The sequence below is a fragment of the Salmo trutta genome, chromosome 4 (genome assembly GCF_901001165.1).
Source record: "Salmo trutta chromosome 4, fSalTru1.1, whole genome shotgun sequence".
NCBI classification, from domain to species: Eukaryota; Metazoa; Chordata; class Actinopteri; order Salmoniformes; family Salmonidae; genus Salmo; species Salmo trutta.
The window spans coordinates 48337076-48481254 of NC_042960.1; the positions used below are offsets into that span (position 1 = coordinate 48337076).

Consider the following 144179-nt stretch of genomic DNA (forward strand, 5'->3'; position numbering starts at 1 on the left):
TAGTACCATAAAAATGTAGCAACTCTATAGCCACCTTAAAACTAACATTACATGATTTCATAATCACAGTGATAATAAATGTAGAAGCAAAGCAGATGTCTAGCCAATGTTTGGAGTAACAATATTTTTATAGTTTCATTTTGACCCCTAGTATTTCGGTCCAGCTCATATACTTCATTCCAAGATAGGGTATGCCTACTTTCAACAGCCTATATTTTTCTTGAATGAATAAAATACTATATCTTATGGAACAATCACTGTTGGTTGATCACAACAGCAGTGCTGAGTAGCCTCAAGGGGGATATAAAAAAAATGGCAAATTATTTGAAAAATGACGCAAACTTCTAATAATCAGTGGACAAATGAATTTATTCGTCTCACAAATCAAACAACAGTGAAAAACATCGATTAGCAATATTCAAATAGAAGACAATACAGTGAAACGAGGCCTATTGGTAGTACAGCCCTACATACATTATATTTCAACCAAATTGCTATCTAAAAGCCAATCAGAAAATCAGTTAAGACCTGCAGACAGTTGTTGTCTTTGGTAAAAAATAAAACGTGAATATTAGTAAACGCGTGCTTTCACAGTTCCTTACAACATCTATTTGTTTGATTATTTACAAGTGCACGGAAAATCGAAAAGAATTGCCGCATCAGTCAGGCTACCATTAGATTGATAATTTATGACCAATGGTCTGAACAAGGAGAATGAAGGTAGACCTAGGTTACTGGGTTATTAGTCAAAATAACATGGGTTTAATTAACAAAATGGGCTATCGGGACAAAATAAGACATTTGCTATGCGCACAAGAGTAGGCTACCTTGGATGAAGAGGGTAATCTATTCTAATACCTACAGCCTATGGTTTTGAAGTTAAACAATAAAATAGTGTTCCTCATTTCATTTTAAATAGTCGTTGAATTATCAAACCCACATCTCAAATAGTTATTAAAATGTTGGTAATGAATTGAATTTGAAAGACAAATCCCCACCTTACTTGTACCACTAGGGAATATCGGAAAAACATGAGAGAAAAAAAGAGAAACAAAGCAGCTGGAGATGTTGTTAGGGAAATGTTGTCGGCCTAAAAATGCTTTAATATATTAAATAGATTCAAATGATCATTCCAGTGGCATATACTCTCGTCACATTTGTTCTGCGATGGAGAAAATTGGAGTCAAAACCTATGGAATTTGGCTGTTTTCTTATTAGGTTAGGAGGAAACGTTCATGCTAGGGCCATCCTTTATGACTGAGAATTGAGGCTATCATGTCTGAAAAACATCCAAATACATTGTAACCAGAGAGGTAGATTGACCTACATGTTTTTGCTACTTTCTTCCTCGTTCTTATGTAGGCCTACCACCTCGCTATCCCAGCCAGGATTGTCCGATATATATTCATTAATTAGTGTGCCCCTGAATGTATTGCGCAATGGATACTCGATGGTTCATAGTCGCCAAATCATAAGGTGTGTGGCCTTTGGAGTTGCACCTTGTGGCTTCCATCGTACAACCAACAAGGAGCTGGACCACATCAAGATAGCCTTCTCTTGCGGCTAGATGCAATGGAAGGTTCCCATCATTGTCCAGGAGATTGACGTCTGCGCCATGATCCATCAGTACGTGTAGGGTGTCTGCATATCCATCCCTTGCAGCGTCATGAGTGATGGTGAGACCTCTGACATGGTCGCGTACGTTTGGATTTGCGTTCGCCCTCAGCAGCGCTTCCGCGATGGCGGGGTTACCAAGTTTCATCACCTGTAAAAAAAATGTAAGAAAGAAAGAAAAAAAAAAGGTAAAAAATATAATCGAATATCAGTGCTGGTTGAGAGCAGAATACTTATATAGTAAAGTATATGCAAAGACAGAACATGTAGGCTGTAAGAAGTATACTGTTTTAAGGAAAATAGGAATTATTTAGGCTATGTTGCGGAGAGACACGTCTAGATTTACACCAGTTTTTTTCCCAAAAGGAACGATAAAAAACGAATCTAAACCACATAACAATTTATTATGTATTCATTATGTTAACCTTTTTTCATTCGTCTTTTACGTAAATGATGTAAACCTATTATCTTCTAATAAATCATAGAGCCTTAGTTCGTCGTCATCATTATTAGGCATATAGAATTAATAGCCATGACATATATTTTTCATTTGGAAGAGAGGAGTGATACTAATAGTGTATTACAGTTTTGTGCATGAGGATACATGTCATACTTATATCGTTTTTTATGTACTAAGGTAAATCTTATAGAGCACTTTGAGTATAGGCCTAAATTGGATTTATACATTCAACAAAAACGTCAATTAACCACTTTCAGCCCTTTTCATCTGCACCCTGGACCCTATAACATGGTAAGAGATTACATCTATCCAGTATGGTCATGAACTGTCCAAATCAAGTCTTTCACAATCTGCAATTTGCTACTTTTTCATGAGTTTGATTGTGTAATTTGACAAAACAGTAAACATAGTTACATTTCTAAAGCAAACATTGCATTTGGAGATTCCCCATGTGGTCAAAGGCAGATATTCAGAGGTATGCCAAGGCGGTATAAATATAGCCTAACCAACCAAGTGATCAACCCACATAAATGTGTTATGACATAAAGAAACAGCAAATTTGTGTTTGATCTATAAGCTTACAATTTAAGAAATAGTATTGTTGAAACCAAACCATTACATGTTTCATAGGCCTATGTGTTTGAGTGTGCATGCTTGTCCAACGAGTAGTGCATGAGGTCAAGCATCAAGGTCTTGCCTATATTATCTTCTTTAATTATCACTATTGAGCAATGATACTTTATAAATATAAAAACGTAATCACATTATTCAATGATTGACAAGTTTTCATAATGTTTGAACCCATCCTTATCAAGATATATAAACCTGCTAAACTTTTTAGTCTACAGAATGTCAAAAATATGAATATATTCAACAACAACAAATATGTAATGCATTGCAATTACCTGTTTCTGGTAAATCACGAATAGGTGTACATCATTAGTCTAGTCTACATTGGGTTTTTTAGTGGTTCACATAATGCTACTAAATTAAGGCCTACAAGTCACTTTGCTGCACTCTCCATAAATCATACAATTAAAAATATGACACCCAACACAGCCTATTCTCTTTATGCTATATTAGACTATTCGTTGAAAATCATTTGGATCAAGTATACTTATAAGTCCAAGTTACAGAAATTGTAACCTCTGGATAATTTTAACACTTTATTTGTCAATAAAGCACGCAGTTTAGTCCATTTTACATTAGGCTATACTAACACACATATGCTAAGATGTGGTAGTTTAAGTTCAAATCGATCAAATAGACTGAATCATGAATTTATAGATGTACATGTTTATAAAATAAAATGCAGAACCAACCTGTAACGGTGTCCTGCCGAATACATTGTTTTCATTAACATCTGCTCCGTTCTGTAATAACATCTCAACTTCTGCTAAGTCTCCTCTTGCAGATGCGCTGCTCAGTCTGTTTGCCCCTCCAGCCATTCTTGGTGGACGAAAACCATAAAGAGAATAATGTTATATGATACAGGTTTCAAAAGTTGATACTAAGGTATGTGTGAATGATTTTGATGGTATACGTCTTCTTGGTTGTGACGCAAGGCACTGCGAAAATGTAGTAAATAGTCTGTAGCCTGAAAGAAGTTGGTACACTGCCAGGGTCCGCCTCCCTTTTTAATACCATCCCAATGTAACAACTCGCATCAGCACGGAAAACATGGATGTCACGCCATTTCCAACTCAAGTGTATGGTCATCACCACCTTCCTTAAAAATATTTTATTTTTTATCACATTGGATTGGAATGTTGGATGTCCACTTGTAGACGAAGATGCACGAAGTTGAAAAACTAAAAACTAATTCCAATCGTCCAGCCTGCAGAGTTGAGGTTTATCTTTATTCTTGAACCCCGTTCACGTGAAGTTGATAACGTTTGAGATTCTAAATGAGTGTTCAGGGATATTTCCCATGGTTAATTTATAGACCCGTGTTATTCAGAAAGATTCTATCCAACTCCACAATTAGGCTATATACTACCCTTCCGGACTGACGATACAGGTTAGCCTACAGGTGCAACTTATCTGCAACTCCAAAATGTTGGTCTGTCTCCTGCTCTCAAAAACGTTGCCTATGATGTCCTGCTGCAACTGTATCCATGGAACATTGCCGTTTCGATTAGGGCTTGTAAGTTTGTAGCTTCTGATTGTCGACTTGCTCTCTTACCAGTCCGGGGCTGAGAAAGATAGTTTAGAAAAAAACATTCTGACAACGTTAAGTTATCCAATGACATTTGGAGAGATGCTTGTTCAGAGTTTTATATACACTTCCCGCCCATTTTCAAATGATGATACACGGTCTGGATATCGTCCTTCTTTGGTTCATTAATAGTAGCCTAAAGTGTTTGTTCTGGACAGTGCGCGGGAACAGTTTAGTCATTTGATATTGACGTTATATTAGCATATTCCGCTGAGCACATTACTGTAGCAGCATTGCCTACTATCTGTTACACTGAAAAGATTTACGCTACTAAACTTGTAAAGTTGAGTAAATAAATGAAATCAACCACACCATGGGCTAAGTTGTTTCAAGTTCAGCCTGTAACAGGCATATGCCGGGTAGGTGTAGCCTAATCATGTAGGAATATAGCTTAACATAGCCTACACACATTTCAATGTATAGCCTAGCCTTCATTCATATAACATTCTCCTACATACGACACCTCCTTACCCTTGCCATCATATGTTGATTTAGTTCATTCATTCGACTGGTTGGAAGTCAGTATTTGAGGAAAAAAGGCTGTTCTTGACATCACTTTTAGCCTATTTTTCAAATACGCAACCCTAACGCATAACAGTCGACAAAAGCGAGAGGGCGGGACTGAAAACAGTGATCATCTAAAAGGCTGCAGAGGCTGCAGTTATGACGATAGCGTCCTAGGCTACTTTCCCGAGTGCAACCACAAGATCACATTTTCATAACCCAAAAATGCCACGGAGTGTTGTTCCAGAACAGTTCATATTGCTCTCTGGTTAGGTTCGGTTGTCATGTCTCTGGCAAAGGCAACAATTAAACTTGAGGAGAGCACAGAGGCAGAGACATTTTTCTGCACAAACTAGTCATATCATAGGGCTACCATTGTGAGAGTGTAGGGAAGCCTACCTGTCAAAAACATGATATATTCAATCAGCTATTTTGGATATAACCTAGGTCTATGCATACAAACATAAGCATTATGATTTTGTTATCAATGAGGTCGGCATGCCTAGATTAGGTATTGAAGGCCAAGTCTGAAATTTCAACAGCCTGACCCTGTCACTTTGTTTGGCAAAATGAGGGATGGGAAATATTGATAGACAGAGTAGGTTGGAAAGACTGATATTCCATGAGATTGATAGTTAGACCATATTTTAAAGCTATACATTGTTAAAAGACTCAATTTACAAATAAAAACAACCTAGAATTTGTGTTATGATGGGGGAAAGACAGGTGTAGGGCCTATGCTAGCTAAGCCTACTAAACTCATGCCTATTCAAAAATGTTATTATGCAACATGACCATTGGAAAGGATATTGCTTTTATGGGCATCCCTATTCGTAAGCCTTTTATGTAAAATGAATAACTTAGGCTACTTAAATCATTATGCTAAACATTTTTAGAAAGAGAGATTTCCCTCTTGTGAGACATGAGAAATGTTGGCTTTAGGCCTTCAGTACGCACAGTGTGGGCCATTGGAGCTGTCCAATGGAGTTTGTGTTCTGTTTTCTCATAGTAGTTTATTAAACATTTGATGTGAATGCTCAAAAGTAAGGCTAATGTTAAAACAAATGACAATCCGACAATCCGTTATGTGGTCTATTTGTGGTTTTGTGGTCTAGTACAATACAATACAGTAAAATATACAACAATACAGAACTTGCTTTATTGGTCCATTTTCAATTTTAAAATGCAAAAAATAACATTTTCTGTCTCCTTTGATGGGTAGTCCTGATAGGCATTTTTTTATTACCTTGCATATGCTACCGGTATGGAGTACAATGAAATGTATTTATCAAAGAGAATTGTCACTTTAAGAATAACAGCTGAGCTTCCTCACGATGCGACAATTTGGGAATACCATGAAGGCGAAAGGTTCCAATGTTGCAAATAGAAAATGAAATGCATAGAATGAAATGGGTTCTCAAAAAAATAGAGCCCATTCGCTCTATTTGTAGACCCTTTGTAGACCCATTCGCGCTCTATACATTGAATGTATATGTGTTTAGAACGTTACAGCAAGGTGAACCATACCCCACTTTGCGGTTGCCGTAAAGCGAAACATAGCCGTGAATACTGACGATAACAGAGAATTGAAATTCATATAAGCTGTTCAAACCAACCCAAAGTGTGGCATTTGTTCCTTAGACATCTGGCGCATATTGATGTCTTGAGTTTACTTAAGACGACAGTTACATGATATCTAGTGACCCTTTGCCTGAGTGAGTGAAGCGAGATAGCAAGCAAGCGATAGAAGAATAATAGTTAGCTAGCGTTTAGCCAGTCACTGCGATGGCCTCTGATAGCGAAAGCAACATGGACAGAGAAATTATTTTGGCTGACTTTCAGGTGGGTTCCAGCTTTCCTCATGTCACAATAACAAAGCTAGCTACCTACTTAGTTTAATTATGTTGAATCTTAACGTGCATTAATAGGCAGCGTTAATGTCAAAAGTGCTGTCTCGTCAGCTGACAAGGCAAACATTATCTAGCTAGCGTGTTAACGCTTACTTAGCTCACGTTAGCATGCTAACAAGCCAGCTAACGTTAGCAAATTGAGCTGCACCACTGTCCCGCTTATCAATAAGTTGATGCATTTTAACAAAGTGTGTGTGTGAGAGTAAACACAGGTATGTTTGGGGTATTGAAGAATTACATTGTTGGGGAGCATTTCGTAAAACTGTCAGCCCCCAAAATGAGCTAACGTTCGCTGGCCAACTAATGTGGTATGCCAGTCTGGTAGCTAGGTGGCTAGACGTCAGTTACTAGCTCACTAGCTACTAGTAACAACAAAGCAGAGCACATAACTAACATGGATTTAAATGTGAAACAGTTAGCTTGGTGTCCTCTTTAGATAAATTAGCCATGAATTGTAAATATTCAACTGACACAGATGGCTAGCTAGCCATCTTGTGTTGGCTTAGCTAGCTAACTTGCTTGGTCACTATTGAGCTAGCTAGCAGAGACTTGAATTTCTTATGCAGTGTGTCCCTGCTCTAGTGTTTGAAAGTATGAGCTGGAGTAAGGTTGACTATCTGTAAAGTGGTGATAATTTATTAGCCAGTTAAGTCAGTTGGCAAGCTACCTAACGTTCAAATGAAGCCTATATCATCCTGATAACAGGTCGTTGAATAACAAGGCCACAAAAAAGATGAACACAGTGCATCACGTGACTGAATAAAATCAAGCTTTAGGCTAGCCATACCAGTGTGTTGTGAACAACAATAATGGAATCGGCGGGTCGCCTTCAAAATAAAAGTACCCAATGAAACTGATGCAAACGGATAAAAATAGTAAAATAATGACACAATTAGACTAGGTAATGTTAAACAAGGTTGGAATGTTATAATTGTCTTTTGTTGTAATTAGTTATTTAGATTTTTTTTTAAGTACATCTGTTTAGATCGCGCTCTGGATATCAGAATTATTTTCAGAATTGCATTGGGGGCATACTTATATGCGACTGTACAACCTAACCTATGGATTGTACACCATTTCATGGGTGCATCAGCCTTCTCAGTGACACTCACAGAACACATCTATGTACAGTTGACCCAAATATTAGCATCTAATTGCAGTCTGAATAGTGCTGTGGCGTTCATGACATTTTCTCAGCTGCTGATTGAAATGCAAATAAATACCAGTCTCACGGTAATTGACCATTAAATAACAAACACGTTTAGCATCTCCTGGCTTCCACTCATAGCCTACAAGCCACTGATGCGGACCTTTTTAACATCTACATTTTAAAAAGGAGAATAAATCCATTTAATATAACCTACACCATCACAATAAATCAATTTTATTTTAGGCTACATTTTCTTCATATGTTTCTTTAGACTCATTTCAGAAGAACAGAATAGCACATTCTGAGTTGTCCTTACGTTAGCCCCTGATCTGGCTATGCCATATGGCTGTGGGCTACACTAGTTAATTTAGCAGACAAGCTTTGCTTAGAATTCCATGGCATAATTTTACATTATTTTAATAATATGAAGAATACAGTTGAACATAGCTGAAGAAAATATAATATTTTCCCCAAACGATTTCTGAGGGAGTATGTACATGTGGCTATTCTGTGTTGAGCAGTTAACAAAGAAAGGTGTCCTCTTATCTGCTTAATTTAGTTATTTATGCAACTTTAGTTGTAATACAAACGTTAGGCTATATGTTTAGATTTTTTTAATACATTCTAAAGCTGCGTGATGCGACTCTAATGATGATTTGAAAAAAGTTGCATGAAAGGCATGAGCTCTGCTCCACATGTTTCATCAGTCTCTCATTCACAATTTGACAAGCACTTGATAATATTCTCATTAGAGGTCGACCGATTATGATTTTTCAACGGCGATACCGATTATTGGAGGACCGGAAAAAGACGATAACGATTAATCGGCCGTTTTTTAAAAATTTTTTAATTTTTATTTTTTTGTAATAATGACAATTACAACAATACTGAATGAACACTTATTTTAACTTAATATAATACATCAATGAAATCAATTTAGCCTCAAATAAATAATGAAACATGTTCAATTTGGTTTAAATAATGCAAAAACAAAGTGTTGGAGAAGAAAGTAAAAGTGCAATATGTGCCATGTAAGAAAGCTAACGTTTAAGTGCCTTGCTCAGAACATATGAAAGCTGGTGGTTCCTTTTATCATGATTCTTCAATATTCCCAGTTAAGAAGTTTTAGGTTGTAGTTATTATAGGAATTATAGGACTATTTCTCTCTATACGATTTGTATTTCATATACCTTTGACTATTGGATGTTCTTATTGGCACTTTAGTATTGCCAGTGTTACAGTATAGCTTCCGTCCCTCTCCTCGCTCCTACCTGGGCTTGAACCAGGAACACATAGACAACAGCCACCCTCGAAGCAGCGTTACCCATGCAGAGCAAGGGGAACAACTACTCTTAGTCCCAGAGCGAGTGACGTTTGAAACGCTATTAGCGCGCACCCGCTAACTAGCTAGCCATTTCACATCGGTTACACCAGCCTAATCTTGGGAGTTGACAGGCTTGAAGTCATGAACAGCGCAATGCATTGCGAAGAGTTGCTGGCAAAACTCACTGAAGTGCTGTTTGAATGAATGCTTACGAGCCTGCTGGTGCCTACCACCGCTCAGTCAGACTGCTCTATCAAATCATTGACTTAATTATAATATAATAAACACACAGAAATATGAGCCTTAGGTCATTAATATGGTCGAATCCGGAAACTATCATCTCGAAAACAACACGTTTTTTTTCTTTCAGTGAAATACGGAACCGGTCCGTATTTTATCTAATGGGTGGCATCCCTAAGTCTAAATATTCCTGTTACATTGCACAACCTTCAATGGTATGTCATAATTACGTAAAATTCTGGCAAATTAGTTCGCAACGAGCCAGGCAATGAACGCAAGAGCAGTGACACAATTTCATGTTAGCAGGCAATATTAACTAAATATGCACGTTTAAAAATATATACTTGCGTATTGATTTTAAAGAAAGGCATTGATGTTTATGGTTAGGTACATTGGTGTAACGACAGGCACCGCATCGATTATATGCAACGCAGGACACGTTAGATAAACTGGTAATATCATCAACCATGTGTAGTTAACTAGTGATTGTTAAGATTGATAGTTTTTTATAAGATAAGTTTAATGCTAGCTAGCAACTTACCTTGGCTTCTTGCTGCCCTTGCGTAACAGGTAGTCAGCCTGCCATGCAGGCTCCTCATGGAGTGCAATGTAAGGCAGGTGGTTAGAGCATTGGACTAGTAACCAGAAGGTTGCAAAAATGAATCCCCCCTGAACAAGGCAGTTAAGCCCCGTTCCTAGGCTGTCATTGAAAATAAGAATGTGTTCTTAATCTGACTTGTCTAGTTAAAGGTGTAAAAAAAAATGTTAAATCGGTGGCCAAAAATACCGATTACCGATTGTTGTGAAAACTTGAAATCGGCCATTTCGATTAATCGGTCGACCTCTAATTCTCATCCAGCAGACTATTCTTAATTTTATCTGGTCTTTCATATAGCCTACTAATATACACTACACTACAGATTTTAGACGATTAGGCCTGGCTCGCAGTCTGCGTTCATCCAAAGGTGTTTGATGAGGTTTAGGTCAGGGTTCTGTGCAGGGCAGTCAAGTTATTCCACACCGATCTCGACAAACCATTTCTGTATTGACCTCGCTTTGTGCACAGGGGCGTTGTCATGCTGAAACGGGAAAGGGACATCCCTAAAATGTTACCACAAAGTTGGAAGCAGCACTCGGCGGACCTGTTCTGTGAACTTGTGTGTTCTACCATTTCTGGGCTGAGAGGTTGTTGCTCCTAGACGTTTCCACTTCACAACAACAGCACTTACAGTGAGGGGGAAAGAGTATTTGATCCCCTGCTGATTTTGTACGTTTGCCCACTGACAAAGAAATGATCAGTCTATAATGTTAATGGTAGGTTTATTTGAACAGTGAGAGACAGAATAACAACAAAAAGATCCAGAAAAACACATGTAAAAAATGTTATAAAATGATTTGCCTTTTTAATGAGGGAAATAAGTATTTGACCCCCTCTCAATCAGAAAGATTGTATATAGTCAACTGTATAGTTGACCAGGGCAGAAATTTGATTAACTGAGTTGTTGGTAAGGTGGCAGCCTATCACAGTGCCACGTTTGAAGTCACTGAGGTCTTCAATACAGGCAATGTTTGTCTATAGAGATTGCATGGCTGTGTGCAAAAATGTTATACACCTGTCAGCAATGTAGTGTGTATGTGGAATTATTTCATTTAGAATGGCCCACAAAAAAATGTATCCGTTGCCTGCAATCGAATAGGGAATGGAGGTTAAGTGCGTTACGTTTCCCAAAAGTACATTTGATTTAAATTGCCAAAATTATATAGCCTACTCCTGTCTATACATAAATAAATAAAATAATTCAAAAGAGTCAACTAAAGCATGATTTTGGCACAGAGGATCATTAGCATCTTAAATAAATTGTGGATTGTTTTAAATCACATTACCTACAGTCGGAAGGGGAGGCAGCGCGTGCTATTTGAGCAGATTATTGTTGATTTGTGACTGAAAAGTAGAGGCTAAGCATATCGCAATATTTGAAAATACAAGCGCATAATTCTCAACCTAATTGAACAAACAATAGTATAGCCTATTTTATTGGCGCCAGCGGAGCGCATCGGCAATATCCCAAGGTCGAGTGCGCACTGCACATATCTACTATTTTTCGTTGTTGGGGCAGTGCTACTTAAATCCTTTTTTGTTCAATTTTCTCCAGTTTAGATGGACGTCCTATTATTTTTTTCTCCCCTTCTCGTAGGCCTATTATTATTTTTTACTTACAATTTAAAACAAATGTTTACCCCTTTTTCTCCCAAATTTCGTGATATCCAATTGGTAGTTAGGCTTGTCCCATCACTGCAACTCCTGTACTGTCTCGGGAGAGGCGAAGGTCGAGAGCAGTGCGTCCTCCGAAACACGACCCTGCCAAGCCGCAATGTTTCTTGACACTGCCCGCTTAACCCGGAAGCCAGCCGCACCAATGTGTCGGAGGAAACACTACACCTGGCGACCGTGTAAGCGTGCATGTGCCCAGCCACAAGGAGTCGCTAGAGCGCGATTGGACAAGGACATCCCGGCCGGGCCAAACCCTTTATTTGTTCTAAAGTGGATTAATGGGTTAAATTTTTACGATGAAGTTGAGCAGTGACTAGTGTGGGCGGACTGGAGTTCCGACGTCACATAAAATTACGTTTTATTTTTTTTCTAGATGTAATCGTTATTTTACAAGGTAAATTGATGAGAACACAATCTCATTTAAAGCAACAACCTGGGGAATAGTTTATATATATATATATATACACACACACACACCTACAGCATTTTTGTGGCTGTTATCAGTTTTTGATAACTTAATTTTATGTTACGTCGGAGCTCCAGTCTGCCCACTCCAATCACCAGTCAATCATAAATCGTTAAGTCGGCTATCCATGATGACAGAATTGCTTCACAGTACATACACTCCTTTTTAGCTCCTCTTTAAACCACATTAGGCTTCATGCAGCTAAATCGGCAGAATTCTAGAAAAGCATCCTTTCAATGTCACATTAATGCTAGCTTTAGCATAGGTGGTTAGTGCAATGGAAATAGCTAGTTCACTGTAACATGTCTTGATACTGATAATAACCTATTATAACTTGTCAGTCAAACCACCCAGGGATGTACTGAGTGGAGGACCCTTAATGAATAAGGACTAGATACATTTGGATAGTTGATAACAGGTAATTACAGTATCATTCAGTGTTATGTACTGATAATGGTAATTTATGTGAGTAGTGTACTTTCCACGTGTCCATTTGGTTTATTGATGAGGCACATTTGGGAACACGGAGCAGTTTGTAACTTAGTTATAACTCAATCTCTTAATACAACAAAAATCTGCTATAACTTGTACGTTTGTACTGAGCTGGCATGTAGGTGTTATATTCGTGTATTTAGCAAATGCTTTTATCCAAAGTGACTTGGCTACAGTACAGGTCATAGTGACACACTAGTTGCCAATGTTGTAAATGCAGGAATCAAACCCATAACCCTGGTGTTGTCAGTTAGCACCGTAGCTGCTCAATTACACTTTCTATTGGTCTTTGTTATGTACTTGACCTCTGTTTCTGTTTTTCTAACAGGCTTGCACTGGCATTGACGACATTGCAGAGGCAATCACGCTCTTAGAACTCAATAATTGGGATTTAGTGGTAAGTTCAAACATCAGTAGGTCATACGAACAAGACTCGATTTTCTTTTAAATTTGGAAGTATATTATCTATTTATTTTGCTGTTAAAATTGTTGAACTGTAGCCTTTAGTGTTGCACGTACCTTTGAGTAATGTGAGTTATAGGTTTATATTTCAGTATGTGCTTTACAGTGATACTACTGTTATATGTTGTAATTTCTGGAGTATAATGCCAGCATTTTTGTTGTTCATTCAATCAATTAAATGTACTTCATTAGTTTTGCAGTTGGGAAAACTGTAGGCTCATGTCTAGTGATGGTCCATTTACTCTATCCTAACATACATTTATTAAATGAAGAGCTATTTATATCAAATGATGGCCTAGGTAGGCCTAATTCTCTACTCATGATATCCACAAAGGCTTAGTGTACATGGTGAACCTGACTAAATCAAATCATGCTACAGTACAACTGGGCACTGGTGCTTTCTAGTTACTGCAACTTTTAAGCCAATTCAAATAAGCAAAAAGCACACAGTGTGATTGTGTTACCTATTTCAGTTTGTTTTCTATTTTAACAGAAATGGTACATTTATTACTGAGATTTTAATTTCCAATAAATTTGCAAAATAAATTTGCAATAGCTTTGAATTAGAAATCTGACCCAGTTACACTGTGTCATTATTAGGTATTGAGTGTAAGCATGTTTTTAGACATTTTAATTCAGGCTATAACCACAATGTAGAATTAGTCAAGGGGTATGAATGCTTTCTGAAGTAAGTATCGTAACCCTTAATTCGGGGATTTTTGTTTTGAAATATATTTGCGGCAAATGACTCAGCCTCTCGCATGACTGCAAAAGGTTGCATTTGAAATCAGTCATTCTATTGGCAGGAACTGGCAGTTGAAAGTTATGGGGACATTTACCTACAGTAATCAGGATTTGATGTTGGAACATGCATGCTTTCAGGAATGTATTAAGTTGCAACACATTTTCCATGGTCTTTTCTCTCTTTACAGGCGGCCATCAATGGTGTGATACCACAAGAGAATGGGATCTTGCAAAGGTAATATGCCAGAAAAGCCTGCCTCTTCAGAAGAGTCAATCAAGTGTTCACTGTGCAAATTTTGTCAGTTGGCTTTGTTCAGATATGTGCGGGAACGGATAATAAAATGTAGCCTGTTTCCTAAACATCCACTCCAATAATGTTGACCGTATTGCATGAAGTCACGTAAACCTACGGCAAAATAGAAAACACCTTTTACACAGGAGGCATGCATCACCACATTCAAATCCATACTTAAAAACTGTGAGCAACAAGTCCGGTATTGCTCATGCCTCAACATTTCAATATTTCCCAAGCTGTGTCCTGTTCTTACTCACTTGAAATATCTGTGTAAATGGAAATCGTGGCCAGTAGCTTAAAACTACCATTGCACACGCTCTTCATGTACTTTGTAAGCATAGGTGCGGGCAATGCCCTGAACCTTTTGCTGACCTGAATATAGAACAATCATTTGTATGAAATTATGCGAGAGATTATAGAAATGTCCTCGTATCTGATATCACCCACAGTGAAAGCACATTTTAGAGAAGAGATGGTTACTTTTTCATGCTCCTGTAAAATAAAATTGGCCTTCTCAAAAAAGCAAACAGTACCAGTCAAGTTTGGACACACCTACTCATTCAAGTTAAAAAAAAAAACAAAAAAAAAAATATATATATATATATATATATATATATAAATAAAAAGAAAAGTCCCCTTTTCAGGACCCTGTCTTTCAAAGACAATTCGTAACAATACAAATAACTTCAGATCTTCATTGTAAGGGGTTTAAACACTCTTTTCCATGCTGCTTCAATGAACCATAAACAATGAATGAACCTGTGGAACGGTCATTAAGACACTAACAGCTTACAGACGGTAGGCAATTAAGGTCACAGTTATGAAAACATAGGACACTGAAGAGGCCTTTCTACTGACTCTGAAAAACACCAAAAGAAAGATGCCCAGGGTCCCTGCTCATCTGCGTGAACGTGCCTTAGGCATGCTGCAAGGAGGCATGAAGACGGCAGATGTGGCCAGGGCAATAAATTGCAATGTCCGTACTGTGAGACAGCGATACAGGGAGACGGGACGGACAGCTTGCAGTGGCAGACTACGTGTAACAACACCTGCACAGGATCGGTACATCTGAACATTACACCTGCGGGACAGGTACAGGGTGGCAACAACAACTGCCCGAGTTACACCAGGAACGCACAATCCCTCCATCAGTGTTCAGACTGTCCGTAATAGGCTGAGAGAGGCTGGACTGAGGGCTTGTAGGCCTGTTGTAAGGCAGGTCCTCACCAGACATCACCGGCAACAACGTCACCTGTGGGCACAACCCCACCATCGCTGGACCAGACAGGACTGGCAAAAAGGGCTCTCCACTGACGAGTCGCGGTTTTGTCTCACCAGGGGTGCTGGTCGGATTTGCTTTTATCGTCGAAGGAATGAGTGTTACACCGAGGCCTGTACTCTGGAGCGGGATCGATTTGGAGGTGGAGGGGCAGTGTGTCACAGCATCATCGGACTGAGCTTGTTGTCATTACAGGCAATCTCAATGCTGTGCGTTACAGGGAAGACATCCTCCTCCCTCATGTGGTACCCTTCCTGCAGGCTCATCCTGACAAGACCCTCCAGCATGACAATGCCACCATGCACAGAACGAGCAGTATGGCTGATTTCCTGCAAGACAGGAATGTCAGTGTTCTGCCATGGCCAGCAAAGAGCCCGGATCTCAATCCCATTGAGCACGCCTGGGACCTGTTAGATCGGAGGGTGAGGGCTAGGGCCATTCCCCCCCAGAAATGTCCGGGAACTTGCAGGTGCCTTGGTGGAAGAGTGGGGTAACATCTCACAATAAGAACTGGCAAATCTGGTGCAGTCCATAAGGAGATGCACTGCAGTACTTAGTATCTGGTGTGGCCACCAGCTGCATTGACTGTTAATTTTGATTTTGACGCCACCCCCCCTTTGTTCAGGGACAAATTGTTAAATTTCTGTTAGTCACATGTCTGTGGAACTTGTTCAGTTTGTCTGTTGTTGAATCTTATGTTCAGACAAATATTTACACATGTTAAGTTTTCTGAAAATAAACGCAGTTGACAGTGAGAGGACGTTTCTTTTTTTGATGAGTTTAGAATCATGTAACCAAAAAAGTACAACAAATCAAAATATATTTGAGATTCTTCAAAGTAGCCACCCTTTGCCTTGACAGCTTTGCATACTCTTGGCATTCTCTCAACCAGCTTCACCTGGAATGCTTTTCCAACAGTCTTGAAGAAGTTCCCACATATGCTGAGCACTTGTTGGCTGCTTTTCCTTCACTCTGCAGTCCAACTCATCCCAAACCATCTCAATTGGGTTGAGGTTGGGTGATTGTGGAGGCCAGGTCATCTGATGCAGCACGCCATCATTTTCCTTCTTGGTTGTCTAGCCCTTACTCAGCCTGGAGGTGTGTTGGGTCATTGTCCCGTTGAAAAAACAAATGACAGTCCCACTAAGCGCAAACCAGATGGGATGGCGTATTTCTGCAGAATTCTGTGGTAGCCATGCTGGTTAAGTGTGCCTTGAATTCTAAATAAGTCACTGTCACCAGCAAAGCACCCCAACTCCTGTTATATGCAGAGATCATCCGTTCACCTACTCTGCGTCTCACAAATGCATGGCGGTTGGAACCAAAAATTGCAAAATTGTACTCATCAGACCAAGGGACAGATTTCCACCGGTCTAATGCCCATTGCTCAAGTTTCTTGGCCTAAGCAAGTCTCCTCTTCTTATTGGTGTCCTTTTAGTAGTGTCCTTTTAGTAGTGTCTTTTTTAGTAGTGTCTTTTTTAGTAGTGTCTTTTTTAGTAGTGTCTTTTTCGACCATGAATGCCTGATTCACACATTCTCCTCTGAACAGTTGATGTTGTGAAGGATTTATTTGGGCTGCAATTTCTGAGGCTGATAACTCTAATGAACCTATCCTCTACAGCAGAGGTAACTCTTGGTCTTCCTTTCCTGTGGCGGTCCTCATGAGAGCCAGTTTCATCATAGCGCTTGATGGTTTTTGCGACTGCACATGAAGAAACTTCAAAAGTTCTTGAAATATCTGGAATGACTGACCTTCATGCGTTAAAGTAATGATGGACAGTTGTTTCTCCCTGCTCATTTGACCTGTTCTTGCCATAATATGGACTTGGTCTTTTACCAAATAGGGCTGTCTTCTGTTTACAACCCCACACCTTGTCACAACACAACTGATTGACTCAAACGCATTTTGGCGGAAAGACATTCCACAGATTAACTTTTAACAAGGCACACCTGTTAATTGAAATGCATTCCAGGTGACTCCCTCATGAAGCTGGTTGAGAAAATGCCAAGAGTGTGCAAAGGGTGGCTACTTTGAAGAATCTCAACAAAAAATATTTTGATTTTAACACTTTTTTTTTTGTTTTTTGGTTGCTACATGATTCCATATGTGTTATTTCATGGTTTTGATGTCTTCACAATTCTATAGTGTAGAAAATAGTAAAAACAAAAACACACCTACCCATTCCAGGGTTTAACTTTTGACTAGTACTGTACATAGCTGTGTAAAGTGGAGCTTTAGTCCATCGTCTGTGTAGGCCTAGATGTTTTTGAAAGTTTTTTGTTGTTGTTGTAAAGCTGCAGTAGACCTAACCTTTGTGTGGCTTGATGAGGATTGCTGAGTGATGTAGCTTTGGGACAGCAGTACCGCAACATCAGTTTAATGATTGTTTTCACAAGCGCACTTGACCTCTTGAAGATGTAGCTCTGTTTCTTGTACAAAGCTTGTTGAGTAGGCACAACCTGTGATAGAGGAAGGAAACAATCTTGATCATCATCAGTGCAGGACATTTAGGCTTTGGATCTCATTTCCCCTCGGAAGCTCAGTTTTTCACGTTTACTCTGTTGATTTCAACACCAATGTAGCCGTAAATCAAGCAACCAGATTTCTAGCTCAAAGCTGGGCAATATCAGGTGAAAGACTAGTATTTTTGGTGGTGGTTATAGTTTGAGGTGATATTCAAGGTAGAGATGGTAGGTGGTGTCATTGCTTTTGAATTACTGAATTTCAATGGTAGGGAGAAAAATGGAACAGACTAAGCTGTGATAGTATTTGATATGTTCTTTGAGTATACAGTAGTAGCTATCAACAGAAGCAAAATAGTGTTTTGGGAAAGAGGATAAATCCAGAAAAACAGAGATCTTGCCAAAAGCTGGAATTAAGAGTGTTACTAACTGAGAAAAGCCTCTAAGAGGCATTGTGGACAACGTTTTTGCTCAACGGTCAGTCAGCACTCATGAATACACTGAGCTCAAGAACAAATACTTTCAGGCTGGGCACATTCTGTTAAACGGTTTATTTTGCAAGTTTCTTAAGACTTTGGGGCATGAGAACATGGTTTTCTTAAGGGCACACATAATTATGAATGGAGCCTGGCAGCGTGACTTGCAGCCAGCCCGTATACTAAATAGCTGGCACCAGGCTGCTCTCGTAGGATGGCACTCCTCCACAGTAAACGGCTCCATTGAGGTGACCAGAGCCAGCTGGAGGCTTGCTCTCAGCCACAAAGCCATGTCCTGTCTCACATTGAATAGGTGGAGAGTGCCATCTACATGTATGCCATGGAACAGCCGTTTTGATTTGAAACACTCCTGACTTAACCATCCTTAGTATCAATATGCCAAGTTTGTAGTTGAGTATAACTACGATACTTGTTGTTATCTGAACCCTTCCATCACAACCTTCCATCACAACCTTCCATCACAACCTTCCATCACATTCCAAGCCTTCTGTCCATGGTGAATTTTCACCTCATTTTTGTCACGCCATATATATTTAGTCATTGGTTGTGTGTGTGTGTGTGTGTGGTCAAGTTAGAAGCTTCACAATGGATTAGGTGATAGATGGGCCGGTCTCAACAACACCAACATATTCTATGATGTATATGTATGATAAGTTGTCACTTATGCCCCAAGGTCGAAACTTTACTATCTGTGCATTCTGGTTTTCTCATTTGTGTAGCTACAGGAAGTGTTCATTCGCCGTGCTTCCAGTTTCAGTCTTAAACATTTACTAGTTAAGGGTGGATTACCTCAAACTGGCAATTTTGTTTTCTAAACCATTTTGTGGAGCCCAACGTTTTTAGAGAATGTGGCAGTAATTCTAACCGGCCTCACAACCGCAGATGGGGTGTTTCTCTATGTATTCTAACGTGTGCCACACCAGGTGCATTATCCATGTATGGTGTCATGTGGGTGAACGATTTTCTGTTGTAGGGCTGGGCAATAAATCAAATGCATGTTTTTGCACGATATTCCAAATGCCTGTATTGCAGGAATTGAGATTTTGTTAATTTTAGTTTTTATGATCGTTTGTCCTCTTGTTCTCATGTTGTATTTTTGGTCTCTTCTCTTTCGCTCCTTCTGTGCTGTGTGCACCGTCCCATTTACACCAGAGATCTGTATATAATGACGAAATGCACGTCTCCACCCTAACTGATAGTCGGGAAGGCAGGCGACAAGCTTAGGTCCAAAATAAGCCACTAGAAATGCATGAAATGCGTCATGAATTGGAAACGCTGCATGATGTGTCACATTGCATGATACAAGTTGTGGTAACACCAGATACTGACTGCTTTTCTGATTCACACCCCTACCTTTTTTTTGACTGATTTCCTTATATGAACTGTAACTTATTGCATTTTGCATCTTTCATTTTTGTTTAGTATGCAAAGACAGTTGTGCAGGTATCTGGAGTACAGGTGTTTGGCCATGTGCCCTTTGAGGGTTTGACCCTTGATTATTGCCAACAGCCTCTGCTCTTCCTGAACACAATTTTCTACCTGCCCATCTGTTTCTATCTCTCCCTCTCTCTCTGCCCTTCCACCTATGATGGTATGCCTAATTTCTGGCTGTGGGTGTATCCAAGCCTGACCTATGTCTTCTGTTTACGGTATGATGACTGTTTGTAACAGTTTTCTACGTGGCCTCAGAATCCCAACGTCTTTAACCTTTTGGTATTGTAATCAGGTGGGATAAATTCAGTCTTTGTGCAAGGCCTTGGCACCCGGCTCCCCCTCCCAGCGCAATATGTGCTGACCCCAGAGGAAAAGAGAAGCTTCTTTGTCTGGGTTGGGAGAGAGAAAATACATTATTTACTGCCATGTGGGACTGGGGCTCAGGGGAATTCAGGCCCTAGACATAGAGAGGGAGAGAAAGGCGTTTTGTGTCTCTGGTCTCTGCAACAAAAAAAAAGACTGATGTTGCTCAGTGGCAGACAATTCAGCGTCTATAGGGCCCTGCCCATATTATCCCGGGTGTGAAGCCTGTTTACACTGACTCTGAAACTATTTTTGTTGCGGCTGAGCGGCCCTTGTTGCCTTGGAAGGGGGTTGTGCGTATTCTTATTTTTTGACGTGCTCCAGTTTTTTTTTGTTAGACTACTTAAAATGAAATATGATGCTTTCTTTCAGCATTTCCATGCATTGTGATACCACATTTTTAACCATCACGTTCCATATGTGGTGTAAGAATAACGCTGTATTTTGGTGGTTGAAACGAAACAAAAGACTCCGTGATGCTCTGTGTTGGTCTACATCAGTGGTATTCAAAGTTGTGGTCGAGACCTCACTAGGGAATGGCAGCGGAGTTTTACTACATTTTTAAAAATTTTATTAAGACTACATATTCTTATGAAATGGGATACAAATGTTATTGAAAAATAATTAGAACCATTTTATTGAGTAAATGTAGGTATTGGTTCTCTTAGAGTTGAACGTGTAATGAATTGAAAGTTATTTGTTGATGTGAAAATCTAAATGTACAGCTTTGAAGGTTGTCATATATCTTTCATTTCACCTTTATTTAACCAGGTAGGCCAGTTGAGAATAAGGTCTCATTTACAACTGCGACCTGGCCAAGATAAAGCAAAGCAGTGTGACAAAAAACAACAGAGTTACACATAGGATAAACAGAAGTACAGTCAATAACACAATAGAAAAATCTATATACAGTGTGTGCAAATGGAATAAGGAGGTAAGGCAATAAATAGGCCAATAGTAGCGAAGTAATTACAATTTAGCAAATTAACACTGGAGTGATAATGTGCAGATGATGATGTGCAAGTAGAAATACTGGTGGGCAAAAAAGTTAATAAAAACAATATTGGGATGAGGCAGGTAGTTGGATGGGCTATTTAAAGATTGGCTGTGTACAGGTATAGTGATCAGTAAGCTGCTCTAACAGCTGATGCTTAAAGTTAGAGAGGGAGATATAAGTCTCCATCATCAGTGATTTTTGCAATTCGTTCCAAATCATTGGCAGCAGAGAACTGGAAGGAAAGGCGGCCAAAGTGGGTGTTGACTTTGGGGATGACCAGTGGGAGATACCTGCTAGAGTGCGTGCTACGGGTGGGTGGTGTTATGGTGACCAATGAGCTGAGATAAGGCGGAGCTTTACCTAGCAAATGTGGGGTGGGTTGCCAAAAAAATGGGGTCCTCGCTGATAAAGTATTAATACCACTGCTCTACATGATGCTTTGTCTGACCCTTTGCCAACTGTCTGAACCCACAGTAACTTATCCAGCGTGGCATCCCAGGCCAACATCTATGGACCTCACAGCCAAGCAGCACCAGCGGCTCCACCAGCGGCTCCAGCAGCATCCTCCTCGTCTTCCTCGGCCTTCTGCCCCGCCCTCCCCTCCCGACACATTGTGGAGCGGCAGCCACGCATGCTCAACTTCCGGGTGGAGTACCGCCAGCGCACTGTGGAAGTGGTCATAGAGGAGGGCAGCGTAGTCGGTGAGGCGAACCTCTCACCATAGACTACTCATACTATGGTTCCTACACTAACATTCCACTATGGGCCTACACATCACACACCCTTACTGCTTGCTTACTCTGAGACAATGTGGTGTTACTGAGAACCGAAAATATTGTCAGTTCCTGGTAAAAGGAGCGATGTTGGTCAAATTAACTTCTAAGGTATAGTGCTTTAGTTTTTAAACTTTAATCCCTTTCTCAGAATCTAGACACTTGTAACCAGTATTGGAACAATTTCTGTTGTGAAGATAATAGTGTTAAGAAGTCTGTTTTTATCCAAATATATAAGTTGCTTGTAAGGGGAAAATTGTCAAAAAATGATTAATTAAGCATATATTTGCACCCTCATGACAAAATACACATAATGAATTTGGCAATTTGACGGCATCAAAAACTTATTTGAAGGTTTTGTGTAACCTATATTTTACTGCCATCTAATGGTGAACTGCCGTTGCAATTACATTTGTATTTCTTCCTTTATTTTATCTTTGTAGGGGAAATTAAACAGATTCTTGAGACAGAGCTTCAGGTCCCTGTATCAAAAATGCAGTTGAAGGGTTGGAAGAGTGGAGACGTATCTGACAGTGTGAGTATTGCCCTCAAAATAAGAATTGTTTTCGATAATGGAATGCCTCTTCAAATAAGCATTTTTAAACCATCTCTTTGCTCCATTTATAGCTTTAGCTTAATTTATTTTTCACACATCGGAAGAGATTTCACAAATGTCACCCACACCCATCTAGGGGGGATGGATACAGTTCCACTGTGCATTATTCATTTGTCCCTATGTCCTCAGATTGTTCTGCAAAGTTTACACTTGCCAAAGAACAACAGCTTGTATGTGCTGACCCCAGATATCACCCCCACTGCAAGCACCAGCCAAAACAGGTAACTAACTTCACTCACTCTTTGTTTTCAGTCTGTAATCTGCAGCACAATTGTTGTAGAATAGGCCTACCCTCACTGTTGGAGATACCATCCCAGCAAAAGCATTATTGCCTCTGTTTTTTTAATAAAATAGACACTGCCACTTTTTCTGATATGGAAATATGCAGTAGCATTGCAGTAGCATCTAAAGGACTGGTTTATCAACAGGATTGCAACACTTTGCCAACCAGAGATGTTTACATACATGTTGAACACTAGGTGGCACTATACACCTAATAATGGTGAAACTGTTTCTGGACTATATACCATCCATTAATATTATACCATAGATTTCAATGTGATTGGAATATTTTACGAATATATTTTACCCTTGTGCACAGAAGGGTTCTGTCATTTATTTTGACATTTTAAAATGAAAGGCTACTGCAATAGTCTCTGTAGTGTAAATAATGGTTTTCATAGCTGTATTTGTAACCATTTCAGAGCTTTTATTGAGTTATTTTCCTATACCAATACTAAAGCAGTCTTTCACTTATGTAATATCAAGAGACATTTGAGATTCATTGCGGGGGAACCATTAAGCCACTCTAGAAGGTCATTCTACCAAGCTGTATGAATCCAAGGAGGTTTTAACAACCTTTCCATCTGAAATGTCAAACTACTCATCATTGAGCTGTAATCCCATCACAAAGGCTGGTTTTGTGTCCGATCTGATTTCTCATCTGTATCAGCCAGGTAAAGTTCATACTAATAGGGAAATCCCACCCTTGGTGATAATGCTCTCTGGTGCACCTGCTTGCCAGCGTGGCACCAACCAATAAGGATGGTCATGATTTGGTTGAACACTTATACAATCTTTATCTGAGCATACTTTAGCAACATCAGATTTAACCAAATGTAGAGAGAGAACCGTGTGAAAGGCAAGGTACTATAGTATTGCTTCTGTAATTGTTGATGAGATGTAGTGCTGTTGGTGTTTGTCCGTGGTCGCTTGTAACAGGAGGGGATGGATCTGTGTAATTATCTTTGTTGATTAGGGAGGCAGTCGGGACCTTGTGGGGTTGCTGAGGAGATAGACACCTGGCACTGCCATGCATTATGAAGAGCCAGTCCGGCTCTACAGCAGTCACTGTGCACCGACGTGTGTCGGACAGGAGGACAACAGTCGAAATACAACTGGTCTCATGTTTCTTCCCCCTGTGTTTCTCTCAGAACACATTGAATCAGACAGAGAGAGACTGGCATATACTGGCATGGGTCAAGTATTGCAATGCCTTGTTTGGATACAGTTTTGTAATATCTCACAGATATGTAGGGGGTTGATATCCAGAAAGAAAGAATGCTGCTGCTGCTGCCGTTGGCTGTGCTGCTTTGATAACCAGTAAGTAGAGGTTTGACTGTGTAGGAGCCAGCTAATGGCTATTCTCTGGATAACTGCAAACTGCTGTGTCTCTTAGTGGCACCATTTCCAATTTTCTGAGTGCTATAGCAATAATGTTCAGTGTTAGGAGCTCATTATCTTCCATAAACTATTTTGGTGGAGCGTTGAGGAGTTAGCGGGGGGTGTGGCGACCCTGTTGTCATCTTTGCTGCTGAAAGAGGATGACGATCACACCGCTCAGAGGAGCAGGCCTCCTGCAGGGAGGGCAGGCAAGCCGTTAGCACAGCAGCATTAAAAATAACCTTCGCAGCGCAGTCACCGAGTTGCTAGTCTGCTGCTGTCAGAGAGCTGCCATTCCCACCGCTCTGCCAAACCCTGTATTAGACCTAATGCTGTACCTGCTGAAACGGGAGACTGACTAGGCTGACAGGGCACTACTAGCAGAGCTACCTTGGTACTACCTTTTTATATCACACAGTGAGCAAACGAGACGTACACTAGCCTCTTTTAATTGTACCGAGGAGGGTACTTTCAAGCCAGTGTAACTCTAATTGAAATTAGACTTTATGGTAGGTAGTGCGCTGCAAAGCCAATGAAATAAAGTAGAAGTTGGAATAAATTGTGCTTATTCAATGGCATTAACACTTTTTTTATATATTACTAAACTGTTTTAAGTTATAGAAGGCAATTATATTTGGTGGTAATTTATTTATTCATGAATTATCATTGTCTACATACTGGAATAGACCATCCAGTATTTAGTACTTCACTAATATTTGTGTATATTACTATGCCAGGAGAATGTATGTCCATATTTAATCTACTCATTGCTTGAGTTTAAAACCTACCATGTTACTTCCGATTTAATTCCTAGCGCTTTTGTAATAATTGGGTGCGGTTTCTGAAAATGGGACATAACAAATAAAAGCAACAGTAGGCAATTACTTCAAAGCCGATCTCTGCACACATTAACCAGTCAAATAGTGATCCATATCATCAGGCCCACTCATTTCAATCCTGTGTTTGATAATAAATAAATTTGAGATTTCAGTCGAGCTCTCACTCAAAGGTAGTTACAAATATCTACTCCTGAGCCAAACAAACGTTTCCAGTGTCTGTTGACTGACTGAATATAGCAGGGTTCCTAGATGGAGCTAATCTCTTGCATAAATAATGTAGGGTGATGAATATTTTAATGTGACTCATCTATTTCTGTTGCTTCCAGGAAGTGTGTTTATTGAAGGTTATTTTAATTTGAACTCAATGTGAAATACAAATGCATCATTAGACATTTGGTATTTATTTGCCACGTCCCTCCCCAGTCTGTTAACCCCTCAGAGATACTCATGCCTCAGATGCTGGTTGGCCAAAAGCATTGGAAACTATTAACAATTGGTATGCTGATTAGTCTTGAGACAAAATGGCAGACCAAGACATACCAGATAATGGGAAATTGCGTATTTCCTTTGTTGTGGAGGTAGGATGGTAATGCATGTCTGTCTGCCTGTAGTTTTGACCTCTTTAGCTCATACGTTACAGATGAGATGGTCAGTGTGTGTATTGTGAGGTTCTAAAGTGAAGGGAAAAAGTGTGCGTGTGTCTGCCAGGATTAGTTTAATAAGTTCTGTGTGTCTGCTCTGTGCCTAGGGACCCTCAATGAATCAGGGAGGCTTATCTCAAAATGAAACCAATCTGTTGAGACGACTCCTCCTCCTGCAAAACGGTTTATTTTCTGTCTATAAATCTAAGTGACATTTTACTCGGCGCACCTCATGCCATGTCAAGTACTCCTGAGAGGACGGAGGCTGGCCCGGTGTATCCATGTATAGAGTGCACTGACTGCTGAAGCAAACACTTACGTAACCCTTAAGCCCTCACAGCAGGACGGCCTGATGGGAGTCAAGTGTAGAGAAAACATGAGAGGAGCTGAAAGCACTTTGTTGAGTCGGTAGTATGACCCCAGAAGCAAAGATATTAATTCTCCACCGTAGGTTTCCATAGATCTTTTATCTCAATACGACCGACTTGCAGGAAGCCAAATAGCTAAGTTACAGAGGAGACAAATTCCTCACAGTATGGACCACATAGTCTGCTCATGTTTACTGTGTAAAGCCATAAGTCACTATTATTATTATTTTTATTGCAGTCTTCACAACGGCTTATGATAACGCTACAACCCAACTACCCACTTTTCTCTTTCGCAGTTTAGTCTGCCAGCAACAATCGGGACTGTGTCCAAACAAATCATGGCGATATTAGCTAGATCCCCTGTGTGAGTCCCCATTTTCTCTCCTGCCTGCCTCTCCCTCCCTCTCTCTCTCTCTCTCTCTCTCTCTCTCTCTCCCTGCTCAACTCATTACATATGCATCCAGTCCTTCCACACCACACATTTTCAATCTTCTCGGTTAGCTACAACAAACATAACATTTACATATTGATTTCGTAGTTTTAGTCAATGTAAATATGCCGTCATTATAGTACATTTGAGCTTCTGTTAACATAAGCTCGTCCAGATCTGCGCAGATTAAGGCAGTGCTTGCATAATTAATGTGTGCTACATATTAATTCTGACTCTCCTCTTCCTCCTCACTTGGATTTGAGCTCTGATTAACTGCCTGGCTTGAACTAAGCTCCCAATTCATATTCACGAACACAGACTGAGCGTTTGCTCAAACCGCTACTTAACCTCAACATTTATTATTAGGGAAGCTTCCAAAACTTGATGCTCTCTGTGAAGCACAAAGTATCTCCCTCTTATGCTGCACATATCCTCAGTCATTGCTCAAAACTGCAAGTTAGGACCCAGAACTCTACACCTGTTTGCCCTTAAAACCCACTGGCCAATGTATAGGTGCAGAGAAAAGACCCTCTGACAAATCAATACATGCTCTTGACTTCCAGACCAGCCATGTGTTGTTGGGGCTGTGAACAGGCTGTGTGTGGGATGTCACTTCTGTGGCCCCGTGTCCCGGCCGCCCCATGCTGGGTCAGGGAGCAGTCTAGCAGGCTGCTGGGGGCTGTTGAGCAGCAGAGGGACCCGGCACCAGGCGAGGCCTGCCTGGACAGAGCCCGAGGAGTGGGCACGAGCCCCAGGGGAGACGCAGGGAGCCACGTCACTGCAGGGATAAGTGTCTGACAAGTCTTTGCTTGTTCTTTGCTTGACTCTGTTTTTAAAAGAAAAAATATATTCCTTCCTCTCCAGCGTCCTCCAGGAGTCGTTAAATCAGAACTTCCTGCTCGTCATCAGCCACCGTGAAGCCCAGAGAGACTACAACCTCAACTTCCCCGGCAGTCGAACCATACAGGAGGTGGGTCTCCCTCTCTCTACACATAATGTCCTGTCAGTAGTAGAAGGGCCTCAAGATATGGCCTTCTACCAGTAGGATAGTTGTAAGGTTTCATAATATTACACTTCTTAGAAAACAGAACTGCCATCACTGAGTAGGAACATTTTAATATTTTAATTTATTCTACAATTGCGATTGCAGTTATCGTTTATTACAAAGTTTTGCTCAGCCATGTTGCTACTATAGGAATGAATATCAATATTCGTCAAGAATGCTGAAGTTTACACACAATTGTTCTAACAGCTGTGGTGCATTGCATGCTTGCTGCGGCACCTCAAAAGAGGACAGGTAGAGATATCATTTTTTTCTAGATCTATCCATCAGGTCCACAGTGCCAGAGACTGTCTAAATGGCTTAACGCTGTTTGATCTGAGGACAAATTGGCATTTGCAGGCAACTTTGTGGGAAATGTGTTTGTGTAGTGGGGGTGGGGGCAGGGAATGGGGCTTGCTCATTTTCTCTGTCTGAAACCAAACACTGGATTTGGTAGCAGATGATGAAATATTCATACTAGGACCACCAGCTGCCTATTTGCCCTTTCTCTTATGACAGTCTTAGCTACAGCTCGATTTGAGGGTTGAAGGGGGTTGGGTGGGTGGACTGCCATGTAGACGACACCATCATCAGTGCATCAGTTGCTCTCTTCATCCGTTGCAGCTTTATCCTCAAGTGTTTTCACTTAAAGTGAGCTCAGAGAACCAAAACTGTGTTTTATTATGTGGATGCACCTCACCTCTTCCTCCTGTTTTAATAGCATATACAGATAGAGCTGAAATGCCTCCATGAATTATTAATGGCAGGAAGTCTCGTCCACGTTAAGTGTAACAAGCTCCCCATGGACTGACGGTGTCACTGAAATCCCTCCTCTCCAATGAGATCGATGCTGGGGTACATGGCATACTCAAGGAGTAGCCTCCTTTTGAAGTTTGAATCGGATGATACTTAAGTACAACTGTATCACCATTGTAGATGCACTATTGTAAAGTGGTTGTTCTACTGGATATTATAGGTGAATGCACCAATTTGTAAGTCGCTCTGGATAAGAGCGTCTGCTAAATGACTTAAATGTAAATGTAAATGTAAATTGTGGTAGAGTTATTTTCATGTTATTCTGCACATGTTAATGGCAGCATTTTGCTACTGGTGACTCTAGCGATGCCAAAGTGCCAGTGATTGGTTATTGTTTCTGTCTCTCATAATTAGCCAAACTGCAGACAGACAGTATTGTTGTGTGGCGCTGGTGCATCAAGTTAGATTGGTTTCCTAGGTCCCAGCATCCCCTGCTCTCAGTGCTGCCGCCTGTATGGCGCTGGTGACCATTACTGTAATCAGCCTACTTTACGAGTTTGTAATGGTGCTAATTGAAGAGATTAATACAGCAGTGGCGGAGTGGGGGCGGCCTCTCCCCTTCCTCAGGCAGATGGTTTTGATGAGCGCCCACTATGAACCTTAAGTGTTTCTGCTGGGATTACAAACACTGAGGAGGGGTCCCTGTTGTGAAGAGGGGTGTGAGGGGGAAAAGAAAGGAGGAAGAGGGCTGGTAGCTTGGTGGGGGAGCTGGAAAGGGGACAAAGCGAATTCAAACAGGCCTCCATGTCCTGACGCAAGCTTGTCTTTAGGCATTCTGTTGCCTCAAAAGAGAAATTGAGGCCCAGCACCTTTACCCCTGTACCTCTATCTGTGGTTCACTGCTTGTTGGGCACTTATTTACTGTTTGGTCAATGGTTTTTTGCATCAAAATTTGTAGAACATAAGGCAGAATGCAGGTGATGGTTCAACAACTAGTGTGATCGCTACAGGTGGAATTCTGCTATTTGTATCGACAAGTGCCAGGCCTGAAAGAACATCAAAGGGTTTTGGAATAGTTTACAAAACTCAATTCAATTCTTAAAGTAAGTAGTGCAGGGAATTATTTAGTTTTGTTTGTCTATATTAATCTACTTGCCAAGTGAAAGTTCTAAGATAAGAACACCAATAAGAACGCAACAAAGAAGCAACACCATATTCAGATGCAGGCCACTCCCATTTGCCCATTCAGTCCCCAACACCGCCACATATGGAGCCCACTGCAAACCATCTTTCTCCCCCCCATCCACTTTTGTCTTAGTTGAAGATCAGCCAATGGTGTCTGCTTGTGCATATTAATGGGGAGAGAGTCCTGTCCTCTTGTTTGTCTTTGCCAAAAGCTCTGGCTTTGCCTTGTGGCTCCCAGGGTACAGCTCCCCTTTCCTGCTCCCCTCGCTCGCCACAATTCGGCCTCAGGGCTTGGGCTCTGATTGGCATTCCCAGCCAAAATGTGGGGGTACGCTAAGCTGGAGAGCAAATGTTTGCCAGGAAAGTGGCGGGTAGAATAGGGGTGGCCGATGGGTCTGGAGTGTCCGTGACCAGACGAGTTGTCCGGGGGATTTCTCCAGCCCCTGCCGTTTCTACTCTGCAGCTGGAGAGATGAACGGAGGACAAAAAAGAAAGAGGGAGAGATGGAGAGGGAGAGACTGAAAGAAAGGCATCTGGTGCTGGAGAGCTTGTGACTGTTTAACGGCAACCTTTTCTTCTCTTTGATTTTGCTCCAGCCAAGGATTACTAGTACTTGGCATTAAGAATGATTAGATCATTAATGTTTCTGTGTATATCGCCCCAAGCACTGTGATATCAAGGACATGCTGGTCTCAGCCTTAACAGCAGGGAAGGGACATTCTTTATGTTATGTTATTAACACTTTATTTTTAAGGTATGTGTAATTACAGTGGATAATTCATTTTCAATCTGTTCTGACAAAGTAGACTAGGCTATGTAAAATGACACAGCCGCAAAGCATTTGTGACATTAAACCATTTTTTTGCATTGTCTGCCTCCCTTTAACTGCTATTACCTTTTTGTAGGAACAGCTCTCTGGTTATTACTCATACATAAAGGACTTTAGGCTACATGTTGAAGGTGCAATATGCACAAGTCCCTCAGCCATTCCCTGGTTGCTAGAATTCTAATAGTTTGCCTAATTTCTGTTTGTGACAAAACAAGAAAGGTCTAATGTAGAGAATCATTGTACCATTTTAAACTGCTGTGAAATATCTTGTCAATAACCAAAAATACTGTATTTTCAGCTGTTTGACACTGGTGTCCAAAACTGAAACTAAAGAACGGGAAGCATAGAAATGGCGCACACAGAACAGATCTACCACTTCTTAGACTTGCTTTCAATGCGAGTGACAGATCTATAACTCACTTTTCTAAGTGACTTTGGTCGTCAACCAAAAAGCTTTAAGAAATGGTACAACTTGTCTGATTATTTGTTTAATATTATGAAGTATAATCTGTAACAATTAACCAGTATGCATCGGTCCCCGATTCAAATGTTTAAGATACGACCCCATCGGTCCCCAGACGTTAAACGTTTCCAAATGTAGCATCAGTCATAAAATAAATTCAAATGTTAAGAATCGCCCATTCACTAAAATCTTCAGCTCATACTACTATCTTTCTACCTTCCGAAAATACCTAATGTTTTTTGACAACTGATGCATCCTCTACTTGTCGAATTTAGCATGTAACTGTGACAGTCATTGATCTACAAGTCATTTTGCATGCCGAACAACCCAAGAGAACATTTAGCCTGATCATACTGCACTGTGCCCAGTTTTGTGAGCTGAGCAACGCGAGGTAGGCGGCCTGTGCCTGATCTTGCACATCTGCGTAGCACATTCAGCATTCAAATGGTGAAATGGCTTGCGCGATATTAGGCTTTATTAGTTGAGTGACAACCTATGTAATTTGCTAGGTTATCGTTATCTATGCACTGTTGAAAATGATGTTTTTACCAGAATAAAAGTAAGCTACCGGAGACGCAACTCTCATCAGGCTATACCTGCTGAACGGGGTTTACAATGGTTTTTATTTCCATTGTTCAGGTTCACCATGAGCAATAGTTTTGGTAGTTCTGCTTTCAACAATCAGTGTATGTGGTCATTTTTAGATACACAGGGTAAAGTTTATAATTTAATAATGAGGAATCACTTTTGCGAGGCGCACTGCATAACCAAAGCAGGAGGAGAAAATAAATTCATTAAACGATTCGAGATGGGGTGGAATACAGAATTGTGATATTCATTGGCTGTCATAGCTAAATTGTAAAGGATAAATATTGATATATTGCTAGCTCAAACACATGATTAGTGAGTGATGGTGATTTCAGAACCAAGCTACATTGCCACCCGAATGTGTTTGACATTATTCCACTCCAGCCATTCCCACAAACTCGTTCTCCCCAATTAACGTGCCGCAAACCTCGTGTGCTAATAATCTGGTCAAATCAGACCAGAATCAAGCTGCTCTTGAAAGTGAATACAATTCTCTGAAAGACAGGGGGCAGCATTAGACAGCACTGTTTTCAGAGTGTGTTAATATCACTGGCCTAAAAATCACTGGCCTAACAAGTAACGGGATGGACTTTTTTAAGACTGGATTGTAATACAGCGTTGGTCAGCAGTAGTAATAGTAGTTTTGGTGAAAGTACATCTTTTTTACTGAGTTGGGTGATGGGAGGGGGGTTAATGATCTCTAATTGGAATGCCCAGCAAAAGACTAGTGTATATAGAGGTGACATGGTGAATTGTTAAAGGCCCAGTGGAGTCAATTGTTTTGTATTCTATTGTACAGCTGATGAAACCAACACTAAAACGGTTTATTCGATTTTTTTTTTATCTGTGTTATTTCCTGATTGTATTTTCAACTAGCAACTAATCTACACAGGACCTTCTAATCAGCAGGTTTGCATGGCTGGGTGTTTCGGCTTAGGCAGTAAATTGGTTAATAGACCAATAACAAAGCGTTACAAACCTTTCTGCCAAAAACAGTTTTCAATTTTCCCCTCCCCACTCAGACCACTCCCAGACAGTCTTAGCAAAATTTGAGCTTAAATTGCTTTTTAGCAAAAAACTTTGTCAATTTTTAAATGGACAACTATTACAGTAAGGTACGTATGTTACCCAGAAATGATTTGATATAAAAAAGGCTGAATTGGTTCTTATTTTAATGTTGGTTCTGTTTAGCCAGATATCAATAGTAGAGCCCGACCGATTATATTGGTTGACCGACATTATCGGCCGATATTAGTCTTTTTGCTAGCTAGCCAGCAATCTACTGTAGTTAGGCTCTTTCTATCCAGCAAAGTAGTTAGCCTAGCTAGTAAGCAATCAATCTGTGCTACTTATATGCGACCACTGGACTGGTGCCAATGTAAACACGGACTCATCCTTGATACAAAAATAACACTGTTACTGTCTGGGCCTATTATGTCAGTGGGCTTATTTAGTTTGTTTTCTGAAACATGCAATCTGCAAAAAGCTAGTCTAATCTGTGCCAATTATCATTTAGGCCATGTGCTTGCATTCATGTGTTAAGATTGTTAGCTAGCTGGCTGGCTAGCTCAATTAGAATATGTGACTAAAACCAGTGCAGCAAGCATTTTTGTGCATGAATGTTTTCAGTTATCAGCTAATTACTTTTGCAGTTGACTTCGGAAAGTATTGAGACCCCTTGACTTTTCCCACATTTTGTTATGTTACTGCTTTATTCTAAAATGTCTTTAAAAAATATTCCCTCAATCTACACACAATACCCCATAATGACAAAGCAAAAACTGGTTTTTAGAAATTGTTGCGAATTTATCAAAAATAAAAATATCACATTTACATAAGTATTCAGACCCTTTACTCAGTACTTTGTTGAAGCACCTTTGGCAGCAATTACAACCTCGAGTCTTCTTGGGTATGACGCTACAAGCTTGGCACACCTGTATTTGAGGAGTTTCTCCCATAGTTCTCTGCAGATTCTCTCAAGCTCTCGGGTTGGATGGGGAGCATTGCTGCACAGCTTCAAGTCTGGGCTCTGGCTGGGCCACTCAAGGACATTCAGAGACTTGTCCTGAAGCCACTCCTGCGTTGTCATGGCTGTGTTCTACGGGTTGTTGTCCTGTTGGAAGGTGAACTTTCACCCCAGACTGAGGTCCTGAGCGCTTTGGAGCAGGTTTTCATGAAGGATCTCTGTACTTTGCTCCGTTTATCTTTCCCTCGATCCTAACTAGTCTCCCAGTCCCTGCCGCTGAAAAACACCCCTAGGGATGGTGCCAGGTTTCCTCCAGATGTGACACTTGGAATTCAGGCCAAAGAGTTCAATCATGGTTTCATCAGACCAGAGATTCTTGTTTGTCATGGTCTGAGAGTCCTTGAGGTGTCTTTTGGCAAACTCCAAGCTGGCTATCAAGTGCCTTTTACTGAGGGGCATCCGTCTGGCCACTCTACCATAAAGGCCTGATTGGTGGAGTGCTGCAGAGATGGCTGTCCTTCTGGAAAGTTCTCCCATCTCCACAGAGGAACTTTGGAGCTCTGTCAGAGTGACCATCGGATTCTTGGCCACCTCCCTGACCAAGGCCCTTCCATGATTGCGCAGTTGGGCTGGGCGGCCAGCTCTAGGATTAGTCTTGGTTAACATCTTCCATTTAAGAATGATGGAGGCCACTGTGTTCTTGAGGACCTTCAATGCTGCAGAAATGTTTTGGTACCCTTCCTCCGATCTGTGCCTCGACACAATACTGTTTTGGAGATCTACGGACAATTCCTTCGACCTCGTGGCTTTGTTTTTACTCTGACATGCACTGTCAACTGTGGGACCTTATATAGACAGGTGTGGGCCTTTCCAAATCATGTCCAATCAATTGAATTTATCACTGGTGGAGTCCAAGTTGTAGAAACATCTCCAGGATGATCAATGGAAACAGGATGCAGCAGAGCTCAATTCCAAGTCTCACAGCAAAAAGTCTGAATACATTTTAATAATTATTTTTATTTTTATACATTTGCAAAAATGTCAAACCTTTTCGCTTTGTCATTATGGGGTATTGTGTGTAGATTGAGTGTTTTATTTAATACATTTTAGAATAAGGCTGTAAAGTTACAATGTGGGAAAAAATCAAGGTGTCTGAATACTTAAAGGAGGCTAATATATTTTGTATTGAATGACAGTGTAAGTTATATTATGGTTTCAGGAAGAACATTTTGAAGTAGCGTTTTTGCCTGTCATAAAGATTTTTATAAATTTTCCAAGATCGACCACAGCCTGTCATTTTCCAATGGGACCAAATGAATCATAGTGGGCAGAACAAGCAAGCAGAGCCTATTTGCGTGTTCTAGTATGTATTTGCCTATTTCCGTTAGGGAACTCCTACTCTGAAGTGCTTGTGTTCAATAACTCAATTCGCCCTTGCACTCTTAAACAACTCTTTTTTTTAAATTTTTTTTTTTTTTTTTTTTTACTTTGGCAAAGGGTAAAATCTACAAAACTTAAGTCTACTCTGTCCATAACAGATTTTTGTTTTGGAAACAACTGTATTGAGAAAATGTTTAATCAATGAGAAAATTAGCACAATGTCAGCCAAAATCCATGTCGCTCCATCTTCTCCCACTGCCGGCCACTGGGCTTCCTCTCATCACCATAGTGAGTGGTAACGCCAACTGGATGCTTCACATTTACACGTCCGTGAAATATCTGGCTCGTTGTTTTATCTGTTATAACAAACTCTCATTGCCAGGTTGCCTTAGTGTTTCTTTACATGGCCTTTGACTGTTGTAAAGCACTGTAGTGAATCTACTTAATAGAAATGCAGGTATCTAGTGGTGACATCACAAACTGCATTTAACTGTATAGTTTGATCTTGTGAAAAGTGCAGTTTCAGATTACTTTGAGACAATTTAATTCATTCAGCCCTTGTTTCTTAGTGTGCTTGTGGTGCTTCAGAACAAACACTTACGCATTCTTATTCACTGCCATAGATTGATACATCTTTAAGTTGTACCTAAGAAGGTAAATTGAACAAGTGTTTTGTATTTATAGAGGATATAGTTGGTTTTTGCTGGGTATCATGTAAACCACAAATAACAACAATTTTTCTAAATCTTAATTTTTATATTTAGTTAAGATATCATAGAGTCCATATCACTTTCACAGTCAAAAAGCAAGTCGATCTACTGCCCAGAATTTATTTTTAAAAGTCACTTAAAAAATGTAACATTAACCCAATGAAAACAGTTCTGTACGCATGAGGTTTGACCAGTAGGCTTAATACATTATCACAGCATATTGGCTATATGCCTGGCCTGCCAATATTGTTCTTCTCAGACCCTATTATATTAAAAAATTCGAACTTTGACAACAAAAGAGATCAGTTGCTATAGCACTTGCGAGGCACAGTTTAGCATATATTGAAATAATTTACTAATTTGACTTTTTATTTTACTGGATTGATGGCACCTGCATCTGATGGTCATGGGGCTTTCGAGACAACAGGGATCTTGGAAAAAACGGTTAAATCATGACGTCAATGAACTTCAAATCGAAGTTGGATGACCGTTCAAAACAATTTTTCCCATCTTCTTTTTTCTTTTCAGTTCCCAATTGTCAGGAACGCACTGAAGTCAGATTTCCGAGTCCACAGTTGTTTTGAACACGGCATTAGTCTCAGCGGAGGGAGGGAGATAGCAGCAGAGGATCCGCCTCTCACGGTCCCTGCTGTCTCCTTCCTTTCCTCCGCTGAGACTGACCGGAGAGAGGGGACACCGTCTTCCACTTGATGGTGAAACTCGAGTCGCACCGCATCTGCCTCAGGCACAAATTCATGTTGTTCCTATGACCAGAGAAGGTGAAATACTCAGTGATATTAAAATACGATGGCCTGCTCATAATAACAAAAACACAGGTCTATCGACAGGCCTAAATTAACACCTGCCAAATGCGAGTAGGTTTTGTTATTGGCTGGCAAAATGTCTATTTTACCAGCCACTTTGGTGGGTGGTCAGGGCTTCACAGTGCGAGCATTTCACTGTTACTTGTGAAATCAAATAGTCAAGTATGAATACATTTATAATAAAATAAATGTTTCAGTAGCTGTTTTCATAGTACTTGTGCTGTTTTGTTTCATAGCTGGTAAATGAATAGCACAAAGTCAAAAGAACTACAAATCCTATGTAGCCTATTGCGCTGTGCACAGGCATAGAAGTTTGTCTAATTTACTTGAAACGAACGTCTGCTGAAGTGATTTGTTTTTCTTGGCTATTTACATTGTTTTGTTCTCAAGGTTGCTTGTTTTTCTATGTTTAAGTTTCAACTGCTAGGAAAGAGAAGACAACACTTCTACTAGTCAGACTCAATCTCACAGGCACCAACATGACTCGAGTGTAGTGATGGGTTGTTTCCGAACGAGTCGGCTGTAAGAGCTGGCTCTTGTAGGTGAACGTTGGGAGCCGGCTCACATATCAGAAGAGCCGAATCTCTTTATAAAAACATTTTAAAGATGTATGAATAATAATTCAATTCATTTAAAATCTTTTTAACTAATTCAAAGTGCGAAAAAATAAATAAAATAATATAGGCCTAAATGCTCAAGCGCACATTCGTTCTGACTGTCTGCTCAGACTAACAGCCACACGCTTAGCAGCCGAGGAGAGAGAGGAAGGACAACTGTGAAAACAGCTGGAAAAAGAGTTGGAAGCACAGTGGCATTTGGATGCATGTTAATGATGTCGACAATGTTAGAGCACAGTAGAATTTGCCCCCAAAAAATCTCATATAAAGCCGGTTCTACGCACATGCTACACCGGCATATGTGAACTGTTCACCCAACTGTGAAGCTAGCTGTAGCGGAGCTTCGACAAACTAGCGGGCCTGCTAGTGATGGTGGTGGAGCCAGCACCTGCACACGTGGAGATGTATCCACTCAGTCAAGTAGGTCTACTCCACAACCCACAGCAACGCAGTCTTCTATGGACCAGTTTATGCCAAAGTCTGTCTGTCTAGCAAAACAAGGCCAAATTGATATTGCATTGGCTAAAACGATTGCCACCGATTTCCAGTAATTTTCGATCGTGGAGGACAGAGGTTTTAGAAATTATAGCAATAGTCTAATTCCAATGTACACAATTCCAAGCAGGAAAACCCTTTCAAAATCACTTAATCCACAACTTGAGAGCACACAGGCTTCAGTGAGCACACAGGCTTTTGAGAGCACACAGGCTTCAGTGTGGGAAAGTGTCCAAAAAGCTACTGCAGTTTGCCTTACCGCTGACTGCTGGACATCAAGGGTAACCACTTCTTACATGTCGGTTACATGTCACTTCATTGAAGATTTTTCAATGTCTAGCTGTCTTCTGGACTGCTTTGAGTTCAGCGACAGACACACCTCAGAAAACTTGGCAGAGGAACTGTTGAGTGGCCAGAGAATGGCAAGTAAAATGGACCCATCATCCATGCCTTGCCCACACAATCAACCTGATTTGTAAGATGCTCTGAAGGTGATAAAGCCCGCTGTGGACAAAGTGAAAGCAGCTGTGGAATACTTCCACAGGAGCACAGTAGGTGCTGAAAAACTAAAGTCTACACAACGCCAGATGGGGATGCCTGAGCTAAGGCCTAAACAAGACTGCACTACAATATGGAATTCAGCATTTTATATGTTGAAGCGGTTTCTTGAGTCAAAGGATCTCTACCCTGGCCATTGTCAATGCACCTGTTGATGCTCTGACCCAGGAGGAATGGGAGGTGGTGGAGGAGGTGTGCGGAGTCCTGGAACCCTTTGAGCAGGTCACTGTGGAAATCAGTGGAGAGAGCTTCAGTAAGCAGCTATTACTACATATGTATATGAGCAGTAGATAAAACATGAACCTGAACTAATAAGTTACTGTTCTCTCTTTTCAGCTTTGTGACAGCCTCAAAAATGATACTCCTGTGTAAGGGTTTGCAGCGAATCACAGCCAGCAGCCGCCTTAGAGAAGCAAATGTAACCACAGGACGGGACAGAGTTGATGGACACCCTATGTTCATCAATGGACAAAAAGTTCCACAGAATGGAATATCATCATGTGCTATCAGAAACCGTTGCACTTGACCCCAGGTTTAAGAAGTTAGCCTTCAGTGATGCTAGAGCAATTGATGAGGCTCTTCAAAGAATAACCTCAGCAGCAGGGAGGGACAGCCCCAGCAGTCAGCTGGCTCAGGCAACAGGAAGAAGAGGGATCAGATGGAGCAGAAGCACCAGCAGTAGTGCCACAAACGTCTGCTGTTTGGATGCTGTTTGACGAGAGAGCAACTGGGGATGCAGCACGAAGGAATCCCTCAGCAGATGCCATAATGGATGTCCGATCCTATTTGGAGGAGCCAAATAGGATCTGCAGATCCTCTGAGCTGGTGGAAGAACAAGGCCTCGGTCTACCCACGGCTTACTAAAGTCATGACAGGGAGACTCTGCATAGTGGCCACATCCGCAGCTTGCATTTCTGAATGCAAATTTCTCATAAAAGCAAAATATGGTCAGCATTGCTGTGTGCTGCTTTTGTTATAACATGGCAATAAAGAAGAGAGAAAAGAGGGACCAGTGTAATGTTTTAAGTGGGATGCTGCAGTTTTGCAAATTATTTTTCTTTGATATGGTGCAATATTCTATTATGCTGTTCAGATTGTATTAGTTTTGAATGGTTAGATTTATATGCACTTTGTTTATATACATTAAAAAGTTATACTTTAAATGCAAATGTTTTATAGCCTTTTTCATAACCACAATGTATTTAAAATGCATTGGTTTAAGGTAGAGTATGATTTCATTTAATAATTGAATTAGAATTGTTTTAACACCAGTCATAGTCAAACTATCGCAAACTGTTTGACTTGAAAAAATACTAAACATATTTTTTTTAAAGAGCCGTTTGGGAGCCAAAACAGCCGTCTCTTTTTGGTGAGTTGAGCCGAACGAGCCGGCTCACTGAAAGAGCCTGAATGCCCATCACTACTCGAGTGGCGCTACCACAGTAACCTCCCGCCCTTAGAGGCAGGTTAATGTTTTACATTTCTCTCATCTGTGATATTTTGGTTAAAAGTCTCCGGTCACAAAAAAATAAAAAATAGCGCGCCAGAAATATTTGTAGATTTGTTTTCTTTCTTTTATCTACCTGCGACAGTGGCTGGTGGACCCAAACGTTAATTTGATGTCTTAGCTATCGATACACTTGGCTACTCATTAAATTGCGGCTGCAGTGTGAGTGGAAGTAGAGAGAAGCGAGTTTTATGTTTTGACAACCCCGTGGCCGGGATCGTGGAAGCTGTAGCTAGGCGCATAGGGATTTCACCAGGATGGTTAGATCAAAGGACCTCAGGGACAGTTATGAGAACCTGTGACTCCAGTTGGTGAGGTCACAATAGTGGGTGAAATGTCTGAGGGAGTTAATGGTGGTGACATGGTTTGGCCAGCGCAGTAGGCATACAAGATTTCGCCACAGATCTCCCGGCCGTGTAGGCGGAGTTTGTGTTTTCAGACATGAAATAGTTCAAAATGTGAACACTTTGCCTACATGTTGCGCAGGGCTTCTGAATCAAGTGCACCTGCCAACAACAGCGCACCATGAAAAAAAAGGAGGGCCTTTATCGTTGGCTTTCCTACAGAAATGTTTGGTGATTTGACTAGGAATGAAGGTGACCACAGATTTAGAGTATCGGCTAATCCTTTGGAGCACAATTTGTATAAATAACTTTCGTTATTGACTATTAACTTTATCCTGGTCTTATATTGATTTTAGGGCAGCTTCAGAGAGAATTAGCCAATATGGTGGTTATAAGCAAACAGGATGAGCCCAATCACTCATTCAGTAATTTCCCAACTCCCCTTATATTTTACTCATAGTAGTTTTGTTGAAACATTACTTTGTTTACATGTCAAATTTCAGTTGCTTGCTAATCATAAAATTATAGATTCTTGTTTTTTTTGTCTCTCCTTGAAGTTCTGTCTACTATGCTCTAGTCAGAACTTTGTGAGATTGTGAAATATTGGAGTTAACATTTTCAGTGTATAAAACATCAGGAACTCCTTCCTAATGTTGAGTTGTACACCCTTTTGCCCTCAGAACAGCCTCAGTTCATCGGGACATGGACTCTACAAGGTGTCAAGTGTTCCACAGGAATGTTGGTCCATGTTGACTCCAATGCTTCCCACAGTTGTCAAGTTGGCTAGATGTCCTTTGAGTGGTGGACCATTCTTGATACACACGAGAAACGGTTGAGTGTGGAAAAACCCAGCAGCGTTGAGTTCTTGATACAAACCGGTGCGCCTGGCACCTATTACCATACACCGTTCAAAGGCACAAATCTTGTCTTGCCCATTCACCCACTGAATGGCACACATACACAATCCATTGTCTCAAGGCTTAAAAATCCTTCTTTAACTGTTCTCCTCCCCTTCATCTATACTGATTATGAAGTGGATCTAACATCACCTGGTCAGTCTGTCATGGAAAGAGCATGTGTTCTTAATGTTTTGTACACTGAGTGTATAGGAGTATGAGATTGGGCTGATCTGATAGAGTAGGTCTGGTTAAGGTGCCACGGCCTGCTTGCAGTCATCAGGAACTCTGTATGGGTGTTAGTTTGTTGTTTCTCTGAGGCTGCTTTAAGCTCTGACTGGAGACGCTTCATTACAAGCTGGGTGCTAGTGTTTACGCCTGCCTGACGGTCAGCACTCGGAGGAGAAATCCCTGTAGCCCTCTGGTCAAACATGGTTATTACACTCTATAATAACACTGGCCACCCAGCCTGACCCCACTGCATGTGTGTTTTAGACTTGCGTCCTGCTTCAGAGAAGAGAGAATGACTTTTGAATATCATGATCCCATGTCAGTTCTTATGTATACATTTTTACCAATGCAGGTTCAGGACAGTCTGCTTCTTACCAGGTGACAACCTCAACAAAAACACTAGTCTGCAGTTTAAAAAATTAAGAATAATAAATATGGAAAAGCACTCTACTGAGGGATGTTTGCTCCTCAATCATTTCTGAAATGGTAGTAGATGTTGGGGCTCTGTCTTATACCTCATTAACTAGCAATTTGCTTTAGATCAACTTGATATTAGCAGATTGGTCGGAAAATGTAATATAGGCTCATTTTGAAAGTGAGAGTTCACACACTGCCCATAGACCAGTGTGAGCACTGCATGCTTTGCTTGGCATCCTCTGTTTTTGTAACGTTCTTGGAGTTTCCACCTCTATGGGCACGAGCCTTCCGTCTCACCAAAGATACATCTCCCTCTGAGTGTTAGAGGGAGGATTTGGCTATGTGTGGAGGGAGCTTTCCACCACAATGGCCAGTTTGCTCAACATCAGTATCTGCCCCCGCAGGGTAGTGCATTCTGCTGGCGTAATGCGCTAGAATCCAGCGCCCAACACGCTCAGACGACGCCTGCTTTGATCACCCTTGGCTACTGCACATCAGGCTGGCGTTGGGCTTTAAACCAACAGGCCAGGGACGGTTGAGCGTGTCGCTCGGGGACGCTGCTAACTGTTTAAAAGCACGGAATGTTATTAAGTGCAAATACACCGCGCATGAATGGGAGAAGAGAAATACTGTTAATTTCAGAGCGTGGTTCTGTTGTTCCTGGGAATTAAGCGAGGCATCCGCAGAATGCAGGTAACATGGGGGCTCTTTCTCTGTCCATTGTGCCCTCCCGCCATCTTTGTTATTCCCTGTGATGCTAAAGTGTGTGGCTATCTCTCTGTCTCCTGTGAAGGTGTGGAAGGAACTGTCAAATCTATGCCGACAGCACACACTGATGTTTTGTCTATTTCATGATGCGTTTGTTTTTATCGTCTGGTACAGCTTACTTACTGATTATTTGCGGTTTAAAATTTGTTTGCTTCACGTTTGATAAACCTGAAATGATTTTCATAATTATTTGCCATTGTCATTTTTTTTTCAGGTGAAGAGGAATGTTTCAGACCTGACAAACATCCCAGTGCGACACCAACAGTGGGAGGGTTGGCCTGCTTCGGCATCTGATTCAGTAAGGAACAAAAACACACCAACATGTCTCTTTGGCCTGGGAACGACAATTCTGTCTTCTGCCTTTTATAGCTGTTGTTCACCAGCAGTCTTGAAATGCATGAGGAAATGTGTTACCATGTTTTCATTTCACAATATATCCCATCAAAGATGGTCTTCTAACAGGCTCGTTTTACATGTATGTCTTTATCTGCTGAGCTGTCATGATTTAAAGGTTCAAGGCCCTGTTAGTTTTTTCCATGAAGGCGAGGCAAAAGCCTATTATTTTACTATATGTAGTGAATCCCAATTGAGAGAAACTGTTCAATGTTTTCAATGCTGAAACCATCTGCCCAGATGTTGAAACTAATTAAGTTGTCAAAGACTGTCCCCCATGTCCTTCTGTCTGTAGACATTAAAGCTCACATCATTGAGTGTCACTGACCTCTCCTGCCCGGGGTCATGGTTCCCAGCCATTCAGCTGAACTTAGTCAAAGTGCTCAGAAGCGGTCCTCACATGAAGACCTGAGGAACCCCCTCCCTCGTGCTTTTATTTGACACCTTACGCCTATATGTTCCCATGCTAATTGTATGGATGGTTATGCAACTGTGTTGTTGTGCACACATTTTGTTGGTCCCTTAAATGTTATCTTTGCTTTTTGAAGTATAAGTTCTTATTACAATATTTTATGGCATCATCTTCACTACACCTTGCCTGGGTCATGATTCAAATATATAATAACATTTCTGTTTTAGATATAGTAGTACAGAGTTCAGTAACCTGTTCTGTAAATGTTTTTTGGTTCAGATGGGAACCCTCTCTTTTCCCATTTACATTCAAAAATGATATTTGACATATTGAATGAAAAATAACTGCACCGTTTTTTAGTTTTTAGTGAAGCTTTTAGGACTCGCTTGGTTGCTCTCTTGTGAAAGCAAATAGGCCTACATTGCAGCCATGTATTTTCCTGAAAGGCTGAGACAAAAGGTTCTACATCCTTTTTGTTCCAAATTGTTTGTCCTTTGTGTGTCCTAAAGCTAAACGCTGTGGCCAAAGGCAACCTCTCAAATGACGTTGTAGTAAACAGGAACACCTACCTAATATTGAGTTGCACCCCCTTTTGACCTCAGAACAGCCTGAATTTGTTGGGATATGGACTCGACAAGGTGTCGAAAGCGTTCCACAGGGATGCTGGCCCAGGTTGACGCCAATGATTCCCACAGTTGTGTGGTGGACCATTCTTGAGACACGGGAAACTGTTGAGCATGAAAAACCGTCTGGCACCTACTACCATACCCCGTTTAAAGGCACTTAAATATTTTGTCTTGCCTATTCACCCAATGGCACACATACACAATCCATGTCTCAAGGCTTAAAATCCTTCTTTAACATGTCTCCTCCCCTTCACCCACACTGATTTTGAAGTGGAATTAACAAGTGACATCAATACGGGATCACACGTTTTACCTGGATTCACGTGGTTAGACTATTTCAATGAAAGAGAATGTTCTGTACACTGTATATTTTTTAATTGTTATCCATCTCTTTCATTAGACGGGCACCAATAACTCTTGCTGAGAAATCAAGTCCATTCAGAAACCACAGTAAAGTGTACAATATCACTTCACAGCCCTTTGAACCCACCATCTCTCACTTCCCAGAATATGACTGAGGCTGCTTATCAATGAGCCTTGACTTGACCAAAGTGCTAAGGTAGCTTGGGGATGAATAGAAGGTGGGCGTATGTCATAGGCATGTGCCTTGCCATAGCCTGGCTGAGGTGGTTCTCTGCTCCCATGTTTCCTGGGAAGAGATATTAAATGTCTGGCCCTCCAGACCCTTACTGAACTGTCTCTCTGAGCATTACACAGAAAAGCCCTTGCATGCCAGCCTGGCTGTTTCATTGCATATCTCATTAACCCCGCCTCATCTCTGGGGATTTGGACCAATAAACATGGCTTCAAATTACATTTTCAAGGAGTCAGAATCGATGACTACTACTAAGCTCTGCTTTCATTATTCTCAGCATATGCTCTCACTTATTGTTTTGTGTGGGGGGGGGCAGAATTCCCTTTTAACGTGTAATAATTTTACGTTTATTCAATTTGTAGATCAATATTGTTCAAACCAAGTGGTTTTATTACCACCCGACCGTTTTATAATTAAAGACCCAAGACCCGTTGCAATATCAGAAATTATTGCGCGATTGTCTACATTCTAGTGAATGTGGAGAAAAAAAATTCAGTCACAGATAAACGACATGTACATGTTTGTTAGATTACAGGCGTTATATTGGTGATGGCATAGTCGTGTACTGTACACTGCTGGAGCAGCTCTCTGGAGTTAAAGATCGTTTCACAAGCTCCGCTGGGTACCACCTCTGCCAGCCACTCCAACCCACACAGCCTTTTGGCAACCAATTGCCAGGAGTCACTTTCATTTACATCCTTGTGGATGTTGAAAATCTAAGGCTTTGAATTGTCTAATTATAGATTTAGCAGCTGATTGACTTATTTTACCTACTTCTGTTTTATAGTTGTGCTTTACGCTCATAAATTGAAATCTTCGATGATTGTTGGGTTGCTTTTATTTTATTTTTTGTACATGAAAGCAAACCGGGTAGGAACTTACTTTTGGAGAAATGAGTTTTTTCTTTCCGTACTTCACGTCCCTGGTACTGTGCCTTCATTGCGTGTAGCACCACAAAAGGTTAGCCTACATAAAAATGAAATCCGAGCAGGAAGAAACCTCTTGTTTTGGTTGGCAATGTGATTCAGTGAGGTAACTTGATATTTCAAAAGAAAAGGAAGTGAAATATAATCACAGAGAATAAAGGGAAATGCAAGCAACCTGGCCACAGAAATGAGGGTGATGCTCATTTGGCAGTATAGGCCTATATCCATGGTGCCTTACATTATGATGAAGCTGATGCTCAAATCAAAGATGTTTGAGATTGGCTGGGATGAAAAACCAATAAAGGCACATTTATGAGGAAACAGTTGTTCCTTGAGGTAAAGGGCCATTGACTCCCTTGGTGTGAAAGATGATTGGTCTGTTGTGAGACCTTCTTATTACAATTTCCTTCCTTCACATCTCTGAGAAATCAAGCCGAGCCAGGCGGTAGGCGCTCTGGCCGTTCTGATTGACAGGGCGATCCTGCACCTTTGGGAGTGATTGACAGACAGTGGGACATCCTTATTAGACTCTCTTGTTTTCTCTGCTGCCATAATTGCTGACATTTATCCAGTGTTTCATGGTGTTTGCTAATGTATTAATGCAGCCACTCTGAGGGCTCCGCGCCCGTCGCCGAGTCTCCCGGCTTTTAATGGATTCTCTAGTTGACAGGCCCGTGCAGGCTTATTGGGGCCTGCTGGTTGCCGTAGCGACAGGGCTCAGTGATAAGCTGAGAGAGAGCCCCCTGTGATTGCTGTCTTTAGGTGACATTCAGTGGGCCTAGACTCTGTGAGGGGGACATGAGCTCTATGGAGGAGAGACTGTGTAGGCAGTCTCTATCCATCGCCCTCTAATGACCAAATACATTTGCTAATGCTACTTTGAGTCAGGGCTAAAAGTAAGGCGGTCCGGTACCGTGTCCCAGCAAAATAGATAGTGGGGGGTTAGGCTCATGTTTTACCGGTACGGCTATCACAATAATTCAAACAAAATGTCAAAAACTGTAGGCTATTACACAATTATTTGTCATTAGTGTGTCAGAGGCATGAAAAATGAGCGAATGGACTTGAAAACAGGTGGTATAGCCTCATTCTGGCCTAATGAAATTCGCCAAATGTCATTACACTTTTTGGTGTTTTGTGTAACAGATGTCTGTTTCTGGCCACCACTGTTTTAGAGGATGAAATGTGCACGGGTAGCCTAGTAAAGGAGCTCTTTTGAAGTGATTATTTCACATTTGGAGGAGAACATGACTGGTTGTGTTTGCCACAATAAGTTGTAAAAGTTAAATGATAAATCTTTACGACTAGGCCCACAGAGATCCTATTGAATTAATAGTGATTCTATAATAATTTCCATGATAAGGCCTACATTTTTTTTGATGCATGTGCGTGCACACACAGGTCCCGGGCCGGGAAGAAATTTTATTTACTTTCACCCCTGCATTGATTGCTCTGATACATACAAATAAAAAAAATCATCCAAAGTGTTCCTCATTACTTTGGCCACTTCTTGGATCCCTAGTCTGTGAGCATAGTGGTAGGCATGTGACAATTATGGAATTTGGAGTAATGTGGCAAATGGCCACAGTTGCCAATTTTTTTTTTTATGTTTTGAGCTTGAAATGCACCTTCTCCTAAAATGAAAGTATTCAGAAGTTTGACGATTTATTTGAGTTCACGGTTGTTGTCCATGATTGTCGGTTATACGATAATTGTGCCAGGGCTACATGGTGGTAAAACACCCCGCTGTTGATCCAGCAGCAGACCGGCATTCCTTTCCCACTGTGACTCTCTGTGGAGAAGCCGGTGATCAGAGTTGCCTGTGTGAACCTCACACACTTGGTGCAGGACCCCTGATCCTAATCAGGAGTGACATATCTGCAGCAGCAAGGAGGAACCTGAAAAGGGACCAACAGGTGTTTAGGGTGGGGCTTCTTTATTCTTTTCTTCTCTTCTCCTCCGTCTTTATTTTCTCTTTCTCAGGCTCTGTTGTCCCCCTTCATCAAAGCGTTGTTGAACAAGGTGCTATTGGGGCTCTGGGTGCCGTCAGTGCAGCTGTCAGTGGTAATTATCTCACTCACAGCCAGAGACCTAATCCAAACACTGCCTGAAAAAAGAAACAGAAAGAGAATAAGAGAAAGAGGGAGAGAGGGAAAGAAAGAGAGCCAGCGAGGGGGGCTGAGAGAATTATTTCCCTGCATCGCTCCCCAATGCTTAGAAGCTTCAATGCAAGTGTTAATTAAAAGAATCCAAAAAAGAGGAGCTTGTTCATTGTGTAAGGATGGAAGAGAAGGTCAGTGTGGGGGGTGTTAACCTCTCCCCTATGCCTTGCGGCGTTCCGTCACAGAGCTGTGGAGCTGCACTTGTCCCAAAGCATCAGTGGAAGGCACAGGGTCAAAGCTTGGCTTGGGTGAGCGCTCAACTTTTATTCCTTTTTTTGGGCACACATGTCATCCCTCCCCTCAAGGTCCCCCATTGACTGGGGAAGTGATCAACTTTATTTCTACACATATTAGGGCCTCGGAGGAGGAAAGCCTCTTATTGTCAAGGGTGTCCACTCTGCCGCTGTTAAATTCTCACGTTTTATTGCCTCTCGATTGTCGAGGCTAGAGGAAAAGAGCATGGCATTCCTCCACATCTCAAAGCCCTCGTCGCTGTCCTGCTCAATGGGTCAGCCTCTCAAACCCCTGTGTCAATCATGTTTTTTAATAGCACTTTGCTTTCTATGGTCCACTGTTTGGAAATGTGCTCTTTCAAACCAACAGAGTGTGGCAACCGGACTCAATTTACAGTCCAGAATATTTCCATCCAATTCCTTTTATAAATTAATAAAATCAACATGGCTACATAATGTCTCCACCATTTCCTATGACCGAGAACAGCTTCTTGCATCACCGCCTGATATGGCAACTGGGGCCTAACTCCCTGCCATCCAGAACTTCCATACCAGGCACAAATTGTCAGACTCCAGCCACCCAGGCCATAGACTGTTCTCTGCTTCCGCAGGACCCTGAACCAACAGGACCCTGAACAGCTTCTACCCCCAAGCCAAAAGACTGCGAAATAGTTAGCCAAATGGCTACCTGACAATCTGCATTGACCTTTTTACAATAACCCTTTTGACTAATCACATATGTTGCTGCTACTGTTTATCTATCCTGTTGCCTTGTCACTTTATTCCTAGTTATATGTGCATATTTCCCTCAATTACCTCGTATCCCTGCACATGGACTCGGTACTGGTACCCTATGTCTATAGCAAAGTTCTAGTTACGCATTGTGTACTTATTACTTGTTATGTATATAGGCTGTTATTACTTTTCTATTTCTCTATTTACTTTCTACATTCTTGGGAAGGGGCCCTAAGTAAGCATGTCACTGTTAGTGTACACTTGTTTACAAATCATGTGATTTTAATAAAATAAAATTGTACTTACACTTGACACCCCAACATACACTTTCATACTCACCACATACGCTGCTACTACTGTCTCTGTTTCCCCTAAGATTTTTTTCAGCAGTGGTGAAGTTAGCATGGGGGGGTGGTTGTGGGCATGGCCAATGGCACGGTTTTAGAGGCCATCTGAGATTTTTTTAAATGTGCTGTTTTAGAGCGCATTTCCTGTAATTCTACACATTTTTCCAATGGTTTATGCAATGTTGCTCCATTATATTTTCTAATTTTATATCTGGTTTAAGTTTACTCAAATGTTTTACCATCCCATTTTTATATATTGTTTTTGTGTGAATATTTAGTAAAAAAAAATTGGGCTGTGACGTCTATGATTTAAATGCATATATGTAAACAGTGCTGTCTATCTATCCTGTTGCCTAGTCACTTTCACCCTTACCTATATGTATATAGCTACCTCCATTACCTTGTACCCCTGCACATTGACTGGTACTCTCTGTATATAGCTTGTTATTAGTTATTTACTGTATATTTATTCCTCGTGTCACTGTTTGTTATTGTTGTAATTTTTATCTTTAACTCCGTATTGTTGGAAAAGGACCCGTAAGTAAGCATTTCACTGTAAGTCTACACCTGTAGTTCAAGAAGCATGTGACAGATAACGTTTTGTTTGATTATACAAGGATATTTAACCCGCTGAAGAATTAGTGTGGGTAGATTTGTTACATGGACAATGTAAGGCAATTATGTTATGTTTTCTTCCTAGGTGTTCCAGTGCTCTTTAGTTCTCCCAGCCTAGGCCTCTTCTGTGATGTACATTTTGCTTTTAATTAGTTGTGAAAGACAAACACTGTCATGTCAGTATGTGTGGGCCGTGGAACTCACAAGGCCACATAGGAAGACCATGACTAGAAGATGAAAATATGACTTTGACTGCTTCTTCTACACGGCTTTCCTGCTTCTTCCCCTGGCCCTGTGCTGCACAGCAGGGAAATGGGTATGGACCATGGCAGGATATTGCTCATGATTTATTTGTCAAGGGAATACTGTGTTTCTGGTGTTCTTTGCTTACCCGTTTAGCGAGTGGGAATTTGAAGTACAATGGTCAAGAGAGAACCTTATTTCTAGCGCCAGAAGTAATTAACAGTAAATTCTGAAATGACTGATGGCTCTCTCTGATATTTGGGTATGTTGTTTTTATAAGCCAGAAAAGCATGTGGTGGCCGAGGACTAGCCGTTACGCTATTTTCTGGCTGAATCACTTTAAAAGAGATGTGGAAAACTCCAGCAGTCACTCTGCTTTTGAAACTCAATTGCCGTTGCATGGAATTGGCTCCTGATTCAACAATTACCAGCTGGTCTTTGTTGGCTATAGCACCTGACAATAGCAAAGATTGTCACCCCCTGCTGTTGACTGCCAGGGACTCTCCCTTTTATCTGTCAGTGTGTCAATCACAGCATTCTGTTTAAACCTCCAGTTAATGCCACGAGTTTCTCAAGCGGTGAACGAGTAGGTCAATACATTTTTACAGTATTAATGAACTACAGTCGATGAGCGATGACTTGGTTTGCTAATGTTGATTATGAACAGACTAAAATACAGTATTGCTGAGTAGTGATTGTTTGTGACAATGCTTTTATTCATTTACTTTGATATTGTCAGTGATGGTTTTTCGTTGTGGTCAGATTCAGATCTGCCTTACATGCGCTCACTTCTGTTTTAGACTGTCATACTTATAAATGAAATAATGAAAGCCTTTTAACACATGCGGTATTGATTTATGACTAAGATCATCCCTTTCTGGGAGGGCAGGTTAGTGATCAACACTGAGGTAAAAACGATGGGTGCTGGTGTTGCACAGTATACCGAAACTTCTGTAACTTTTTGATACTTGGAACACGAAAAACGGTTCGGTATTCCAATTTCTTACTTTCGGTACTTCTGTCATGTTTCACGTCGTCTACTGAATTGAGAGAGGATCAAGTCAATCAGCGCGGACGAGTTCCCCATCTTATAGCACACCGTGCCTGCTCCACTTACTGCTAGTCTAGCCTGTCCTGAGAAACCACTACACTGGGAGTCTGCTGTACAGAAGTTAACACACTTAAATAATGCAACATGGCATGTAGAATTGTTTAAGTTGTTAATTACTGTTCACAAAACAATGTCCGTTACAGTCTAGAAACTTTACAATCAGTGCCGGATTAAGAAATCGTAGGCGCCGGGGCTTTGTTTTCTTAATAGGTCTCATGCCCCCCTTTCTGGCACACCATCATTTTCTGGAAACAAATCTGTGCACCAAGACGCAATTGGATGCGTGGTAAATTTACTGTTGAAGAAGAAGCCCCTTTTTATAATAAAGCCAGAATAATGTTTGCCATGTGTCATAGGCTACAGTTGAGCAGAGGCGTTTTTACAATTTCCACACGTGAGGATTTTTCTTTTTTGGCATGGTGCAAACATTTAACACCTGCTCTTTCCATGACATAGACTGACCAGGTGAATTGAACTGACTGTGTCAATGACATTGTGTGTCTTAATGAGACCGCACACATTTTTATATAGCTAATGTATACAGTTCATATTGACTTTCATAAGGTTTTTGTACTTGTTTTTTTTTGTGCTGCCTTTTGGGCCTCCCACGGGCCTGGGCCCAGGTGCTTCAGCCCTGGTAAGCCCCTGCTTTAACCCGGCCCTGTTTACAATGCAAGAAGATACCAGGTTGCTTCCAGCTTTGTAGGCCAACTTTCCTTGCTACCTTACAGCTGAAGCTAACATTAATTATTGTTTGTGATACGCAAACCATAACACTAAATATAGCTTATTGTCACCAAAAAGTGATTTATTAATTTCCTCTCCCCTCCCCATCTCTGTCAAGATAATCTTTGCTCTAGCCTCGAACTGACTGTGTGTGAATGACGTCATAGATCTTAGACTGCACACATTTTTATAAAGGGAGAGATTGCTTCTTTTATGCAAATGTTGTTGATCAATACAATAAAAAAAGTCCCAAATGTAGCCAAATGAAATCAGCCCAAACTAGCTCAATAACCCAATGCATGCACACACTCATATTGAATATACATTCTCCTGTATTATGAATAGGCCTCAGCTACATCTTGATTTACCCAGTTTATCAGTAGAGATTTACCATTCAAATAAATTATTACTGTTATGTATTTAGATTTTTTTAACTGTCAATTTACTGTATAATTGATTCATTAATAATGCATCTTGATGATATTGAACTCAAGATCTGTCTGGATCAAGTGCCATTCTGTGACTTTGGCTAATATTATTTTTGGGGCCATGGTATCATTTTGGTATCGAGCATCCGGATGGTATCGCATATCGTGATGCTAAACCTGGTATAGGTATCGAAGTCAAAATTCTTAGCTCGGGGACAACACATGGGTACTGGGGTCCTATCACTTTCCTTCGCTTTTACCCTATCCCTTGGGGTTCAGCCGTATAGACAGTCTTCAATGAGTCCTTCCGCTGTGGTAGGTGACATTTACAGTGTCTATAGTTAGGTTGTCTATAAACCATGAATATATATTCCCCATAACAGGCTGGATAAACTTTGCTTTCTTCTAATCATATCAGAAAATCTAAATGGTTTATCTGTGAATGCTGAACTTGGATCTATTTCTCCCTTGACTCCTCCCTTCAGTGGGGTCCGAAATTGACACCCTTGATAAAGATAACCAAACAATTACTGTATATAATATAAGGTTAAATCGTACTATACTGGCTCCGACGCTCATCCGATGTGGCAGGGCGTGCAAACTATTAATCAAATCAAATGTATTTATATAGCCCTTCTTACATCAGCTGATATCTCAAAGTGCTGTACAGAAACCCAGCCTAAAACCCCAAACAGCAAGCAATGCAGGTGTAGAAGCACGGTGGCTAGGAAAAACTCCCTAGAAAGGCCAAAACCTAGGAAGAAACCTAGAGAGGAACCAGGCTATGAGGGGTGGCCAGTCCTCTTCTGGCTGTGCCGGGTGGAGATTATAACAGGACATGGCCAAGATGTTCATAAATGACCCGCATGGTCAAATAATAATAATCACAGTAGTTGTCAAGGGTGCAACAGGTCAGCACCTCAGGAGTAAATGCCAGTTGGCTTTTCATAGCCAATCATTGAGAGTATCTCTACCGCTCCTGCTGTCTCTAGAGAGTTGAAAACAGCAGGTCTGGGACAGGTAGCACGCCCGGTGAACAGGTCAGGGTTCCATAGCCGCAGGCAGAACAGTTGAAACTGGAGCAGCAGCACGGCCAGGTGGACTGAGGACAGCAAGGAGTCATCATGCCAGGTAGTCCTGAGGCATGGTCCTAGGGCTCAGGTCCCCCGAGAGAGAGAATGAGAGAGAGAAAGAAAGAGAGGGCATACTTAAATTCACACAGGACACTGGAGAAATACTCCAGATATAACAGACTGACCCTAGCCCCCGACACATAAACTACTGCAGCATAAATACTGGAGGCTGAGACAGGAGGGGTCAGGAGACACTGTGGCCCCATCTGATGAAACCCCTGGACAGGGCCAAACAGGCAGGATATAACCCCACCCACTTTGCCAAAGCACAGCCCCCACACCACTAGAGGGATAACTTCAACCACCAACTTACCATCTTGAGACAAGGCTGAGTATAGCCCACAAAGATCTCCGCCACGGCACAACCTAAGGGGGGCGCCAACCCAAACAGGAAGACCACGTCAGTGACTCAACCCACTCAAGTGACGCACCTCTCCTAGGGTCGGCATGGAAGAGCACCAGTAAGCCAGTGACTCGGCCCCTGTAATAGGGTTAGAGCCAGAGAATCCCAGTGGAGAGAGGTAAACCGGCCAGGCAGAGACAGCACGGCTGGTTCGTTGCTCCAGTGCCTTTCCGTTCACCTTCACACTCCTGGGCCAGACTATACTTAATCATAGGACCTACTGAAGAGATGAGTCTTCAATAAAGACTTAAAGGTTGAGACCGAGTCTGCGTCTCTCACATGGGTAGGACGACCATTCCATAAAAATGGAGCTCTATAGGAGAAAGCCCTGCCTCCAGCTGTTTGCTTAGAAATTCTAGGGACAATTAGGAGGCCTGCGTCTTGTGACCGTAGCGTACGTGTAGGTACGTACGGCAGGACCAAATCGGAAAGATGGGTAGGAGCAAGCCCATGTAATGCTTTGTAGGTTAGCAGTAAAACCTTGAAATCAGCCCTTGCCTTAACAGGAAGCCAGTGTAGGGTAGCACTGGAGTAATATGATCCAATTTTTTGGTTCTAGTCAGGATTCTAGCAGCCATATTCAGCACTAACTGAAGTTTATTTAGTGCTTTATCCGGGTAGCCGGAAAGTAGAGCATTGCAGTAGTCTAACCTAGAACTAACAAAAGCATGCATTAATTTTTCTGCATCTATTTTGGACAGAAAATCTCTGATCTTTGCAATGTTACGCAGATGAAAAAAAGCTGTCCTTGAAACAATCTTGATATGTTCGTCAAAAGAGAGATCAGGGTCCAGAGTAACGCCGAGGTCCTTCACAGTTTTATTTGAGACGACTGTACAACCATCAAGATTAATTGTCAGATTCAACAGAAGATCTCTCTTATTTCTTGGGACCTAGAACAAGCATCTCTGTTTTGTCCGAGTTTAAAAGTAGAAAGTTTGCAGCCATCCACTTCCTTATGTCTGAAACACAGGCTTCCAGCGAGGGCAATTTTGGGGCTTCACCATGTTTCATTGAAATGTACAGCTGTGTGTCATCCGCATATCAGTGAAAGATAACATTATGTTTTCGAATGGCATCCCCAAGAGGTAAAATATATAGTGAAAACAATAGTGGTTCTAGAACGGAATCTTGAGGAACACCGAAATTTACAGTTGATTTGTCAGAGGACAAACCATTCAGAGACAAACTGATATCTTTCCGACAGATAAGATGTTAACCAGGCCAGAACTTGTCCGTGTAGACCAATTTGGGTTTCCAATCTCTCCAAAAGAATGTGGTGATCGACGGCATCAAAAGCAGCACTAAGGTCTAGGAGCACGAGGGCAGATGCAGAGCCTCGGTCTGATGCCATTAAAAGGTAATTTACCACCTTCACAAGTGCAGTCTCAGTGCTATGATGGGGTCTAAAACCAGACTGAAGCATTTCGTATACATTGTTTGTCTTCAGGAAGGCAGTGAGTTGCTGCGCAACAGCTTTTTCAATTTTGTTTGAGAGGAATGAGAGATTCGATATAGGCCGATTAGTTTTTTATATTTTCTGGGTCAAGTTTTGGCTTTTTCAAGAGAGGCTTTATTACTGCCACTTTTAGTGAGCTTGGTACACATCTGGTGGCTAGAGAGCCGTTTATTATGTTCAATATAGGAGGGCCAAGCACAGGAAGCAGCTCTTTCAGTAGTTTAGTTGTAATAGGGTCCAGTATGCAGCTTGAGGGTTTAGAGGCCATGATTATTTTCATCATTGTGTCAAGAGATATAGTACTAAAACACTTTAGTGTCTCCCTTGATCCTAGGTCCTGGCAGAGTTGTGCAGACTCAGGACAACTGAGCTTTGGAGGAATACGCAGATTTAAAGAGGAGTCCATAATTTGCTTTCTAATGATCATGATCTTGTCCTCAAAGAAGTTCATGAATTTATCACTGCTGAAGTGAAAGCCATCCTCTCTTGGGGAATGCTGCTTTTTAGTTAGCTTTGCAACGGTATAATACATTTCGGATTGTTCTTATTTTCCTCAATTAGGTTGGAAAAATAGGATGATCGTGCAGCAGTGAGGGCTCTTCGATACAGCATGGTACTGTCTTTCCAAGCTAGTCAGAAGACTTCCAGTTTGGTGTGGCGCCATTTCCGTTCCAATTTTCTGTAAGTTTGCTTCAGAGCTCGGGTATTTTCTGTATACCAGGGAGCTAGTTTCTTATGACAAATGTTTTTAGGGGTGCGACTGCATCTAGGGTATTGCGCAAGGTTAAATTGAGTTCCTCAGTTAGGTGGTTAACTGATTTTTGTCCTCTGACATCCTTGGGGAGTCTGGAAGGGCATCAAGGAATCTTTGGGATGTCTGAGAATTTATAGCATGACTTTTCATGCTCCTTGGTTGGGGTCTGAGCAGATTATTTGTTGCGATTGCAAACGGAATAAAATGGTGGTGCGATAATCCAGGATTATGAGGAAAAACATTAAGATCCACAACATTTATTCCATGGGACAAAACTAGGTCCAGAGTATGACTGTGGCAGTGAGTAGGTCCGGAGACATGTTGGACAAAACCCACTGAGTCGATGATGGCTCCGAAAGCCTTTTGGAGTGGGTCTGTGAACTTTTCCATGTGAATATTAAAGTCACCAAAAATTTGAATATCTGCTATGACTACAAGGTCCGATAGGAATTCAGGCAACTCAGTGAGGAACGCTGTATATGGCCCAGGAGGCCTGTAAACAGTAGCTATAAAAAGTGATCGAGTAGGCTGCATAGATTTCATGACGAGAAGCTCAAAAGACGAAACGTCTTTTTTGTTTTTGTAAATTGAAATTTGCTATCGTAATTGTTAGCAACACCTCCGCCTTTGCGGGATGCGCGGGGGTTATGGTCACTAGTGTAACCAGGAGGCGAGGCCTCATTTTACACAGTAAATTCATCAGTCTAAAGCCGTTACAGACTAAAGGGAAGCACAGCCACGATCAGCCCAGTGAATCAAGCCTACCAGACAAGCTAAATTACTTCTCTGCTCATTTCAAGGTAAGCAACAGTGAAGCATGCATGATATCATCAGCTGTTCCAGACGACTGTGTGATCACGCTCTCCGCAGTCGATGTGAGTAAGACCTTTTAAACAGGTCAACATTTACAAGTCCCCAGGGCCACACGGATTACCAGGACATGTACTCCGAGCATGTGCTGACCAACTGGCAGGTGTCGTCACTGACATTTTCAACCTCCCCTTGTCTGAGTCTGTAATGCCAACATGTTTCAAGCAGACCACCATAGTCCCTGTGCCCAAGAAAGCGAAGGTAACCTGCCTAAATAACTACCACATAGCACTCAGGTTGGTAGTCATGAAGTGCTTTGTGGCTGGTCGTGGCTCACAACACCATTATCCCAGAAACCCTAGACCCACTCCAATTTGCATAGCGCCCCAACAGAGCCACAGATGACTCAATCTCTTTTGCACTCCACGCTGCCTTTTCCCACCTGGACAAAAGGAACACCTACGTGAGAATGCTGTTCATTGACTTCAGTGCAGCGTTCAACACCATGGAGCCAACAAAGCTTATCACTTAGCTAAGGACCCTGGGACTAAACACCTCCCTCTGCAACTGGTTCCTGGACTTCCTGATGGGCTGCCCCCAGGTGGTAAGGGTAGGTAACAAACATCTGCCACGCTGAGCCTCAACACGGGAGCCCCTCAGGGATGTGTGCTCAGTCCCCTCCTGTAACTCCCTGTTCACTCATGACTGCATGGCCAGGCACGACTCCAACACCATCATGAAGTTTGCCTAGGCCCCTTATTTCCAATGAAGGGAAATCTTAATGCTACAGCATACAATGACTTTCTAGATGATTCTCTGCTTCCCACTTTGAGGCAACATTTTGGGGAAGACCCTTTCCTGTTTCAGCGTGAACAAATCACGGTCCATACCAGTTAGGATTTCTGGTTTTCACACAGGCGGCCTGGGTTCGACTCCGGGTATGGGAACAGCTTTTTGGGGCGGCAGGTAGCCTAGTGGTTAGAGCATTGGGCCAGTAACCGAAAGGTTGCTGGATCGAATCCCCGAGCTGACAAGGTAAAAATCTGTCGTTTTTTCCCCTGAACAAGGCAGTTAACCCACTGTTCCCCGGTAGGCCGTCATTCTAAATAAGAATTTGTTCTTTACTAACTTGCCTAGTTAAAGGTTTACATTATTATTATTTTTTTTATTTTTTTAATAATGGTTTGATGAGATCGGTGTGGAAGAACTTGACTAGCCTTCACAGAGCCCTGTCCTTAACCCCATCGAAAACCTTTGGGATGAATTGGAACGCCGACTGCAAGCCAGTCCTAATCGCCCAACATAAATGTCCGACCTCACTAATGCGCTAGTGGCTGAATGGAAGCATGTCCCAACAGCAATGTTCCAACATCTAGTGGAAAGCCTTACCAGATAACTGGAGTCTATTATAGCAGGTCATGATTTTGTAATGAGACGTTCGACGAGCAGGTGTCCACGTACTTTTGGTCATGTATTGTATAAACGCAACATGCAACAATTTAAAACATTTTACTTAATTACAGTTCATGTAAGGAAATCAGGCAAATTGCATCCTCAACTAGAGAAATCTGTGGCATTGTGTTACAAAACTGCACATTTTACAGGGCATTCTATTGTCCCCAGCACAAGGTGCACCTGTGTAATGATCATGCTGTTTAATCATCTTCTTTATATGTCAGGTGGATGGATCATCTTGGCAAAGGAGAAATGTTCACTAACAGGGATGTAAACAAATGTGTGCGAAAAGTTTAAGAGAAGCTTTTTGTGCGCATGGAATATTTATAATTTAAAAATTTTAACACGTTACATGTTGCGTTTTATTTTTGTTCAGTGTATTTTAAAGGTTAAAATTGGAATGAATAGATAAAGTTCATTCAGATTTTTTATTGTACAGATTTTTTTCTGATCTCAGTGATTTCTATCCCCAGATGACACTAGCTGCCTCTGGAATCAGCTACCCCTGCCATCACCTTGGTGTGTGTCGAAGGTCCTCACCAGCCAACACCCAGGAGCCAACAGAAGAGGTAGAGAGAGACACACACACACACACACACACACACACACACACACACACACACACAGTTTATTTGGCCTTCTTTTACATTTTCTATTGTGTTTTGATAGGTCAACAATACTGAAGTGAATGTGTTTGTACAGTGCGCAGATGTTCACATGGTAAGTGACAGCGAAGGGGATGACTTTGAGGATGCATCTGAATTTGGAGTGGACGAATCAGAGATGTTCGGAATGGGGACTTCTACAGGCTGTCGGAAAGCCCCCTTGAGTACGTACCTCACTGAGTGTGATGCTGCCACTCGATTCAAAAAGCTTGATTTTTTTTTTGTTTATCAATCTGTTATTAAGCCAATGCTTTTTACTCTCTGCAGTGCCAGAGAACACTGAAAATGAAGTTGATGCCTTACTGCACTTTACTGCTGAATTTACCACAAGGTAGGTTTTTAGTATTATTTTATCGTTAGCATCGAAAGGGGTCTATGCTTCTCAAAAGATGTGGAAGATCATGAATTCTTGCTTATTGATCTATCTCCTTTTTGTGTTTGCTGCAGGTATGGAGAATGTCATCCAGTGTTTTTCATTGGGACTTTGGAGGCGGCGTCTCAAGAGGCCTTCTATGGCAAAGCCAGAGATGTAAGTAACAATACAGGAGCCTGTCTTGGTAGTATGATTTACAGGTTTACAGGACATGCATGATACTATACGACCGTTTTCAATGGTTATTTATTTTTTACATGCTTGGAAGGTTTTTGAAATAAAAAGTTGGAGTGTTTGTTCAAAAAGAGCCACCATTTGATTCCTCTCATAAAGCTCATAAAATTTGTTTCACGACAGCTGCCGCTTTATTTTTAGCCCACAATTTTTCTTCATTTTTCTGCTTTGTCCTTTTAACGAGGGTTGTATCAACTGACAGCTTGTGTGGATTACTGTCTTATTAGAATGGGAGAACACAGCAAGATGTTTGGGGGGTTTTAGACCATGAGGCAGAGGCTCGGTTGGCGTCTTGCCTGTCTCCCAGCTGATATCCTCTTCGCTAAGCCAGTGCAATATGGCCTCCTCGCTGTGGATATCCTCTCTGTGGTGCAGCCGGAGACTGTACATTGTGTCAATGAAAATAAACCAATATGAAGGGACACATGCAGCTGACCCCCAGCTCTCTGCCTGTAGGCCTGGAGGAGATGAGACTGGAGAAACGCACACACATTTGACTCCCACTGATGTGACCATTGGGTGTCAACTATACTGAAACCTCCCCAACCACCACCACCGTCCTCTTGACAAAATGGGTCTAAATCGCTCCCTTCTTGTCATTGCAACTAGTTGTTCATTAAGTGGATATTGGAATGGTGCACATTTCAGGAGAAGGGGGGCCGTGGAGAGATTTTGCTCAGTCTCAAAGGCTGGCGGGCTAATCACTAAGTAAAACACTACATTTGATGAAGTGTTTCTGGAGGGGGAGATGCACCTCAATCCAGCCTTAATGAAAATGCTTTGGGCTGCTGAGCCCTCCAGGGGATCAGCAGTAAGGCTCTTCAGACAGGCCACCCATCACTGCCAAGGCTCTTCTTAAATCCCCTTAACGGTGTGGTTAATCGGAGTAACCCTGCTCTCACTCACACAAAGACACGCATCAAAATTCATAGCAGTGCCGGGGTGAGGGTTTTATCACACTCAAGTATCCTCTTAAATCCCCCGTAGTTTAGCAAAAGAGCAATGAGGGGGAGAGAGGAGAAATCGATACCAGGTAGGGAAATGGAAAAACATATTTTAATCCATCCCTTCCTGCTCTGGTGAAAGTGATCATTTTAGTGGCTTTTAATATTTTCATTTGTTTCTACTAGCACAGTTCCAGTCAGGTGAACTGAAGCCCAGCGGAATATTTAGACTATTAGTTTCAACTGTGTAAAGACTATTATTTTAATGCAGTTCTACAATTGAATGCTATTGTTTTGTATTCACTCCATTTTTGACTAGTTATTGCGCCTAAAACCCCCCATTAAAATCAGAAGTCGTTAGACTAAATATAGCTATTAATACAAAATCATGTGTTTTCAATCGGTTCAATCATGTACCTACCATCTGTTAAAGCGTTGATCTGAATGTGTGTTCTCAGTGTGGGGTCAGGGGAGCAGTAATTTGAGCTCTTCATTTTGAAGTGTTTGCTTTTCTTGAGGCTGCTGTGGATGATCACTTTCACCCGTTTCCTCCGCTCCTCAACACTGGATATAATTAAAAATGTCCTCCCACAACACAAGTACATAAACTGGCTGGCTGTCACAAATGAGCTATGGTAGTGTGTTTATCAGGGGCCACAGTTATCAGGCAGGTGTATTTTTACCTTATCCTCTTAATGACCCATACCACAGAAACTCATTTGTAAAACAAAACAAATGGCTGTTTTTTCACTGGTGTCGTGTTGCGCTCTCATAACAATCAGCGTCTGTGTGACGTGGTTAAAGATGAGTTAGGTTGTACATTTTGTTCTCAGACTGGTCTTCATCTGCCAGTTGTCACTCTATTCAGCCCCCAGTGGAGCACCTGTGTGGGAGAATTCCTACTCATGTTGCAGATAATCATATGGTCCAGGCCGGACACAAAAAACAGCCGTATGTGAGCTGAGCCTATTCTGGTTGCCAGCTCCTGGCCAACGGCTACCTGGTTCACATGGCTCTAGTCTACACTAGAAGAGGAACAGACAGAGTGAACACTGACAGGGTGCTGTGTGAAAATCACTACAGTCTGGCTCACAGAACGGATCGGTTTTCTCAAGCTTCTTCTCTTCTCCTCTTCCCCTTCTCTGTATGGTGAACAGGTGGGAGGATTCACACCAGCGGCTTTTGGGTCACTTTCTAGCTCGGGTTGAACCTAGTAATTTAGTTTTACAGGTGATTTGTCCCTGCTTAGAAATGCACTACAAAAGATGAAACGTGAAAGAAGATGGGGAACAGTTAGAGAAGACCGTTTAAGTAAAAGTTTGTGATTGGGTGTTATTAGAGAGAAGGGCTTTTCCCATTTCTTTACATAATGTATGTTTTTGAACATACGGTTTGTGAAAATGTCCTCCGGAGACTTAGCACTTTCTATAAGTTGCAGAGGGACGAGTGTGTGTGCGTGTCCATGCGCCTACGTGCACGTATGTATAAGATAATGAGTGTGTGCGTGTCTCATTTCGTCTTTTGTGAGAAGAAAAAAAATAAAACTCTCCTCTCAAGGCTGCATTTGCTTGTCTTCTCAGCATGAGTGTTTAATCTTTTCAGGGCGTTCAATTGGGCCACTGAATTAGCCCCAAGCTCCTTCCCGCTAGGAACCAGGGAGCTTATTCTAAACCTCTAATCGCTGAGCAAACACAGCAGTGCTCTCCCACTCCTTTTCTATACAGGCCACAATATAGCACAACTTTCTTTTTACTTTCCCTCACTTTTCTGCCTGTGTGGATTTTGCTTTTGGTATATACAGCAGCTCCTGAGAAATTAGCTCCTTCGAGTGTTGTAAGGAACATTGGGGGTTAGAAAAATTTGAGTGAGTGTTCTGTAATTTAGAGGGCTTTATTTCCTACATCATCCAAGAGAACCTTTTGTTTGTGGCTGTGTTTGTTTTTTAATGAGTTGTCAGTGAGTCTTGAGAATCTGTGGCTCATATGGTGTCTACCCGTGGATTTAGAGCATTGTCAATATTGTCCGCTCCTGCTGTTAACCTGAGAAGGCCAATGGCATTTGGTGTAAAATAAAGGGATTTTGTCTGTTTTTGTTTTCTCATTGGCCGCCTCAAAGGAAGTTTTATTTACTCCCTGTTCATTTGATTTTGTGTGTTTTGCGTTTGACTGGTTTGGCCTTGTTGTCTGTGAAAGCAGTCTCTTTACTCGCGGTCTCCTGTCGAACGACGCATGAAAGCTGTATAAAACCTCTCCCTTCAATGATAATATAACCAGACTCTGAGCAAGGACATTTGTCTCCCCTTCACAGTGCTGTGTTGGGTGAAGCCCCTGTGTTTCAGGGTCTGGCTGGTCATTAACTCATTGGCTTCTAAATCCTCATACCTCTAATGAAATACCTCTGCTTTCCGTTTCCACAGAGAAAACTGCTGGCAATCTACCTCCACAACGACGAGAGTGTGCTCGGCAACGTCTTCTGCTCCCAGATGATGTGTGCAGACTCCATAGTGTCCTATCTGAGCCAGAACTTCATCACATGGGCCTGGGATGTCACTAAAGAAGCTAACAAAGCCAGGTATGTCTAAGTATATGCCCTCATCACATCTCAGGAATCCACTACTGGAGAACAGACTGAGTATTAGAGAGTCTGAGAAGTGGATAATATTCAGTCGCCAACTCCGCACCACCTTCTCTTTAACTCAAGCCCCTCTTCATCGGTAAGGGGGATGTGTGCTAACAAAAGCACTTGTGTTTGCAGTATGAGGCCCCAATTGGGCAATCTTCACTAATCTGCCTCAATGGAGGGTCAGTTCGAAATGAAGCTCACATGAAGTCTGCGTTGCCTGGGAGACCATATCTATTTACCCAAGGCTGAGGGAGTTGTCTTATCAACGTGACAAAAACTTTATCTCTCCTCCGTAACTTCACAACAGTTAGTTTCCGATTCACTGCAGATTCCAACTCCTTATTTCCACCTAGGTTGTGGCTGTTCCAGTATGTGACTCCTTGTGCTTAGCATTACCCAACTACACTCTCAAGCCCTCTACTCTTGACCCCCAAGCCAGGCTGGCCTCTCCCTGGCCTTGCACTCCTCCTCCCCTAGCCAAGGGGGAGAATGAGGTAGCGGCCCAGGTGTGATGTGTCTGCTGTGGGAAGGATGGAGGAGGAGAGATGGCCTGGCCGGTAGCCAGATGGAGGTTTGATTGGGGCACAGCAGCAGGCCCTAGATTTTCCTTCCACTAGACTTCAGGGCTAAGCCCACCCCCTGGTAGGAGGCGTTTACGAAAGACCGGGGGTGAGGCTCAGACACTGACCTCACTCCTTTTTTATTTCCTTTAAGGATATTCCTTCCCTCATTCTGTACCCTTTCTCCCTTTGCTTCTTGCTTTTTGTGCCCAGCTGGGCCTTTTTATTGCAGATTAAAGGCAAGCAACATCTGGAGCTGTTTCCCCCACGTTCTCACGCGCTCATCTCTGCACCAGTATCCCTGCACATTGTAAATATGGTATTGGATCTGACCCTGTATATAGCGTCTTACTTCTCGTGTTCATGTTTTTATTTGTCGTATGTTTTTGTTCTGCCTAATGTTATTTTTTTGTGCTACATTGATAATGATGATTGCATTGTTGGGTTTGGAGCTTGCAAGAGGAATTTCACTGTGACATTAACACTTGAAACTCTTAGGTTAATCCTGAGTCACTGATGATAGGCATGAGTCACAGTGACTAACTATTAAGAAGGTATCCTAATTTCTAGGGCCTCATAGCGTAAAATGAGCCAGTTAGGTTGCCTCTATTATCACAGTCCTCTTAGTTTAGGTATTAATTATTATGCATAAAGCCAGATCTGCTGAAAACATGCCAATTGTCACCCATGGGAAATGTCTCTGAAATACCACATGGACACTGAACCTCATACACAGCAAATATTGAACTTATTTATGAATAAATGTACTCTGAAACTACATCTTTCAGATTGTTATCTATGTTTGTTTTGCTTTTGATTCTATGTTTTGTGTTTTGACTGCCCACTTTCATACCACATCTCGTCTATTTTAATGCATCATATGTTGCTGTACTGATCAAAAATGGAATTGAACTCCTCATTGTTCAACACATTACCAGTGAAGGTTATCGTGCAGTCATCCGACTTCTTCATAAGCTCTGTGTATTCAAAACAAGAGAATATCCGGAAAAATTCAATTTTCCATTCAACACGTCTACACAGAAAGTGTCTGTTTTGTGTGAGTAGCGTCCGGTTCCTATTCCACGTGATTTGACTAAAGCACACCTGGAGAGCTTGTTGGATGCTCACTGGGGTGGGGTGGCAGCAGTCTCTCAAGATCTGTTCCATACGCACAAAAATATTATTTCTCATTGTTGTGCACAAATCTGTTTATTCCTGTTAGTGAGCATTTCTCATATGACAAGATAATCCTGACAGGTGTGGCATATCAAGAAACTGATTAAACAGCATGGTCATTACACACGTGCACCTTGTGCTGGTTACAATAAAAGGCCACTCTAAAATGTGCAGTTTTGTCACACAACATAATTTAATGTTACTTTCGCTACCATAAGCCGCCGCCCAACGTCGTTTTATAGAATTTGACAGTACGTCCAACCGGCCTCACAACCGCAGACCACGTGTAACTGTGCCAGCCCAGGACCTCCACTTCCGGCTTCTTCACCTGTGGGATTGTCTGAGACCAGCCACCCGGACAACTGATTAAACTGTGGGTTCGCAAAACCAAAGAATTTCTGCACAAACTGTCAGAAACCATCTCAGGGAAGCTCATCTGCATGCTTGTCGTCCTCACCAGGGTCTTGACCTGACTGCAGTTCGGTGGCCACTGGCACGCTGGAGAAGTGTGCTCTTCACGGATGAATCCTGGTTAACTGTACCGGGCAGATGGCAGACAGCGTGTATGGCGTCGTGTGGGCGAGCGGTTTGCTGATGTCAACGTTGTGAACAGAGTGCACCATGGTGGGGTTATGGTATGGGCAGGCATACTGTAAGCTACGGACAATGAACACAATTGCATTTTATCGATGGCAAAATACCGTGACGAGGTCCTGAGGCCCAGTGTTGCGGCATTCATCCGCCGCCATCACCTTATGTTTCAGCAATGACCTGGGGAATAGTTACAGGGGAGAGAGGGATGAATGAGCCAATTGGAAGCTGGGTATGATTAGGTGGCCATCCCCACATACCCCCCTCTGAGTGGTACAAGGTAAAGGCACCACATGTCCCTGTAAGAATTACTTTAATACCAGAAGACAGCATTTTTGCTCTTTGAGCCAAATTGAAAGGGAAAGGCTTTCAAAATATCCACACATTTGTGAATTGTTGCGTTAAGAAACTGTGCAACACTATATGCAATATGGTTTTGATGAGAAGCTCCTGTATAGTTTGAATTGTTATCCTTATTTTGTTTGTCTATACATTATGACATTTATGGTATGCGAATAGCTGCACTCGCACTTGAAGCAGTAATGTTTCTTTAGCTACAACACATCCAAGGTACACTTGGGCGATCTACTGTTTTATAGGGTATACCAAGTTATGATTTTCAATACAAAAATCTATGTTTTTATTTTGGGGTGGGGGGCATCGCCGCCTTGCAGGGACTGTTGGTGTGCGTGCTTATAACTATACGTTCAGTAGAACTATAGAAAATCTAAGATGTGTCAAATAAATTATATCTAGCTCAGGGCTCCAGCTATGCATTTGGTTTGCTAATTTGTTAGCTAAGTGACTAGATGTCAAGATCAAGCTTATTGGTTACAGCAGATGCATTCAATCCCCTCCTGAATCAAGATCCCTGTTGCCTAAATAGTTTTGAGCAAAAATTCTGCCCCTTTATTGCATATTCGGTAATACTTTATACCCTGGTATGGTACAGAAATGGTATGAAAATCTGGATACCGCCCAACCCTAGAGGTGTTCAGTCCCACGGTCCTGCCTTTAGTGATGAGCTTAGAGGGCACTATGGTGTTAAGCGCTGAGCTGTAGTGAATGAACAGCATTCTCACGTAGGTGTTCCTCTTGTTCAGGTGGGAGAGGGCAGTGTGGAGCGCAGTAGAGATTGGGTCATCTGTGGATCTTTTGGGGCGGTTTCCAAATTGGAGTGTGTCCAGGATGATGGTGTTGTGAGCCATGACCAGCCTTTGAAAGCGTTTCATGGCCACAGATGCGAGTGCTACGGAGTTGTAGTCATTTAGGCAGGTTACCTTGGCCTTCTTGGGCACAGGGACTATGGTGGTCTGCTTGAAACATGTAGGTATTACAGACTGGGTCAGGGAGAGGTTGAAAATGTCATTGAAGACACTTGGCAGCTGGTCAGTGCATGCTCTGAGTACCTGTCCTGGTAATCTGTCCTGCCCTGAGCCCTTGTGAATGTTAACCTTTTTAAAGGTCTTACTCGCATTGGCTACAGAGAGTGAGATCACACAATTGTTCGGAACAGCTGGTGCTCTCATGCATGCTTCAGTGTTGCCTGCCTTGAAGTGAGCATAGAAGGCGTTTAGCTCGTCTGGTAGGCTCTTGTCACTGGGCAGCTTGCGGCTTGGTTTCGCTTTGTGATCGTTTGCAAGCCCTGCCACATCCGACGAGCGTTAGAGCTGGCATAGTAGGAATCAATCTTAGTACTGTATTGATGCTATGCTTGTTTGATGGCTAGTCGGAGGTCGTGGTGGGATTTCTTATAAGCGTCCAGATTAGTGTTCCGCTCCTTGAAAGTTTAAGCTCTTGCCTTCAGCTCAGTGCATATGTTTTCTGTAATCCAATGCTTCTGGTTGGGATATGTACGTACGGTCATTTTTGGGATTGCGTCATCAATGAACTTATTAATGAAGCCGGGGACTGTGGACGTCAACTCAATGTTATCGGATGAATCCCGGAGCATATTCCAGTCTGTGCTTGCGAAATAATCCTGTAGTGTAGCATTCTCCTCATCGGACCACTTCCGTATTGAGTGTGTCACTGGTACTTCCTGTTTGGTTCTTGCTTGTAAGCAGGAGGATAGATTTATAAGATTTGCCAAATTGCGGGCAAGGGAGAGCCTTGTTTGGGTTTCTGTGTGTGGAGTAAAGGTGATTTAGAGTTTTGTCACCAAGTTGCACAGGTGACATGCTGGTAAAAATCTGATGTTGAAGAGATGTCACTAGACATATTTTACTAATGTAAATCCACACTTCAAACCTGTAACTCTACCAAACCACCCAAAAAATAAGTTTCTTTAGGACCTTCATAGGAGCGTTGTTAAATATCAGAACAGGTTCCCAAAACCATCATTAGTAAAGTTTCCCTTGAAAACCCTTGTTAAGTATTTACTGCCTCAGACCACTCATAGAACAGCTAAGTGCGTTTTTGGGTGGGTGCTTTTTTTGCCCTTCCGTGTCACTTTATACACCGAATATATCTGCTAAACAGAAAATCATGATCATCTGTCTTTCTGTGATCACTTATGACTTCAGAACTAATGTGACTACAAATACGAAGTTGCCATTTTCTTTTGCATTTGTTAAACAAGTGAAGGATGAAAAGATGCTTCAAAGAAAAACCAAGATGACCGCGTAAATAGCCTACATACGCCTATATAAATCAGTAATATTAAAATGTCATGTTAATTCAGTTGAGTTCTATTTAGCTAATTTTAGGCTACTGTTGGTCATTTTATATTCAATATATTTCATGATGTGTAACAAGGTGTGCAATCATGTGCCAAATCTGGATTTTTACTCCATTAATATAAGCTAAGCATTAGAATAAACCACCTCAATATTTGAGATATCTCTTGGAGCTGATCTGTCGTCAGTTTTGTGGAATAATTCTAATGTTAAGGTAAGATTTTAATGGAGAAAGGTGATACAAGAGCAGCGCTGCATTTTATTTAGATCCTATCAGTACTGACACAAGCCTCAACGACGCACTTAGCTAACATTCTGTCTGCGTGGTGTTTTGGGAAACGCATGTTATCTTCAGCCGTTGTAGGAAAGATGCATCGTTAAAACACTCATCCTTACTTCCTAGCCTGAGGCACAATTTTTCTCCTTCATATGTGATGCTGTGTCAGTACTTGTTATTGTGCATCGTATGTAGAAACATTTTCTTCACTTTTGGTTTACAAACTCAGGAGTAAAAAAATCAAGCATTAGCCTTGTATGGTAGGTGTAAAAAAAAAAAAAAAAAAAGGCTGTATTGTGTCCGATTACATAGTTTGTTCCTTGAAACAGGTTTTTACTGTTTTGGTTTGACTCCTGGGGTGTTTGATTGATTGGAACAAAAGGAGGTTGTTGTTTAAGGGAATTAAGATTGGGTTTCTCTGAAGGCCCTGATGATTGTTCCCAAGTCCTTGGTGACAGGTTAGAATTACCCCTTTCCATTCTTTTGGCCTGGCCATGGTTAGGCCTTTTCAGGGCCCTCTAGAGCAGGGACAAGGACAGGGCATGGACATCATCTTAACTTCACTGTGTCAGGGGGAGAACCCCTCCTTAACCACAGTAGAATGGACAAAAGACAAGTCAGCCGCATCGTCAGAACTCATGAGCAACTGCATGAGCTATTTGGTGTTGACTTCGGGTTAGAGTAATGTTGGGGTTAAGGGTTGTGGTTGTAATTACCTTGTTTCTCCTGGAATGCTGATGGAGATTGGTGCTCATGCTTCCTATGGTTAAGCATTGAGCCACCGTTGTTCCATTGCACAGTTTGAAAAGTAATGCAACTGGCTCTCAACTTTGAATTCATGATTAATGAGTAGCAACCACGCCCAGACCACTCACTCCATGCCTCTCCTCCGTGACCTCATCCTCCACCCATTCCATTACTCCTCTATTTTACCAGCCAGTTATTAAAGTGGATCTTATTAAAAGGCGAGGGAAAAAGCGAATCTATATTTGCATTCAGTCTATAGCGATTCATTAATATTATGACATTTACAGTGAGCTCCGAGGGCCTGCCTGCTACCCTTTTCATTCTAGTGAAATGTTAATTTAAAGTTCTGTCTTTGTAATGGAATAAGAAATCCTCTCTGCCCTATCAATTCATCACCACTGGTGGAGAATACTAATTTGTCTGCCTGGCTTATTTAGACAGGGACCTCTCCTGGAAGATAAGGCAGAATTGGTTTTAAAGTTCTTAATGGAAAACTCCACCCAAAAACTATCTTTTGGTATTTGTTTCATTAGTCCATTGTTGACATAGTCAACCCTGAAAAGGGATGATTTCATATCTTAAACTTGAGTGCTGACAAGCAAAACATTTGATGCAAAATGCATCATACATGGATGATTTCATATCTTAACTTGAGTGCTGACAATCAAGACATTTTGGGACTACGTCAACAATGGACTAATGAAACAAATACCAAAAGAGTTTTTGGGTGGTTTCCTTTAATGCTGTGAGCGGTGTACCTCATTCAAGTGCTGTTCGTGTGAAAAAATTTCTGTCCCGTCTTTTCCTTTCCCAGACTACTCACTATGTGCACGAGGCACTTTGGCAGTGTGGTGGCACAGACGATTCGGACATACAAGACAGATCAGTTCCCCCTCCTCCTTATTGTCATGGGAAAGAGGACCTCAAATGAAGTTTTAAATGTTATTCAAGGTAATGACTGCATAAATCTGAACAATCACATTCTGGTTGAAAATACGTCTTGGAGAGCTCTAATATATGTTCAACCAAATGACTTTGTGACCCTCTAATGCTGAAATAGTAATGTATTTGTGTGAATTATTTATTTATTTTTATCCCAAAAGGCATTTTAAAATTGTATTTCTTAAAAGTCTTGTTTTTTTACTGTTCTTTCAAGGCAACACGACAGTGGATGAGTTGATGATGAGGCTAATGGGTGCAATGGAAATCTTCACAGCTCAGCAGCAAGAGGACATCAAGGATGAAGTATGTATGAGAGGAACTCTGAAAGCACACAGAGGAACAGAGTTAAGTGGGAGTAGATGTTTGAAATGTAAGCCATTATTAGGCCATGGCCACTGAAATATACCATGATTTGTTTCATCACAGGAGGCCAAGAGGGAGCCAATTATTGTGCCATTTGAGCCGATCTCTTATAATTATGCCATAGTTTGTCCGGGAGCTAAATGGGGACATGCTGAGACAAATCGGAATGCATTGTGACTGCCACCAGCTCCACTTAGGGCCAAGGCAAAGAATACATACTCTGAGAGGCCCTTTATCTGGGTCAGGGGAGCGAAAGCACAATTCATTTCCCTCCCATTTTGTTTTAGTTTACTGTGCCTAAGATCATCACAATGGGAGCAGGATACAAACTCTTCTCTCTTTCACCCTTCTCTGTCTATTGCTGCTTTAATCCAATAGAAACTTGACAAACAAACTTCACTCTGAGAAGAAAGCAGTGAAACAGAGGCGGTATTCTTTCATGTGAGGACAGGAATGTGGGGACAGTATGGCGGGAGTCCCTCTGTGTCAAAGACATTCACCTGACCTCATGAACGCTCTCTTTTCTGTGTCACAATGAATGGATTTATTTAACCATTCTCTCACTTTAGCAGATATTTACTCAACATCCAATAACCAAAGAAATGCATTCTTTAGGTAGTCCTCCTAAGCTGACTACACTAGACCATGCTTTCTCAGGCATACAGTTTGTGTTGTTAGTGATTTACAGATGACTCCATACCCTGTTTCTTTGTACTGTATAAACCTCTCATTAATCAGCAGTCTGGAAGAGATTACGTGTCATCAAGCTCAGTCCAATGTGCTCAATACTTAGCATAAACTTGTCACTGCGAGATGTCTTTGAATACCAGTACACATTCTCTCTCGCTGACTTGTCTTTAGACCTTTCACTCTTGTTGATGGGATATAGATTTAGAGAATGAAATGGTCACAAGGTGGTTTCTGTTTCTGAGATGAAAGGCATCTGCAGCAGTGTTTTATAGTAGATTAAAATCGGAGATTGTCTCATGTTCTTCAGCAGAACTAGGCCTGGCTGGCTGGTTGACTGTCTTTCTCATTCCTCGACTCTGTCACATCATATGATGAGTTTGACTCCCACGGTGTTGTAACAATACTAGTTTAGTGACCTTTCAGTGGTTGATTTAGTTTTGCTACAGCATCTCAGTCACGGGAATCATCATTAGTGTTTTGCACACAGCCAGGGGGTAACTGTACGTGAGCCGATGAGTGTTGACACTTCTGTCTGTAACTGGGGTTCCCATTAGGTTCTCATTGGATGCCTACCCTTTCAGAAAAATCCTTAAGACCAATAAGAAACAAGTGGTATGTACGCTATGTGCACATGTCACCAAGCTGTATGTCCTGTGTGACCAGACTGGATGCTACAGTAATATGCTCCATTTAGAGATGTATGAATAATTGACTAACAGATTTTCATGGGGAGAAGCTCAGTTGAATGCCTTGCTATTGTCTTCGTAGATGCAAAGCAAATATGACAGCTTTTGCTGTGAACAGAAAATCTGTTATTAAATTAGCATACCAAACAATTTGATTCTTAAATAATTAAAATTGCCTTTATGGGTCAGTCTTTTAATTCAACATTTCTCTTCTTGAATAGCTTTTCAATTTGGCATATTTAGAATGTTTCTGTTCATTATAAGAAAAGTAAGTCATTTTCTGTCAGAATTGGCACGTTGACAAGCCATCTGTCTCCATAACAGTCACTGGTTGTGATAATTACACATGCCTGTCGGGATTGAGGGAAATGTGAAGTGATAATGTCACAAATCAGGAGAACAAATTATCATGAGTGGGTAATGTACGATAGTGATTAATAACCTTAGGAATCTGCAACCACATCCTGTAAATTCCAGACCCTGTCTCTGCTGAGAGGTGAACTTGTCACTCCTAGTGCTCATCTGTTTCTCAAACATTAGAAAGCGCAATGACTTGCTAAATCACTTGACTACATGTACAATCTCATTGCTAAATATTTAACTATTTTGACACATTCGTAGGCTCAGTGGGCCTATATTAGTCAAATGCATTAGTACAGTATGTCACCATTTGGACCAGAGAGTTCAAGCAGAGGTCTCCTCAGGCGTTTCACATTGACAAGCGTTTAGTAGATTTTCTCGAGATATTATCGAGCGGTATCGATTGTCAAGAGACATTATTGTAATGTAAAAAAGTCATTTCAAATGCTACCTCCGGAGGTCGCGCATGGCACTCGCCCGAGTGTTGCCCCCCTCCACGCAGGGCAGTGTAAACATAATTGTCTCTTTCAGCCCAACACTCCTACATTGTAAATCGTAATAGCAGAGCAATGTTTTTGATGTATAGGCATTTTCCTTATTAGAGACTTGTTTAATTGTTGTTTTTTTGAAATTGCGGTAAAAGACGGTTAATCTGAAATTGACTCTAGCTTTAAGGGAATATCAGAACACGTCATTTATTTCAATGCAAAAGTGAGCAGGAACACAAGCATCAACTCCATAGTAAATTAACATCTTTTTCAGTTGCAATTAGCATTTTGTTAATGTAATTATTTGCATGATATTGATTAAAGTAAGCTGGGTTTGTTCCACTGGATGCCGAAAAGCAATCTAGCAATTGTATTATTGGCTGACGTTAGCATTCAACTAACTAGCTAGCTAACATAGCCATTGTCTTACATCAGAGCGCGTTGATTCTGCCTACACGGTGGAATGACAAGCGTCGGGGAGTGACGCCATCTGACGTGAGACAATGTAACTTAACTTGCAAGTAATGTATTTGAGGATAATGCAGACATTTTGTTTAGTTTGCTATCTAGCTCTGTATAATATGAATGACTCTGTATGATAACATCACAGATAGAACAATGAGCCAGATATTTCACAGGATGTATAAGTGTGATGCATCCGGTTGGCGTTTCCATTCACTACCAAATATGGTGAGGAGACGAAGCCCAGTGGCGCCAGTGGGAGAAGATGGAGCGCGATGGATTTTGGTCGACATTATGCAAATGTTGTCATCGATGAAACATTTTATCTCAATAGTTTTCTGTTCCCAAAACTATAATATGTTACAGAGTGGACTATGTTTTGTGGAGTTTACCCTTTGCCAAAGGTTTTAAAAATGTGTTTAGAAGGAGTGCAAGGGCGAATTGAGTTAATGCACACGTGCACCTCAGAGTAGGCGTTCCATAATGGAAATATGCAAATACATCCTAGAACGCGCCAATAGGATCTCTCTAGCTCAGGCTTGGCTCTGCCCCCCTCCTTGCTTCTTTTGTTCACTTTGACTCATTTGTTCCCACTGGAAACAGCCTGTGTTCTATCCTGGGTTAGTTATAAAAATCTTTGATAACCGTTCTTGAACTTACATTTTTGCTATTTGAGAAAATTATATTAGCTAACGTAAGCTAGCTAGCAGCTATGCCCCTTTGGCAGTTTGTCTTACAGCTAAACTTATGAGTGTATGGACACGGAAATAACCATTGAAATGCCCGCACGTGCTTGTGTATTGTTGCATTATTCAGAGTGTGATATGGTAGATGCTAGGGTTGGGTGGAATGCATATTTCCATATCGTCATACCGTCCTTCTCTCATCCCGGGATTTACGGTGTCACCGGTTTAGTACACAAGGGGGCGCCCAAAAAATAATTGTGCAAAATTAGCGCAAGTAATAGCTAATTTCCACGGCGGCTGCTAGCTAAATATGCTAACGAGTGCAAACGCAAATAAACTAATTGCAAAGTCAGGCAATCCAGCTCATAAAGTTAAACATATAGAGGTAGGAGTTACTGAATGTCATTTTTGGTCAGTTTAGACATTTACAAATGAATGTGAACAAAAGACATGCAAGCGCGTATCTAAAATGCTTCTTATTGTAATTTCTGTTCGTTATCAAACTTATTTTGTGTTGCAGTTGCACTTTTCCACTCAGAGAATTCAAGAATGGGCATTCTATCAGCAGACAGCGCTCTGCTCATTGATGTCGCTACTTTCTCATTTTCGCCAGCCTACATTCTACGGTAAAATGCAAGATTCATTTTAAGAAAAACATTAGGAATAGCATTACACTTCTGATGACAATGTAGCTATTTTCTGCAAAAATGTGTTGCGCTAATGTATTTCCTGTGATTGAAAACTATAGTTTCACATCCCTGATCACGCTAATGAAGAAAAAAAAAGACTTTCAATGTAAAACGCGACCCCTGACAAAACACAGCTGTACTCCCATGTGCCCACTTTCTCCCGTTCTGCTGTTTACAAACAAACACGTGACTTGCTCAACTGTTCTGGGGAACTACTGTAAGCTTCATAATGTCAAATAATGTGACCGAGAAAGAGATCTCCTTTATCTCTTAAAGTATTGCACAAGTTAACTGCAGGTATTTACTTACAAAGTAGCTACAAATATTAACATGTATGGAAAAACTTAAAAGAAATAGTTTCAACGGTATTGACAGTATTGGAAAAATCGTCCCGTGGCTATTTTCAAATACCCCAGTTTACTGTGTTTATGGTATACAGCTGTCGTGACGTGACTATAAATAATCTGACGACTGTTAATTTTATCAAACTAATTATGTTTAATTTTTACTTGATTTAAATTAATCATGTAGGAATTAACTCATTAAGAATTTGGAACACCAAATACTATCTCCCGACTTAAACTCTAAAGATATACAGATATCTCTTACATCAACAGTAAATTATTACATCAGTCTCATTCTGAACGTCGCATAATCCGTAGATACGCAAGAACCCTAGCCCTTTGAATATTCAGTACTACTCATTTATTTATTAACTAAATAACACAGAATACCCATACACACTTACATGATATAAACGTCCATAGTGGACTAACACGATATTACGGCTTGTTACACAATGAAAAGGGGGGGTGGGGAACGATAGAGGGAGAGACAGTCAACTTTTCATTTGGAAACAACGCTCACTGAAATACGAATTCTTGCCACCCTAACCTCTGCTCGTTCGGATTAGAAATGCAATATATATTTACGCGTAGATGTGTTTCTCTGTTGAAACTAATCGATCGGTCTATGGGTAGTGGCTCGATGTAAGGCTCTGGTTGTCCACCAGTGGTCACAATGTCCTTAGTTGTAGAGCTTCTCTGCTCTTGGAGTGTTCATTACACTAGATACTTCAGATGTACCAGTGATAGTCTGAGAAGGGGTTTCTTCCTTCCAAACTCGTGTCTTTAGTCAAAGTTCTAGGACAACTTTAACATGCACAGCTGCAGGCTGTAGGTGATCTTCTTCACTGATGTTGAGGTGGAGAGCTTCAGAGTTTCTAACCATTTCAACATGTAGACCACCGTCATGTCTTTTAGTATCAACACCAGCAGTAACCCGGCATGTTTTGGTCTAATGTAAATTTTGTTAGCGAGTCCTTTTACGCACTCTGGCCAAAGAGGGTGTTCCATCATGCTGGCACGAACTCTGAGCTCACTGGGGCGTGGCTACTGACAGGGCACAAGTTTAGATCAAAAACAGTTAGAAGGCTAAAATCACATTGTTATCTTCACAAAAGTATTGTCATATTTAATCATATCATTTTTACTACCTTTATATGTCAACCTAATACATAGGTTGACATATTTATTTGGCTCTTCGCGCTCTAGAGACTCCTTCTGGCGTGCCGGGTGCCTGCAGGCTGACTTTGGTCGTCAGTTTAACAGTTGCGGCTGGCTTCAGGGTTAAGCGAGCGGGTGTTAAGATGCGTGGCTTGGTGGGTCATGTTTCGGAGAAGAAGGGCGGGGAAAAAAAAAAATATATATATATATATAATATATGTGTGTGTGTGTGTGTGTGTATATACACTGCTTATTGTTTCCTTCATCATTTTGACACAACTGTCAAATCGCAGGAATTCCTATCGCTGTCCTTGGTTCTGAATTCGCTTGTAGCCTAGGCTATTTTCCTGTTCGTTTGTTTACCTTTCACGTGGTAGTCACTAACAGGCGATGGTCAATAGCGATGGTAGGCTAATGTTATTATAACATTTGGGCAATGTCCAAATCCATGGCTCGAACATGCAGTGCGTTGAATAGTTCCATATTGAAGCCAATAAAATAGAAAAACTAGATTTGCTACATGTTTGTTATATCTAGGACTATTGTATGGTTAGTGTATACTATATAATAAACTATATTCAATTGATAAGACAAACATCCATGCCTCCTGCCAAAGAGCTCTTAGGCCTACATGTGCGCACATAGAATTACGTTCATGGAACAAGAGATGCGATTTATTTTATGCTTCTGACCCAATCCTATTTAGAATTATTGTTGTTTAGTTCTAAGAAACAGATTGTTTTTGGTTAATTGGATTTACAACAAACCCATGAACGGTGAATACGTTTGAGAATGTACATGGCTTGAATAAAGTGCCATTTCAAATGACATTTCTCTTTTTATTAGATCTTTGTTCAGCTCCTCTGAAACGTTCGGATGTGTAAAACCCTCCGTAGTCTAAGTTGCGTTGTCTGTATTATACGCCCACGGGAGCAATTATGGTGCCTGTAAACTGTATTTAGACACCCAGCCTCGTTTTATTAGAATTTGGTTAGAATTATGCATTCTTTTTAGGCCTTATCAATAGCATAGTGAATCTAATCTTGCTTATTGACTACGTTTGGCTTGTCCATGTCCAGACTGCAATTTACAGTAGGTATAGCCCCTGTGATTGCTGTAGCCTATGTTTAACCATGTATTTATATAATGAAGCAATGCAATTAGAACAATATGGACAATGCTATTTAACGAACTGGCTTTTAATGGACTAACATTACATTTCAGAGTCGATGACAATACAATGTATTGGACCGTAAATACACAACGTGAAACAACCACATATTTAGCAATGGAGCACTTCTGATTGGCCAGTAAGGGGCCAAGCCTCGACACACCCACAACTTGTTTATTCATCAAAACCTAGTCCTTTCTCGCTACTGCGCCCATAATTACTGTTTTGAAAATAGCAATAATATTCCTGACACACCCCTGAACCGGTAACTCTACCTCCAGCGCTAAGATTTACCGTTGCGTTAGGTGTGTTGAAATAGAACCCATTATGTACATTTCGCCCCGATACCTCTACTTTTACTCTCTTCAATGGGAGTAAGCTCTCAGGGTGTTGCTGTACTCTGACGTGAACCCAAAGCCTCCACCACGTCTCCCATCCCAGGCCGGAATTACTTGCTCCTTTACCTGATGGTCGCCCCATTGCCAGCGTTGCTGCCCCAGACTGCTTTGAACTCACACCTACTCAATATCTGTGGCTGTCCTGCTCTGCTCTCCCACTCCTCTGTGGACAGACCCAGACACCACAGACATCTGCCAACATCACACTCACATTCCTCACTGACTGACATGCCTGGGAGGTAGACAGGAGCAGAGCCAAAAATATACTTTCACACACATTACAGCAACCTTCACTGCTTCAGCCACGCCTACTTGTGGTTGTCTGTTTAGGTAGTTATTTTAACTGCAAATGATGTGTTCATCAGCAGGAAAACATTCAGTGTTTTATAGTGTGTTCCTTTGATTGCTTTTACTTTCAGATACAAAGTAGTTGTATTGTACACCATACAATACTCTGTAGATAATTGAAGAAAGGCACCATGTCTTGTCCATTGTGAGTGGTACCTCAACAGTAAAACCATAGTTTATTTTGTTTGTTTCATGATATTTCATCAAAGGTAATGAGCACAATAAAGAGCGTAATCATTTACAGTAACTGTTATTTTGTGACTGGACGAATGCGCTTACAATAAGTGATCCATTATTATTTTGTCCTCAACCACAGTGTCTGTAGGATAAAGGGGAAAATGTATCCTTTTCATTTTCAGACTTCAATACGACAGCTGACCACTCCCCCTGCCCAGCGCACAAACCCCACAAATTACAATAACGTCACCTTTTCACATCTTTGACACAAAGTCCAGGGTTCAGAAAAGAAAATGTAGTCTCCCAAGCTCCAAAACAAATGCCAGTGCTGACACAATGGAAACAGTTATTTCTCCCTGCTTTAGAAAGCCTCTTACACACAGCAGGTAGAAAAGCAGCAGTCTGCCTCTGTACAAACAGGAGCTCTGAGGGAAAAGAAAAGAGCCCTCCGGTCTGTTAAGGAAGTCAAGGCCCGAATAGATTCCCTTCTCCCACATGATACTCTTTCAAACCTTGTGTCTGACAGAAAGCATTCGGTTCTCTCATTCAGCTCTACTCCACTTCCTGCTGCTCTGCTGCCCAGAGTCACAGCTATTCAACACAGCACAATATTACATGTGGCAGAGGGAGAAAGCAACTTTGTATTTTAACAGCTTCTATTGTTATTGGTGTTTATTGTTTCACTCATAACTTTAAGATATTTGTTTTCTTTTCTGACCTGGTCTCTTTCTCTCTATCCAGGATGAACGTGAAGCCAGGGAAATGGTAAAGAGGGAGCAGGATGAGGCCTACCAACTATCTTTAGAGGCTGACCGTAAAAAGGTTGGTCATCAACTCGAACACCTACAACACAATGACATGGATCCATTCTCATCAGATAGATGTTTGAGGGTTTTTGAAGATCCATTTTTGCGTTATCCTCAAGTGAAATATTATACAGAACACAAGTATAAAGTATATACCCTTTTATAATCATGTTATGATTGTGGCCAATGCTGGGTGTTGTAAATGGTTGTTATTGTGAATTTACCCAGTAAACCTGTTAACATCCACATTGATTGCTTGATCACGGTTCATAATGTTTTGACGTTGAATGGCTGGATGTATAAAAATGTATTTGTTTTTTCAGAGAGAAGCACAGGAGAGAGAGCAGGCAGAACAGCTTCGCCTGCAACAGATCCAGAAAGAAGCAGATGATGAGAAGGAGGTGAGAACATGAACCATATCTCATAATGTTTGTTAAGAGAAACAATGTCCCACTTAGATAATGTTGTAACACTGAAAACACATGGTTAGTTTGTTTTTTTAAACATTCATATTTGAATCCGTTCCTTGCTGCATATCAGACATTTCCATATCATTTGTTGTTTGTGGAGTTTATACTAGCATGTGATCCCTGTGGTGGCGTCAGAGACACAGAGCAACATGTACTAAACTCCAGTGTGTACAGTAAGGCCTATCCCTGTTAAGCTTGTCATACAGAGATGTTATTGTCCTGTTCAAATGCCCTACAACACACAAGCTCATATTGAAACCAAGTGAACAAAAGCGGGAGCACAAAGCACGGTGGGACAAAGAAAAACAATTATGGCAGTGGGAATGCATTTGTGAATGCTGTAGTTATAGCTCCTTTTAGCCAGCTGATTGGCTATTTACTCAGCAGCAAACTCTACAGCCAGCAGGGATCAGGTGAACCAGCTATCTGAGATGATTTGTCACATTAGTTAAACAGCCCCGGACAAAAGCCCTGTCTGTCCAGTCTTAATTATATCACTGTAGTCCTCTAGCCCATTGCCATGGTTTCTTCTCCGCCAACACACTGCTTGTATGCAACAAGTGTAGATATTCAGCAACATGATACCCAACAATGAGCACGGTTCCATGCACACAATAATACGATTATGGTGGGGAGTCAGAATAATGCAGTAGTTTGTTAAAAACATTTACATGCTTTGAAAGAAGGATTTCCCTGATAATCCTGTTTATATGGACACATCTGAAATCAGGCAACTTGACGGGACTTTTGATTTAATGCAGAAAATCGACCAAAGAAAATAAAAATTCTACCACAGTGACTATGTTATTTTTGCGAAGTACATTTTGATTCTTAGTTCGGACATGTAAAGTTTGAAAGTGAACTATTTCTAAGACGCATACTATCAGTTTTTCAGAACTCACTAAACTCGTGCGTAAGAGGGAGGCTTGCGCTGCTGGTGCTGGCACACGTGCAGATCAAATGCACCGCTGGAACGCCGAATTAAGCAGGTCCTAATGATTTGAAAGATTGCTCAGGAAACCAGGTGTTTAAATCGGCGTATGCTTACATTTATTTTGACCTACGCCGATTTTAAGATAAATAGAGTAAGGTGTTTACATGACTATTTCCATGCTCGGCCTACTGCCATAATCAGTTTAATATCGATTGATTAGTGTGCATGTGAACGTACTCAATAGCTCTTCTCTTGTTTACATGTAGTATGTACATGCAGTATATACCTCAGATAGGCTTACCGGGGGCTTTTTTTAAACAGATAAAACTGCAACCTATGGAACAACGCGGACTGGAAAGAGACGCATACGCACGCTAACACACACACACTCGCGCATTGTAACGTTGTAATATAGTTGTATTGCGGTTTTATACATTTTGTATTGTAGATATGTATTGGTGTAATAATGTGTTTATTTTTTTCTCTAATTGTCTTAATCTTGTTTGGATCCCAGGAAGAGTAGCTACTGCCTTGGCAGCAGCTAATGGGGATCCTTAATAAATGCAAAATGCAGGTACCTTATTGTGGCCCTAAAGGCTAAAACGGAGGCAAACATAGACATTTTATTTTTTGACTTGACCTGTGTGTGATTATATCAGGGGGATTTTCAGCCGGTCGACTGATGCGTTTCACGAATCTGGTTGTGTGTCTGCCTGGTCAAGTGTGAGGCAGGCAGGAGGGTGTGTTTTAATGATCACAGTGGAGACTGAGAGACACTAGTGGAGTCACTAATGAAGCCTCAGGGACAAGAGTGGGGCAAACAACCTGGAGGAAAACGCACAACAACACACATACCACAACCATGATCACATACAACAGTGGTGAGGTAAAGGGAGGTCTCTGTCTGTGCCAAGATTGTGTATGACAGTCTTTTAACAGGTTGTACATCTTCATAGATTACGTCTAGCTATACATCAGTATTACATAGTGTGTACGTGCATCAGAACTTCATGAGTCATCACTCAAGAGTAACTGGCACTGGAACGTCTGTTTCAACAAAGCTGGAGTTCAAAACACAGATCTTGTTCCAGATCGTTTCGCTCTATCGCCCGCTACTACTGTTGGTCGTCGGGTAGAAAGATGGGAGAGATTAAGTGGAGCCTGTCTGTCTGTATGGCGTGTGGAGGAAGGACAACAGCTGTCCCAACTGTTCAGAGCTGTGTGCTGCTTACCCCTGGTTGTGCCAACGCCTCATTTCTCTGACATTGTGTGTGAGTAAACAAGGCAGCATGGCGTCCCACACCTGGAGCCCAGCCAAGCACCCAGCCAGCCACTCACTCCCTCCCTGGCCTACCCACAGACCAGGGCCCAGATTCACAAAACACTTCTTATGCAAAGACTTAACAAGTTTCTTAAGAAAATAAATAAATAAGAAGTTCGTAAGTGCAATTCCTCAACAGTATCTTAAGATTTAATGATTTTCTTACAAACTTCTCAAATATCTTCAAACAAATCTTCTTAAGATGTTTGTTGCTAGGCAACCATTTTAGCTAGCTGTCTAGCTAGCAATGACAATCATGTTAGCATATTTCTTACTGAGATTTACTGTTCTTAAACATGTTATTGGGTTTAAAATAATCAATACTGAAACATTCAGATCAAGTTTGAGGGAATGTTCAATTGCTTTCATGAGCTTTTTCTCTCACTGCCTTGAGTTTAAGACGAGGGTTTAGCAATCTTGGAATGAAGATTTCCAAATAACTTTCTTAACTTTTTTTCTTAAGGAGAAACATAAGAAATAACCTTTTGTGAGGAATAGCAACTTTGCTTCTTAAATCTATAGTTAAGAGGGGGATAAAAGGAAGTTAAGAAGAAATTGCTTTTAACAAGGTTTTGTGAATCTGGGCCCAGAACCCTGCAGTCTACAGCGCGTCTCTGGCTGTTTCTGCCCTGCACCTCCCGCCACAATACCCCGCAGGCTGCAGGAAAACAAACACCACAGTAAACACACACAAGGACAAGGGGAATGCATTCTGTGTCTTTGTGTGGAGAGGGAGGTGAATGGAAGAGGTAGGCAGAGGGGGGGGAGAGTGGTGATGTCATTATTTAACACATCCAGGAGCCCCATGGTGCTCCTGTCAGGTGCATGCACTGCCCCCCCCCCCCCCCCCTCCCTACCCCCTCCTGTGGTGTTTTTTTAAAAAATTTATTTTTTTGAGCGGTGATGCTCCTGAGTGCTCTTTGTGTGGAGCGGACTCTGAGTGAGGCGTGTGGCTTCAGACGCCACAGATCTGTGTGCTGCAGGGGGCCCTAGGGGCCCCTTTACCAGGCCTCTACCTGGGGGAGAGCCTCCGGCACGCGCCCACTCAATGCTTGGAGCTGCTAATGAACTACTGTTGTACACTTTTATGAAATATAATTGCATTATGGTTGGTAAATAAAGCTGCCGTGTGTTGTCACAGCATATGCTACCCACTGTCAAAACAGGAACAACAAGCTGGAGGGAAAGAGCCCGCGAAAGCCACAGGTCCTGCTCTTTGACACTGGAGACCTGATTAATTTCTTTGCTGTTGATGAGGCTAGCCTTTTTGTTCTGGGCCGTTATCTAATCTACCTCGACACGAGTCAGCGTTGTACTGTATGTCTTAATGGAGGCGAGGCAAAGACTAGCCTAAATGTTTTGGAAGAACAGGTCAGAGGATTCTATGCCTTATAAATTACTCTGAATCCATATGTTGTCTCGTAAATAGTAGTTTGAGTGCCCATTTCTACCACAATTTATTAAACAGTTACAAAATCAATCCATTATTTATATCTTCACATTTAAGTAGGTATATTGTAAGCAAAAGAAATCACACCTACAAATGATGTCATATTGTCCAACTGTGAATAATCACGGCCTTCCGTACCTAACTACCTAACTCTTTGTCCCTCCCCTTTGTCCAGGCCATCCGCCTCTCATTGGAGCACGCCCTGCCGCCAGAGCCTGCGGAGGAGGGAGGAGAGCCAATTAGCAAGCTGCGTATCCGAACCCCCAGTGGAGAGTTCCTGGTGCGGCGCTTCCTGGGCAGCACCAAGCTGCAGGTCCTCTTTGACTTTGTGGCCTCCAAGGGCTACCCCTGGGAGGACTTCAAACTGCTCACCACCTTCCCCCGCAGAAACGTGAGTACAGCCTTCAAACGCAGCAGTAAACACAGCTCACACACACACAAACGCAGCTCATGCACACCCATCAATTTAGAGGCTTTATAACCAGATAGAACCATGGTCTATAATGACTAACATTTAACTCTATGTTTAGCTTTCTTTGCTCAGTGCCTGCAGCTCCCTAACTACAGGTGCTGAGCTGTCATCATCAACTCAGCAGAATGCTCAGTGGTCCTGATTGTAATGTAACATCTCTGCAGGAGAAATCCACAGTAATAATTGACTCATCCCGGCAAGTGGCTCGAATTTGTTGCTCATCTCTATCCCCAGTGCCCAGAGAGTGTGACTGTTCAGATAGTTAGAGGATTGCTGTAGAATTAAAAGCCATGGAAGGCTAATGAGAAGTGTGTTTTTCATGCGTGTGCATGCGTCCACACGCAAGTGTGTTTTTGCTTCTATCCACAAGTGCATTTCTAATTTGGTGAATATTAATTAGGAGCCAGTGCACATGCACAAAAGAGCACTGGCTACTTAGGATACAATACAGTCAGCAGTATTCTCCTCAGCCGTGGTGTACGGCGCAGCACCGACCGGAGTTCTCCAAGTAATTAGAGCTGGTGCCCACGCTCTGCTCTGTGCTGTGGCAGGTAGCTAATGAGCACAGTTTTAACTACCTGCTTAATTGGAGTGGTGGAAACAAAATAGGATTTCCATTTGTGTGTGTGTGTGTGTGTGGGCCTGCCCAGACACCCTGCCATCCTGGTCTGTAGGGGACATGGGAGTACAAACACTTCTCTCCCTAACTCTCTCTCACACACACACACACACACACACACACACACACTATACACATAAAAAATGTACAGGCATACACTGAGTGTACAAAACATTAAGGGCACCTGCTCTTTCCATGACAAACTGACCAGGTGAAAGCTTTGATCCCTTATTGATGTCACTTGTTAAATCCACTTCAATCAGTGTGGGTGAAGGGTAGGGGACAGGTTAAAGAAGGATTTTATACCTTGAGATAATTGAGACATGGAGTGTGTGTGTGCTATTCAGAGGGTGAAAGGGTAAGACAAAATATTTAAGTGCCTTTGAACACAGGGTATGGTAGTTAGGTGCCAGACGCACCGGTTTGTGTCAAGAACTGCAATGCTACTGGGTTTTTCCTGCTCAACAGTTTCCCTTGTGTATCAAGAATGGTCACCCAACCGAAGGACATCCAGCCAACTTGACACAACTGTGGGAATAATTGCTGTCAACATGGGCCAGCATCCCTGTGGAACGCTTTCGACACCTTGTAGAGTCCATGCCCCAACGAATTGAGGCTGTTCTGAGGGCAAAAAGGGGTGCAACTCAATATTAGGAAGGTGTTCCTAATGTTTAGAATACATATAAACACACACTACTGTTCAAAAGTCTTTGGTCACTTAGAAATGTCCTTGTTTTTGAAAGAAAAGCCATTAAAATAACATCAAATTGATCAGAAATACAGTGTTGTTAATGTTGTAAATGACTATTGAAGCTGGAAACCGGTGATTTTTTATTTATTTTTTCAAATGGAATATCTACATTGGTGTACAGTGGCCCATTATCAACAACCATCACTCCTGTGTTCCAATGGCACATTGTCTTAGCTAATCCAAGTTTATCATTTTAAAAGGCTAATTGATCATTAGAAAACCCTTTTGCAATTATGTTAGCACAGCTGAAAGCTGTTGTCCTGATTTAAAACTGGCCTTGTTTAGACTAGTTGCATATCTAGAGCATCAGCATTTGTGGGTTCGATTTACAGGCTCAAAATGGTCAGAAACAAAGAACTTTCTTCTGAAACTCGTCAGTCTATTCTTGTTCTGAGATATGAAGGCCCGATGGTAAATATGAAGGCCCGATCTGTGCCTCGACACAATCCTCTCTCGGAGCTCTACGGACAATTCCTTTGACCTCATGGCTTGGTTTTTGTTCTGACATGCGCTATCAACTGTGGAACCTTTTAATAGACAGGTGTGTGCCTTTCCAAGTCCACAGGTGGATTCCAATCAAGTTTTAGAAACTTCTCAAGGATAATCAATGGAAACAAGATGCACCTGAACTCAATTTCGAGTCTCATAGCAAAGGGCCTGAATGCTTATGTAAATAAGCTATTTCTTTTTTTTCTCCTTTTATTTTTTTTATACATTTGCACACAAACTAAACTTTTCACTTTGTCATTGTGGACTACTGTTTGTAGATTGAGGTGGAAAATAAACTATTTAATCCATTTTAGATTGAGGCTGTAAAATAACATAATGTGGAAAAAGTCAAGTGGTCTGAATACTTTCCGAAGGCACTGTATATGCCTTATTCACAACTTAGGCACACTTTAAAATCCAAGGATTCACAGTTTTGTCTTCAGAATTAAAACCAAAGAGAAAGTAAACAAGAGTATTAGACAAAGATAAAAATGTGTCTTAATCTCCAGTGAAATTCCAGTAGATGTGAGACAGAGGAGAAGAAAGTAGAGTTTATTCTGTGTCCCAAATGGTACCCTGTTCTCTATATCATGCACTACTTTTGACTAGAGCCCTATTGGCCCTGGTCAGAAGTAGGGCACTACATAGGAAATATGGTGTAATTTGGGAGACAGCCTAGCAGAATGTGCCAGTGTATGTTTGTGCATCGGAACACTGTTCCCAGTCCGTCTAATCTTCCAGCTCTCCTCTCTAATTAAAATGAGCCTCAATCTCCTCCAGACGCTCCCACTGTTGCTCTGCTCGGATTAGTGGATGTACCACTATTGCATTTGTAATGCACCACAAATGTTTAAACTTCATCTCTCCTTACTTCCCATGCATGACAAGAGAATTGCCAGCAATAAGAAATCAATTTAGTGCAAGATGATTAAACCGAAAGAAAGGATAATGCATTGCTGACTTTATACTTTGGTTTCTTTGGCAGCTTGTTTGTTATTGGGGAAGTTTCATTTTTGGTCTTGGCTTCAACATTTATCTTCACACTCACCAGCACCAGTATGTGGTCCAGATACTTAGGCTGGCTGCGTTTACACAGATAGCCCAATTCTGATTTTTTTTTTTCACGAATTGGTCTGTTCACCAATCAGATCAGCTCTGAAAAAGATTTGATGTGAAAAGATCTGATGTGATCAAAAGACCAATTGGTGGTAAAAAGATCAGAATTGGGCTGCCTGTGCAAATGCAGCTGTACATTTTTCCAGTCATGAGTTAACCTAGCTCAGTATACCCAACAGGTTTTAGACACCAAAACATTGTCTACACGTTATATTTTTCTTCACGTTGTGATGCTGTACTTTAAGTTTTACCTTACCCTAATTGATGTTCCAGGTTTCTGAAAATAAAATAATGAACAGTGCCAATGTGTAGGATGATTTAGACAAAACTCTAGCTGAGGAAAAAATAAACCGTGCAATGAAATGATCCTCGTGTCCAACTGAAATGGACATCAAAGCTGCACCACTTGCTTCGTTTCAAGTCTGAAACAGTGAAGTGCACAGGAAGAAAAATGGCAGTTTATTGATATAGTCCCAAAATTCATACTCTTAACCCAAAACTCTCCACAATATCCTCTCCCACCTATATGACTGTGGGGTATAGCTCCAAAGCTCCATGTAGGATATAGCTCTGATTCCAGTAGCTCTCTGACCGACTTATCACACCTCTGCCTCACTGTGCTGTACATGCATACTGTACTCAGTCTCACGCTTTCTGAACTGTGTTTGTGTTGGCTCTGCTCTATGCTGCATATAGCGCTTGGGAGAGCAGAGTGCTTCCTCTTCAAGAGAAGTTAAAAGCTCAAGGCCTGTTCCCCTAGGTAACGGCAGTCCCCCCTTTCACCCTCCGGTCCTCCCTCCCTCCATCCCTCTCTCTTCCAGGCCGCACGGCGGCCCTCTTTGAAGTGGGCTGTTCACGCCCTGGCTCTACGTGTTGCCATCGTTCCTGGAAGCACATAATGGTCTCCCACTGCTTTTGTAATTGGCCGAATAAACACTTGACAACACAACTTTAAAACAGACAAGCTATTTGGTTTTAATTGACATAGAACCCAAATGGCTTAATTAAAAATGCGTTATTTCAGCTGCATGTTTAATTATGTTGGAAACGGACATCTTGAGACGGGTGTTTTTATCTTTTCACTCAAGTTATCAAATGTGTTTCATTCATACTAATGAAGTGATTTGCAATATTTATTTTAACTTCAAGTGTTAATTATGTTCAGTGTTATGATTTCCTCATGTTTAACTTAAGACAATAACATGGAGTTAATAAATTATTTTCTGAGATGTAAGAGCAGATTGTCTCTAACGCATATAAATATGCCAAAATGTTCCTACTAGTCCTTCACTAGAGATTGGAAGTTGAGATCCAACATGATCTCAAATAAAATCTAGAAATGTAATCCCTCAAACATATACTTGCAGCGGGAGGCTGGAAGCTCTGTTTGATGGTAGAAATGAAATGAATCTTGTGCGTTATTTTCTTTATACAACCCACATATTGATGTTCACACTGAAACCTCTGTAGTCGTTGTCTACATGAGTGATGCTTATTCCGTTTTTTTTAACCATAGACCTAAATAAATATTTTAGTTTTAGTTGACATTTTCAGTGGGATTAGACTATTTTGACAGTAGTTAAAAAAAAAAATGGAACCTTTTTATTTTAGCAGGGAAATACCTTTTGAGACCGAGGCCTCTTTCAAGAGAGCCTTGCATGTATACGTCATACAAATGTACAACATTTACAGTAGTAGTGGATCTATCAAGCAAGTTGGCATCTCGCTCTGCTCAGTATTTGTTTGGCCACTGTGAGGCCTGTCAGGATGAGTGCATGTGATAGGGTTAAAGGATGATCCACTGTCAACATCATCAAGCACTGGAGAACACACTACTGCTCCGGATTTAACCGGAATCTTCAAAACGCTCTTAAAATGACCCTTCACAAACCTGTGCTCTACTTTCATGTTGATATGTGTCATAGCATAGTAGATAAACCAACTAGGTGTAACATCTGCTAATGCTTGTGCAATGCCTTTATCATAGAGCTGTAGTGCAATGCCTTTATCATAGAGCTGTAGTGCAATGCCTTTATCATAGAGCTGTAGTGCAATGCCTTTATCATAGAGCTGTAGTGCAATGCCTTTATCATAGAGCTGTAGTGCAATGCCTTTATCATAGAGCTGTAGTGCAATGCCTTTATCATAGAGCTGTAGTGCAATGCCTTTATCATAGAGCTGTAGTGCATTGCCTTTATCATAGAGCTGTAGTGCAATGCCTTTATCATAGAGCTGTAGTGCAATGCCTTTATCATAGAGCTGTAGTGCAATGCCTTTATCATAGAGCTGTAGTGCAATGCCTTTATCATAGAGCTGTAGTGCAATGCCTTTATCATAGAGCTGTAGTGCAATGCCTTTATCATAGAGCTGTAGTGCAATGCCTTTATCATAGAGCTGTAGTGCAATGCCTTTATCATAGAGCTGTAGTGCAATGCCTTTATCATAGAGCTGTAGTGCATTGCCTTTATCATAGAGCTGTAGTGCATTGCCTTTATCATAGAGCTGTAGTGCAATGCCTTTATCATAGAGCTGTAGTGCAATGCCTTTATCATAGAGCTGTAGTGCAATGCCTTTATCATAGAGCTGTAGTGCAATGCCTTTATCATAGAGCTGTAGTGCAATGCCTTTATCATAGAGCTGTAGTGCATTGCCTTTATCATAGAGCTGTAGTGCATTGCCTTTATCATAGAGCTGTAGTGCATTGCCTTTATCATAGAGCTGTAGTGCAATGCCTTTATCATAGAGCTGTAGTGCAATGCCTTTATCATAGAGCTGTAGTGCATTGCCTTTATCATAGAGCTGTAGTGCAATGCCTTTATCATAGAGCTGTAGTGCATTGCCTTTATCATAGAGCTGTAGTGCATTGCCTTTATCATAGAGCTGTAGTGCATTGCCTTTATCATAGAGCTTGAGAAGATTTTGTTAGCCGTGTCATGAATAATGTTGGAATGAATATGTTTGTGTGTCATACGCTGCCGTATGTGTCAGTCAGGGGAGAAGAGAATTCATCGAGTCTAGGCCGAGCCAGACAGTGAAAATATGGAGCTGGTATCGCGACGCAGAGTGGAAAACAACAGCTTTGTTTGTTGACGGATGCCTCAATGCTTGTGGTCTGTTAATTGGATAACAATGTAAACAATCAGCAATAGCGCTTGTCTCCTGTGTCAGTGTGGCATCTTGTTTCTCTACTTTCTTTTTAGAGTCAGATGCTCTCCCCTCCCCCCAACACACACACACACAGCCGCACCTGATCCTCCCTAAACCCTCATTTACTCATACCTGATGCTGTGGTGTCATAACACGCCTGTCAGGTTCATTTGCATAGCTGGCATTTGTGAAATACTGAGCAAAAGGTGGAGAGAAAGGCGTTCACCCGTTGGGGCGTCAGCTGTTAGCAGCACGCCATCTTGCTTTGCCCTCGCTGCGGTGTGTTGTGTAGGTTGCCGTGGCACCCCCTCCCTGTGCTGCCGTGGCACCCTCAGGTCATACTGGGGAGCGGAGAGCCCAGATGACAGAAGAAATTAGTATGAGGAGATGAAGACAAAGAGCCTCCATTGGTGTGACATTTCCCTGTTCATCTGGGAATAGCAGTGTTTGCTGATGAATTCTTGCTCTTCTTTGAACTCCTGGCATCATAGCTTTGAAATGATGTACTTTATCTAGCTCTATTGAAGGTTAGGTTTTGGATGTCTCAATGATCATTGGAAATATGACTCATTAGGAAAGATGACTCGTTGAGGGGACAATGGGTTTATTACCATATCTGTGTGGTAGAAAAGAGGAGCATGAGATGTTATATCAGGGAGTAGGATCAGCCTGTTGGTAGCAAAAGTGACAATACATACTACTTCAATGGAGAACCGGTCAAGACCATTTCCAACTACATGGATTACACCCCCAGCGGTGATTGAGAGACACATCTGTCAGGATAGTTACACAGCCAACTCTGACTCCACGGTGAGAGGAGAGGTGGGTGTTTTGACTTGGTTTCAGCGCTCATGTTTCAGCCTCCTCAAAGGTCTCTCAGCCATTACATTACCTAGTTGTGTTTCTCCACCTAATCTGTCTTCGTGAGGATGGGCTAATCAGTGTGAGGTGAACTCTGACCTTACTGCACTGGTTGTCTGAGGCCTGCTAGTTAATTACCACCCCAGTGATCATAATAGGAGGTCTAACCACAGGCAGCAGATAAGCCCTGGCCTGGCCCCCACGTCACAGTAGACAGAGGACCCAGGTGTGGGGACGAGGACGACAGGGGCCTATGTAACGGGAGACCCCCAGTGATTAACCCTCATAAGCTAGGAGGCAGGGTCGCCTCATGTTAAACAACATAACCATGTTGACACACGGGTAACCTAATGAAATGAGCTGTATTATGGGTGGCAATGCGTCATTACGGTCTTGCTCTGCTGGTGCGCTCAACTTGGATTTGTATTATTTTTACGCTAATTGATACACTATGTGTGTCACTAATATTACCGTCTACCTTAAGTCTTTGTGTTTGTTCATTCACTCAGTAGGGAAGGTGGTTCGTTTTATGGTCGTAACACATCGTTCAATGCAGGGCCGTGGAGAAACCACAGCAGTTTAGTTTGGATGGAAGCCTTAGAAAAACAGAAATGATCAATCTCTCTGGGATATGTAATGCTGGCCACTGCAACAGAAATGATCAGATTGTTGCCTCAGTCCCAGCTTGTCTACATGATGGAAGAGACTTAGTTCACGCAGAGTACATCTCTTTGCATGGCGTACATTGGGACATTGACTTTTGTGTACATATCCCAAGGTACATAGAAAGAAGTGTTTTTAAGGACATAAATGCTAAGAATTGGAAGTAGTTGATCATTTTTACTTTTTTTATCAGCACATTGCAACTGAATACTTGTCATGTAAACGAGGGATTCTTAAACTGTTTCAGCTTGAGACCCAAATTAGAAATATACTGTCCTCCGGTGACCATCTTCCAACGACCCAATTTAAGAAATAGTGTGTTTTAACATAGATGTATTCTCATAACTCGTAACCCACTTCGCCCATGGCCACTGGGTCCTGGCCCATAGTTTAAAGGAATATTTTGGGGGTTTGGTAGAGGCCCTTTATCTACTTCCCCAGAGTCAGAAACTCGTGGATACCATTTTCATGTCTCTGTGTCTAGTATGAAGGAAGTTAGAGGTAGTTTCACGAGCCAATGCTAATTAGCGTTAGTGCAATAACAGGAAGTCTATGGGTATCTGCTAGCATGCTAGTATCCCTTCAAGAAACCCTGATAACACATGCAGTGAAAGGTCACTTTCAACTCAAGCTAGAACAAAGACTTGTAATGACTATGTCATGTAACCTCTATGAATGTGAACTAGTCTCATGGTTCTCGATTTGTTCTCTCTCTTCTGCAGATCACCCAGCTAGACCCAGCCTCGTCTTTACTGGAGGCCAAGCTTTTCCCTCAGGAGACCCTGTTCCTCGAAGCTAAAGAGTAGGACTGACTGGCCTGGCTGTGGTGGTGGGACTGGCTGGAAGAGTAGTGAAGAGCTCTAGCATGGTCCCAGTGGGTCTACAGAGACCGACCACCCTCTCACACAGATGTGAACTCTTAAACACACAATACACAACATACAGTACACTACTGACACACACACACCCACGTAAGCTTCTCTGCTCTCGGCCTGTGCATCATACATGAATGCCTAGTGTACATGTATGCACAGAGAAGCAACCACAAGCACACAGCCAAACTCTTTCGCCCCTCACTTAATTGCAGTGTCATGGTTTTCTCTGCCCACACTCTTACACAATAATCAAGGATATTAAAAATAAACTTTTGAGTAGAAGAACAGCATCACGGACAAGGACTTCCCACTACAGTACGGCTGCTATTTTAGACGTGTTGTTTCAATAAAGTAAACAAAAAAAGCAAAGAGACATTTCCTGGAGAACGCTGGACTATCTCATCTCCACCTGCATTTGGCTTGTACCCTCTTTTCTCCCTCCACCCCCATGCACCTCCATGCACCCAGCCAGTGACGGACCCCCCCTGCCCCCAGCCAACCCGACCCTCACAAGCAGCCAGAGAGGCTCAATGTTCCTGATCTGCTCTGCTCCGACCAGCCTGGTTTTCATTTCAAAAGGCTCCACAACCAACTGTTCCTCCTTTATTTTTCTTGATCCTTTTTAAGTTTGATGCTGTATTAGTTTTAGTTTGATATACATTATATAAAATATATATGAACATGCATCGGTCTGAGCCAGCACTCTCTTGAAATGCACACAGACACACACGTCGGTTGACATTTTATATTATTATTGTGGCCTTAATTATGTTTTTTATCTTCTAATTTAAGTTATATCTTAATACAGATTTGACAGGGAACATTTTGACGAGCTGGATAGGCTATTCATTTTGTACATTTCACTTGGCACATTATTTATAGTATTACATTTATTTTACACTTTTATTTTTACCATTGGGCACGTTCCTATGCTTAGACGTTGCTGACACATGACAGGTCTAACAATGCCTGGATAGATGTTTTAAGTGTCAGCTAACCACATGTAGCAATTTGTCAGTCGACGATGACGTGGCATGCAACCGTTGGTTGTTGCGTCACCTCACCTTAGCTGTGGAACGCGCCCATTATGATTTCAGGGTTTCTGTCATTGAGGCATCAGCAAACTTTCTATTCCATATTAAAGCTGTTATATTTATGCCATTTGTCTATTTGGCCAGTAGGCTATGGGCTGTCCCTGTCTGAAAGATATGAATAAGAGTTTTTGTGTTTGACTGAACTGTGTACGTCTGCATGCTGTACTCAATTAGTGAACATGGTGAGCTTCCTGTGTAAAAACCAGGCAGGGGATAAGACTACATTATCATTGCCACTAAAATGGTAAATACTAGTTTGCTTTTCCTGAGAAAAGTTATTTGCCTCATTGTCTTGTTTTACAGCAGTATTTTCCAGACATCTGGTATTATCTGCCACAAAGGCTAATTTTCTCAGTTCAGCAATGAGCTTATAGGCTTATCTCTCCATCTGCAATGGAGTTCTTTTTGACAGTAAAAGCCAAAGTTTAAGCCGGCACAGTGGGCCCAACAGTAGAGCCCTCATTTTTCTCTGAACTTTTATCAAAAGATGCAGGTTTCAGGAATCAGGATTAGTACTCTCAATGCATGCCTCTAATGAAATGACCAGAATAGATTTGGTGTTATTTCTGGCATTCTTATTTCTCATTTGGGTGGAGGGTCAGTCATTAAGGTGGAACAGGAACTCATGCTGTGGGTTTCAGAACAGGAGAATGTGCATTGGGTCATTGGCAAATATGAAAATCCAGAAAATCTTAATCTTCTTGGCATATTGTGTGCATCTGACCCTTGGAGGGAAAATAATCTCTCCATCCTGAAGGCAAATTCAGCCCTTTGCAACATTCCCACTGCTTTCTTGGTTCTCACGCAAGGAATTTGAATGTTTAATGTGTTCATTCAGTCAGACTTCCCCGGGCTGCTGTGTGTGCCTGGTGAGACAGAGCTGAGCATGCGTCAGTCGGTCCCCTTCACAACCTGATCTGACACACCCTGTCAGTAACCTACTGCTCAAAAGAGACACACACAATTCTAGCCCTCATTTGAATTATCCAGGTTATATACATAGATACAGGCGTACGATCTTAATTTGATCCCCCTGTTGCAGGAGTACTTTAAATTGTGTTGTGTATTTTAGGTTTAGGCTTCTGAAGTTTGTAAATTCCACTTTAAAATTTGAGACTTGATTTTCCCTTATGAAAAATTTATCGACCTCTACAAAAATGTTATTTAATTATAATCCACGTAATTCACATTTTCTGTTGCTGCAGGATGATTTTCCTGCTGTAGCAAACTGGCTCAAATGAAGATTCTACATTTGTAAACGGATTCAAGTGATTTAGCTAGTCATTACTATTTCCAATGTTTGAGAAACGGATGGTAAGTGTGAGTGACAAGTTCACTTCACAGCGGAGACTGAACAGGGTCTGCCATTTACAGGATGTGGTTGCAAATTTCTAAGGTTATTAATCACTCTGGTACATTATCCACTCAATTTGTTCTCTTGATTTGTGACATTTTGGTGACTGTTCCTGATACCCTGGCAAAACTAATAACTGACACAGTTAAAATTCCTTCATGCATTCCCAATTTAAGGTCCCACAACTCTTGACTTGTTGAAAAAGGTAAAATGTTGATTTTTAATTGAACGAGTTTGCTGCCTGTCAGAAGTGGGCACGTCCAGTTTACAGAGTTACTTATTTTAACCCAGAGTGCCATCATGGTTGTAAAAGTATGGGATCCTCAACAGAGCTTAAGGTAGAGGAGAGTTCACTGGACGGTAAGGATTTCATTGAACATGAGCTGGGTTCACATAAGCAAGAGATGAGTGCATAATTCTTGTCAGGCCTTCTTCCCCAGGGAACTATGTGGATTGTGCAACTCCTCTGATGTGTGATATTACAGTTTCAATCATTGAATGGTTCACTAATGCACTTGGGCATCTCTTTTGTACAGCTGCAACTAATGATGATGATGCAGTTGGAAATGCTTATTGGATATTATTTTTCTCTCAACTTGATCAAACTTGTCACCTGATTTTATTTTTTTACTTCTAGAATTGCAATATGTTCTGTTAAAGATTTTTATTTCAGAGGATTGATTGGTTAATGTATTGATGTGTACATGGTTAATCAAAACCACTTCACTAAATTATTCGTCTGTAAAGGTCTAAGTTTTTAGGTGCCATTTTAGCCCCCAGGACATCTGTTCTCAAGCATCATTTTGCAGTAAACTGTGAGGGACAACCTTTAAGACACACTGATTGAGACATCCAAAGACGCTGGCTGTCACTCAGTCTCATCTTTAAGTAAAGCCACCGCTGTTAAATCTCCCATTTTGAGAATGTGGCTGTGTGACAATGGACTTATTCTCTGGCTTCCTGTGGCACAGATTCACTGGTGGCAACATCAGGTGGTGACTTTATTATTCCCTAACAAAAGGGAAGCGTTCAATAATGTTTAACCAGTCTTCCAGGGTCAAGAATGTTGGCCCCTAGTGAGGGAACAGAATTCCTGATGCAAGTGATCTCTCCTTTGAAGTAAGATGTGATCCCACACCATCCAGCATTTTAAATCCACTCACCCAGCGATGGAGGGATCCCAGACTAAACTAACCTGGAGGGTCACTCAACGTTTACTTTCTCAGAGATGTTGGCACTCAATGAGCGCCAAAGAAACAATCTATGCAGCTTAAACTGTTGGGCACAAAAGGGGGCTCATTTCTCTCTGGGTTTCTTGTTCAATAAGAGAGAGAGAGTGTGTGTGTGTGTGTGTGTGTGTGTGTGTGTGTGTGTGTGTGTGTGTGTGTGTGTGTGTGTGTGTGTGTGTGTGTGTGTGTGTGTGTGTGTGTGTGTGTGTGTGTGTGTGTGTGTGTGTGTGATGGAAAGTGAGTAAGGGAGATGGAGGTGTCAAAAACGCAGCATAGCATCAGAAGAGGTATGATTATTACGGTTTAACAGCCTTATGATGATCCTGTCGTCATTGTCTAATACCCCTAATGCCAAAGTTAGATTCATTTTTAAAGTCAATTTAGCTTTTGGCTCATGCAAGTATAAAGGTGGTGATATTCAAACTTATGGAACTGCTAATAGTTGTGAAAAATCAACAACAAAAAATATGATATATACTATAAGTAAAGTAGCTACGTAGAACACAAATCAGTGACCTACATATTTATTTTATATGCGGTGAAAGCCTATACACCTACATGTATACTATATATTGGACCATTAAACACTCAAAGATATGATTAAAGCAAGAGCCCCTAGCAATAAAACTCAACTCGGTTTTTCTACTGAAATTAAGAGAACTTATATCATAAAAAAATGATCAGTCATGTTTTATTCATTCTCGCATTATTGTTGGGCTGCCTTTTATTTGCTTCAAATTGAATTAAGTTATTTTATTTACCTCTTGAGGACACCATTAAGCGCCTGTAGGCCTATAGGCTATGAAAATAAAATGAATGAAAGCGTTTTTATAAAGTGTTGTCCTTTTAGGTAAATTAAACGGGGAATAAGAACTATTTTGGATAACACACTCTATTTCGAATGCAATTACAAACATAGGCACAACTACAATTTCCTACGTTTAACATAAAATTCTTATTATTATTTACATATATTGTTTTCATGTAGCCTAGTTTGGACTGTAGGCCTTCATCAATATGTTCCGTTTTTAGGACGTTTTTATTTTTATAGAATAATAATTACAGCCTCCGTCTCCGTAAACCACAGGGTACACATAAATGATTCCATGTCCTATACTAAGACTGAGTGGTAGATTTTGCGATTATAATGTTTTTAGTTATTTTTATCCATCACTGAAACCATGAGGATAGTGAAAGGTGTTATGCAGAGCGGGATTTTAATATAGCCTATTTCTGACTGCATGAATAACCAACCATGCTGCATTTTAAAATAAACTATATAGGCGCATACAACAGGAGACAATATGTTTTTGTTTCCCTCATGTAAATTGGCATCATGAGAAACGTGTGGTCTAATAAAGCCGTTCAGCTTATTACAAGAGCTGAAATTCTGACAATTGTGAATTCTTGTCAATAATTTCAGCTCTTGTAATAAACGATAAGGCAATAATAATGATCAAAGTCCACTCACCATCAGGCCTATAGGTGATGTTCGCATTTTTGTAATTGTAGTAAATTGGTAATAGATTAAACTCAAATGAACGCTTAATTGACTTGTTATGATGTTATTATGGGTCATAAAGTCATAACATCCGGCTAAACGTTAGGTTTGATTAAAAGGGTACAATTCAACAGGCTATAATTGCAACGACATGGAACATTAATTTATTTAACGATTCCCACATCCATTTATATGCTATTTTTTTCTTAAACGCGAAAGAAAAAAACTTAAACCTGTGGCATTTGGATTATCATGCCCTCGAATAAAGCATTAAACAGGGCTAAAAGGGTTCGAATGGGAGCAGTGGCGTGAGAAGTAAAGCAGAGTAATTATTGCTTCATAATTGTGTTCTTTTTCTTTTTGAACAAGGTCTTGAGGACAGCCACACTTGGAACCGACGCGGTTGTGACATTTAGGAGGCCAGTCTTTGTACTGAACATTTCAAGTTTAAAAAACAAGGCCAATTGAAGCGGCAGAGCTCAAAGCCCAGACCATTGTAGCAGAACACATTGAGTTTTGATTGGGGACAATGGTGTTTCTCAAATTTCGAGCAAAAACCCATACTCCATCTGTGATCTCAATGAACGACCATTCATAGGCTACCTTCTTTTCTGTGCCATTCGTTTGCAAAGGAGGCAGATGTGGAAGGATAGAGGCTGTATTTTAATTGGCTGTGCGTACCTAACACACACACACATTTAGGCTACTCTAAAACTGTGTTAAACATTTTACAATTGAACGTGTGGAATGGCTGTATATTAATAGCTTGATTACTTTTATTGACATTCTTATATGCACACTGTTGTCATTATTGTAGCCTACTACGTACGTATGAAACATATCAAATTAATCTCCTGAATAATTGTAGCCCACTCTATTTAAAATGAGTCATGACAAGCACTGCCAACCTGCCTTGAGGGCAGAAGAAACGGCCGGGCTTTGGAGAAAGGTACGTGCGTGTGTGCGTGATGCATGCACTGAGAGGTGGGAAAAGGTTTGGCAAAGAGACCTTAAAAATTCATATGCGATGTCGGGGTTTAGAAATGCGTGTTGTTCCATCAGTCAAGAGTGGGCGAGAAGGACTCTCAGGCTCAAGTGTTTGTTGAGGAACTGCGACCTTCCACTTATTCTCAGAGAAATACAGCAATGTCAGTGTCATCCATTGAGCCTATAGGTCTAATGGTTTTCAAGAGTAGTCCGTGAGTTATGGGTAAACTAGGCTATCCTCATCTTCCAAGTTTTGGATATCAAAATCGACCTAATCATTTTTTTACTGGGGTAGCCTGTAAGGTTCGATATAGCCAAACTATTTCAGGGCCTATACATTTGTGGGCAATATAGCTTTACCTTACAATAATAAAGATAACGTTTTTTTCTGGAGTTATTTCAAGGTTGTGATCTACAATGTCTTCAAGGAAATGCAACCATTCGCTTGAACTCCATCATCATCGCCAGAGCCTCATGTGAACTAGAGGTTAACAACGTAATGAGCACTTGGTGAGTAGATGAAGCGTGTAAATACGCACTGGTTTTCCCAAACCCTGTGCCTCTTACACCTTGTATAACTGCTACTCTAACCTCTGTCTCTGTTAACAGACTATGCGATTTCATCGGGAGACCCCGGGAGGCAATCCGTGTCCAGCCGTGCTCAGGCAGGGCAGCAGCAACGAAAGAGGTCGCTCAAATACCTCACCAGGGTGCTGCGGCAGCAGAAACATGCTGCTACATATGTTGGGTCAAGCACTCCCTTTGTGACTGCCTAAAATGGTGTAAAAACCCAGTCATCTGTAGCCTTTCTTAAAGAAATGAAAGCCTCTCATGGGTTTTTGAAGCATAGGCCTAATGAACTGTTCAAAGAATGTTGAATTTCTTAAGTGCCCACAGTCACGTTTTAATTGCGCTGGGGCATTTAATTGGAAACCATGAGAGAACACCGATAAAAAATGCTTTATGGTAGGCCTATCCATGCATGAATTATATATTTTTTATTTCCAACTTATTTATATTTCAGACCGAAAGAATTGTCCATGTTTGTAGGCTAGTAGCCTAACTGCAGGCCTAATTATTGTTAGATTAATGCCTCCAAAAAGGTCATTTGTTGTGCCTGCGTTTTTTAGCATGTTGAGCTTTATCCTCAATCTATTCATCAACAAACTTTTTTCAACATTGACCATCGGTGACATCAACTCCATCTCAATGTTTATATATTAGGCTACGCCACCCCGTGATTTATTGTAATGAAGTTATCATGCGTGTGAGATTGCTGCCGAGATAATTAGTTTGAATGTCAAAAAATATATAGTTTAATGTCGTCTCTATTAGGTAATTAAAGGTGCAGATGACAGCGGCGGGGGAGACAGATGGCATTTGCTTACTGTGGTTCATAGGTAAACAATGAGAAGAGCGGCAGGTCCGCGTGCTGCGGAGCGGAGTGCAACATGCAGCCCCAGTAGAGGCGACCAGAAAAGCCCTAACCTAAATGTGGAAAGGTGCTCAGGGTTACAGAAGTACAGATTATGATGTTTTGATTTGTTGTTGTGTTTTGCAGCCCTATTCAGTCAATATAAAGCCACATTAGTTATAATACATTGAATGCAGTGTCCCATGTAGGCAGGTGAAATGTTTAGCCGGTCTGTATTTGTAAATTATGAGGATTATTGCTAAATGTTCCTAGAGAGAGGGCATGCAATGTTTGGTTTTCTGCAGTCCATCAATATTACTGTGAAATTACCGAATTTGGTGCCAATAAAACATAACACTCAACATTGCATGATCCACAAAGGCTAGTTCAGAAGAAAACATGATTGCCTAGCATAGTCCTACATTTCACGTTCTTGGTAGGCCTATTTACATTTGTTTATCAGTCTTGTGCCATTGAACATAGTTATTGGAGTCCACTAAATAAAGTTACTGAATTGATGCATTCGAATGAACATTTCATATAAGCCCTTTAAATATGTACATTATTGAATCGATCCTTATCGTTAGATATAGCCTCTTCCTCCTTATTTCAATAAATAGTTTGTACAAAATTAAAATGGCGTTCTGTGGCTGATGAGAATTGCGAAGTTCCATCCAATGTATCAACCATACCTACATCATTTAAAATGTGATTGTAGGCATTGGTCAACGAGAGCATGGATCCACAGGCACCATCAGGATCCCAAGTTCAGCCTGGAGTGACATCGGACGGCTGCAACACCATCCCCGGGTATCCATGCATGGCCAGCAACCTCCAACAAGTTAGTAGGCTATATCACCTGCAAACTGGTCGTCCAAAAGTCGCCTACAAATTAGAAATCTTGATATCTTGTGAGAAAAATGTAAACAGTTCAATGCACACTAATAAAAGTTGAATAATGAGTTCATACAGGCTAAGTTGGAATTCATTAGTCATACTGAATTATTGCAACTTTTTTGAGTAAAGGCTCAGAAAATGTGTAATAATAGTAAACATTATAATCATAATAATCGTAATAAAGTTACAGCATTATCATTATCACTTAATTTGTGTAAACAATGATTTATTGATTATCGCATTGTCAGTGTCGTCTTAAATGATTCAATCTATAAATAGTAATATAATATGAATGAAACAATGAAAACACTTTTGTTATCAACATCTATGACTAATAGTAAATAGAAATCAGCTTGATTACAGGAAAATATAGGGTAGGCATATGCACAAATTTAAAACATGCGGTCTTCAAATTTCGAGCTCGTCGTAAAGGATTTGTTTAGCCTATGAACTCAGAAAGGGTTAATCGTTTTCCCCCCATTTGATTTATGTATGTTGAAGGTATTTGGTAGCTATGTGCTTGAATTTAAATATTGTAAAAACAAAAAATATAATTTTTTATTATTATAAATAATATTCATAATAATAAAAATAAAAAAACTTTCAAATGAAACGAAAAAAATGTTGGTTCATTGTTTGCTGAGGACATAAAGAATATTTACTGCTTTGGGATATACTTTTAGACAACATGGTCTTCTATAGGCCTAGATATTGTTTTCCTAAATATAACCACACTGAAACGTTTTAGTTGTATTTTTTTGTACATAATAAAATAAGTAGCGTATGGATGTAGCTAAGGGTCCGGCTTGCCTCAACTGAATCGCATAATGCATGTCCATGAGTAGCAATAAAATAGTGTTATAATCTGGATTAGGCCTATCATTGTACAATGAAAACACTTACAACGTTACTATTGTAAAACAAATACGTTACTATTGTTATTATAAAAAGTTGGGTTTATAATAAGGCAACCTCATTTTATTATTTTTATTTCTATGATAAAGACGTTATTTTCCAACTCCATGCACAACATTCTACCAGCAATTGCATAGCATAGGCTAGTCTATTTGAATCAATATGTAAATGTCACTTACCTTGTGATTTGACAGAATTAAAAGGGCAGTGACGTCAGTGAGACTTTAATTGTTGTCTGTCTCGAAAAAGGTGTAAATAAAATTGAAGGATCAATAACGGCTTTTTATACAAGTAGACACGTGATGCACAACATCATGAAAATTAATCAAGCAAATTAATATAGATAAACTTCAGATAGGCCTAGGCTATCGAATTATTGCCTGAAAATGTCTCTATTGAGAAAAGTGCATTTCATTTGATCTTGGGAATCTTTTCCCATACTATTTCCCATAATAAATATGACTTAATTGAAAATCTATTTCCATTTGCTTTGAAATTCGAGTTAGTTAAAAATAATGTATTTTAGCTCTGCAGGATCCCATTCAGATTCTAAACACTTGTTATTAGAGAAAGAATTCTGGTGGACACAGTTGAAAAAGGGACAAGCCAATCAGATTGCACCTTCCCCGTTTGGCCAATGACAGGCGCCACATTGTTGTCAAATTTTGTCTAATGAAAACGTAGGAGCAACAATGGAGAGAGAGGGGATCTGTATCTAGTGGCAATCTCTTGAGTAAGTTAGTGTCTCACGCTGGTGCGAGTATAACAACCTCGGCTCCTTTTAGTGAAATTAAGTTAAACAGGGAGAGCACTCATTTCTGCAAGTCTCTTGGATTTCTTCTCGTAAATGACACGTTTAAAGTTCTATTTCTGTATAGATTGTTGCAGAGATCATCAAGTATTGACAGGTTGCACGGCGTTTTTATACCTTATTAGCGTAAATTGACAAACAGGTCCTTTATCTTGGTGAAGCTTTAGGTGAGGCTACATTCCGCTCTCTTCAATGGACAGGAAACACCGGTAGAAGATTACTTAATAAGTTGTGCAGATATGTTGAAAACTATTCAGCTCTTGTGAACAATCATCAATACATCATCGCGTTACTTTTTTTCCAATTGACAGTAGATATTGGTCAGCGACAGGACATGGATCTGAGACCAGAGCTCTCCACGGTGCCGTCAGGATCTCAGGTCCACCCTGGAGCCGGAGGGTCTGTCAACATCCCCGTCTCCATGGCCAGTAGCCTCCTGCGGGGTCCGATGCTATACCGCACAACGGAGAAGTATCCTCGCACCCCGAAGTGCGCCCGCTGCAGGAATCATGGCGTGGTATCTGCGCTGAAGGGCCATAAACGCTATTGCCGCTGGAAGGACTGTATGTGCGCCAAATGCACCCTAATCGCCGAGAGACAGCGCGTCATGGCCGCACAAGTGGCTCTCCGTCGCCAACAAGCCCAGGAGGAGAACGAAGCCCGGGAGCTGCAGCTCCTGTATGGGACAGCAGAAGGGCTAGCTCTGGCGGCCGCCAACGGCATTATACCACCTCGTCAGAATTATGAGGTCTTTGGTTCTGTCAACAACGAAAGTAACTCAGGTGAGTGGATTTATAGATTATCCTGCTCAGATTAGCCTGTTCATAAACATGAATAGGCCTAAATATTGGTGGAAGTTTGGTCAGGCTGTTTTGTGCGTAAATCCTGTGCCTTGCTTTTGGTAACTTTGAAGAGTAATGTAAAGGACCCTGATAGAGAAATAATGTTCTGATGTGAAGAGGACAATTTGGCATTTAATTTACCAAACTGTCAAGTTAATGTGACCATCTTGGTAATGGTAACAAAATCAAACTTAGCCTATTAGGCGCCTCTTTTATTTGATTGACATCAACATCTCATCGATTCGTTTTTTATGTATCTATTTCAGATTTAAGCATGCAGAAGTATGAATTGTTTCCGAAGTCCCAAATGTCGGCATCAGTGACCCAGCAGCAGACGTTGGGCAAATCGGTTTCCACTGACAGCGAACCAGGGATCTCTTCCCCAGACGCGCGTCATGGCTCTGGCTCTGAGAATGGAGACGGAGAGTCGTTCATCAGCTCTCCTGTCTCCAAGGCTCTGAAAGACGGAGATGACACCCCGGGTTCGATTAGCCCCCTAGGTTCTGACTCGGGTTCGGAGACCGACAAAGATGATCAAGAACCCTCCCCATCATCGACCGCCTCCAGGCAAATGAACCCAATCGACATCTTGACCAGAGTGTTCCCCAGCCACAAGCGCAGTGTTCTGGAACTGGTTCTACAGGGCTGCGGGAAAGACGTGGTGCAGGCCATCGAGCAAATTCTCAACAACAGTGGACAAGCCAAGGCCCCCGAGCAGGTGTGGACAGCAGAACGCATACTCCAGAGCGCACAGCCTCCCCTCTCCTCCACTCCAAGGCCCATGTTACCGGGAGCCATGACGCTGAGCAACCGCTCCGCCTTCTCTCCACTGCAGCCAAACGCGCCACACTTTGGCGCTGATCCCAGCACCTACCCCCTGAGCACTCATCTAGGACTAAACCCCTTGCGTCTGGCCTACTCGGCCCACAGCAGAGGGCTCACCTTCATGACACCCTACTCCACCACGGGGTTGATGCCAACTCTGGGCTTCAGGCCGCCCATGGACTACGCATTCAGTGACCTCATACGGGACAGGACACTCTTGCACAAGGACCAGGGGTACACCAATGGGCTGTACAGGCCTCTCGGCAACAACAACACAGACAAACCGTGAGACTGAGAATGTACAATGTGTCATGAACTCAGTCGTGTTGGGACTATGATTCAAGTGGACACATTCAGAGAGGGACACTGTATTTGTAGCCACAAGTGTTGAATGTTATGGAGAGATCAGTAACGTGTTTGGCTATTGCAATGCTGTACATAATGCTTTGCTTTTAGTCGGTTTGCTTGCCCAAAATGGCATGGGAAACCAAGCTCACTTCTATATAACTTTGTTTTCTTAGAGATAGACTATTATTCCTTATACATATGTGTTGCTATAAATCCCCCGCCAAGTGTGTAACCTGAAAATATCTAGTCAAAGTATTTTGTCTGAAAATATTACTAAAGGGGTTGCAATTCCCGAAAAACGGATAGGACAACTATTCATCACACCATCATGTATGCAGTCGCATTATAATCGAGTACATATATGGAGAAGATACAAATTCTAACTTCGATATGATTCCTGTAAATTGTGGGGTTTTGAGATTGGAAAAAGTGATCGCAACCCAATTTGACTTTGGATAAAAGTGGGTTGTTTGACGATCCTGGTGCAATTGTTACTTTTACCTTTTCATTCCGAGTAATTCTTTCCTGGAAGAAAACATCCAACCTTACTAACGAATTACTGCTCACTCTTTTTTTAGTAGCATACATCCATGCTTAAAAAACGTTTAAGTGGGGTGTCTTAAATTATTACCATAACGTGTAAATTACTGACGTTGAACATTTAAAAACGGAAGCTTAATTGTAAAACTATTGATGTATTGGCATTCCCTTTCTTACTTAGTTTTTATTGTTTCTCCAACAGTACAGTGTATATTGAATTTGATTAAATAAGATTATTATATTACAGTTGACTTTACCTGTGTACTTGACCCAGCATATCAGCCACAACCGTTCTTTTCTATTTTGTGAAATTGCATTTTTTTTCCCTGAAAAGTCAATTGCTTTTCTGTCACAAGCTGTACTCACATGTGGAATTGCTGGAAATAAATGTTATTTTATACAAAATGCTTTCCAATTCTTTCCAGGCACTAATATAGCATTTATTTTCACACACACGAACGCGCACACGTGCGCACACACGCACACACTTAATATTAGGCTATAGTTATTAGTTGTCATTAGCCTATTGTTTGCAGTAATTATATAGTGCTTATAAGAATATGTAGCCTTAACTTTTATCGTGCAGAAACTTGTCTTGTCTCATCATTACAATATTGTCATTCCACATTTTGCCTTTATTCGTTTATAATAATCGTATAGACTTATAGACTCAGTCTTTGGAAACGGAAAAACAAAAGGAAGTGGCAAAGCACACATTCATTTAGGAATTAAAAGTCCACTTGGAATATGACGCTGTAGAAACATAATCTCTCTTGCTAGCCGGAATCGAAGTGTTTACTCACGCCAGACAAATACTGTATAACAATGTAAACAAAGTATTTGACAGTGTGCCTTCATAACGACAAACGGAAAACGAAACCCAACACCTATTGAGAGGCCCCTTATTCCACATTGCATGTCTTTGATAGCTTTCATTTAACTGGAAATACACGACATCTGTTATTAGATTAATTCCTTTAAATTCATATTTGTCCATTGATATATGTACAAAATAAGAATAAATGTTCAATAGAGTTAGGTTATATTCGATGACAAACAATTCCAATATGTTTCATAGGCCTACATCTTGACCCAATTAAATGTTCCCTTTTAAATGTGCTATTATATGTTTTTTCATTTGCTTTTATACAATGTACAATGTTTAAAGTGCATACAATGATACTGTGTCAAAGCATATTCCATACCTCAAACAGCAATTATGTTAACATTGTAGACTTTTGTTTTATTATAGACATGGCTTGATTACATCTGATCATCGTTAGCCAGAGCTGAAAGCTCTGTGAAATAGTTTAGCAGACTATGGCCAGAACAGTTATGCCACAATGGTTTAAGGTCCAATGCAGCCGTTCTTATCTCAATATCAGATCATTTCTGGGTAACAATTAAGTACCTTTCTGTAATTGTTTACAATTAAATTGGTCAAGAAGAACTTCTTAGCATAGAGCAATATCTCAAGCAATAATTCTGCTTGGACTGTCTGGGAGTGGTCTGAGTGGGGAGGGGAATCCTGAAAATGATTTGTTATTGGCAGAGAGGTTTGGGACTCTCTTTCTTATTAACTAATTTACAGCATGATGATGTCACCATGGAAGGCCAAAACGTAATCCCACCTAAACAGGCAGACATTTCAAAACAGCCCTGTAAGCTTTTAGGGAGATGACCAGCCAGTCACTCAGTTCAAGTTCAAGTATATATGTGAGAGACCTCTTTGTAATTCAGGCAGCTACATGACTCCATATCTGGGCCCATATTCAATAGGTAACTGCATACCTTTGCCCTGCCATTGTTGAATCACTCCCTTCGATGGTACAGAATTTGATAGGTGTAAGTTCCAGGTAGGTAAGCTCCAGGTAGGTAAGCTCCAGGTAGGTAAGCTCCAGGTAGGTAATCTCCAGGTAGGTAAGCTCCAGGTAGGTAAGCTCCAGGTAGGTAAGCTCCAGGTTGGTAAGCTCCAGGTAGGTAAGCTCCAGGTAGGTAAGCTCCAGGTAGGTAATCTCCAGGTAGGTAAGCTCCAGGTAGGTAAGCTCCAGGTTGGTAAGCTCCAGGTAGGTAAGCTCCAGGTAGGTAAGCTCCAGGTAGGTAATCTCCAGGTAGGTAATCTCCAGGTAGGTAAGCTCCAGGTAGGTAAGCTCCAGGTAGGTAAAGCCCTATGTAGGTAAAGCCCTATGTCAGATACTCCACCTGGCCTTCTAGCAGGCTTAGGTGGAGCTACTACCATATTGCTCAAACACATCCAGTCCTTTCAGATCAGCAAGGGGTACTCAACAACGGCTGAAAAAAGGGAGCAGGTTATTGATTTGGGATTCATCCCTGTATACAGCCTATGTGACTAACTGGTGTCTGCAGTTCTCTCAGCTCTGTGCAAGTGAGAGGAGAGTAAATCCAGGAGTGGGCAGAAAACATCAGATCTGAGAATGCAGTTCAATGCATATAGTCGACATACACTGTGTCACTGGAAGTTTTCTGTCTTTTCATTTTTTATAACAATTAAATAAAGTCACATTTATGTCTTGACCTAGTTTTGATGCATTATGTTTGAGTACTCTGTGACCTCTCAAACGTTAGTGAAGCAGACAGTGATGTCCGTACCTAGTGTACCTAATGCTGTATCGGATTTGGCCTGTCATCCCCCATCTTCATCATCAAGTTGAATGCAGACAAGTAAAACATTTTTTGTTGTCATGATTCCAGAACTTGTCTGACAGCGGCTTCTGCTGGAAAAAAATGGTGGGAAAAACTAAACTCTTATCGCTAGTCACGGTGAAAAAAGTAACGCGTTCTATATTTCAATGCATTTTTCTGCGAAAGGTGGGTAAACTGTTGGGCAAAAAAAGTGAGCAAACTGCGTTTACTTGCGTTTACCTTCAACTAAATTGGTTATAACAACTAAACTTGGCAGCACCTGTGTGACGTCCGTCTCTATTTGTCCATCCTCAATTTTCTTTACAACAATACCACCTGGTGGTCAACTTGACAGCTAACAGTACCCAGTTGCATCCCTACGTTTTCTTTTTTCTTTCTCTTACAGAAGGGAAACAAGCATTGCCATTTGGACCTGTTTGGTTTGGATCAATTTTATTTATATATATATATACAGTACCAGTCAAAAGTTTGGACAATAACAGTGAAGATATCAAAACGATAAAATAACACATATGGAATCATGTAGTAAGCAAAAAAGTGCTAAACAAATCAAAACATGTTTTATATTTGAGATGCATTCTCTCAACCAGCTTCATGAGGTACTCACCTGGAATGCATTTCAAATAACAGGTGTGCCTTGTTAAAACTTAATTTGTGGAATTTCTTTCCTTCTTAATGCGTTTGAGCCAATCAGTTGTGTTGTGACAAGGTGGGGGGTAAACAGAAGATAGCTCTATTTGGTAAAATACCAAGTCCATATTATGTCAAGAAAAGCTCAAATAAGCAAAGAGAAACGACACTCCATCATTACTTTAAGACATGAACGTCAGACAATTCGGAGAATTTCAAGAACTTTGAAAGTTCCTTCAAGTGCAGTCTCAAAAACCATCAAGCGCTATGATGAAACTGGCTCTCATGAGGACCGCCACAGGAAAGGAAGACACAGAGTTACTTCTGCTGCAGAGGATAAGTTCATTAGAGTTACCAGCCTCAGAAATTGCAGCCCAAATACATTTTTCACAGAGTTCAAGTAACAGACCCATCTCAACATCAACTGTTCAGAGGAGACTGCGTGAATCAGGCCTTCATTGTTCTAATTGCTGCAAAGAAACCACTACTAAAGTACACCAATAATAATAAGAAACTTGCTTGGGCCAAGAAACACGAGCAATGGACATTAGACCGGTGGAAATCTCTCCATTGGTCTGATGAGTCCAAATTTGAGATTTTTGGTTCCAACCGCCGTGTCTTTATGAGATGCAGAGATGCAGAGTAGGATCTCCGCATGTGTGGATCCTACCGTGAAACATGGAGGAGGAGATGTGATGGTGTGGGGGTGCTTTGCTGGTGACACTGTCAGTGATTTATTTTGAAGTCAAGGCACACTTAACCAGCATGGCTACCACAGCATTCTGTATTGGTACGCCATCCCATGTGGTTTGAGCTTAGTGAGACTATCATTTGTTTTTCAACAGGACAATGACCCAACACAACTCCAGACTTTGTAAGGGCTATTTGACCAAGAAGGAGAGTGATGGAGTGCTGCATCAGATGACCTGGCCTTCACAATCACCTGACCTCAACCCAATTGAGATGGTTTGAGATGAGCTGGACCGCAGAGTGAAGGAAAATCAGCCAACAAGTGCTCAGCATACGTGGGAACTCCTTCAAGACTGTTGGAAAAGCATTCCAGGTGAAGCTGGTTGAGAGAATGCCAAGAGTGTGCAAAGCTGTCATCAAGGTGTAACCAATGTAAAATGGCTAGCTAGTTAGTGGTGGTGCGCGCTAATAGCGTTTCAATCGGTGACGTCACTCGCTCTGAGACCTTGAAGTAGTTGTTCCCCTTGCTCTGCAAGGGCCACGGCTTTTGTGGATCGATGGGTAACGATGCTTCGAGGGTGACTGTTGTTGATGTGTGCAGAGGGTCCCTGGTTCGAGCCCAGGTAGGGGCGAGGAGAGGGACAGAAGCAATGCTGATACAAAGGCAAAGGGTGGCTACTTTGAAGAATATCAAATATTAAATATATTTGTTTAACGCTTTTTTGCTTACTACATGATTCCATATATGTTATTTCATAGTTTTGATGTCTTTACTATTGTCATACAATGTAGAAAATAGTAAAAATAAAGAAAAACCCTTGATTGAGTAGATGTGTCCAAACTTTTGACTGGTACTGTATCTATTGTATATATATATATATATAGTGCCTTTGGAAAGTATTCAGACCCCTTGACTTTTTCCACATTTTGTTACATTACAGCCTTATTCTAAAATTGATTACATTTCTTTTCCCCTTCATCAATCTACACACAATACCCCATAATGACAAAGGGAAAACAGGTTTTTAGACATTTTTGCACATTTATTACAAATAAAAAACTGAAATACCTTATTTACATAAGTATTCAGACCCTTTGCTACGAGACTCAAAATTGAGCTCAAGTGCATCCTGTTTCCATTGATCATCCCTGAGATGTTTCTACAACTTGATTGGAGTCCAGCTGTGGTAAATTCAATTGATTGGACATGATTTGGAAAGGCACACACCTGTCTATATAAGGTCCCACAGTTGACAGTGCACGTCAGAGCAAAAACCAAGCCATGAGGTTGAAGGAATTGTGCATAGAGCTCAAAGACAGGATGGTGTCGAGGCACAGATATGGGGAAGGTTACCAAAACATTTTTGCAGCATTAAATGGAAGAAGTTTGGAACCACCAAGACTCTTCCTAGGGGAGAAGTGCCTTGGTCCCAGCCCGCATGGAGTTTACCAAAAGGCACCTAAACTACTCTCAGACCATGAGAAAAAATATTCTCTGGTCTGATGAAACCAAGATTGAACTCTTTTGCCTGAATGCCAAGCGTCACGTCTGGAGGAAACCTGGCACCATCCCTACGGTGAAGCATGGTGGTGGCAGCATCATGCTGTGGGGATGTTTTTCAGTGGCAGGGACTGGGAGACTAGTTAGGATTGAGGAAAAGATCATCGGAGCAAAGTACAGAGAGATCCTTGATGAAAACCTGCTCCAGAGTGCGAAAGTTCATTTTCCAACAGGACAGTTTCTGAATGTTTTTGAGTGGCCCAGCCAGAGCCCGGACTCAAACCCAATCGAACATCTCCGGAGAGACCTGAAAAAAGCTGTCCAGCTACGCTCCCCATCAAACCTGACAGAGCTTGAGAGGATCTGCAGAGAAGTATGGGAGAAACTCCCCAAATACAGCTGTTCCAAGCTTGTAGCATCATATCCAAGAAGACTCGAGGCTGTAATCGCTGCCAAAGGTGCTTCAACAAAGTACTGAGTAAAGGGTCTGAATACATATGTTAATGTAATATTTCAGTTTAATTTTTTAAATAAATTGACAAAAAAAATCTATAAAACTGTATTTGCTAACTCATTATGTGGAATTGTGTGTAGATTGATGAGGAAAAAAAACAATTTGTGGCAAAAGTCAAGGGGCCTGAGTACTTTCCGAATGTACTGTGCATTTGTGAAGTATTCAGACCCCTTGACTTTTCCCACATTTTGTTACGTTACAGCCTTATTCTAAAATTGATTAAATCGGTTTTCCCCCTCATCAATCTACACACTATAGCCCATAATGGGTGTCGATTGATGAGCGAAAAAAATGATTTACTACATTTTAGAATAAGGCTGTAACGTAACAGAATGTGGAAAAAGTCAAGGGGTCTGAATACTTTTCGAATGCACTATATATATATATATATATATATATATATACACTGCTCAAAAAAATAAAGGGAACACTTAAACAACACAATGTAACTCCAAGTCAATCACACTTCTGTGAAATCAAACTGTCCACTTAGGAAGCAACACTGATTGACAATAAATTTCACATGCTGTTGTGCAAATGGAATAGACAGGTGGAAATTATAGGCAATAAGCAAGACACCCCCAATAAAGGAGTGGTTCAGCAGGTGGTGACCACAGACCACTTCTCAGTTCCTATGCTTCCTGGCTGATGTTTTGGTCACTTTTGAATGCTGGCGGTGCTTTCACTCTAGTGGTAGCATGAGATGGAGTCTATAACCCACACAAGTGGCTCAGGTAGTGTAGCTCATCCAGGATGGCACATCAATGCGAGCTGTGGCAAGAAGGTTTGCTGTGTCTGTCAGCGTAGTGTCCAGAGCATGGAGGCGCTACCAGGAGACAGGCCAGTACATCAGGAGACGTGGAGGAGGCCGTAGGAGGGCAACAACCCAGCAGCAGGACCGCTACCTCCGCCTTTGTGCAAGGAGGAGCACTGCCAGAGCCCTGCAAAATGACCTCCAGCAGGCCACAAATGTGCATGTGTCTGCTCAAACAGTCAGAAACAGACTCCATGAGGGTGGTATGAGGGCCCGACGTCCACAGGTGGGGGTTGTGCTTACAGCCCAACATCGTGCAGGACGTTTGGCATTTGCCAGAGAACACCAAGATTGGCAAATTCGCCACTGGTGCCCTGTGCTCTTCACAGATGAAAGCAGGTTCACACTGAGAACGTGACAGACGTGACAGAGTCTGGAGACGCCGTGGAGAACGTTCTGCTGCCTGCAACATCCTCCAGCATGACCGGTTTGGCGGTGGGTCAGTCATGGTGTGGGGTGGCATTTCTTTGGGGGGCCGCGCAGCCCTCCATGTGCTCGCCAGAGGTAGCCTGACTGCCATTAGGTACCGAGATGAGATCCTCAGACCCCTTGTGAGACCATATGCTGGTGCGGTTGGCCCTGGGTTCCTCCTAATGCAAGACAATGCTAGACCTCATGTGGCTGGAGTGTGTCAGTAGTTCCTGCAAGAGGAAGGCATTGATGCTATGGACTGGCCCGCCCGTTCCCCAGACCTGAATCCAATTGAGCACATCTGGGACATCATGTCTCACTCCATCCACCAACGCCACGTTGCACCACAGACTGTCCAGGAGTTGGCGGATGCTTTAGTCCAGGTCTGGGAGGAGATCCCTCAGGAGACCATCCGCCACCTCATCAGGAGCATGCCCAGGCGTTGTAGGGAGGTCATACAGGCACGTGGAGGCCACACACACTACTGAGCCTCATTTTGACTTGTTTTAAGGACATTACATCAAAGTTGGATCAGCCTGTAGTGTGGTTTTCCACTTTAATTTTGAGTGTGACTCCAAATCCAGACCTCCATGGGTTGATAAATTGGATTTCCATTGATTATTTTTGTGTGATTTTGTTGTCAGCACATTCAACTATGTAAAGAAAAAAGTATTTAATAAGATTATTTATTTCATTCAGATCTAGGATGTGTTGTTTAAGTGTTCCCTTTATTTTTTTGAGCAGTGTATATATATATTGTAATCAATGATTGGTAATTTAGCTTTTAGTCATCTTATCCAGAGCGACTTAGTTAGTGAGTTCATGTTAAGGTAGCTAGGTGAGACAACCACATCACAATCATAGCAAGTAAAACTTTATCAAAACCTTAATGCATTTATTATTGCACCTTTTACATTATTTGTTTCTTATGCTTATTATTCGTATTTTGTTTCTATCTGATTTGTTGATAGCATGTTTAGCAGGACTATGCCTTTCTTGATAAAAGCAACTGAAAGTTTTGTGTGAAGAGGAGGATTATTTGGAAACTACACTACCCATGAGCACCTCATCCACGATTCGATGTTCATGACTTGAGGAATTTAGTGTTGCATGCAAGTCTGATTTAAAACACTAGATGGTAGCCTATCCATACAAATGCCACTTTGGCCCGAGATATGCCGCATGCATGTGTCTGTCATATAAACAGTAAGGTCAAACAGAACCCTGCATGCCTCTAATAACTGCACTTCATATCACACAGTCAAGTAGTTGGCATCGCATCTTGAAATGTTCTAAATTTAAGACTCACTATCATATTGCTTACAAGGATTACTCTCTCGTAACGGAGATTGAGTAAATCCCACCAAAACAGTCCCAGCAATTGTAATCTCTCTGGTTATCAGATGAATTTTATGCTTTTTTAAGTTTACATTCTTACATAGGCCTACTACCTTTTTTCATGGTTAAGTGTCTTGGTGACTGATGGATGTGAATATACTGTATGTTTCTAGGACATGGTTGAGGAGCCATGGAAATACAGATAGTGGAATACCACCACAGTGTATTCCCTGAGAATAGATGTAATGCCCACAGAGCTGCATGTGTCTCTACAAGATAATGCTTTAATCCATTTATTTATCTGACTCAGTTCTGACTGCCCTCAGTTCTGTCGCCCTGGCAACAGCAGTCTGCATTGGTGATTGGTTTGTTTAGCATGTTGGAGTGTGTCTTTGTGTAGTGGAGAGGTTAGAGAGGGTGCCAGGTGTGTGTGTGGGGGAGGGGCTGTGGAGAGTCAGTAGAGTAGGAGTTAGGGAACAACCCAGTTAAAGGTTAATTACAGTGGAAGTGTTGGCAAACAGAACCACAGTTTGTATTACCCAAAGGAGAGGGAGAGCGCCATCCTCTGGATTTACCTGGTAGAGCACTTATTGCAGTTAAATAATTCCCAGGGATGTATGCCCAACACTGACGATGGCGCTGCAGTAGATAGCAGCCGTTTTACTTGCTCCTGACCAATTCTGCTATTTTGTGTTTTCTTTATGCTGATCTTAACTGTTTTTGTACATAATGTCTCCACCATAATTTCCTACGACCGAAAACAGCTTATGGAGATAAGAACAGTGATCACTAACCTCTATTTGGATGACAATTTCCACTTCAGGGAGTCGGCAGCTCACAAGGACATGGATAGAATACATCTCGCTGGTTTTTCCACGCATCGTCAAGACTGATCAGCAGCCTCGGGCAAGATGAGGGGTGTGTCTCTTTGTTAACGACAGCTGGTGTGCAATCTCTAATGTTAAGGAAGTCTCGAGTTGTTGCTCACCTTAGTTAGAATACCTCATGATAAGTTGCAGACCATACTATTTAGCTAGAGAGTTTTCATCTATATTTTTTGTAGCTTTCTATTTACCACCACAAACTGATACCGGCATGAAGACCACCCTCAACGAGCTGTTAAGGCCATAAGCAAACAAGTAAATGCACACCCAGAGGCGATGCTTCTCGTCGCCGGTGATTTTAAGGCCAACAACAGATTTGCCACGCTGACCCTCAACACGGGGGCCTCTCAGGGGTGCGTGCTTAGTCCCCTCCTGTTCCCCTTGTTCACCCATGACTGCATTGCATGGCCGCGCACGGCTCCAACACCACCATTAAGTTTCCTACGACACGACGGTGGTAGGCCTTATCCCCGACGGCAATGAGAGCCTATAGGGAGGAGGTCAGAGACCTGGCAGTGTGGTGCCAGGACAACAACCTCTCCCTCAATGTCAGCAAGACAAAGGAGCTGATCGTGTACTACAGGAAACAGAGGGCTGAGCACGCCACTATCCACATCGACAGGGCTGTAGTGGAGCGGGTCGAGGGCTCCACGCTCCTCGGTATCCACATCACTAAGGTCCACACACACTAAACACATTCGGCAAGAAGGCACGACAACGACTCTTGACCGACAACGGCCCTCAGATCTTCAAAAAGTTCTACAGCTGCCCCATTGAGAGCATCTTGACTGACTGCATCACCGCTTAGTATGGCAACTGCTTAGCATCCGACTGCAAGGCACTACGGAGGGTAGTGTGTACGGCCCAATACATCACTGGGGCTGAGCTCCCTGCCATCCAGGACCTCCATATAAGGCCATAAAAATTGTCAAAGACTACAGCCACCCAAGTCATTGACTGTTCTCTCTGCTACCTCACGGCAAGCGGTACCGACTAACCAAGTCTGGAACCAACAGGATCCTGAACAGCTACTACCCCCAAGCCATAAGATTGCTAAATAGTTAACCAAGCAGCTACCGGGATTATCTGCATTGACCCTTTTTGCAATACCTTTTTGACTCATCACAAATGCTGCTGCTACTGTTTATTATCTATCCTGTTGCCTAGTCACTTTACCCCATCCTACAGTACACAGTTGAAGTCGGAAGTTTACATATACTTAGGTTGGAGTCATTAAAACTCGTTTTTCAACCACTCCAGAAATTTCTTGTTAACAAACTATAGTTTTGGCAAGTCGGTCAGGACATCTACTTTGTGCATGACACAAGTAATTTTTCCAACAATTGTTTACAGACAGATTATTTCACTTATAATTTACTGTATCACAATTCCAGTGGGTCAGAAGTTTACATACACTAGGTTGACTGTGCCTTTAAACAGCTTGGAAAATTCCAGAAAATGATGTCATGGCTTTAGAAGCTTCTGATAGGCTTATTGACATCCTTTGAGTCAATTGGAGGTGTACCTGTGGATGTATTTCAAGGCCTACCTTCAAACTCAGTGCCTCTTTGCTTGGCATCATGGGGGGGAAAAAAAATCAGCCAGACTTCAGAAAAAAATGTGCAAACCTCCACAAGTCTGGTTCATCCTTGGGAGCAATTTCTAAACGCCTGAAGGTACCACGTTCATCTGTACAAACAATAGTACGCAAGTATAAACACCATGGGACCACGTAGCTGTCATACCGCTCAGGAAGGAGACGCGTTCTGTCTCATAGAGATGAACATACTTTTGTGCGAAAAGTGCAAATCAATCCCAGAACAACAGCAAAGGACCTTGTGAAGATGCTGGAGGAAACAGGTACAAAAGTATCTATATCCACAGTAAAACGAGTCGTATATCGACATAACCTGAAAGGCTGCTCCGCAAGGAAGAAGCCACTGCTCCAAAACCGCCATAAAAAAGCCAGACTACGGTTTGCAACTGCACATGGGGACAAAGATCATACTTTTTGAAGAAATGTCCTCTGGTCTGATGAAACAAATATAGAACTGTTTGGTCATAATGACCATCATTATGTTTGGAGGAAAAAGGCGGAGGCTTGCAAGCCGAAGAACACCATCCCAACTGTGAAGCACAAGGGTGGCAGCATCATGTTGTGAAGGGTGGTTGGCTGCAGGAGGGACTGGTGCACTTCACAAAATAGATGGCATCATGGGGATGGAAAATGATGTGCATATATTGAAGCAACAGCTCAAGACATCAGTCAGGAAGTTAAAGCTTGGTCGCAAATGGGTCTTCCAAATGGACAATGACCCCAAGCATACTTCCAAAGTTGTGTCAAAATGGCTTAAGGACAACAAAGTCAAGGTATTGGAGTGGCCATCACAAAACCCTGACCTCAATCCTACAGAAAATGTGTGGGCAGAACTGAAAAATGTTGTGCGAGTGAGGAGGCCTACAAACCTGACTCAGTTAAACCAGCTCTGTCAGGAGGAATGGGCCAAAATTCACCCAACTTATTGTGGGAAGCTTGTGGAAGGCTACCCGAAATGTTTGACCCAAGTTAAACAATTTATGCTACCAAATATTAATTGAGTGTATGTAAACCTCTGACCCACTGGGAATGTGATGAAAGAAATAAAAGCTGAAATAAATCATTCTCTCTACTATTATTCTGACATTTCACATTCTTAAAATAAAGTGGTGATCATAACTGACAGGGAATTTTTACTAGGATTAATTGACAGGAATTGTGAAAAACTGAGTTTAAATGTATTTGGTTAAGGTGTATGTAAACTTCCGACTTCAACTGTATGTACGAACCTACCTCAATGACCTCGTACTCCTGCACATTGACTCGGTACTGGTGTTCCGTGAATGTAGCCAATTCATCGTTTCTCATTATGCATTTACTCCCCTTGTTATTATTTTCTTATATTATTTTTCTCTCTGCATTGTTGGGAAGCATTTCACTGTTAGTCTACACCTGTTGTTTACGAGCATGTGACAAAGAAACATTTGATTGGAAATCAGTGATCACCACAATCTTTAGAAGATGTGCTAATCAAATGATTGATTTCTACAGTAATTCAAAACACACCAAAATCCTTGTCATGTCAGTAATGAGGATATATTTGAAAACATATATATTCAATGACAGAAAATAGTCACATTTTACCATTATTGCAGTGTAACTATAAGATAATACTATGTCACTTCTGCTCTTTCAATTATTCTCCCAAATAAGGGTTTTCCGGATGAAATCTGAAGGAAAAATCTGCCAGGGCCAGAGTGCTAAAATAAGAAACTAATTTGAGGTGCTATTTTGAGAAATGCTGTGCTTCTATCTGACTGTATTCTTTCCATGGTTCCCCTCAGTGTGTCATAATGAATAATTAGCTAGGAGAAGATAAATAGCCACAGGGCCTCCTAGTGCAGAGAAAATCCATTTGGGTTATTACTCCTTACATAAAACTAATTTTCATTTTAAGAGCCCTGTTTACTGTCTGAACTGAATAACAAATAGATAACCATAAACAAACAAAGAAAATAAAACAATTGCTTTCTTTCTACAGAATAGACGCAACTTAACACAAGTAACTAGCTAGCATACCAAGTTTAATTTGCTTTTCCTCTTAAAGGGTGTTATACACTGAGTGTACAAAACATAAGAAAAATCCTAATATTGAGTTGCAAAGGCACTTAAATCTTTTGTCTTTCCCATTAACCTTCTGAATGGCACATATACACAATCCATGTCTCAATTGTCTCAAGGCTTCAAAATCCTTCTTTAACCTGTCTTCTCCCTTTCATCTACGCTGATTGAAGTCGATTTAACAACTGACATCAATAAGGGATCATAGCTTTCACTTGGATTCATCTGGTCAGTCTGTCATGGAAAGAGCAAATGTTCCTAATAGTCTGTACACTCAGTCTATGTACAGTATTTGGGTGTATTGTGTTATTAATTATGACCCTGGTGTGGTTATGGGAATGATGATTGACTCCTTTGTCTTGCCATCTGTATTTTTGTGTCAGGTCAAGTTAAGGTATCTAAACTGGAGAGGGGTGGGGGAAGAGAGTCCGAGGTCGCTATTGAACATAGGTCAACTCTGCATGCATTGATAGTGGAGCACCTTGAGATATATTGATTCAAGAATCTAATTTTAAAACGTCCTTTGAAAGGTCTTTCAATTATTCGGGCCATGGGACCCCTCCCGAGTCCCTTTGGCCCTCACGCTGAGGACTGCATCAAAATGTAAGGTAATGAGTGTAACTGATGTGAAATGGCTAGTTAGTTAGCGGTGGTGCGCGCTAATAGCATTTCAATCAGTGACGTCACTCGCTCTGAGACTTGAAGTAGGGTTTCCCCTTGCGTTGCAAGAGCCGCGGCTTTTGTGGCTCGATGGGTAACGATGCTTCGTGGGGTGTCAGTTGTTGATGTGTGCAAGGGTCCCTGGTTCGAGCCCAGGTTGGGGCGAAGTGAGGGACGGAACCTACACTGTTACATTTGGAACCACCAAAACTCTTCCTAGAGCTGGCCACCCGGGCCAAACTGAGCAATCGGGGGAGAAGGGCCTTGGTCAGGGAGGTGACCAAGAACCCAATGGTCACTCTGACAGAGCTCCAGAGTTCCTCTGTGGAGATGGGAGAACCTTCCAGAAGGACAACCATCTCTGCAGCACTCCACCAATCAGGCCTTTATGGTAGAGTGGCCAGATGAAAGCCACTCCTCAGTAAAAGGCAAATGAAAGCCTGCTTGGAGTTTGCCAAAAGGTACCTAAAGGACTCAGACCATGAGAAACAAGATTCTCTGGTCTGTTGAAACGAAGATGGAACTCTTTGGCCTGAATGCCAAGCGTCACGTCTGGAGGAAACCTGGCACCATCACTATGGTGAAGCATGGTGGTGGCAGCATCATGCTGTGGGGATGTTTTTCAGTGGCAGGGACTGGGAGACTTGTCAGGATTTAGGGAATGATGAACGGAGCAAAGTACAGAGTGATTCTTGATGAAAACCTGCTCCACAGCGCGCAGGACCCCAGACTGGGGCGAAGGTTTACCTTCCAACAGTACAATGACCCTAAGCACACCGCCAAGACAATGCATGAGTGGCTTTGGGACAAGTCTCTGAATGTCCTTGAGTGGTCCAGCCAGAGCCCGGACTTGAACCCGATCCAACCTGACAGAGCTTGAGAGGATCTGCAGAGAACAATGGGAGAAACTCCTCAAATACAGGTGTGCCAAGCTTGTAGCATCATACCCAAGAAGACTCAAGGCTGTAATCGCTGCCAAAGGTGCCTTAACAAAGTACTGAGTAAAGGGTCTGAATACTTATGTAAATGTGATATTTCAGTGTCTTAATTTTAATAAATTAGCAACAATTTCTAAACACCTGTTTTTGCTTTGTCATTATGGGGTATTATGTGTAGATTGATGAGGGGAAAAAAACAATTTCATCAATTTTGAATAAGGCTGTAACCTAGCAAAATGTGGAAAAAGTCAAGGGGCCTGAATAATTTACAAATGCACTATACTTCTGCTATACGGATTGAATCGAGCCCTAAATAATTTCCTCTCAACCCAATGAGTCAGGTATGCTCCCGTTGGTAAGACAATGCATTATATGCTGCATAACAGACTGTAAATCTGTTCATGTGCTCTCTGTCTTAACGTTAGCATCCAGTCCATGTTCATTCAATGATTGATTGGAAAACTCACTGGATGGTGTGATTGTAATGTACAAACATTCTCTAAGAACAAAAGGCAGAACAGGGATTCTAGCAAATCAAATTTGAGCAAAAATCAAAAATTACAAAATAATGTTATTTGTCACATGCAGAGAATACAACAGGTGAAATGCTTACTTTACAAGCCCTTTCCCAACTATGCAAGGTTAAATAAGAAGATAAAAACACAAGCATGATTTAAACCTGCTTGAAAACCTAAGGCTTGATGTAATCATAATCAGTGTGTATGTCAAAGTGCACAGAAAATGGGCCTTTTAATGCAAGAGTGAGATGTCAGAAGCTGCTGTTTACTGAGAAGGGAAGCGAGGGAATCTGCCTCTTAATATTATGGCAATGTAAACCAGGAGCTATGTACTGGGGGGAAACAGTCCTGACAGATGATCATGTGCCCCGCCGCCACAATTTAGTGTGCACGAAGAGGTTGAGGTGCTTGTTGAAATTGCTCATACACCCGACCTACAGTTTGGGAACCACGGTTATAGTGTGTAGTCAGAGGATTTACTACTGGTCCTTCTCTCTCTCTCTCTCTCTCTCTCTCTCTCTCTCTCTCTCTCTCTCTCTCTCTCTCTCTCTCTCTCTCTCTCTCCATATTTCATGATTTACAATTTCAAATGACTTCATACAGTCACATACATGTAGAGGAATCAGAGGGTCAGGTACATTCAAGGTCATGGACATTTTTACATTGTTCAAAGGCAGTGCTTCTCACTCCTGGTCCTGGGGACCCAAAGGGGTGCACATCCCCCCCATACACCCAACCCCAATGAGAGGCTCGATGGATCCCCAGGGCCAGGACCAAGAAACACAGCTTAAAAGTATTTCCAGTATATGGACAGGTATTCTAGCAGATTCTCAACGGGACCAAGCCAGCTACACATAATGGATGCAAATCAGATCTTTTTAAATAAATAATAACAACAACAAAAGCAACAGCAACAATCAGGCAAGCAATTTACAAGTTGAAAGGAGGGTATGGACTCTGTGGAAGGTCCATGAAAGGCCCCCAGGTGGAATGAATTACATATTTTTTCTCTCTTAAAGCCTAACTTATGTTTTCTAGTTTAAAAAAAGTTAATGAAATCCTGCAGCCATTGACTGTGCGATGGTGGGTGATTGTTTTTCCACTCAAGGACAATGTGTGTCTTGGCAAGGATACTATCAAAAGCGATTCCATCCTGTATTGCCCTAGGCGCCATTAAACCAGTCGGTTGTAGACCAAAAACAGCCACCAGAGGGCACAATTCTACATTGACTCGAAAAATGTCAGACATTTCTGAAAAAACCCTTGACCAAAGCACAATTATTTTGGGACCATAAAATATGAATACGATTTGCAGGGGTCTCTCTACATTGGTCAAATAGAAGGTCTAGGTTTGGACACATTGTAGTTAGCCTGGACTTAGTCCAATAGGTTCGATGTCACAGCTTGATCTGAACAAGCACACATTTCTAGCACAAATAGATAAGGAATGGACCCTTAACAATACTTGCTTCCATTTATCATCTAAGAATTCATGGTTCAGATCTTCGTCCCATTTTGTTTTAATGCTGAGAATGGGTGAGGGCATTAACGATGAGATAAAAGCATATATTGTTGCAATTTTCTCGTTTCTTTTCAGACCCTGTGGTAAAATAGTGTCTAATAGGAGAATGGGGGAAGTGAAGGAAAGGTAGTAAATGTATGATTCACAAAATTTCATACCTGAAGATATCGAAATAAATTACATCTGGAAAGATCAATGTTTTTGACTAGTTGGTCAAAAGGGGCAAAATTATTGTCAATAAAAAGATCAGTGCCATACATCAAATGCTCTCTTTTCACATGATGGTGGGAACATGAGGTTCTTGCTTATTGACATGCAAATATAAGCTGAGCGGAGCACAAAGTGTTTTTGGAATTGGAGCCATGTTCTCATAGACTGTTTAACATTGGATTTGATGTATACCTAGATAATGGCAGAGGTAAGGGTGAACATCAAAGTGCAGATAAAGATGTGGTATCACAGGCTGATTCTTCAATTTGCACCCAGAAAGGATGGGTGGAATAGTTATGAGATTCAAGCCAGTATGTCATATTTCAGATTTTTGCAGACCAATAGTACAACTCAAATCAAATCGAAGTTTATTGGTCTCATACACAGATTTGCAGATGTTATCGAAGGTACAGCGAAATGCTTTTTTTTGGTGTTAACTGTAACAGTGCAGTAATAATACCTAGCTATACAAAACAATACACACATAATCCAAAACAAAGAAATTAGGAAATATCAGAACGAGCATATATATATATATATATATATATAACTGATTGGCTCAAACACATTAAGAAGGAAAGAAATTCCACAAATGAACTTTTAACAAGGCACACCTGTTAATTGAAATGCATTCCAGGTTACTACCTCATGAAGCTGGTTGAGAGAATGCCAAGAGTGTGTAAAGCTGTCATCAAGGCAAAGGGTGGGTACTTTGAAGAATATATATATATATATATATATATATATATTTATATATATATATATATATATATACACTCAAAGTTTATATATATATATACCCTACCGGTCCAAAGTTTTAGAACGCCTACTCATTCAAGGGTTTTTCTTTATTTTTACTATTTTCTACATTGTAGAATAATAATGAAGACATCAACACTATGAAAGAAAACACATGGAATCATGTAGTAAACAGAAAAGTGTTAAACAAATCAAAATATATTTTGTATTTGAGATTCTTCAAAGTACCCACCCTTTGCCTTGATGACAGCTTTACACACTCTTGGCATTCTCTCAACCAGCTTCATGAGGTAGTAACCTGGAATGCATTTCAATTAACAGGTGTGCCTTGTTAAAAGTTCATTTGTGGAATTTCTTTCCTTCTTAATGTGTTTGAGCCAATCAGTTGTATTGTGACGAGGTAGGGGGGTATACAGAAGATAGTCCATACTATGGCAAGAACAGCTCAAATAAGCAAAAAGAAATGACAGTCCATCATTACTTTAAGAAATGAAGGTCTGTCAATACGGAAAGTTTCATGAACTCTGAAAGTTTCTTCAAGTGCAGTCGCAAAAACCATCAAGCGCTAGGATGAAACTGGCTCTCATGAGGACCGCCACAGGAAAGGAAGACCCAGAGTTACCTCTGCTGCAGAGGATAAGTTCATTAGAGCTACCAGCCTCAGAAATTGTAGCCCAAATAAATGCTTCACAGAGATCGAGTAACAGATACATCTCAACATCATCTGTTCAGAGGAGACTGGGTGAATCAGGCCATGGTCGAATTGCTGCAAAGAAACCACTACTAAAGGACCACAATAACAAGAAGAGACATGCTTGGGCCAAGAAACACGAGCAATGGACATTAGACCGGTGGAAATCTGTCCTTTGGTCTAGAGTCCAAATTTGACATTTTTGGTTCCAATCGTCGTGTCTTTGTGAGACACGGTGTGTGTGAACGGATGATCTGTGCATGTGTGGTTCCCACTGCAAAGCATGGAGGAGGAGGTGTGATGGTGCGGGGGTGCTTTGCTGGTGACACTGTCTGTGATTTATTTAGGATTCAAGGCACACTTAACCAGCATGGCTACCACAGCATTCTGCAGTGATAGGCCATCCCATCTGATTTGGGCTTAGTGGGACTATCATTTGTTTTTCAACAGGACAATGACCCAACACACCTCCAGGCTGTGTAAGGGCTATTTGACCAAGGAGGAGAGTGATGGAGAACAGATGACCTGGCCACCACAATCAACCGACTGCAACCAAATTGAGATGATTTGGGATGAGTCGGACCGCAGAGTGAAGGAAAATCAGCCAACAAGTGCTCAGCATATGTGGGAACTCAAGACTGTCTTGGAACTCAAGACTTGAAGACTGTTGGAAAAGCATTCCAGGTGAAGCTGGTTGAGAGAATGCCAAGAGTGTGCAAAGTCATTAAGGCGAAGGGTGGCTATTTGAAAATATATTTTAATTTGTTTAACACTTGTTTGGTTACTACATGATTCCATATGTGTTATTTCATAGTTTTGATGTCAATGTAGAAAATAGTAAAAAATAAATAAAAACCCTTGAATGAGTAGGTGTTCTAAAAGTTTTGAATGGTAGTGTATATTGGTGTGAATAGACAGTATGGGCAGTATATGAATAGAAAAGGTGTGTACAGCAGTAGTTATATAGGATGAGCCATGAGTAGAATGCAGTATGTACACTGAGTGTACAAAATATTAAGGACACCTTCCTAATATTGAGTTGCAGATAAGCCTCAATTCGTTGGGGCATGGATTCTACAAGGTGTCCAAAACTTTCCAAAGGGATGCTGGCCCATGTTGACTCCAATGCTTTCCACGGTTGTGTCAAGTTGGCTGGATGTCCTTTGGACGGTGGACCATTCTTGATACACACGGGAAACTGTTGAGCATGAAAAACACAGCAGCATTCAAAGACACTTACATTTTTAGTCTTGCCCATTCACCCTCTGAATGGCACACATACACAATCCATGTCTCAATTGTCTCAAGGCTTAAAAATCAATATTTAACCTGTTTCCTCCCCTTCATCTACACTGATTGAACTTAATTTAACAAGTGACATCAAAAAGGATCATAGTTTTCACCTGGATTCACCTGGTCAGTTTATGTCATGGAAAGAGCAAATGTCCTTAATGTTTTGTACACTCAGTGTACGTATGAAGGGGGTAAAACAGTATGTAAACATTATTAAAGTGACCGGTGTTCAATGACTATGTACATAGGGCAGCAGTCTCCAAGGTGCAGGGTAGAGTACCAGGTGGTAGCCAGCTAGTAACAGTGACCAAGGTTCAGGGCATGGTACTGGGCGAACTGCATGTTAGGCAATGCCAGGCCACCTTGGTTTTTAGGCCTTTGAAGGAAAAGTTTACATTGTCGGGGGGTTTTCTTTATCCAAAGGATAGAGGTAATATGTTGATCTAGATCGTTGAAGAAGGATTTGGAGTGAAAAACTGCAACACATTAAAATAGATGGATTAACCTTGGCAGGACATACATTTTTACAGTATTTATGTGCTCAGATAGAGAAAGGTGAAGAAGTCAAGTTTGGCATTTTCCAGTAATTTTGTAAAGTTTGCCTTTAAGAGGCATTTTGCGTCATCATGATGATGTGGCCGGTGACACTTTGCTTCTTGAAAGTCCAATATCTTGAAAACTTGACTGCTGACATGCAAAATATTTTGGGACTGTATCAACAGTGGACTAATGAAAAATACATTTTTTGAGTGGATTTTCCCTTTAAGATTGTGGAAAACTGAGACACCCAAATATGTAAATGAATTGAGACCCTTTTGAATAGAAGTGTAGCTGAAATTAAGGAGTTATCATGCGGGAGATTACAAAATGTTTTGAGCTTGAACCCAGATATTTTCCCAAAAGTTTCAATAGTATTCAAAATCATTGGTGCAGATTACATTGGATCAAAAGTAAATGGAAGTATATCATCAGCATAATGTGAGATTTTATGATCGAGACCACCTCATGTCACCCCTTTCACTTCCTCACTGCTGCATCGATCGATGGCTAGTGGCTTTATGGCAATAGACAATTGGATTGGAGTGCTGTAAGATTGTTCTAAAGGAAAATATTCAGAAAGTGTGCCATTAGTTCGAACTGTAGCCATTGGAGATTTATATATTATTTTGATCCATGAGATAAATGTCTCTCCGAAACCAAAGCTTTTCAGTGTACCAAAGAAATAATCCCATTCTGTAGTGTCTAATGCTTTATCTGTATCCATCAAAATAACTATTTCTGAATTTGCAGATGGTCCCCCACCAGACTGCTAGTCGTTTAAACAGACTGGTTTGAAATAAGAGTATGGAAGCTGTCAGACTTCAGCAGTTTTAAAGGCGACCATATAAAAATAGCAATTTTCTTAGAAAGAATTGAATCTTCAGGATGTGACTTTCGTCATGGTTTGATATTTCTAGGATGAAAACAAGCACTATAGTGTGCAGAAAAACCCCTTCGCTCCACACCCGGCCTTGTAGTGTGTTCAGTCAGTGGGGGTGTGGACACTTTTCAAGTGTATGACTCAACAGATGAGAGACACCCCCAGCTTGAATGACAGAAGTAGGTCTGTATGAAACCTGCCACCTCCTTTCCATGCTACCTCTCTGTCTCTCTCTCTCACAATGAATTATGCTACGCCAGCTGACACTGAGTGAAAGTCATCAAATGAAGATTAAATACGAGGCTGTTTCTATTGACAGGCACTGTCGCCAGGCTTGTCCCTGGGCCTCTGGGGAATGGAGACAATTACATTTAGAATGGGATTCATTCAAAGCGTTCAACAACTCATTAATTTCATATTGCAAACAGTACGTTTCAGCAAAAAGCATTGATGAGGAACAGCAAGAAGCCTTTAGAGAAGCCGCCACCATTTTAATGTGAATTCGTTATTAGCATATCACATGGAGAGATGGGCAGGTTGGAATATTTTTTTTTGCACATATTGCCCTCATATAAGGCTGCTTACATTTGTTCGCTGAAGTTTGCTTAAAGTTAATTCCTGATTTTTTATGTAAAGAACCATGGTTCTCATTGTGCTGATAATGTTGCAGGTATGTAGGTAACTGTTTAGAGTGAACAAAAACGGTTATAAGTCTGCTGTTCCAATGACGTTTAGGAGATTCTACAGCCAAATGGATGCCTCCCCAACATATACATGTTTCCTCTGCTAGTGTAAGCAGAAGGAGAGGATGACAGTCCAAACACAAAGCAGTCAGAGGGATCCCTGGGGAGCTGTCGTCTGTGAACGGGTGGTTGGGATACAAAAATGGAAAACAGATCCTTACAGACAGTGTGGGCTTTGCAGAGAATGGCGCTGCAATAGATAGCATCCGTTTTATGGGCTCCTGACAAATTCCTGCTATTTTGTGTTGTTTTTGCGCTGATCTTAATTTTTTCGGCATCGTTTCCTTTGAACGAAAATAGCTTCTGGACATCAGAGCAATGACCACTAACCTCGATTTGGATGAAGATTTCTACTTCAACGAGTAGAAGGCCAAGAGAGGCCGACGAGTGGGCACCCTGACAAAAGTAAGAGTACGTAAACCGCCTCCACCCTCCATTCTATTGGCGAATGTACAATCACTGGAGAACAAACTTGACGAGCTCTATCCTATCAAAGGGACCTGAAGAACTGTAATATCCTATGTTTCTCTAAGTCGTGGTTGAACAAGGACATGGATAATATACAGTGCCTTCAGAATGTATTCATACCCCTTGTCTTAATCCAAATTTAGTTGTGTCACAGCCTGAATTCAAAATGTATTAAATTGGTTTTTTTTCTCTCACCCATCTACTCACAATACCCCAAAAAGACAAAGTGAAAACCTGTTTTTAGAAATTCTAGCAAATGTATTGAAAATGAAATACAGAAATATCTCATTGACATATGTATTCACACCCCTTTGCTATGACACTCAAAACTGAGCTCAGGTACATCCAGTTTCTTTGGTCGTCCTTGAGATGCTGCTACAACTTGATTGGAATCCACCTGTGGAAAATTCAATTGTTTGGACAGGATTTAGAAAGAAACACACCTGTCTATATAAGGTCCCACAGTTGACAGTGCATGTCAGAGCAGAAACTATACCATGAAGTCCAAGGAACTGTTCGTAGATCTCCGAGATAGAATTCTGATGAGGCAAATATCTGGGGAAGGGTATAAAACAATTTCTAAAGTGTTGAAAGTTTCCAAGAGCACAGTGGTCTCCATCATTGGAAATAAAAAAAATATGGAACTACCCAGACTCTGCCTAGAGCTGGCCCTCTGACCAAACTGAGCAACCGAGCCAGAAGGACCTTGGTCAGGGAGGTGACCAAAACCCCAATGACCACTCTGACAGAACTACATAGTTCCTTGGCTGAGATGAGAGAACTTGCCAGAAGGACAACAGTCTGCACAGCACTTCACCAATCTGGGTTTATGGGAGAGTGACCAGATGGAAGCCACTCCTGAGAAAATGACACGTGAAATTGTCTGAGAGCATAATGAAAAAGATTGTGTGATCTGATGAGACAAAAATTGTACTCTTTGGCCTGAATGCAAAGTGCTATGTCTGGAGAAAAAAACAGGCACAGCTCATCACCCATCAACACTATACCTACCGTGAAGCAAGGTGGTGGCAGCATCATGCTATGGGGATGCTTTCAGTGAAAGGGACTTGTAGACTGGTAAGGACAGAGGGAACATCGAATTGAGCAAAATACAAGCAAATCGAACTGCCCCCGCGATATGCAACTTTTCAGGGAAGTTAGAAACCAATACACACAGGCAGTTAGAAATGCCAAGGCTAGCTTTTTCAAACAGAAATTTGCTTCCTGCAACTCAAACTCTAAAAAGTTCTGGGACATTGTAAAGTCCATGGAGAATAAGAACACCACCTCCCAACTGCCCACTGCACTGAGGATAGGAAACTCTGTCACCACCGATAAGCCCACTATAATTGAGAATTTCAATAAGCATTTTTCTACGGCTGGCCATGCTTTCCACCTAACTACCCCTACTGCATTCAACAGCACTGCACCCCCCACAGCTACTCGCCCAAGCCTCCCCCATTTCTCCTTCTCCCAAATCCATTCAGCTGATGTTCTGAAAGAGCTGCAAAATCTGGACCCCTACAATTCAGCTGGGCTTGACAATCTGGACCCTTTCTTTCTAAAATTATCTGCCGAAATTATTGCAACCCCTATTACTAGCCTGTTCAACCTCTCTTTCGTGTCGTCTGAGATTCCCATAGATTGGAAAGCAGCTGCTGTCATCCCCCTCTTCAAAGGAGGTGACACTCTTGACCCAAATTGCTACAGACCTATATCCATCCTACCCTGCCTTTCTAAGGTCTTCGAAAGCCAAGTCAACAAACAGATTACTGACCATTTCGAATCCCACCGCACCCTCTCCGCTATGCAATCTGGTTTCAGAGCTGGTCATGGGTGCACCTCAGCCACGCTCAAGGTCCTAAACGACATCGTAACCGCCATCGATAAGAAACAATACTGTGCTGCCGTATTCATTGACCTGGCCAAAGCTTTTGACTCTGTTAATCACCACATCCTCATCGGCAGACTCAGTAGCCTTGGTTTCTCAAACGATTGCGTCGCCTGGTTCAACAACTACTTCTCTGATAGAGTTCGGTGTGTCAAATCGGAGGGCCTGCTGTCCGGACCTCTGGCAGTCTCTATGGGGGTACCACAGGGTTCAATTCTTGGGCCAACTCTTTTCTCTGTATACATCAATGATGTCGCTCTTGCTGCTGGTGAATCTCTGATCCACCTCTACGCAGACGACACCATTCTGTATACCTCTGGCCCTTCTTTGGACACTGTGTTAACAACCCTCCAGACGAGCTTCAATGCCATACAACTCTCCTTCCGTGGTCTCCAACTGCTCCTAAATACAAGTAAAACTAAATGCATGCTCTTCAACCGATCGCTGCCTGCACCTGCCCGCCCGTCCAGCATCACTTCTCTGGACGGTTCTGACTTTTTTGTGGACAACTACAAATACCTAGGTGTCTGGTTAGACTGTAAACTCTCCTTCCAGACTCACATCAATCATCTCCAATCCAAAGTTAAATCTAGAATTGGCTTCCTATTTCGCAACAAAGCATCCTTCACTCATGCTGCCAAACATACCCTCGTAAAACTGACCATCCTACCAATCCTCGACTTCGGCGATGTCATTTACAAAATAGCCTCCAATACCCTACTCAACAAGCTGGATGCAGTCTATCACAGTGCCATCCGTTTTGTCACCAAAGCCCCATATACTACCCACCACTGCGACCTGTACGCTCTCGTTGGCTGGCCTTCGCTTCATAATCGTCGCCAAACACATTGGCTCCAGGTCATCTACAAGACCCTGCTAGGTAAAGTCCCCCCTTATCTCCGCTCACTGGTCACCATAGCAGCACCCACCTGTAGCACGCGCTCCAGCAGGTATATCTCTCTGGTCACCCCTAAAGCCAACTCCTCCTTTGGTCATCTCTCCTTCCAGTTCTCTGCTGCCAATGACTGGAACGAACTACAAAAATCTCTGAAACTGGAAACACTTATCTCCCTCACTAGCTTTAAGCACCAGCTATCAGAGCAGCTCCCTGATCACTGCACCTGTACATAGCCCATCTATAATTTAGCCCAAACTACTACCTCCTCCCCTACTGTATTTATTTATTTAATTTATTTTGCTCCTTTGCACCAAATTATTTATATTTTAACTTTGAACTTTCTTCAAATAACAAATCTACCATTCCAGTGTTTTACTTGCTAAACTTTATTTACTTTGCCACCATGGCCTTTTTTTTGCCTTTACCTCCCTTATCTCACCTCATTTGCTCACATTGTATATAGTCTTATTTTTTTTCTACTGTATCATTGATTGTATGTTGTTTTACTCCATGTGTAACTCTGTGTTTTTGTATGTTGTCGAACTGCTTTGCTTTATCTTGGCCAGGTCGCAATTGTAAATGAGAACTTGTTCTCAACTTGCCTACCTGGTTAAATAAAGGTGAAATAAATAAAAATAAAAAATCCTTGATGAGAACCTGCTTCAGAGTGCAAATGACCTTAAAATGGGGCAAAGATTTACTTTCTAACAGGACAATGACCCCAAGCATACAGCCAAATCAACGCTGGAATGGTTTCAAAACAAGAATGTGAAAGTCACTGAGTCGCCCAGCCAAAGCTCAGACTTGAAAATCTGTGGAAGGACTTGAAGATGGCTGTTCACCACCGGTATTGTGTATAGATGGGTGAGAAAAACAAATCAATGTAAAAAAAATTATATTCGGGCTGTAACACAACAAAATGTGGAATAAGTCAAGGGATATGAACACTTTCTGAAGGCACTGTACATCTAGCTGGTATTTCTATGCATTGGCAGACCAGAACTGCAGTGTTGGGTAAGCTCAATGGGGAAGTGTGTGTCTCTTTGTTAACAACAGCTGGTGCGCAATCTCTAATATTAAGGAATTCTCAAGGTTCTGCTGGCGTGAGTTAGAATGTCTCATGTTAAGCTGTAGACCATACTATTTACCAAGACATTTTTTCACCTATAAGGAAGTGGTTCGATGAAGCGGATGCTAAACTACAGGACTATTTTGCTAGCACAGATTGGAATATGTTCCGGGTACCACATCAGTTACCAGCTTCATTAATAACTGCTTCAATGACGTCGTCCCCACAATGACCATAGTGTACATACATATCCCAACCAGAAACCATGGATTACAGGCAACATCTGCACTGAGCTAGAGCTACCGCTTTCAAGGAACGGGACACTAATCCGGATGCTTATAAAAAAATCCCGCTACGCCCTCCGATGAATCATCAAACAGGCAAAGCATCAATACAGGACTAAGATCAAATTCTACCAAACCGGCTCTGACGCTCATCGGATGTGACAGGGCTTTCAAACTATCACGGCCGCGAGCTGCCCAGTGAAGCTATCCTACCAGATGAGCTAAATGGCTTCAATGCTTGCTTCGAGGTATGCAACACTGAAACATGCATAAGAGCACCAGCTGTTCCAGACTACTGTGCGATCAAGCTCTCTGTGGTTGATGTGAGTAAGACCTTAAACTGGTTAACATTCACAAGGTCGCGAGGCTAGACGGATTACCAGGACGCATACTCAGATGCACTCACCAGCTGGCAGGTGTCTTCACTGACATTTTCAACCTCTTCCTGACCCAGTATGTAATACATACATGTTTCAAGCAGACCACCATAGTCCCTGTGCCCAAGAACGCCAAGGTAACCATCCTAAATGACTATCGCCCCGTAGCACTCACATCTGTACCCATGAAATGCTTTGAAAGACTGGTCATAGCTCACATCAAGACCATCATCCCAGAAACCCTGGACCCACTCCAATTTGCATGCCGCCCCAACAGATCCACAGATGATGCAATCTCTTTTGCACTCCACACTGCCCTTTCCCACTTGGACAAGAGGAACACCTATGTGAGAATGCTGTTAATTGACTACAGCTCAGCGTTCAACACCATAGTGCCCTCCTAGCTCATCACTAAGTTAAGGACACTGGGACTGAACAGCTCCCTCTGCAACTGGATCCTGGACTTCCTGAATGGCCGCCCTCAGGTGATGAGGGTAGGCTACAACATATCTGCCACGTTGACGCTCAATACGTGAGCATGTGTTTTGTCCCCTCCTGGACTCCCTGTTCACCCATGACTGCATGGTGGTGCACGACTTCAACACCATCATTATGTTTGTCGACGATATGACGGTCGTAGGCCTGATCACCAACAACGATGAGACAGCCTATAGGGAGGAGGTCAGAGACCTGGCAATGCGGTGCCAGGGAAACAACCTCTCCTTCAACGTCAGCAAGACAAAGGAGCTGATCGTGGACTACAGGAAACATTGGGCCGAACACACTCCCATTCATATCGATGGGGCTGTGGGGGAGGGGTCAAGAACTTAAAGTTTCTAGGTGTCCACATCACATACGATCTATCACGGTCCACACAAGCCAACATAGTCGTGAAGAGGGCACGACAACACCTCTTCAGAAAATTCTACAGCTGCACTATTGAGAGTATTTTGACTAGCTGCATCACTGCTTGGTATGGCAACTGCTTGACATCCGACCGCAAGGCGCTACATAGGATACTGCATACATCCCAGTACATCACTGGGACCGAACTCCCTGCTATCCAGGACCTCTATACCAGACAGTGTCAAAGGAAGACCCTAAAATTGTGAAATACTCCAGCCACCCAAGTCATGAACTGTCCTCTCTGCTACCGCACGGCAAGTGGTACCGATGCACCAAGTCTGGAACCAACAGGACCCTGAACAGCTTCTACACACAAGCCATAACACTGCGAAATAGTTGGTCCAGGTTGCTATTTGGTTAACTATTTAATTATCTACATTGACCCTGCATTAACTTTTTTGACTCATCACATTCAATGCTGCTACTGTTTATGATCTGTCACTTTATTCCTGGTTATATTTATATATCTACCTCAATTACTTTGTACCCCTGCGCATCGACTCCGTACTGGTAACTGTGTATATAGCAAAGTTATCGTTACTCATTGCGTTATACATTTTATTGTACATTTTATTATTAATTGTTTTCCTTTTCTCTATTTTCTTCCTCTCTGCATTATTGGGAACGGCCCGTAAGTCAACATTTCACTGTTAGTCCACACCTGTTGTTTACGAAGCACGTGACAAATAATATACTTTTATTTGATTTGATTTGAGGAGGCGGCTTAAGGGTGGGTACATTTCCAGAGATGTTAAGGCCATTAATATTTCCCTGAGGGTTCAATTAGTAGCTGAGGATTCACATGGGCCGGGGCTTTCTTACTCATTGGCCGTCAATTAGTGCCTATGTGCCTCTGGATTGTACAGCTGTGCATGGACGAATTGTGAGACCCACTTGTTTGTCCAGTGCCAAACTGTGGAGATATCCCTCCTGGCTTGCATTGCTGTTGGCTCAGAAAACACCAGAAAAACGATTCAATGAGAAGATAGCCTAAATGTTAATGGGCATTAGAATCAGTCAACATCCTGTCCTAATTTCCCACAAAGTAACTTTGCTTGATTTGATATTCATATCACCAAGTTCTGACTTGGGTAAGGATTATTTTTAAATTGGGAATATCAGTGGTTAAGAGAAGCAGATAGCACTGTCCTGGGATTTCTTTTTTCTCAAGGTAAATTAATTAACAGCGTTTCGTTGTGTGGAAAAGTTGGATGCAGCTGATCGCTTCACTTACTCTGCAAGCAGCGCAGAGATTTGTGGTCCCTTGACAGCTCAAAACATACCCTCTGTGGAGGAACTCACAGAATCAACACCACCAGACCCTCAAGCACACACATTCAGACGCACAGAGTTGCTTCCTTAATAATTCCTTTAATATTTTTTCTCCATTTAAGAAATCAACAACAGTTAACTAACTTGAAGTATTAAAAATTGAGAGACACACAGGCCTTAAAGTCTGAGGGTTGTTTGTGTTGGGTCGTGAGTTTCCTCATAGTCTTGAAGAAAAAGAGGGAATTAGGAAAGTCAGAAGGAAATGAAGAAAAGAAGAAAGTGGGTCAGGTTGAGAGGTGGGCAGAGTGGTGGCCTGTGATAACATTAACGGACTCTCTTTCTCCGACCAGCAATTACAGCCCTCCAAATTATGATCTATACTGCCAGAGTGTGCTCAGCTACGCAATGGAGATGGATGGAGAGGGCGCAAGACACTGCAGATTGATTATTGATTGGGAGGACAGTGATGGATAGGAACTTGGAGAGGACCCCGAGAGTACAAAGAGTGGGTGGATTTAAAGGAATTTATGTTTTTGGAGTGTAGCTGGTTGGACGGGGAAGGGGATGGGGATGCGGGGTGGGGGATGCGGGGTGGGGGATGGGGGACGGGGACAGGGGATATATTGATCAACTGCCTGTTGCAACCTTGAGAGGGAGCTGTTCACTACAGTTTACACATTTCCTAGTTGGCAAGTTTTCATAGGACAAAGCAGAATATTGTGAGGGGAAATTTTGTTGTCAGAAGAGATAGCATTGAATTGTACACAGCATCTCCTCTATCTTGGTTCGTGCAGGTGACTGTGACCTCCTCCTCAGACCAATTGGCAGTACGCCCAGAGCATTGTTCTGGGAACCAAAAGGGATATCTCAGTTTCAAGGTCTCAGCTTGGAGAGAAGAAGCCTTGTGAAGTATTGGTCGGTCACATGCAGGAACCAAATGTTAATGATGAATTAATTATGAATAATGAATAATTTTAATAATGAAAATATAACTTGTCTGTGTAAGTAATATATAAGAGAACTAACGTGACTGCCCCAGCAGAGCTCCTGACTACTGGCAAAGTGTACTACTTGGTGCATTAAGTTTGTTGGAATCTGGTAGTCATTTCCCTGGTAGTCATTTCCACAACAGTGTTGTTCATCATATGTAAGGTGATGTAAAAGTTGTGATATTTTTATTCTCCAAAAAAAAGGATACATTTCCTAATTTTGCAATATACATTCTGTGATTTAACAATCAAAGATATCTCCAAATCCCAGAAGTAATGTTGTTAACCAAGATCATCTGAGCATAGCTCTCCATTAATGAATTGGAACAGATGTGAACTGTATCTGATCTAGAACAGCAGATGATGCTCTATAGAATCTATAGGCTCTGTTATAGGAGGGGACTACAGGAAGCATTGCTGATGAAGTCAGTATTTGTATCCAGTCTGAGATTCAGATCTGATGTTGTTTTCCAAACAGTTGAAAACTATAAATCATACACTTGGATGCCTGGGGTTTTAATCAGTATGGACAGCTCTGTACGCGTACATGCGTGTGTATGTGTGTGTGTCTCTCTTTGTGTGTGGTGATGAGTTTTAATTCTGTGCCAAGGAGAAACCTCTTAGTCTATCCCCAGTGAAGGGCCCTTCAGTATGGTGTAGGTAATCCTGTCTCTCTCTCTCTCTTTACTTTCCTCCTCCGCTGATGACTCCCTTCCTCCGGCTTTGATGTGCTGCCTCTATGTATGTGTGATAAAGGATAAAACAGCTTCTCGGGGGGTTTGTTGGAGTGTGTTGGATTGAGATATTGTAGGAAATGAACCCAAACAGACAACAGCTTTACTGAGGGCTGTGAATGTGGCTTGAATTTCGTGTAAATTCAAGATCAGACCATTGTTTTCCCTACATTTTAAAATGCTAACAGAACAGAGTGTTTGCCCAGAACACTGAGCCAATAGAAAGTGGGTAAATATTTGGTCCATTCATTTACTGCCCATTTCCAAATTATTAATTTCTGGCCGTGAGCAACACCTTAATGCAGTACAAATACTTTCACATTCGTTGTGCGAATTTACAAACCATTTTCCACTTCACACAACAGGTGGTCAAGGTCAGCACGTACTGTATGAATGTAAATAGAAAAGCACAATGTGTTGGAAAAAATGGCTGATGCATCATGTGTTGGCAGCTGGTAAATGAATGGTTACACTACAACATTTATTTCGCTCTGAGACCTTCAAGTAGTTGTTCCCCTTGCTCTGTAAAGGGCCGTGGCTTTTGTGGAGCGATGGGTAACGATGCTTCAAGGGTGGCTGTTGTCGATGTGGGCAGAGGGTCCCTGGTTCGAGCCCAGGTAGGGGCAAGGAGAGGGACGGAAGCTATACTGTTACACAGAGGTAAGCTGTACATATACAGTATTAATGCTATTTCAGACCTCAGTGGTGTTAGATGTATACTATTTCAGATGTCAATGCTGTTAGATGTATACTATTTCAGACCTCAGTGCTGTTAGACGTATACTATTTCAGACCTCAGTGCTGTTAGACGTATACTATTTCAGACCTCAATGCTGTTAGACGTATACTATTTCAGACCTCAATGCTGTTAGACGTATACTATTTCAGGGTTCTATTAAAAAAAAAAAAAAATATATATATATATATATAGCAGCAGGAAGACATGGAAATGGGGACACAGAGGCATCCACCGAGAGCGAATTCCCTACAGACAGTGACTCCAGCTACCATGGCACACAGCCGGTTTTTCTAGCCCGGAAGCAACACAAGGCTCTAGGAAAGAAAAGAAACGATGCAGGAGAGGCAAGCGGTCGAAGAGGAGACCAGGATCACAGGCCGTGGACACGGAGCTACAGCAGGACGCGGTAATTAACCTCTCCAAAAAAGACCTTACTGACGCTCAAGTCTCAGTCTTATCTAGGGGTCTCTCTTTTGTACCTACATGTACAGATAAACCATTTGATACGAAAGTAGATCTGTTCAAATTCTTCCGTAAGATTAAACTTAAGCATGTGTTTTCACAAAACACTGCTTCGGGCCAAGAAACACATCAACGAACTGGCACACATTTCAAGCCCAAAAGCAAATTCTGTCCCATAGTCAACAACTCTTCGATTAATACCTATTGTAGGTTAGTCGAACAAGAAGCCATGTCAGTATATACGAGACAAACAAACCACATTCAGAAAAATCTCACTAGAACAGAAGAACAGGCACTGAATGAATTAATGAAAGATTCATCGTTGGTTATTAAACCTGCAGACAAGGGGGGTGCTGTGGTTGTTTTAGACTATGAAAAATATAAAGAAGAAATTCAGAGACAACTCAGTAATGAACGTTTCTATAGAAAACTAAGTGTTGATCCCACACAGGTGTTCCTAAGGGATATAGGCTCTAGTTTGGAGCAAGCCCTATTAAACCACCTTATCTCAAAACCTGAATATGAATATCTTTGCTGTAAATGTGCTATACGTCCATGCCTTTACATTTTACCGAAATTACACAAACCTAAAACACAACAAGGCAATTATCCAGGCAGACCAGTGGTTGCAGGAATAGGCTCAATGCTAGAGCCATTGTCGAACTTTATAGACGCTTTTATTAAAACTCATGTGCAAGCATTGCCATCATATGTAAAAGACTCTATAGACTTCATAAACAAGATCTCACCAATAACGGGTTTGAAATAAGACTTTATTCTGGTCACATTAGATGTCGAGAGTCTATACACCAGCATTCCCCATGCGGGGGGGCTGGCAGCACTAGCTCACTATTTGGGAGACAGAGATACTAATGAATATCCACCAACAAACTTCATTTTAGAACTGGCAGAATATGTTTTGAAGTATAACTATTTTAGGTTTGATGATGAATACTACCTCCAAACGAATGGAACGGCGATGGGTTCCACATTCGCTCCGAGCTATGCTAACCTTTATGTGGGTCTATTTGAAGAACGTTTTGTCAATAACAAAAACGAAAATCCATTTTTGAATAAAATCCTGAAGTGGTATCGATATATTGACGACATTTTTTGCATATGGGAAGGAACTGAACAAGAGCTGTCAGGTTTTATTTCACTACTCAATGACATTGACCCCAATCTCAAATTCACTATTGAAAGTGACACTCAACGCGTTCATTACCTCGATATGTGGATTGAGAAATCAAATGGAACCCTGTTTACAACTCTGTATCGAAAAGAAACAGACAGAAATACTCTATTACAGGGGGACAGCTTCCATCCTGAGCCATTAAAAAGAGGACTTCCAAGAAGCCAGTTTTTCAGACTGCGCTGTATATGCCACTCCAATGATGATTATCTAGAAAAAGCAGCGGAGATGCGCACTAGGTTTCTAAGAAGAGGCTATTCGCCACAATGTGTGGATGAAGCTCTTCATTTGGCATTGGGAAAAACACGAGATGAATTGTTACAAAAAAGACCTGCTAAAGCAAAAGAACACTCTGTTATGTTCACAACCACATATACTTTGAATTCGCGTAAAGTGGGAGGTGTGGTTAAGAAACACTGGCATATTTTATCATCGGATCCAGCTTTGCCTGCTGAATTTAAAAATCCACCACTCATTGTGTTTAGGAGAGGTCGCAATTTACGCGATAAATTGGTTCATGCCAACTGCCAGCCACGAAAGAAAATCAGCCAGGCTCTTTTACGCCCTCTACCAAATGGTAGCTATAAATGCAGAGGATGCGCTCAGTGCAACAATATGATGAAATGTGAATATTTCTGCCACCCCCACACAGGAAAACGGTTTCAAATTAACGATATCATCACGTGTACCACCACCCATGTTATTTACATTATTAAATGTCCATGTGGGCTCTGCTATGTCGGTAAAACCTCCCGCTCTCTCAAACAGAGAATTAGTGAACGTAAAAGTTCAATCAGGAGAAACGACAGGGATTATCCAGTCGCAGTACACTTTAATGACCTAAAGCATGACATTTCTAACTTTAGATTTTGTGGTATAGAGAAAGTCAAGATATCAGACAGGGGAGGTGATATTAATAATACTCTCAGCAAAAGAGAATGTTTTTGGATTTTCACCCTCCAGACATTATTTCCTAAAGGACTTAATGATGAAATGCCTATGCATGTTATGTTGTGAATTAAAATATGCTCCTATTTAAGATCACTTTGTTTTTTCGCATGATGTACCCAATGATTAATGAAAACTTGCTATGTCCTTGTTGTGATTTTATGGACGTGTTTGGTGCGTCTTGTCTATACACTTTTGTTATATTTGTGAAATACATATTGTTATGTTTGGTAGCACTTATTTATTTTTCCTTTGCCTCCAACTCCTTTCCATACGTGGAACGGATGTGGGTGGGGCTAGGTCTACATAGAGGTGCTGTTTTAGAAAATTCACAAAAGCTCTGACGAAGGCCGTGAGGCCGATACGTAAGCTTATTAAATATCAGTGATACTATCAAGAACAGTGTGCGGTTTCCTTTTTTCCTTCATCCTGTTTCAACTGTTGCCATGCACCTGCAACAAGATTGCTCAGATGTGCGAGTGCCTTTCTGAATTTTGTAATAGGGTTCTATTACTTGTAAGACCATACTTTCCTCTTACACTTCTAGTTTTGATAACAGGATATGGTTCATATCTCAGAGTAACAGAGTCTTTGAACACACAGATCATGCTTGCACAGAGAGCCTTTTTCACGCTGGCCTTGTCAACATCCAAACTGCAGTGAGGTGAGCAACTGTCCTGAGAGAACATTCGATGCTGGGATAATGGGATAATTTGCTGTATTTTAAATTATTTTCATTTTAAACTCCTCCTCCACTTTAGATTAATCACTCACAAAAGACTGATGAGGGCTAAATTAATGCCAGTAATGAAGCCATTAGTGTAATTAGAAGCGTGGCAATCAGCCCATGTTTTGACCAGTTTTTTTGCGTGTAGCTGGCAGAAAACACCTCACCAACGTGTGAAGGGGGGCTCTTAAACCTCCAACCCTCCATCAGTTGTCCCCTCTCCCTCTCCTCCACTCCCCAACCCAGTTCACCCATACCCCCCTACACACATGCTCCCCAGGCCACAGCATCCCCAGTGGGGGTTGCTGAGTGGGTGGAGTGGGTATGATGGGTGCTGGGTGGTCTCTGTGGATCCTAGGTTGGTTGTTAAGTCCCTAGGGAGGCCTGCTGAGTCTGAAGAAGATGGGGAGAGCGGGGTAAGGAGCTACAGAGTGGTGTGAAGCAATCATGTTCAAATAAGACCACCTCTTAACAAGTTAGCTGGTGTGTGTGATGCGTAGCATGGCTTATAGTCCTGCCAATTAGCCACTGTTTACAGCTTTAAAAAGATAATTTAAGACACATTAAACATGCACATCTCAATAAAAGGTTGTGTGGCAGGGAGGTTAATGAATTTTCTCTCCACCAAGGCGCAGGACTTTATCAAGTGGATCAGGAAGAGATGGCCTCTTCTGAGAGTAAACAAACACTGTGTAAATCCTCTGTCCACTTCACACATCTACCTGCCTCTTCCTATTGCACAACACACTCTCTCACACACACACACACACACACACACACACACACACACACACACACACACACACACACACACACACACACACACACACACACACACACACAAATAACCAGTCTATATGAAACTTTTTCTCTCCCTCAGATCACAGTTGAGTGTGTGTGGATTCTTCCTGACTCATACAAATCAACGAGGGAGAGGGGAAATTGTGCAAATTAAGAAATGGGAAAAGATGGCATGAGAAAGTATGAAAGAAGTGTGAAATATCTTGAGGCCATCTTGAGGCCTGTATCAAAGAGCATGCAGGACTCCTGCATGTTAACAGGTTTACCACGAGGCTCCTTATTCAACACAAAGTCCACACATATACACTGAGTGTACAAAACACCTGCTCTTTTCATGACATAGACTAACCAGTTGAATCAAATTAAATCAAACTTTATTTGTCACATGCGAAGAATAAAACAAGTGTAGACCTTATTGTGAAACGCTAACTTACAAGCCCTTAACTAATAGTGCAGTTCAAGAAGAGTTATGAAAATATTTACCAAATAGACTAATAATAAAAAAGTAACACAATAAGAATAACAATAACGAGGCTATATACAGGGGGTACCGGTACCGAGTCAGTGTGCGGGGATACAGGTTAGTTGAGGTAATTTGTACATGTAGGTAGGGGTGAAGTGACTATGCATAGATAATAAACAGCGAGTAGCAGCAGTGTACAAAAGGGAGGGGGTTAATGTAAATAGTCCGGTGGCGATTTAATTAAATGTTTGCCAGTCTTATGGCTTGGGGGTAGACGCTGTGGAGGAGCCTTTTGGTCCTAGACTTTGTGCTCCGGTACCGCTTGCCGTGCGGTAGCAGAGAAAACAGTCTATAACTTGGGTGACTAGTCTCTGACAATTTTATGGACTTTCCTCTGACACCGCCTATTTTATAGGTCCTGGATGGCAGGAAGCTTGGCCCCAGTGATGTACTGGGCCAATCGCACTACCCTCTGTAGCGCCTTACGGTCAGATGCTCTCAATGGTGCATCTGTAGAGCCTTTTGTGGATCTGAGGACCTATGCCAAAATCTTTTCATTCTCCTGAGGGGGAAAAGGTTTTGACATGGCCTCTTCGCGACTGTCTTGGTATGTTTGGACCATGATCAAATCGAATCAAATTTTATTGGTCACATACACATGGTTAGCAGATTTTAATGCGAGTGTAGCGAAATGCTTGTGCTTCTAGTTCCGACCATGCAGTAATATCTAACAAGTAATCTAACAATTTCACAACAACTACCTTATACACACAAGTGTAAAAGAATGAATAAGAATATGTACATAAAAATATATGGATGAGCGATGACCGAACGGCATAGGCAAGATGCAGTAGATGGTATAGAGTACAGTACATACATATGAGATGAGTAATGTAGGGTCTGTAAACATGATTTAAAGTGGCATTGTTTAAAGTGGCTAGTGATACATTTATTACATCCAATTTTTTATTATTAAAGTGGCTAGAGATGAGTCAGTATGTTGGCAGCAGCCACTCAATGTTAGTGATGGCTGGTTAACAGTCTGATGGCCTTGAGATAGAAGCTGTTTTTCAGTCTCTCGGTCGCCGCTTTGATGCACCTGTACTGACCTCGCCTTCTGGATGATAGCGGGGTGAACAGGCAGTGGCTCGGGTGGTTGTTGTCCTTGATGAGCTTTTTGGCCTTCCTGTGACATCGGGTGGTGTAGGTGTCCTGGAGGGCAGGTTGTTTGCCCCCGGTGATGCGTTGTGCAGACCTCACTACCCTCTGGAGGGCCTTAAAGGTTATGGGCGGAGCAGTTGCCATACCAGGTGGTGATACAGCCCGACAGGATGCTCTCGATTGTGCATCTGTAAAAGTTTGTGAGTGTTTTTAGTGACAAGCCGAATTTCTTCAGCCTCCTGAGGTTGAAGATGCGCTGCTGCGCCTTCTTCACCACACTGTCTTTGTGGTTGGACCATTTCAGTTTGTCTGTGATGTGTACGGCGAGGAACTTAAAACTTTCCACCTTCTCCACTACTGTCCTGTCGATGTGGATAGGGGGGTGCTCCCTCTGCTGTTTCCTGAAGTTCACGATCATCTCCTTTGTTTTGTTGGCATTGACTGTGAGGTTATTTTCCTGACACCACACTCTGAGGGCCCTCACCTCCTCTCTGTACGCCGTCTCGTCATTGTTGGTAATCAAGCCTACCGCTGTAGTGTCGTCTGCAAACTTGATGATTGAGTTGGAGGTGTGCATGGCCACGCAGTCATGGGTGAACAGGGAGTACAGGAGAGGGCTAAGAACACACCCTTGTGGGGCCCCAGTGTTGAGGATCAGCGGGGTGGAGATGTTGTTTCCTACCGTCACCTACCCTTGTTGGTGATGTGGACACCAAGGAACTTGAAACTCTCGACCCGCCGACCCGCTCCACTACAGCCCCATCAATGTTAATGGGGGCCTGTTCGGCCGCCTTTTCATGTAGTCCACGATCAGCTCCTTTGTCTTGCTATCCAGGTAAAAGCTATGTTCCCTTATTGATGTCACCTGTTATATCCACTTCAACCCTTGTAGATGAAGGGGAGGAGACAGGTTAAAGAATGATTTTTAAGCCTTGTGACAATTGAGACATGGATTGTGTATGTGTGCCATTTAGAGGGTGAATGGGCAAGCCAAAATATTTAAGTGCCTTTGAACAGGGTATGGTAATAGGTGCCAGGCGCACCAGTTTGAGTGTCAAGAACTGCAACGCTGCTGGGTTTTTCACGCTCAACAGTTTCCCGTGTGTATCAAGAATGGTCCACAACCCAAATGACATCCAGCCAACTTGACACAACTGTGGGAAGCATCGGCGTCAACATGTATTTCTCTTCTTTCGTTTCTGAGCTATTTCAGAAAGTATTCACACCCCTAGACTTTTTCCACATTTTGTTACGTTACAGCCTTGGATGAAATAGTTTTTTCCCTTAACAATCTACACACAATACCCCATAATGACAAAGCAAAAACAGATTTTTAGAAATGTTTGTAAATGTATTACAAATAAAAAACGGAAATATCACATTTACATAAGTATTCAGACCCTTTACTCAGTACTTTGTTGAAACATCTTTGGTAGCGATTACAGCCTTGAGTCTTCTTGGGTATGACGCTACAAGCTTGGCACACCTGTACTTGAGGAATTTATCCTATTCTTCTCTGCAGATCCTCTCAAGCTCTGTCAGGTTGGATGGGGAGCGTCGCTGCACAGCTATTTTCAGGGTCTCTCCAGAGAAGTTTGATCGTGTTCAAGTCCGGGCTCTGCCTGGGCCACTCATGGACATTCAGAGACTTGTCCCGAAGCCACTCCTGCGTTGTCTTGGCAGTGTGCTTAGGATCATTGTCCTGTTGGAAGGTAAACCTTCGCCCCAGTTTGAGGTCCTGAGGGCTCTGAAGCAGGTTTTAATCAAGGATCTCTCTGTATGTTGCTCCGTTCATCTTTCCCTCCATCCTGACTAGTTTCCCAGTCCCTTCCTCTGAAAAACATCCCCACAGCATGATGCTGCCACCATCATGCTTCACTGTAGGGATGGTGCCTGGAATCTTCCAGACGTGACGCTTGGTATTCAGGCCAAAAAGTTCAATCTTGGTTTCATCAGACCAGAGAATCTTGTTTCTCATGGTCGGAGAGTCCTTTAGGTGCCTTCTGGCAAACTCCAAGCGGGCTGTCATGTACCTTTTACTGAGGAGTGGCTTCCGTTTGGCCACTCTACCATAAAGGCCTGATTGGTGGAGTGCTGCAGAGATGGTTGTCCTTCTGGAAGGTTCTCTCATCTCCACAGAGGAACTCTAGAGCTCTGTCAGAGTGACCATCTCCCTGACCAAGGCCCTTCTCCTCTGATTGCTCAGTTTGGCCATGAGGCCAGCTCTAGGAAGAGTCTTGGTGGTTCCAAACTTCTTCCATTTAAGAATGATTAAAGCCACTGTGTTCTTCGGGATCTTCAATGCCACACATTTTTTTTGGTACCCTTCCCCAGATCTGTGCCTCGACACAATCCTGTCTCGGAGCTCTACGCACAATTCCTTCGACCTCATGGCTTGGTTTTTGCTCTGACATGCACTGTCAACAGTTGGACCTTATATAGACAGGTATGTGCCTTTCCAAATCATGTCCAATCAATTCAATTTACCACAGGTGGACTCCAATCAAGTTGTAGAAACATCTCAAGGATGATCAATTTCGAGTCTCATAGCAAGGGTCTGAATACTTATGTAAATAAGGTATTTCTGTTGAAAAACCTGTTTTCGCGTGGTCATTATAGGGTATTGTGTGTAGACTGCTGAGGAATAAGGCTGTAATGTAACAACATGTAGAAAAAGCCAAGGCGTCTGAATACTTTCCGAAGGCACTGTACATTTGACTGT

General features: G+C 41.7%; 2 protein-coding genes and 1 long non-coding RNA gene across 8 annotated transcripts; 2 read left to right on the forward strand and 1 right to left on the reverse strand.

Annotated features, from left to right (window-relative positions):
• Positions 1-350: 350 nt before the first annotated feature.
• LOC115192499 (uncharacterized) lies at positions 351-5008 on the reverse strand. Of its 2 annotated transcripts, XR_003877945.1 has the most exons (3): positions 4764-5008; positions 3397-4269; positions 351-1765 (listed from the first exon to the last, which is right to left on the reverse strand). It is a non-coding gene; the product is annotated as an uncharacterized LOC115192499 (long non-coding RNA). The 2 variants fall into 2 exon arrangements; XR_003877944.1 differs by lacking the exon at positions 4764-5008 and having other exon boundaries at positions 3397-4647.
• A 1316-nt stretch (positions 5009-6324) lies between these two features.
• On the forward strand, positions 6325-92829 carry LOC115192500 (FAS-associated factor 1). Of its 5 annotated transcripts, none has more exons than XM_029751083.1 (20): positions 6331-6638; positions 12979-13047; positions 14045-14091; positions 21659-21885; positions 22401-22492; positions 22703-22794; positions 27378-27483; positions 42304-42387; positions 56191-56265; positions 58129-58224; positions 58325-58484; positions 58588-58651; positions 58768-58849; positions 62288-62442; positions 69337-69473; positions 69679-69767; positions 78229-78309; positions 78617-78694; positions 82644-82859; positions 91309-92829. In XM_029751083.1, exons 1-20 carry the CDS (start codon positions 6582-6584, stop codon positions 91390-91392), a joined length of 2091 nt encoding a protein of 696 aa, XP_029606943.1. In that variant the 5' UTR covers positions 6331-6581; the 3' UTR covers positions 91393-92829. The 5 variants fall into 5 exon arrangements, with proteins under 5 accessions (XP_029606947.1, XP_029606943.1, XP_029606944.1 ...); XM_029751084.1 differs by having other exon boundaries at positions 58358-58484; XM_029751085.1 differs by lacking the exon at positions 56191-56265.
• Positions 92830-101470: 8641 nt separating this feature from the next.
• LOC115192501 (doublesex- and mab-3-related transcription factor A2) lies at positions 101471-104623 on the forward strand. The gene is made up of 2 exons (XM_029751088.1): positions 101471-102445; positions 102772-104623. The coding sequence occupies exons 1-2, from the start codon at positions 101998-102000 to the stop codon at positions 103617-103619; spliced, it is 1296 nt and encodes a 431-aa protein (XP_029606948.1). The 5' UTR covers positions 101471-101997; the 3' UTR covers positions 103620-104623.
• The last annotated feature ends 39556 nt before the right edge of the window (positions 104624-144179 follow it).

Coding starts and splice junctions, on each gene's coding strand:
- LOC115192501 (XM_029751088.1), top strand. CDS start 101,998: ATGGATCTGAGACCAGAGCTCTCCACGGTGCCGTCAGGATCTCAGGTC. Junction 102,446..102,771: donor CAACAACGAAAGTAACTCAG/GTGAGTGGATTT, acceptor TATCTATTTCAG/ATTTAAGCATGCAGAAGTAT.
- LOC115192500 (XM_029751083.1), top strand. CDS start 6,582: ATGGCCTCTGATAGCGAAAGCAACATGGACAGAGAAATTATTTTGGCT. Junction 58,225..58,324: donor CCCAGGAGCCAACAGAAGAG/GTAGAGAGAGAC, acceptor GTGTTTTGATAG/GTCAACAATACTGAAGTGAA. Junction 58,850..62,287: donor TCTATGGCAAAGCCAGAGAT/GTAAGTAACAAT, acceptor CCGTTTCCACAG/AGAAAACTGCTGGCAATCTA.